The 124,516-nt window shown below is 43.1% G+C and overlaps 5 protein-coding genes and 1 pseudogene across 7 annotated transcripts; 2 read left to right on the top strand and 4 right to left on the bottom strand.

Annotated features, from left to right (window-relative positions):
• Positions 1-10,001: 10,001 nt before the first annotated feature.
• LOC129853292 (spermatid perinuclear RNA-binding protein-like) lies at positions 10,002-52,169 on the bottom strand. Its single transcript, XM_055919174.1, has 18 exons — positions 51,957-52,169; positions 46,717-46,890; positions 43,514-43,752; positions 43,128-43,293; positions 42,368-42,512; positions 38,811-38,896; positions 36,066-36,161; positions 30,613-30,724; positions 30,349-30,446; positions 24,389-24,494; positions 24,205-24,288; positions 19,896-20,104; positions 18,254-18,418; positions 16,314-16,448; positions 16,000-16,140; positions 15,763-15,889; positions 14,985-15,035; positions 10,002-14,116 (listed from the first exon to the last, which is right to left on the bottom strand). Exons 2-18 carry the CDS (start codon positions 46,717-46,719, stop codon positions 14,028-14,030), a joined length of 2,052 nt encoding a protein of 683 aa, XP_055775149.1. The 5' UTR covers positions 46,720-46,890; positions 51,957-52,169; the 3' UTR covers positions 10,002-14,027.
• Positions 52,170-56,721: 4,552 nt separating this feature from the next.
• Positions 56,722-88,025, bottom strand: cfap157 (cilia and flagella associated protein 157). 3 transcript variants are annotated; one of them, XM_055919171.1, is made up of 16 exons: positions 87,848-88,025; positions 77,783-77,827; positions 71,041-71,101; positions 70,902-70,953; positions 69,676-69,733; positions 69,474-69,543; positions 69,326-69,372; positions 69,079-69,122; positions 67,312-67,583; positions 65,380-65,533; positions 65,020-65,287; positions 64,719-64,849; positions 64,012-64,162; positions 59,712-59,890; positions 58,040-58,198; positions 56,722-57,793 (listed from the first exon to the last, which is right to left on the bottom strand). In XM_055919171.1, the coding sequence occupies exons 5-16, from the start codon at positions 69,718-69,720 to the stop codon at positions 57,658-57,660; spliced, it is 1,656 nt and encodes a 551-aa protein (XP_055775146.1). In that variant the 5' UTR covers positions 69,721-69,733; positions 70,902-70,953; positions 71,041-71,101; positions 77,783-77,827; positions 87,848-88,025; the 3' UTR covers positions 56,722-57,657. The 3 variants fall into 3 exon arrangements, with proteins under 3 accessions (XP_055775146.1, XP_055775145.1, XP_055775147.1); XM_055919170.1 differs by having other exon boundaries at positions 56,722-57,798; positions 87,848-88,024; XM_055919172.1 differs by lacking the exons at positions 69,079-69,122; positions 69,326-69,372; positions 69,474-69,543; ... (3 more) ...; positions 77,783-77,827; positions 87,848-88,025 and adding an exon at positions 67,996-68,275 and having other exon boundaries at positions 56,722-57,798.
• On the top strand, positions 87,375-95,157 carry tor2a (torsin family 2, member A). Its single transcript, XM_055919173.1, has 5 exons — positions 87,375-87,548; positions 90,904-91,169; positions 91,436-91,611; positions 92,144-92,271; positions 92,389-95,157. Exons 1-5 carry the CDS (start codon positions 87,419-87,421, stop codon positions 92,631-92,633), a joined length of 945 nt encoding a protein of 314 aa, XP_055775148.1. The 5' UTR covers positions 87,375-87,418; the 3' UTR covers positions 92,634-95,157.
• A 13,458-nt stretch (positions 95,158-108,615) lies between these two features.
• LOC129853288 (probable peptidyl-tRNA hydrolase) lies at positions 108,616-113,830 on the bottom strand. The gene is made up of 5 exons (XM_055919169.1): positions 113,440-113,830; positions 109,733-109,952; positions 109,486-109,585; positions 109,337-109,382; positions 108,616-109,100 (listed from the first exon to the last, which is right to left on the bottom strand). The coding sequence occupies exons 1-5, from the start codon at positions 113,623-113,625 to the stop codon at positions 108,834-108,836; spliced, it is 819 nt and encodes a 272-aa protein (XP_055775144.1). The 5' UTR covers positions 113,626-113,830; the 3' UTR covers positions 108,616-108,833.
• A 124-nt stretch (positions 113,831-113,954) lies between these two features.
• On the bottom strand, positions 113,955-117,217 carry LOC129853287 (natterin-3-like). Its single transcript, XM_055919167.1, has 3 exons — positions 117,148-117,217; positions 116,489-116,603; positions 113,955-115,439 (listed from the first exon to the last, which is right to left on the bottom strand). The coding sequence occupies exons 2-3, from the start codon at positions 116,601-116,603 to the stop codon at positions 114,343-114,345; spliced, it is 1,212 nt and encodes a 403-aa protein (XP_055775142.1). The 5' UTR covers positions 117,148-117,217; the 3' UTR covers positions 113,955-114,342.
• Positions 117,218-118,850: 1,633 nt separating this feature from the next.
• On the top strand, positions 118,851-120,421 carry LOC129852824 (natterin-3-like; annotated as a pseudogene).
• The last annotated feature ends 4,095 nt before the right edge of the window (positions 120,422-124,516 follow it).

Genomic DNA, 124,516 nt, shown 5'->3' with positions numbered 1-124,516 from the left:
GGGTCTGAATACTTTCTGAAGGCGCTGTATGCCCGTACATCCACATCCATACAGGCCTGGGTTGATGAATAATTCACAGTGTGCATGAGTTTGCATTTTAGAATAAGAGAGAGAGAACTAGTGTACAGCCCCTTCAGAAAGTATCCACACCGCTTGACTTTTTCAAAATGTTGTTATACCATGAATTTAAAATGTAGTTTTTTGTCACTGGCCTACACCAGAGCATGTGAGAAGAGTTGAGTGGTCGGAAATCCCGCTCATCCGTCATGGAAAGATGCTTGAACACCGCTCCAGCGCTCCACATCCTTCTGCTCCACTAAAAAACACTCCTCTCTCAGAAAAAAAACTGCTGCTCCAAATTCACTCCATTCATTAAAATCACAATTTAACCAACATCCATCAGTTTTTTGGACTATCTCCACCCACCATTTGGTTTTGAAGTATTTAAACTAAACCATATGATTTGAATGAAAAGTATTATAATAAACATTAAAAAGGGTGAATGTAAGAAGCACTCAATTTCAAATAGGCTACATGTCATATTAAACAGCATATAAACACTCTAAATAGATCAGGAGCCAGATAGGGAGCCTAATTATTTAGGCTATATTATTTCAATTATTTCAAGGCTATAGCCTACAAAGAAATACATTGTGAAGCATTTGCAAGTGCAACACACTAGACTGGTAGGGAGTCAGGGACATTAAGAGCTCAGCATTTAAACAACATTTAGCTGTATTAAATCATTGAAGTCTTTAAAATTGCAAATATATGCTGTGAATTACTTAGAATTAAATATAAATTTAACAAGAACTGCCTTATTAGGCTCAGTCTAAATTGCCTTTTAATTCATTTTTAGAAACACCAATTTTTCAGGCTCGTGTGATGGTGCCTGGAGAGCAGGCCAGCAGCGGAGAATATCCTCTCTGCGCTTGCAGAGCCACTGGGGATGCTAAACACCGTTTTGGCCACTCTTGCCAGGCTGGGCATGGATGCAGATGTTTTTTTTTCTCCTATAGGTAGGCCTAAAGGTTTTTAGGCAAAATAACCAAATCAAAATGGAAAGCTCCTTGAAAGTTGGATTATGACCTATTGTATAGAATAGATAATAGAACAAAACTTTTAAGAGATCAGGTTTTTCATTTATAAATACTTTGCTACAATGACACACTTAGTTATCTACCTGCCTATCTCCTCCTTTTCTTTTAGCATTAGCACGTAATAAGTACACCATCGTACTTTTGGGATATGTGTATTTTCAGATTCCACAATGATTATTTAGTTTTGGACATTACATCACCACACTTCCTCTCATGCTCTTGGTCCTCAACTTTGTAAGTCACCTTGATTTAGCACCTGTGTGTTTTATCAGTTTCTTTATGAAAATATTTAGCGTACTCCATGACAGTAGCTAAAGCAAGGGGCTATAGCAGTACACTACAGACTACAAATGCATGCTGGGCTGGGCATGCCCTGAGCTTGCGAAGTGAGTGCTACTGTAGTGCTATTGGAGCGGGCGAAAAGGCTGAAGCTCCAGCCTCTGGGAATCTCTGCTCTCCAGTCAAATTGGGCAAGCTCCAGCTCCACTCCTACAGTAACTCCGCTCCAGCTCCACTCCTCGCTCCGCGCCAGCTAAGCTCCTATACACAATACCCCATAATGTCAAAGTGGAATTGTTTTTCGCTATTTTTCAAAAATTAATAAAAATGAAAAGCTGAAATGTCTTCAGTCAAAAAGTATTCTACCCCTTTGTTATGACAAGCCTAAATAAGTTCAGGAGTAAAAATCTGATTAACAAGTCACATAATAAGCATGGGCACACAGTGCAATAATAGTGTTTTATGTGATTTTTGAATGACTATCTCGTGTCTGTTCCCCACACATTCAATGATCTGTAAGGTCCCTCAGTCGAGCAGTGAATTTCAAACACAGATTGAACCACAAAGATCAGGGAGGTTTCCATTTGGCAAAGAAGGGCACCTATTGGCAGATGAGTAAAACATTTAAAGCAGTCATTGAATATTTATTTGAGCATGATGAAGTTATTAAACTTAGGATGGTGTATCATTACAACCAGTCACTACAAAGATACAGGCGTCCTTCTTAACTCAATTGCCGAAAAGGAAGGAAACCACTCAGAGATTTCAACAGTTAGAGTTTAATGGCTGTGATAAGAGAAAACTGAGGATAGATCAATAGCATTTTAGTTACTCCACAATACTAACTTAATTGACAGAGTGAAAAGAAGGAAGTCTGTACATAATACAAATATTCCAAAATATGCATCCTGTTTGCAACAAGGCACTAAAGTAATACTGCAAAAAAATGTGGTAAAGCAATACATTTTGTGTCCTGAATACAAAGTGTTATGTTTGGGGCAAATCCAATACAACACATTATGCTTGTAATTGTTATGAACTGAGTTTTTCAGGATAAAAAAGAAATGGAATGGAGCTAAGCACAGGCAAAATCCTAGAGGAAAACCAGGCTAATGGGGATCCTAATAAATTAAATCAAAATTCAGTCTGCTTTCCACCAGACACTGGGAGACGAATTCACCAACCAGCAGGACAATAACCTAAAACATAAGGCCAAATCTAAACTGGAGTTGCTTACCAAGGGGACAGTGAATGTTCCTGAGTAGCCAAGTTACAGTTACACTACTTAACAATCAATGGTAAAACCTGAAAACGGTTGTCTAGCCATGATCAACAACCAATTTGATAGAGCTTGAACATTTTTGAAAGAATAAATGGTCAAATGTTGCACAATCTAGTTGTGGAAAGCTCTTAGAGTCTTACCCTGAAAAACTTACAGCTGTAATCGCTGCCAAAGGTGCTTCTACAAAGTAAATGAGATATTTCTGTATAAAATGTTCAATATATTTGCTAAAATGTCTAAAAACATGTTTTTACTTTGTCATTATGAGGTATTTATTGTGTGTAGATGGGTGAGAGAAAAAAAAAATATTTCATCCATTTTGAATTCAGGGTCGTAAACAAAACAAAATGTGGAATAAGTCAAAGGGGTATGAAAATTTTCTGAAGCCACTGTACATAAAAGGTAAGATTTAATGGGAGGAAAACTAATACATGATGCCACCACCTCAACAATGCCATTTAAAGCATGAATCTCCCTGCTTCAGTCACCACGGCTAAGTTTCACATTTTCATATTTTTATACTGTAACAACCCTACAGAGCAAAGTATTCAAATTCGGGCCCTCATGGTCCCATAGCACCACTGGGTTTCATTCTTCCCTTCTAATCAACCAATCTCGGACCTATAGCTTGATCCGATCCCTGAGCCAGTTAGGTCCTGATACCTGACATGCTATCTCTTTACATCATGAGATTCTACAGCTCAATAGTTACACATCTCTTAGAAGGCGGCAGGTTCTGTCCAGGCAACCCTGGGACAGGGCTGCAGGTTCTTCCCCACTGCCCTTCTTTTTACACACCCTGAAGGAGAGGAGGCAGTAGATGGAGCCATGAAGACTTTGACTCTAGATCAAATCCATTTGCCTGAGGCTTCCTAGCTGTCCAGACTGTCCAGTGGCTCCCTTACACCACACAACAGTGACCAGTATTAATGACGTGACAGAGAGCGGCTGTTGATGATGCTATTTCTCTCCTTTATCTATCCAGTAAGGCTTGTCTCATGATCTCTAGGTGCAGTAAATTAGAAGCACCAGAAACACTACATCATTTAGAGAGCAAAACAAAGCAGCTCATTCAACTAATTGATGTTGACGTTATAACAGAACAACTATCGTGGGAAGATTTCAACAGGCTTTTCTGGTCTTCTGCTTCATTGATAGATAATGGAATCATTGTCCTAATGGTGTTGGGGTTTCTTGTGTCCAGTCTCATAATTTTCAAGTGCAAGCATCATACTGTATCTCTTTCTGGTTTAAAAGGACTTCTTATAAACACAACACAGCGCTAGTTATTTATAGTGCAAAAACAAAGCAGCATATTCCCTTGCTGCTGACTTCATGTTACTAAAATTGAGTAAGATTTGAATGGACTTTGTATGCTATCCGTTGAAAGGGGATGATGAGATCATGTATTGTACTGTGGATTGTATAGGTTATATAACCAAAGCACAGAGGTTTACATTGTTTACATAACATTTACATTGCTATTAAACAGTTAATAAAAACTGGAGAAATCGAGAGCCATCTAGTGGACATAACTTATTACTGTGGCATGAACCCACCATTAGCCTACTAATCATGTTCAGGATACAATGAGGTGAGTTCTACATGGTCTTAGAAAGGTATTCAGCCCTTTGCTATGAATCCCACTATGAAGCCCCTAAAAAAGGTCTGCCGCAACCAATTACCTTCATAAGTCACATAATTAGTTAAATAAAGTTCACCTTCGTGCAATCTAAGTGTCACATGATCTGTCACATGATCTCAGTTTATATAAAGCTGTTCTAAAAGGCCCCAGAGTCTGCAACACTACTAAGCAAGGGGCACCACCAAGCAAGCAGTACTATGAAGACCAAGGAGCTCTCCAAACAAGTTGTGGAGAAGTACAGATCAGGGTTGAGTTGTAAAAAAATATCAGAAACTTTGAACATCCCACGGAGCACCATTAAATTCATTATTAAAAAATGGAAAGAATATGGCACCACAACAAACCTGCCAAGAGAGGGCCGCCCCCCAAAACTCACAGACCAGGCAAGGAGGGCATTAATCAGAGAGGCATCAAAGATAACCCTGAAGAAGCTGCAAAGCTCCACAGCGGAGATTGGAGTATCTGTCCATAGGACCACTTAAAGCCGTACACTCCACAGAGCTGGTCTTTATGGAAGACTGGACAGAAAAAAATAAGCAAACATGTTTGGTGTTCGACAAAAGGGATGTGAGAGACTCCCCAAACATATGGAAGAAGGTACTCTGGTCAGATGAGACAAAAATGTAGCTTTTTGGCCATCAAGGAAAACGCTATGTCTGGCGCAAACACAACACCTCCCATCACCCCGAGAACACCATCCCCACAGTGAAGCATGGTGGTGGCAGCATCATGTTGTGGGAATGTTTTTTCATCTGCAGGGACTGGGAAACTGGTCAGAATTGAAGGAATGATGGATGGTGCTAAATACAGGGAAATTCTTGAGGGAAACCTGTTTCAGTCTTCCAAAGATTTGAGACTGGGACGGAGGTTCACCTTTCAGCAGGACATACTGCTAAAGCAACACTTGAGTGGTTTAAGGGGAAACATTTAAATGTCTTGGAATGGCCTAGTCAAAGCCCAGACCTCAATCCAATCCAATATGACTTAAAGATTGCTGGACACCAGCAGAACCCATCCAACTGGAAGGAGCTGGAGCACTTTTGCCTTGAAGAATGGACAAATCTTGTGGCTAGATGTGCCAATCTTATAGAGACATACCCAAATAAACTTGCAGCTGTATTTGCTGGAAAAAGGTGGCTCTACAAAGTATTGCCTTTGGGGGGTGTGAATAGTTCTGCACGCTCAAGTTCTGTTTTTTTGTCTTGTTTTCTTGTTTGTTTCACAGTAAAACTTATTTTGCATCTTCAAAGTGGTTGGCATGTTGTGTAAATCAAATGATACAAACTCCCCAAAAATCTATTGTCATTCCAGGTTGTAAGGCAACAAAATAGTAAAAATGCCAAGGGGGTGAATACTTTCGCAAGCCACTGTATTTGTTCCAACGTTTTCCTACTAGATACCATAAGAAAACTGAACATTTTCTCACACATTATGCATGTTTACAGTTTGCACTACTGTGCAGTATGTGCTTTGGTACACAGCCCACCTCCAGTAAAATAATATCCACATCCTCCCATTTATTTGTCTGACTGTAACCAATACTAAACCAAACTCTGTACTGTTACCTTAGGGTGACAAGGGGGAGGATACAACCTACCTCCAGTTGAAGTCAGAAGTTTACATACACTTAGGTTGGAGTCATTAAAACTCATTTTTCAACCACTCCACACATTTTTTGTTAACAAACTATAGTTTTGGCAAGTTGGATAGGACATCTACTTTGTGCATGACACGTCATTTTTTCAACAGTAGTTTACAGACAGACAATTTCACTTATAATTCACTGTACCACACTTCCAGTGGGTCAGAAGTTTAAATACAAGTTGACTGTGCCTTTAAACCGTGTGGAAAATTCCAGAAAATCATGGTCAATTCATGGAAAATCAAAGTCATGGATTTAGAAGCTTCTGATAGGCTAATTGACATAATTTGAGTCAATTGGAGGTGTACCTGTGGATGTATTTCAAGGTCTACCTTCAAACTAAGTGCCTCTTTGCTTGACATCATGGGAAAATCAAAAGAAATCAGCCAAGACCTCAGAAAAAAATTGTAGACCTCCACAAGTCTGGTTCATCCTTGGAAGCAATTTCCAAACGCCTGAATGTACCACGTTCATCTGTACAAACAATAGTACGCAAGTATAAACACCATGGGACCACGCAGCCATCATACCGCTCAGGAAGGAGACGCGTTCTGTCTCCTAGAGATGGATGTACTTTGGTGCGAAAAGTGCAAATCAATCCCAGAACAGCAGCAAAGGACCTTGTGAAGATGCTGTAGGAAACAGGTACAAAAGTATCTATATCCACAGTAAAACGAGTCCTATATCAACATAACCTGAAAAGGCCGCTCAGCAAGGAAGAAGCCACTGCTCCAAAACCGCCATAAAAAAGCCAAACTACAGTTTGCAACTACACATGGGGAGAAAGGTCCTCTGGTCAGATGAAACAAAAATAATTGTGTTTGGCCATTATGACCATCGTTATGTTTGGAGGAAAAAGGGGGATGCTTGCAAGCCGAAGAACACCATCCCAACATCATGTTGTGGGGATGCTTTGCTGCAAGAGGGACTGGTGTACTTCACAAAATAGATAGCATCATGAGGAATGGAATTTATGTGGATATATTTAAGCAACATCTCAAGACATCAGTCAGGAAGTTAAAGCTTGGTCACAAATGGGTCTTCCAAATGGACATTGACCCCAAGCATACTTCCAAAGTTGTGGCAAAACGGCTTAAGGACAACAAAGTCAAGGTATTGGAGTGGCCATCACAAAGCCCTGACCTCAATCCTATAGAACATTTGTGGGCAGAACTGAAAAAGCATGTGCGAACAAGGAGGCCTACAAACCTGACTCAGTTACACCAGCTCTGTCAGGAGGAATGGGCCAACATTCACCCAACTTATTGTGGGAAGCTTGTGGAAGGCTACCTGAAATGTTTGACCCAAGTTAAGCAATTTAAAGGCAATGCTACCAAATACTAATTGAGTTAATGTAAAATTCTGACCCACTGGGAATGTGATGAAATAAATAAAAGCTGAAATAAATCACTCTACTATTATTCTGACATTTCACATTCTTAAAATAAAGTGGTGATCCTAACTAACCCAAGACAGGGAATTGTTCCTTGGATTACATGTCAGGAATTGTGAAGAACTGAGTTTAAATGTATTTGGCTAAGATGTATGTAAACTTCCGACTTCAACTGTATCAACACTGAACAAAAATATTAATGCAACATGCAACAATTTCAACGATTTTACTGAGTTACAGTTCATATAAGGAAATCAGTCAATTGGAATAAATGAATTAGGCCCTAATCTATGGATTTCACGACTGGGTAGGAGTGGAGCCATTGGTGGGCCTTGGAGGGCATAGACCCACCAACTTGGGAGCCTGACTTAGCCAATCAGAATGATGCTTTATTTCATCAGCTGTCTGGGTGACTAATCGCAGGTGAAGTCGGATGTGGAGGTCCTGGGTTGGCGCTGTTACACGTGGTCTGCGGTTGTGAGGCTGGTTGGACATACTGCCAAGTTCGCTAAAACAATGTTGAAGATGGCTTATGGTAGCGAAATTAACATTAAATTCTCAGGCAACAGCTCTGGTGGACATTCTTGCAGTCAGCATGCCATTTACATGCTCCCTCAACTTGAAGGATCTGTCACATGGTGTGTGACAAAACTGCACATTTTAAAGTGGACTTTTATTGTCCCTAGCATAAGGTGTGTGTAATGATCATACTGTTTAATCAACTTCTTGATATGCCACACCTGTCAGGTGGATGGATTATCTTTGAAAAGGAAAAATGCTCACAACAGGGATGTACACATATTTGTGCACCAAATTTGAGACAAATAAGCATTTTTGTGCATATGGAACATTTCTGGGATCTTTAATACCAGCTCATGATACATGGGACCAACACTTCATTTTGTGTTTATATTTCTGTTCAGTATATTTGAAAGTGGAGTCAATTTGTGGAGAGAAACCTAAACTGGTACCTCCACTGACGACCCCGATCGTGTAAAGGCTAAAGGCCAGTAGAGGGTGCTGCTGCCCCACTCCACATGCTTTTCCCAGATGTACAGGCTTTGGTTCCAGAGCAGCACCTGATTCAACAAAAAATGTATAATAATCAAGCCTTTGAGAAGTTGACATTAGTTGAATCAGGTGTGTTGGTGTGCTACTTTTACTAAGTAGAGGTTGAAAGCTAATGTTTATAATTACTAATTAAACCCTGATTAAAAATGAGAAAAATGATTGACAAGAGAGCTAGCTGTAAAGTGATGTGGAGACCACTGCTGCTCTGGAATGGAACCATATTACAAATCTCATTACTCTCTGCACAGTAGAAATCAATTATTGGGCCTCTGCAGACTCTATGGGCCACTTTCCCAGACCCAGATTAATCCATTGAGAAGAATGTAATTCAGGACTAGGGTTAATCTGGGTACGGGATGCATTGGAAGTCATTGAAAAAATGACGAACCAGGAGGTAATTACATGATCAGAGGATTTATAAGGGGACGGAGATGAATTTGTGCCACAACTCATGAGGATCTGTCCCGAAGGATCTGCCCCTGAACAAGACAGTTAACGCACTGTTCCTAGGCCGTCATTGAAAATAAGAATTTGTTCTTAACTGACTTGCCTAGTTAGGGGCAGGGGGATTGAGATGGAGGCCCTGAAAAACTGACAGCCCAGCATCTTTTTTTATTTTATTTATTTAACCTTTAATTAACTAGTCAGGTCAGTTGAGAACAAATTCTTTGCAATGACGGCCAAACCCTAATGACGCTGGGCAAATTGTGCACCGCCCTATGGGATTCCTAATCATGGCCGGTTGTGATACAGCCTGGAACCGAACCAGGGTGTCTGTAGTGACACCTCTAGCACTGAGATGCAGTGCCTTAGAACGCTGCGTCACTCGGGAGCCCAATTAAAAAAGGTGCCACCAACCTCCTGTGATATATACATATATAGTTCTGGTCTGACTACTTCGTGACCACTGATCTCAAAAGGACTATACAGCACTGTAAAGTAAGGGAAATCCTATAAAATTTTACCCAACTGGTGAGCCAAAATGCACTTTCATCTATCAGTGGTCACAGACCAAAAGGAGATTAATATACATTTATATTTTTTATTGGGACAGAGTCAGTGGAAAGATAGGATGACAGACCGCAGCAAAGCTACCACCACTAACGCAAGTGCCAGCGTTGCATAATTGTACGCCACCTCCTGCTTGGCTCACACTGCTAAAAATACCATCGTCTCTGCAGATCCATCCGATATGATCATGTGTGTCTAGGATCAAATGACTTAACCATTCCTCTGTGTCAAGCAGTCGCTAGCCTGCCCAGTGTGTGCCGATGCAACTAGAGCTTATTTTGAGTCCCATTCGGAGCCAACGTCAGGACAAGCTGCTAAGTGGGTAAGGCTGAAAGTAAGGGGCTCTAGTGGCTACCATGGAGAGCTTGACTCCAGGTGACAAGGCCTATAAAACAGACTAGCGCACATGTCCTATACTCTCTTTAAAAGGTTTGTTTAATGCTAAATTAAATTTGTACTGTACATAGATACTCCCCACTGCATGCTCATACAAAACAGAATCCTGTGGTAAGCAGTAACAGCTCAAGAGGAAACGGATGGATGAATGGGTCCAAGAGCAGTAAATCACTAATAACAGGTATAGTCAGCCCTTTATTCTAGGATTGAGACAACACTCATAAGACTGTAGAAATAGTTGAGTGCAAAGAGACAGTACATTCACAAAAAGATAAGACAAGAGAATGTCCAGAAAACGACAGATAATTGAACTGGAGGGTATAACAGAAAGCTGCCATTGAAGGAGCGCTCAGGTTTCAGAAAGTTGTGTTGTGTTTTTACAAAGAAATCCTTCTCACAGAGAAATACATATTATTTTAAACAAAAATCAATCACAAGTCCATCTAAATATTGTTCTGAGAAAATAATGGATAGAACACGTAATACCATAAGCACACTACATAGATGTGTGCACAAACTTGAGGACATTCAATACCAGCAGCATTTGATCAAGTACAGGCAATGCCATTAAACAACCACAAACAGGATCTAAGACTTTCTGAAGATAGATACATCAATTACAGAGAAAACTTGAAAAGTACATGCATGTCTTGCCCACTGTTACAGGATTAGGTGCGTGTTAGAGAGAAAGATGGAGACAGAAATTGAGAGTTTTACTTCCTGGTTGTAGATATCATTCAAGATGTGCTGGCCTGAGTAGAGTTATGCTATTAACTGCTACTAGGACATTTTTTAAAGCGTAGACTAATACTAGTCTACGCTCTCCTAACACTTAAAATGTGAAAATTGTTTTTACAGAACTTACAAATTAAACTCGTAACAACATACATACACACACAAAGTACCAGTCAAAAGTTTGGACACACCTACTCATTCATGGGTTTCTATATTTGTACCCTTTCCTACATTGTACAATAATAGTGAAGACCTCAAAACTATGAAAGAACACATATGGCATCATGTTACCAAAGCGTTAAATCAAAATATATTTGAGATTTGAGATTCTTCAAAGTAACCACCCTTTGCCTTGATGATAGAATGCCAAGAGTGTGCAAAGCTATCAACCAGCTTCATGAGGTAGTCACCTGGAATGCATTTCAATTAATAGGTGTGCCTTGTTAAAAGTTAATTTGCTTCCTTCTTAATGCATTTGAGCCAACCAGTTCTGTTGTGACAAGGGTGGTATACCGAAGATAGTATATACTTGGTATTTTACCAAATAGGGCTGTGGCAAGAGCAGCTCAAATAAGCAAAGAGAAACGACAGTCCATCATTACTTTAAGACATGAAGGTCAGTCAATCCGGAAAATGTCAAGAACTTTGAACGTTTCTTCAAGTACAGTCGCAAAAAACCATCAAGCGCTATGATGAAAATGGCTCTCATGAGGCCCGCCACAGGAAAGAAAGACCCAGAGTTACCTCTGCTGCAGAGGATAAGTTCATTAGTTACCAGCCTCAGAAATTGCAGCCCAAGTAAATGCTTCACAGAGTTCAAGTAACAGACACATCTCAACAATCAACTGTTTAGGGGAACTGCGTAAACCAGGTCTTCATGGTCAAATTGCTGCAAAGAAACCACTACTAAAAGGACACCAATAAGAATAAGAGACTTGCTTGGGCCAAGAAACACGAGAAATGGACATTAGACCAGTGGAAATCTGTCCTTTGGTCTGATGAGTCCAAATTTGAGATTTTTGGTTCCAACCGCCGTGTCTTTGTGAGAAGCAGAGTAGGTGAACGGATGACCTCTGTATGTGTGGTTCCCACCATGAAGCATGGAGGTGTCGTGAGGGTGCTTTGCTGGTGACACTGTCAGTGAAAATTTTTGAATTCAAGGCACGCTACCATAGCATTCTGCAGCAATACGCCAGTGGTTTGCGCTCAGTGGGACTATCATTTGTTTTTCAATAGGACAATGACCCAACACACCTCCAGGCTGTGTAAGGGCCATTTGACCAAGGAGAGACCTGGCCTCCACAATCACCCGACTTCAACCCAATTGGTATGGGATGAGATGGACCGCAGAGGGAAGGAAAAGAAGCCAACAAGTGTTCAGCATGTGGAAACTCCTTCAAGACTGTTGGAGAAGCATTCCAGGTGAAGCTGGTTGAGAGATTGCCAAGAGTGTCCAAAGCTGTCAAGGCATAGGGGGGCTATTTTGAATAATCTCAAATATATTTTAATTTGTTTAACCCTTTTTTGGTTACTACATGATTCCATGTGTGTTATTTCATAGTTTTGAAGTTGTCACTATTATTTTACAATGTAGAAAATGGTAAAAAAAAGAATAATTAAAACTTGAATGAGTAACTGCGTCCAAAATTGACTGGTACTGTGTGTGTGTGTGTGTGTGTGTGTGTGTGATGTATATATAAAACTCAGCAAAAAAACGTTCCTTTTTCAGGACCCCATCTTTCAAAGATATTTGGATTTTTTCGAATTAACTTCACAGATCTTCATTGTAAAGGGTTTAAACACCGTTTCCCATGCTTGTTCAATGAACCATAAACAATTAATGAACATACAAATGTGGAACGGTCGTTAAGACACTAACAGCTTACAGACGGTAGGCAATTAAGGTCACAGTTATGAAAACTTAGGACACTAAAAAGAGGCCTTTCTACTGACTGAAAAACACCAAAAGAAAGATGCCCAGGGTCCCTGCTCATCTGCATGAATGTGCCTTAGGCATGCTGCAAGGAGGCATGAGGACTGCAGATGTGGCCAGGGCAATAAATTGCAACATCCGTACTGTGAGAAGCCAAAGACAGCATTACAGCAAGACAGGATGGACAGCTGATCGTCCTCAAAGTGGCAGACCACGTGTAACAACACCTGCATAGGATCGGTACATCCGAACATCACACCTGCGCGACAGTTACAGGATGGCAACAACTGCCAGAGTTACACCAGGAACGCACAATCCCTCCATCAGTGCTCAATAGGCTGAACTGAGGGCTTGTAGACCTATTGTAAGGCAGGTCCTCACCAGACATCACCGGCAACAACGTCACCTATGGGCACAGACCCACCATCGCTGGACCAGACAGGACTGGCAAAAAGTGCTCTTTACTGACGAGTCGCGGTTTTGTCTCACCAGCGGTGACAGTCGGATTCGCGTTTATCGTTGAAGGAATGAGCGTTATACCGAGTTATACCTGTCCTCTGGAGTGGGATCGATTTGGAGGTGGAGGGTCCATCATGGTCTGGGGGGGGGGGGGGGGTGTCACCGCATCATCGGACTGAGCTTGTCGTCATTGCAGGCAATCTCAACGCTGTGCGTTACAGGAAAGACATCCTCCTCCCTCATGTGGTACCCTTCCTGCAAGCTCGTCCTGACCCTCCAGCATGACAATGCAACCAGCCATACTGCTCGTTCTGTGCGTGATTTCCTGCAAGACAGGAATGTCAGTGTTCTGCCATGGCCAGTGAAGAGCCCGGATCTCAATACCATTGAGCACGTCTGGGACCTGTTGGATCGGAGGGTGAGGGCTAGGGCCATTCCCCCCAGAAATATCCAGGAACTTGCAGGAGCCTTGGTGGAAGAGTGGGGTAACATCTTACAGCAAGAACTGGCAAATCTGGTGCAGTCCATGAGGAGGAGATGCACTGCAGTACTTAATGCAGCTGGTGGCAACACCAGATACTGACTTACTTTTGATTTTGACCCCCTCCCCTGCTTTGTTCAGGGACACATTATTCCATTTCGGTTAGTCACATGTCTGTGGAACTTGTTCAGTTTACGTCTCAGTTGTTGAATCTTGTTATGTTCATACAAATATTTACACGTTAAGTTGACAGTGAGAGGCTGTTTCCTTTTTTGCTGAGTATATATCACACAAATATTGCAGTGTTATGCAACGACAATTCCCAAACAGCACATTTCCACTATGTCAAGTAGATATAAAAGATAGTCAAGTATTGCAACACACAGGAAAGTTCCAACCCTGACAATGTTGTGCTTCTTCTCCTTCTTGGATTGATGTCTGCTTCAGAAAGATGGGTCCCGATTCTCCACCCTTGTGTGCACTTGCACAATACGTGAAAAGGGTGGAGAATTTGGACAGCCTTAGTAAGGTAGATAAAACCTGGTCAGACAGGAAACGGGAAGTTTCAAAAAGTCAAGTCACCCCCCACTGGCTGCGAGATCAAAAGAAATCCTGAGGACCCAGGTGAATTATAATAGGAGTGGCAATTGTCTGTGGCTGGTAAAAGGCACCGTCAATGTACAATCCACCTACAGAGAGGGAGAAAGAAGGGGAGGGAGCAGAGAGACTGTAGTTACGACCGTGGCCTGTAGGAATCAGTGTTACACACTAGGCATGACGCCATTTTTGGTCATGATTTGCTGTGTTGGATTAGGTGAAGAATGAGAGGATTGTGGTGGATATAAAAAAAAAATGTGGTGACATTGGTCTAGCTGTGAATTTCAGAATGCTAGGCAAGTCAAGAAGTACTGGTACTCAACTGATAAATAATATTCATTTATTTTTTTCAATTGTATATCTCAAAATACGTCTCAAGCAACTCAAGTAACCAATTAAATGTATAGATTAGGAACAAAAGACGTATTAATAACAAAAATGTATGGACAATCAATATCCATTGAACAAGAAAGATTTTACAGTGCATTCAAGCACGTATTTTTGTACCATTAAAAATATAACATCATACAAAACAAACTATACAAAGTATAAAATAAAAACAATCATATCATATTTTTTAAAGTCTCTGTCTAAGTTGTACACATGGGGGTGAACAGCCGTCCTAAATCGGAGAGTCGTGGTGAGAGATGGAAGACAGGGGACAATTGTAGAACAGGGAACATTACAGCGGGCATTCGAGCAAAAACCTACAAAGAAAATTTAAAAAAACGTAGTCTATTCATTCAAATTAAACTTAGAACATAGTCTAACCCTGTGTAAGAGTCAAGTGGACTGTACCACTCAAGAGATCAAAAATGTAAAAGTGCAGATAAAATGCTGATCTCACATTTGACTGTTCTATGTCTGACCACCCTCAATAAGAAATCAGGAAATGGAAAGGTGAGGTGGAACAACAAGCACATGCATGACACGGTCTAGTAGCTGCTGGCCCCTGCTTACCATAGGCAGGGAAGGCAGCGGCAGGACCATAGCCATATGGAGCTCCATAGCCTGAAAACAGAGGTCAAGGAACTTGGGTTACAGGAGCAGTACTTCTACACCGAGTATACCACACATTAGGAACAACTTCCTAATATTGAGTTGCCCCCCCTCCCTTTTGTCCTCAGACCAGCCTCAGTTTGTCAGGGAATGGACTCTACAAGGCGTCAAAAGCGCCTTTGGGTGGTGGACCATTCTTGATACACACAGGAAACTGTTCAGCAAGAAAAACCCAGCAGCGTTGCAGTTCTTGATACAAACCAGTGTGCCTGGCACCTACTACCATACCCCATTCAAAGGCACTTAAATCTTTTCTCTTGCCCATTCACCATCAAATGGCACACATACACACAATCCATGTCTCAAGGCTTAAAAATCCTTCTTTAAACTGTCTCCACTTCATCTACACTGTTTGAAGTGGATTTAACAAGTGACATAAATAAGGGATCATAGCTTTCAACTGGATTCACCTGGCCAGTCTATGTCATGGAAAGAGCAGGTGTTCTTAATGCTGTATATACTCAGTGTATAGCAACAACCTAACAGACACCAGGATTGTTGTCAATCCAATTTAAATTCCAGTCAATTCAGAAAATTCACCAAATTCAAAATGGTCCCAATTTTAAAGCATTGAAGAGAAATGGAATTTCAGTGTTGTTCCTAAATTGACTGGAATTTAAATGAATTTGACCCCAAACCTGACGAACCACGCACTTACACACCAAGCCCCGGGTCTTACCTGGTGGGAGGTACCCATGGGTAGGAGGAGCGCTGATGTAAGGTGCTCTGTGCATCACTGGCCTGGTTCTAGGCCTGCTGTGGGCATGGACTGGGATAGACACGGTTGACGACACAGTTCTCTTCACCTGCAAACACTCACATTCGTTATGGCGTCACCTTTCCATACTTTCGGACGTATGCTGCACGACTAATATGAATTCTATGGATGTGCTGACAGTGATGTTTGTCCACCCACCAGTGTCCTGGGCACCCTCTTCTTGTTGCGGGGGTCTTTTGAGTCAGAGAAGAGTCTCTTCAGAGCAGAGAGAGCAGCACTAGCCTTCGCTGCTTTCTTATTGGGCCCAGAGCCTCTGAACTTCTGTTTATCAACTTCCACCTACAGTACACACCACACACTGTCAATCATTCAGAACTACACTAGGGCCATTTCACTGCCCAGTGAAATAGCAAAGCTCTAGATTAATTTAAAAACAATAGATAAGTCAGATGAAAATAATGTAAAGTGAAAGGTCAAGCAGGTGCAAGGCTGTGGTGTGTGTGGATAAAGACCTCTATGATGAAGCGTTTGTCGTAGCTGCCGCCAGTCTCTGATAGGAGTTCATACTTCAGGCCTCTGCGTTTCTCGTTCAGCTCCATCACTGGGTTCTTGCCACCTGCCGTGAGGAGAGGGCCTGGGATGCGGGACTAGGGATGATAATTTGGGGGAAATCACTACCTCCGTATAGTTGAATTGAGCACGGTTAGGGATGAGTCCAGTCGGTGAACCACACAAAACATTAAATCAGGGATGTACACCAATCTAACATCATTCTCACTTCTAAGCAAACACAATGAAAGTCAGACAATCTGGACCTGAATACTGAGCTTTCAAATTCTGTTATGACAGAACAGGTTGTCATGTTAGTGTGACGGTTATGCGGTTACCTTGTGCGGTTACCTTGTGCGGTTAGTGTGACGGTTATGCGGTTACCTCGTGCGGTTACCTCGTGCGGTTACCTCGTGCGGTTACCTCGTGCGGTTACCTCGTGCGGTTACCTCGTGCGGTTACCTCGTGCGGTTACCTCGTGCGGTTACCTCGTGCGGTTACCTCGTGCGGTTACCTCGTGCGGTTACCTCGTGCGGTTACCTCGTGCGGTTACCTCGTGCGGTTACCTCGTGCGGTTACCTCGTGCGGTTACCTCGTGCGGTTAGTGTGACGGTTATGCGGTTACCTCGTGCGGTTAGTGTGACGGTTGTGTGGTTACCTCGAGCGGTTATAGTGTGACATAGGGGTGGGCGAGATGGGCAAAATATATCATGGTATTTTTCAATTTTTTGACGGTATTTTATGTTTTGATTAATAAAAGTAATACATTTGCTTTATGAGAAGTGCGTGACCCTTGGGTGGCAACACATATATTCTAAATTATTTTAATGGATCTTTCTCCATTCTGATTGTTTTATACTATTCAATTCAACCTAAAATAATTTCCTGCATTTCCATCAATTTCTGCATTTCCTGCACTCATTTGAGATCATTTTCACACTGCACACAATACGGGCAAAAATACTAGGCCTTATTTTTAACCAAATGTTGAAATTGCGACTTACATCAAAACACTTGGGTGAACTTTTGGAATCATGGAAATAGAATGTTTATTATAATTCTATAGTTAGAACATAAATAATAGTGGGCACTTTGAATACAGTGTTGTTTGACATGACAACGAATGAAAATGCAATGGATGAGTTATTGTGACAGGGTAGGAACCAAAGTAATGTTCCGTGTTTCCTAGGGGACTCTATAATCTTTGGCTACATTAAATCTTTATTCATATAGCCAACATATTCATGCTTTGCCTATTCCTCTTTGATTTAGAAGATACTGTTGCACAAACAACATGCTGATTTAGGCCTCCACCAGTACTGGTATCAGGCTGTATTAGCTAGCTACGTTTGCTCTGACTCAGTACTTTTATTAGCTAGTTAGCTAGCTACGTTTGCTCTGACTCAGTACTTTTATTAGCTAGTTAGCTAGCAACACGGTTTAGCTTAACTTAATAAGAAAATACAAACTAGCTGTTCGCAGATGTAAGAAACACAAACGAATATTGTATTTATAGAACGCTTGTGGATTTATATTAAGATCAAATTGGAAACATTGTTGCATGTGCTGCATTGACCATGCAGACTGAACAAGTGTCTCGTGGTCAAGCAACAACAAATGCGCTCCTTGAGTGACAGGGGGAGGGACTAGGTCTGTGTGGAGAGAGAGAGAGAGCGGAGCGGGATGACTCAAGTAGCGGAGTAAACTATAAAAATGGACGTTACACGCGGCGTATCACATTTAACAAACCAAACATTCAAATAACGTTATAGAAGATAAAGTAAAAACCCAAACCGGTCCGTGCATCAATACCGGTATATAGTAAAATACGGTATACCGCCCAGCCCTAGTGTGAAGGTTGTGAGGTTACCTCGTGTTGTCAGTGTGAAGGTTGTGTGGTTACCTCGCATGTGTCTGTGGAGGTGACAGAGTTGCTTCTGGAGCTGGTGGACATTCTGTCGTTTCTCTCACTCCTGTGGTTGCGTCCCTCGCCGTCAGATCTCTCATCAGCGCTCAGGGAGTCCAGGTCCACTTCGAAGCCAGCTGGGTAACCAAGAGCCTGTAGGACCTGGAGACCATGAGCAAGAGGAACAAAGGGGTGGTCATATAATATGTACTGTAAGATCTAGAGGAGCAGCACTTACTTGGACACGGTGTGCTATCATGATAGAGAGCACCCAAACGTTTTGTCATATCTGCCATGAGTCCATGTAATTCTGTCCGTGTCACAGTGCTACAGTACATGTACAGATGATTCTACGTCTTTGTTCAAAATCCACTTCTGTCCTCTGCCTGTCCTAACTGTTAATCTTCATCATCTCGTAACATGTTGCCCATTCACAGGAGGCTGCTGAGGGGAACAGCTCATAATAATGGCCGGAACGGAGCAAATGGAATGGCATCTTATTCCATTCCACTGATTCCGCTCCAGCCATTACCACAAGCCCGTTCTCCCAAATTAAAAACCTCTTGGCGCACCGATCCCTTTAGCGGGATCATTTGTGTCAACAGGTGAATTGCAGAGCGCCAAATTCAAATAAAATACTAAAAATATTTAATTTTCATGAAATCACAAGTGCAATATACCAAAACACAGCTTAGCTTGTTGTTAATCCACCTGGCATGTCAGATTTCAAAAAAGCTTTACGGTGAAAGCAAACCATGCGATTATGTGAGGACAGCTCTCAGCAGACAAAACATTACAAATAGCTAGCAGCAAAGTAAATTGGTCACGAAAGTCAGAAAAGCAATAAAATAAATCGCTTACCTTTGATGATCTTCGTATGTTTACACTCACGAGACTACCAGTTACACAATAAATGTTAGTTTTGTTCCATAAAGATTCTCTTTATATTCAAAAACCTCCATTTGGTTGGCACGTTTTGCTTAGTAATCCACAGGCTCGTGCAGGTCACGACGGGCAGACGAAAATTCCAAGAAGTATCAGTAAAGTTCGTAGAAACATGTCAAACGTTTTTTATCATTAATCCTCAGGTTGTTTTTACAATAAATAATCGATAATATTTCAACCGGACGGTAAACTTTTCAATAGAAGAGAGAAAGAAAAGGCCTCGCTCCAGTGGCGCGCATGAACAAATCTAAGGACAGCTGGCTATCCACTGACGCGATGTGATCATTCTCGCTCATTTTTCAGAATAAAAGCCTGAAACTATGTCTAAAGACTGTTCACACCCTGTGGAAACCATAGGGAAAGGAATCTGGTTGATATCCCTTTAAAAATGAAGGATAGGCTTGCAATGGAACAGAGTAGTTTCAGAAAAACAGCACTTCCTGGTTGGATTTTCGTCTGCAATATCAGTTCCGTTATACTCAGACAATATTTTGACAGTTTTGGAAACTTTAGAGTGTTTTCTATCCTAATCTGCCAATTATATGCATATTCTATCTTCTGGGCCTGAGAAATAGGCAGTTTACTTTGGGAACGTTTTTTATCCAAACATCAAAATACTGCCCCCTAGCTTCGGACGAACCTCAAGATACTCCATTTGCTAATCCTGTGACATTTACAGAAATAGGTTTGTTACCTTAAGTGCTACTTTGAGTTTGGCAGTCTTCTTAGAAGAGCCAGAGGCCTCATGGACAGTGCCCTGTACGTCCACAGACATGGTAAAAACTGGAGTGTGGACCGGGCCAGACTGGGACAACAGCTTATACTGCAGCCCCGGGTGGACCTGGTTCAGTCTCATCAGGGCGTTCATGGGGTGGTTGGGGTCCATCATCTCACTGTCCAGAACTAGGAGGAGGAAACATGGAGACCATACAGGCCTTCAATAACATCAATCAAAAGTACACAGTTGAAGTCGGAAGTTTATACACTTTAGCCAAATACATTTAAACTCAATTCTTCACAATTCCTGACATTTAATCCTAGTAAAAATTGTCTTAGGTCAGTTAAGATCACCACTTTATTTTAACAATGTGAAATGTCAGAATAATAGTAGAGTGATTTAATTCAGCTTTTATTTATTTCATCACATTCCCAGTGGGTCAGAAGTTTACATACACTCAGTTAGTACTTGGTAGCATTGCCTTTAAATTGTTTAACTTGGGTCAAACATTTCGAGTAGCCTTCCACAAGCTTCCCACAATAAATTGGGTGCATTCCTCCCGACGACAGAGCTGGTGTAATTGAGTCAGGTTTGTAGGCCTCCTTGCTCGCACACACTTTCAGTTCTGCCCACAAATTTTCTATAGGATTGAGGTCAGGGCTTTGTGATGATGTCCACTCCAAAACTTTGAATTTGTTGTCCTTAAAACATCTTGACCCTAGGGGTCAGATTATTATATTTATATATTTTTTTAAATAACGTTCCCAAGGTAAACGGACTATTTCTCAGGTCCAGGTCATAGAATATGCATATAATACAGATTAGGATAGAAAACACTCCAAAGTTTCCAAAACTGTCAAAATATTGTCTGTGAGTATAACAAAACTGATTCTGCAGGCGAAAACCTGAAGTGATTTAAAAAAAAAAAAAAAAAATGTTTTAACTGTGTTTCCTGGCCCGTCTTTCTTCCATTTAAAGGGATATCAACCAGATTCCTTTTCCAATGGCTTCCTCAGGCTGCGACCAGGCTTTAGACACAGTTTCAGGCTTTTATTTTGAAAAATGAGCGAGATTTCTCAAAAGTAGTCAGGTGTCCTCTGATTAGTTCCTGCGCGCGAGAGGGTAGCTCTACATTTTCTTTTTCTCTCTTATTGCATAGGTTACGGTCCGGTTGAAATATTATCGATTATGTTTGTTAAAAACAACCTGAGAATTGATTATAAAAAACATTTGACATGTTTCTACGACCATTACGGATACTTTTTGGAATTATCGTTGAACGGAACGAGGCTTTGGTTTTCTGAACATAACGCGCAACCCAAATGGCGTTTTTTTGTCATAAAAGTAATATTTATCGAGCAAAAATAACATTTGTTGTGTAACTGGGAGTCTCGTGAGTGCAAACATCCGAAGATTATCAAAGGTAAGCGATTCATTTTATTGCTTTTCTGACTTTCGTGACCAAGCTAATATGAGGCTAACTGTTCTAGCATTGATTGCTACACTCACAAAAGCTTAGATTTCTTTCGCTGCAAATCATATTTTCAAAATCTGACACGATAGGTGGATTAACAACAAGCTAAGCTGTGTTTTGGTATATTTCACTTGTGATTGCATGATTATAAATATTTTACGCCCTGCAATTCAGTGGTTGTTTAGGAAAATGATCCCGTAAAAGGGATCCGTAGCGCAGAGAAGTTAAGCCATTTTGCCAAAACTTTGGAAGTATGCTTGGGGTCAATGTCTATTTGGAAGACCCATTTACGACCAAGCTTTAACTTCCCGACTGATGTCTTGAGATGTTGCTTCAATATATCCACATCATTTCCCTCCCTCATGATGCCATCTATTTTGTGAAGAGCACCAGTCCCTCCTGCAGCAAAGCACCCCCACAACATGATGTTGGGATGGTGTTCTTCGGCTTGCAAGCATCCCCCTTTTTCCTCCAAACATAACGATGGTCATTATGGCCAAACAGTTCAATTTTTGTTTCATCAGACCAGAGGACATTTCTCAAAAAAGTACAATCTTTGTCCCCATGTGCAGTTGCAAACTTGTAGTCTGGCTTTTTTATGGCGGTTTTGGAGCAGTGGCTTCTTGCTGAGCGGCCTTTCAGGTTGTGTCGATATAGGACTCGTTTTACTGTGGATATATATACTTTTGTACCCGTTTCCTCCAGAATCTTCACAATGTCCTTTGCTGTTGTTCTGGGATTGATTTGCACTTTTCGCACCAAAGTACGTTCATCTCTAGGAGTTAGAATGCATCTCCTTCCTGAGCAGTATGACGGCTGCGTGGTCCCATGGTGTTTATACTTGCGTACAATTGTTTGGACAGATGAGCGTGGTACCTTCAGGCATTTGGAAATTGCTCCCAAGGACGAACCAGACTTGTGGAGGTCTACAACTTTGTTTCTGAGGTCTTGGCTGATTTCTTTTCATTTTCCCATGATGTCAAGCAAAGAGGCACTGAGTTTGAAGTTAGGCTTTGAAATACATCCACAGGTACACCTCCAATTGACTCAAATTATGTCAATTAGCCTATCAAATTCCTATCTGGAATTTTCCAAGGTGTTTAAAGGCACAGTCAATTTAGTGTATGTAAACTTCTGACCCACTGGAATTGTGATAGTGAATTAATTCACTAAGTGAAATAATCTGTCTGTAAACAATTGTTGGAAAATTTACTTGTGTCATGCACATAGTAGATGTCCTAACCGACTTGCCAAAACTATAGTTTGTTCACAAGAAATTTGTGGAGTGATTGTCCTGTAATGTAGGTAATGTAGGTAGGGTGTCCTGTAAGTAGGGTGTCCTGTAAAACAAAACAAAATTCATTCGGAAAATATTCAGACCCCTTGAATTCCCCCCCAATTTTGTTAAGTTACAGCCTTATTTTCCCCTCGTCAATCTACACACAATACCCCATAATGACAAAGCAAAAACAGGTTTACATTTAAAAAATATATATATACAGTGAGGAGAACAAGTATTTGATACACTGCCGATTTTGCAGGTTTTCCTACTTACAAAGCATGTAGAGGTCTGTAATTTTTTATCATAAGTATACTTCAACTGTGAGAGACGGAATCTAAAACAAAAATCCAGAAAATCACATTGTATGATTTTTAAGTAATTAATTTCCATTTTATTGCATGGGATTGATTTGCACTTTTTACACCAAAGTATGTTCATCTCTAGGAGACAGAACACATCTCCTTCCTGCCTCTTCAAAGGTTTTCCCATCTCCACAGAGGAACCCTGGAGCTCTGTCAGTGACCATCGGTCACCTCCCTGACCAAGGCTCTTCTCCCCCGATTGCTCAGTTTGGCCGGTGGCCAGCTCTAGGAAGAGTCTTGGTGGTTCCAAACTTCTTCCATTTAATAATGGAGGCCACTGTGTTCTTGGGTACCTTCAATGCCGCAGAATTGTTTTGGTACCCTTACCCAGATCTGTGCCTTGAAACAATCCTGTCTTGGTACTCTACAGGCAATTCCTTCGACCTCATGGCTTGGTTTTTGCTCTGACATGTACTGTCAACTGTGGGACCTTATAGACAGGTTGTGTGCCTTCCAAATCATGTCCAATCAATTGAATTTACATTTACCACAGGTGGACTCCAAGTTGTAGAAACATCTCAAGGATGATCAATGGAAACAGGACGTACCCGAGCTCAATTTCAAGTCTCATAGCAAAGGGTCTGAATACTTAAGGTATTTCTGTTAAAAAATAATAAATGTGCAAAAATGTCTAAAAAACAGTTTTCACTTTGTCATCATGGGGTATTGTGTGTAGATTGATGAGGAAACAAATATTTGTATACATTTTAGAATAAGACTAATGTAACAAAATTTGGAAAAAGTCAAGGGGTGTGAATACTTTGAGTGCACTATAAGTAGGGTTTTCTATAATGTAGGTAGGGTTTCCTGAGAGAGGTAGATAGATAATTATGTGTGAGACTGCCTGGAGGGGGAGATTAATCCCCAATGCATTTCAACTCCCTGCTTTGAACTGTGGGAGATTAAAGCCCTGTGGGATTTAATTACATCCGTACTGGCCGTGAGGGGTGAGTGAGAGATGGTATGAATACCCCACTCAAAATGCTGTTTTTGAGTAACGACATTCTGGAATGTACCAGCATTCTATTCTAGAGTTCCTGTATGGTCAACGGGCATAAGCTGATCTTTAGAAAGACTATGCATCTACATTACTTCAAGTTGTTCTCCAGGCTGAGTAGAGAGGAAAAGGATTCAGAGATGTTGAGTCAGAGCAACAGTGAATCTGACCTCTCATCAGGTTGCGTTTCATCTTCTTGAAGAGTTGTCTGTCGTTAGTGTGTTCATCTTCATGCTGCCTTTTCCGGCAGGTTCCTGTGGAACAAAGTATGGATTCACCTTCAGGAGAACAGAGACCACCTGAGATCTCGGAGTTTACACACTAGCACATACACTCAAGTTTGAACACACACACCTTTTTTGCCTGACCCTGAGAGTCTGTGTGATGGTTTGGTTGGAGGGAGAGGATTCATATTCAGAACCTTATAAAGTTGTCCGAAGGCCAGGAGACGTAGGGCATGCTGAAACACACAACAGAAACACAGTATGAAACCACACAGAATGAGGGCACAAAACTAGTCAAACACACCAACAACTCCTCTAGGAAAGAGTGATGCTAGAAATATCTACTAGGATGTAATCAACTGATTAATTAAATGTAAATATCAATCAATAGTGTGTATTTAACCCATAAGAGTCTAAGCACCGTCTAAGCCGGGGGGGTACTACTAAGCTATATGGAATTGTTTTAAGCAGGTGATACCAAGGATCATTTTGCTATTTGATTTAGAATTTAAAGATCCCTTGAAGAAGAAAAAAAGAAAGAAAAAAAGAATTAGATGAACATTTTAATTTGACCTTACTGCCATTAGCCCATACAAAAGCATTGATTAACAGTTTCACTACATGGAAAAACAGATCTTAAGGAAGGTTGTTCTGAAGTGTCTATCCTGAGAGATAAGATCAGGATTCTCTCTTATTATTATGTGTATTTAACCCCTTTTTAAAAAAAATGTATTTATACAGGTTTTTTTCTCATTGAGATAACATCTCTTTTCCAAGAGAGACCTGGTCCAATAGCAGCAGAGGGAACAACGTTTCAGACAAAACAACTTACATACACTAAACACAACATTAAACAAAACTATAAACAGACATACAGTACAACAAAAACATTTTACATTAAAAACAAACGTCTTGACTAAAAACAGCTGGCCTAAAAACAATTACACTCTTCTATGATATACATCGATCAAGTGTTTAAACTCCACCAACGAAACTAGATAATCCCATTTTAAAATGTTCAGGAGAGAATTCCAGGACCACGGAGCTAAGTAACTAAATCTAACTTCTACAATGGCCTGTTCTAATTTTTGGTAATGTTAGAAGCAAATCAGAATGGGACCGTAATTGATATTTATTTACTGACCTGACTAAAAAAAAGAACTGAGATCTAATGGCATTTTACCCAATATTGCCTTATAAATCAGTGTATACCAGTGTTCAAGCCTACACTGAGGCCTGCATATATATAGATATAAATAAATAATCACTAAAATCTAAAACCGACAGTAATGTACATCGTACCAGCTCCTTCCTGGCCTCAAAAGAAAAACAAGCCTTATGCCGGTAATAAAATCCTATTTTCAGCTTGAGCTTCCTTATCAAGTTCTCTACATGCACAGTGAAGCTCAGCTTATCATCAACCCACACACCCCAACATTTGTACACTTTAACTTGCTCTATAGTATGTCCAGCCAATGTAGCAATGACATGTTTTGTAACATGCCTGGCAATTGAAAATACCATGCATTTTGATTTACCCGAATTTAGAATCAGCTTTAAATCATACAGATCTTGTTATATGATGTTAAATGCTCTTTGGGCATTTTCAAAAGCTAAATATAAACTACTACCACTTGAATAAAGAACAGTATCATCTGCATAAAAATGAACATCCACGGTTTCAAAAAGATCCCCAATGTTGTTGATATACAAAATGAACAACAGTGGGCCCAAAATAGAACCTTGCGGAACACATCAGCACCCCTCTATGGACTCAGATTTACAACCACCCGCCATTACACATTCTGTAGGATTTGATAGGTAATTTATAAACCAATCTAGAGCATGACCAGCAATTCCACAACATTTCAATCTTTGCACTAACACAGCATGGTCCACGGTGTCAAAAGCCTTCGACAAATCAATAAAAACAGACACACAATGTAACTTCTTATCAAGAGCACAGTGGATGTAATTTAAAACCTTCAATGTTGCTGAAACAGTGCTGTGGCCAGACCTAAAACCTGATTGCATTCCATTTAAGATGTTTTCTTGGAAGCTGCCTACTAACTAAGGACTCCAGTACCTTTGACAGTACAGACAATTTTGATATGGGTCGATAGTTGTCAAGTAGTGAAGGATCTCCACCTTTCAGGAGAGGCAGTACAAAAGCAGATTTCCGGAGAGGCAGTACAAAAGCAGATTTCCATAACTTGGGGATTTCCTTAACATCAAGTGTGAGGTTAAAAATACATGTTAAGGGGGGAGCAATGATCTCTGCGGCTAGGTGTAGGAGGCGGGGTCTAGTTCATCAGGGCCAGTGGATTCTTTAAAATCAATTTCTTTCAGGCCTTTACACACTTCTGAAACAGAGGAGGATGAAAAGGAGAACTTGGTGAAGGAGTACACAGGGATGTCAGGTAAATTCATTGGGGGCTCAATTATACCTTTGACCTTTTCAAATAAACTGCCTGCATCTAAAAAAATGCTGATTCAAAGCTTTCAGAATGGAGGTTCTCTCAGTTAAAATCTGTGTATCGACCAACAATTGTTTGGGAAGCTGTGTATTCCTTTTGCACTCCAAACCCTTCACTACTTGCCAAAATTTGGATAGATTATTTACATTTTGTGAAGTAGATTTCAGGTAGTGGTCTGCTTTCAATTTGTCGTCACTAAACAGTCTCCATATACAGTAGAAGTCGGAAGTTAACTTGCACAAAAATCGTTTTTCAACCACTCCACAAATTTCTTGTTAACAAAACTATAGTTTTGGCAAGTCGGTTAGGACATCTACTTTGTGCATGACAAGTCATTTTTCCAACAATGTTTACAGACAGATTATTTCATTGTATCACAATTCCAGTGGGTCAGAAGTTTACATACACTAAGTTGACTGTGCCTTTAAACCGCTTGGAAAATTCCATAAAAAGATGTCATAGCTTTAGAAGCTTCTGATAGGCTAATTGATGTCAATTGGAGGAGTACCTGTGGATGTATTTCAAGGCCTACCTTCAAACTCAGTGCCTCGTTGCTTGACAAGATGGGAAATTCAAACGAAAAATCAGCCAAGACCTCAGAAAAAAATGTGAGATTTCCACAAGTCTGGTTCATCCTTGGGAGCAATTTCCAAACACCTGAAGGTACCACATTAATCTGTACAAACAATAGTATGCAAGTATAAACACCATGGGACCACGCCGCCGTCATACTGCTTAGGAAGGAGACGCATTCTAACTCCTACAAAAGTATCTATATCCACAGTAAAACGAGTCCTATATCGACACAACCTGAAAGGCCGCTCAGCAAGGAAGAAGCCACTGCTCCAAAACCGCCATAAAAAAGCCAGACTACGGTTTGCAACTGCACATGGGGACAAAGATTGTACTTTTTGGAGAAATGTCCTCTGGTCTGATGAAACAAAAATAGAACTGTTTGGCCATAATGACCATCGTTATGTTTGGAGGAAAAAGGGGGAGGCTTGCAAGCCGAAGAACACCATCCCAACCGTGAAGCACAGGGTGGGAACATCATGTTGTGGGGGTGCTTTTCTGCAGGAGGGACTGGTGCACTTCAGAAAATAGATGGCATCATTAGGATAGAAAATGTGGATATATTGAAGCAACATCTCAAGACATCAGTCAGGAAGTTAAAGCTTGGTCGCAAATGGATCTTCCAAATGGACATTGACCCCAAGCATCCTTCCAAAGATGTGGCAAAATGGTTTAAGGACAACAAAGTCAAGGTATTGGAGTGGCCATCACAAATCCCTGACCTCAATCCAATAGAAAATCTGTGGGCAGGACTGAAAAAGCGTGTGCGAGTAAGGAGGACTACAAACCTGACTCAGTTACTCCAGCTCTGTCAGGAGGAATGGGCCAAAATTCACCCAACTTATTGTGGCAAGCTTGTGGAAGGCTACCTGAAACATTTGCCCCAAGTTAAACCACTTAAAAGGCATTTCAAACAAATACTAATTGAGTGTATGTAAACTTCTGACCCACTCGGAATGTGATCAAATAAATAAAAGCTGAAATAAATCACTCTACTATTATTCTGACATTTCACATTCTTAAAATAAAGTGGTGACCCTAACTGACCTAGGACAGGGAATTTTTTACAAGGATTAAAATGTCAAGAATTGTGAAAACCTGAGTTTAAATGTATTTGGCTAAGTTGTATGTAAACTTCCGACTTCAACTGCATACACAGTACTTCCATAAATGTTGAACTGGTACCAGGGACCTTCAGACGAGTCGTGAGGCCTGTGGGTGTCTCACCTTTACACAGAGGGGGGGATTTTTAAGGTCAATGTCCTTAAGTGATTTTTGTGCATTGGAGAGAATTTTTACATTGGGAGCAGATTCACACTCACAAAAACCTTACCTACTGCATAGTGCAAGGACAAACAGATATCCTCCTGCCTGGAGCGAGAAATGGAGAGATCCTCACCTTCCTCTAACCTCCCTATACCATCACATTGCATTCTGCTCAGGGCCAGGGGCAGTCTAGAAGTGTTTCATGTAGTAAGCAGCACTAAGCACTGCTGGTGTGCTGGGAGTGCTTTCCCACGCTCATTAGTGGGCTCAGAGTCAGTCTCCTCAGCTCCAAGGGGCTGTAGAGGTGTCTGAAGTGCTGCAGCAGCACTGATCTAACTATAGACCTGGACTGGGCCTCTGGAGTGGCCGTAGCCCACTTTAAATAAACCTCATCATCCAATCAACGCTAGGGGGAAGGTAACAATGAGGAGAGCAGTGTCATTTCTTTCCTGATGTACAGTTGAAGTCAGAAGTTAACATACACATTAGCCAAATACATTTAAACTCAATTCTTCACAATTCCTGACATTTAATCCAAGTAAAAATTCCCTGTCTTGGGTTAGTTAGGATCACCACTTTATTTTAAGAATGTTAAATGTCAGAATAATAGTAGAGAGAATGATTTATTTCAGCTTTTATTTCTTTCATAACATTCCCAGTGGGTCAGAAGTTTACATACACTCAATTAGTATTTGGTAGCATTGCCTTTAAATTGTTTCACTTGGGTCAAACAAGTTGGGTAGCCTTCCACAAGCTACCCACAAAAAATTGGGTGAATTTTGGCCCATTCCTCCTGACAGAGCTGGTGTAACTGAGTCAGGTTTGTAGGCCTCCTTGCTCACGCACACTTTTTCAGTCCTGCCCACAAAGTTTCTATAGGTATGAAGTCAGGGCTTTGTGATGGCCACTCCAATACCTTGACTTTGTTGTCCTTAAGCCATTTTGCCACAACTTTGAAAGTATGCTTGAGGTCATTGTCCATTTGGAAGACCCATTTGCGACCAAGCTTTAACTTCCTGACTGATGTCTTGAGATGTTGCTTCAATATATCCACATCATTTTCCTTTCCTCATGATGCCATCTATTTTGTGAAGTGCACCAGTCCCTCCTGCAGAAAAGCACCCTCAGAACATGATGCTGCCACCCCCGTGCTTCATGATTGGGATGGTGTTTTTTGACTTGAAATCCCCCCCCTTTTTCCTCCAAACATAACGATGGTCATTATGGCCAAACAGTTCTATTTTTGTTTCATCAGACCAGAGGACATTTCTCCAAAAAGTACAATCTTTGTCCCCATGTGCAGTTGCAAACCTTAGTCTGGCATTTTTATGGCGGTTTTGGAGCAGTGGCTTCTTCCTTGCTGAGCGGCCTTTCAGGTTGTGTTGAGATAGGACTCGTTTTTACTGTGGATATAGATACTTTGTACCTGTTTCCTCCAGCATCTTCACAAGGTCCTTTGCTGTTGTTCTGGGATTGATTTGCACTTTTAGCAACAAAGTACATTCATCTCTAGGAGACAGAACACGTCTCCTTCCTGAGCGGTATGACGGCGGTGTGGTCCCATGATGTTTATACTTGCGTACTATTGTTTGTATAGATGAACGTGGTACCTTCAGGCAGTTGACGAGGTAGGATGCTAATGAGGCTAACAAGAAATTTGTGGTGGTTGAAAATTGAGTTAATGACTCCAACCTAAGTGTATGTAAACTTCCGACTTCAACTGTATACAAGTCTGACTTTACAGTATTGTAGATGTATTGTTAATGTGTCTCACCTGTGCGTTGTGAGTGATAGCCTCAGCCTGTTGGCTAGTGATCACTGACAAGGTGTCTGTTGGCTCTCTCTCACAGGGGTCGTGAACTCCCGGCCCATCTGGAATAGCAGTCAAAATCAACATTCAAAAAGCTTCTTACATTGTATGGGCTTACTGGGCTAGTGAACAGGCAAGTAATATTTTTATTTAACCGGAAAGTCCCAGTCAAATGCAGACCTCTTTCCCAGGGAGCCCTGGATATAAAACCTAGTCCCCGTGGCTAACCTGGGAGGAGGATCCCTGAGGCGATGCACTCCATGACCCTGCGCAGGGCCTCTCCGGGCCCCAGGGGCCGGTTGCAGGTGGCAATGGCCTTCTCACAGATCAGCTCCATGGGCTGTGGGGGGGAGAAGAGAGCGAACAGATCAGCTCCATGGGCTGTGGGGGGGGGAGAGAGAGCGAACAGATCAACTCCATGGGCTGTGGGGGGGAGAGAGAGCGAACAGATCAGCTCCATGGGCTGTGGGGGGGAGAGAGAGCGAACAGATCAGCTCCATGGGCTGTGGGGGGGAGAGCGAGCGAGAGAACAGATCAGCTCCATGGGCTGTGGGGGGGGAGAGCGAGCGAGAGAACAGATCAGCTCCATGGGCTGTGGGGGGGAGAGCGAGCGAGAGAACAGATCAGCTCCATGGGCTGTGGGGGGGAGAGGGAGCGAGAGAACAGATCAGCTCCATGGGCTGTGGGGGGAGAGAGAGAAAAGATCAGCTCCATGGGCTGTGGAGAGAGAGAGAGAACAGATCAGCTCCATGGGCTGTGGGGGGAGAGAGAGAGAACAGATCAGCTCCATGAGCTGTGGGGGGAGAGAGAGAGAGAACAGATCAGCTCCATGGGCTGTGGGGGGGGAGAGGGAGAGAGAGAGAACAGATCAGCTCCATGGGCTGTGGGGGGAGAGAGAGAACAGATCAGCTCCATGGGCTGTGGAGAGAGAGAGAGAACAGATCAGCTCCATGGGCTGTGGGGGGAGAGAGAGAGAACAGATCAGCTCCATGAGCTGTGGGGGGAGAGAGAGAGAGAACAGATCAGCTCCATGGGCTGTGGGGGGAGAGAGGGAGAGAGAGAGAACAGATCAGCTCCATGGGCTGTGGGGGGAGAGAGAGAGAACAGATCAGCTCCATGGGCTGTGGAGAGAGAGAGAGAACAGATCAGGTCCATGGGCTGTGGGGGGAGAGAGAGAGAGAACAGATCAGGTCCATGGGCTGTGGGGGGAGAGAGAGAGAGAACAGATCAGCTCCATGGGCTGTGGGGAGAGAGAGAGAGAGAGAGAGAGAGAACAGATCAGCTCCATGGGCTGTGGGGGGAGAGAGAGAGAGAGAACAGATCAGCTCCATGGGCTGTGGGGGGAGAGAGAGAGAGAACAGATCAGCTCCATGGGCTGTGGGGGGAGAGAGGGAGAGAGAGAGAACAGATCAGCTCCATGGGCTGTGGGGGGAGAGAGAGAGAACAGATCAGCTCCATGGGCTGTGGAGAGAGAGAGAGAACAGATCAGGTCCATGGGCTGTGGGGGGAGAGAGAGAGAGAACAGATCAGGTCCATGGGCTGTGGGGGGAGAGAGAGAGAGAACAGATCAGCTCCATGGGCTGTGGGGGGAGAGAGGGAGAGAGAGAGAACAGATCAGCTCCATGGGCTGTGGGGGGAGAGAGAGAGAACAGATCAGCTCCATGGGCTGTGGAGAGAGAGAGAGAACAGATCAGGTCCATGGGCTGTGGGGGGAGAGAGAGAGAGAACAGATCAGGTCCATGGGCTGTGGGGGGAGAGAGAGAGAGAACAGATCAGCTCCATGGGCTGTGGGGAGAGAGAGAGAGAGAGAGAGAGAGAACAGATCAGCTCCATGGGCTGTGGGGGGAGAGAGAGAGAGAGAACAGATCAGCTCCATGGGCTGTGGGGGGAGAGCGAGCGAGAACAGATCAGCTCCATGGGCTGTGGGGGGGAGAGCGAGCGAGAGAACAGATCAGCTCCATGGGCTGTGGGGGGGAGAGCGAGCGAGAGAACAGATCAGCTCCATGGGCTGTGGGGGGGAGAGCGAGCGAGAGAACAGATCAGCTCCATGGGCTGTGGGGGGGGAGAGCGAGCGAGAGAACAGATCAGCTCCATGGGCTGTGGGGGGGAGAGCGAGCGAGAGAACAGATCAGCTCCATGGGCTGTGGGGGGGAGAGCGAGCGAGAGAACAGATCAGCTCCATGGGCTGTGGGGGGGAAGAGCGAGCGAGAGAACAGATCAGCTCCATGGGCTGTGGGGGGGAAGAGCGAGCGAGAGAACAGATCAGCTCCATGGGCTGTGGGGGGGAAGAGCGAGCGAGAAAACAGATCAGCTCCATGGGCTGTGGGGGGAGAGAGAGAGAACAGATCAGCTCCATGGGCTGTGGGGGGAGAGAGAGAGAACAGATCAGCTCCATGGGCTGTGGGGGGAGAGAGAGAGAGAACAGATCAGCTCCATGGGCTGTGGGGGGAGAGAGAGAGAGAACAGATCAGCTCCATGGGCTGTGGGGGGAGAGAGAGAGAGAACAGATCAGCTCCATGGGCTGTGGGGGGAGAGAGAGAGAGAACAGATCAGCTCCATGGGCTGTGGGGGGAGAGAGAGAGAGAACAGATCAGCTCCATGGGCTGTGGGGGGAGAGAGAGAGAGAACAGATCAGCTCCATGGGCTGTGGGGGGAGAGAGAGAGAGAACAGATCAGCTCCATGGGCTGTGGGGGGAGAGAGAGAGAGAACAGATCAGCTCCATGGGCTGTGGGGGGAGAGAGAGAGAGAACAGATCAGCTCCATGGGCTGTGGGGGGAGAGAGAGAGAGAACAGATCAGCTCCATGGGCTGTGGGGGGAGAGAGAGAGAGAACAGATCAGCTCCATGGGCTGTGGGGGGAGAGAGAGAGAGAACAGATCAGCTCCATGGGCTGTGGGGGGGGAAAGAGAGAGAGAGAACAGATCAGCTCCATGGGGCTGTGGGGGGAGAGAGAGAGAGAACAGATCAGCTCCATGGGGGCTGTGGGGGGAGAGAGAGAGAGAACAGATCAGCTCCATGGGGGCTGTGGGGGGAGAGAGAGAGAGAACAGATCAGCTCCATGGGCTGTGGGGGGAGAGAGAGAGAGAACAGATCAGCTCCATGGCCTGTGGGGGGAGAGAAAGAGAGAACAGATCAGCTCCATGGGCTGTGGGGGGAGAGAGAGAGAGAACAGATCAGCTCCATGGGCTGTGGGGGGGAGAGAGAGTGAACAGATCAGCTCCATGGGCTGTGGGGGGGAGAGAGAGTGAACAGATCAGCTCCATGGGCCGTGGGGGGAGAGAGAGAAAAGATCAGCTCCATGGGCCGTGGGGGGAGAGAGAGAGAACAGATCAGCTCCATGGGCTGTGGGGGGAGAGAGAGAGAGAGAGAGAACAGATCAGCTCCATGGGCTGTGGGGGGAGAGAGAGAGAGAGAGAGAACAGATCAGCTCCATGGGCTGTGGGGGGAGAGAGAGAGAGAGAGAGAGAACAGATCAGCTCCATGGGCTGTGGGGGGAGAGAGAGAGAGAGAACAGATCAGCTCCATGGGCTGTGGGGGGAGAGAGAGAAAGAGAGAACAGATCAGCTCCATGGGCTGTGGGGGGAGAGAGAGAGAACAGATCAGCTCCATGGGCTGTGGGGGGGAAGAGCGAGCGAGAGAACAGATCAGCTCCATGGGCTGTGGGGGGGAGAGCGAGCGAGAGAACAGATCAGCTCCATGGGCTGTGGGGGGGGAGAGCGAGCGAGAGAACAGATCAGCTCCATGGGCTGTGGGGGGGAAGAGCGAGCGAGAGAACAGATCAGCTCCATGGGCTGTGGGGGGAGAGAGAGAAAAGATCAGCTCCATGGGCTGTGGGGGGAGAGAGAGAGAACAAATCAGCTCCATGGGCTGTGGGGGGAGAGAGGGAGAGAGAGAGAACAGATCAGCACCATGGGCTGTGGGGGGGAGAGAGAGTGAACAGATCAGCTCCATGGGCTGTGGGGGGAGAGAGAGAGAGAGAGAGAGAACAGATCAGCTCCATGGGCTGTGGGGGAGAGAGAGAGAGAGAACAGATCAGCTCCATGGGCTGTGGGGGGAGAAGGAGAGAACAGATCAGCTCCATGGGCTGTGGGGGGAGAGAGAGAAAAGATCAGCTCCATGGGCTGTGAGGGGAGAGAGAGAAAAGATCAGCTCCATGGGCTGTGAGGGGAGAGAGAGAAAAGATCAGCTCCATGGGCTGTGGGGGGAGAGAGAGAAAAGATCAGCTCCATGGGCTGTGGGGGGAGAGAGAGAAAAGATCAGCTCCATGGGCTGTGGGGGGAGAAGGAGAGAACAGATCAGCTCCATGGGCTGTGGGGGGAGAGAGAGAGAACAGATCAGCTCCATGGGCTGTGGGGGGAGAGAGAGAGAACAGATCAGCTCCATGGGCTGTGGGGGGAGAGAGAGAGAACAGATCAGCTCCATGGGCTGTGGGGGGAGAAAGAGAGAGAACAGATCAGCTCCATGGGCTGTGGGGGGAGAGAGAGAGAGAGAGAGAGAACAGATTAGCTCCATGGGCTGTGGGGGGAGAGAGAGAGAGAACAGATCAGCTCCATGGGCTGTGGGGGGGAGAGAGAGAGAGAACAGATCAGCTCCATGGGCTGTGGGGGGGGGGGGGTGAACAGATCAGCTCCATGGGCTGTGGGGGGGGGGGGGGGGGGGCGAACAGATCAGCTCCATGGGCTGTGGGGGGAGAGAGAGAGAGAGAGAGAACAGATCAGCTCCATGGGCTGTGGGGGGAGAGAGAGAGAGAGAGAGAACAGATCAGCTCCATGGGCTGTGGGGGGAGAGAGAACAGATCAGCTCCATGGGCTGTGGGGAGAGAGAGAGAGAGAGAGAGAACAGATCAGCTCCATGGTCTGTGGGGAGAGAGAGAGAGAGAGAGAGAGAGAACAGATCAGCTCCATAGTCTGTGGGGCGGAGAGAGAGAGAACAGATCAGCTCCATGGGCTGTGGGGGGGAGAGAGAGCGAGAGAGAACAGATCAGCTCCATGGGCTGTGGGGGGGAGAGAGAGAGAACAGATCAGCTCCATGGGCTGTGGGGGGAGAGAGAGCGAGAGAGAACAGATCAGCTCCATGGGCTGTGGGGGGAGAGAGAGCGAGAGAGAACAGATCAGCTCCATGGGCTGTGGGGGGAGAGAGAGCGAGAGAGAACAGATCAGCTCCATGGGCTGTGGGGGGAGAGAGAGCGAGAGAGAACAGATCAGCTCCATGGGCTGTGGGGGGGAGAGCGAGAGAGAACAGATCAGCTCCATGGGCTGTGGGGGGGAGAGAGCGAACAGATCAGCTCCATGGGCTGTGGGGGGAGAGCGAGCGAACAGATCAGCTCCATGGGCTGTGGGGGGGAGAGCGAGAGAGAACAGATCAGCTCCATGGGCTGTGGGGGGGAGAGAGCGAACAGATCAGCTCCATGGGCTGTGGGGGAGAGAGAGAGAGAACAGATCAGCTCCATGGGCTGTGGGGGGAGAGAGAGAACAGATCAGCTCCATGGGCTGTGGGGGGAGAGAGAGAACAGATCAGCTCCATGGGCTGTGTGGGGAGACAGAGAGAGAGAACAGATCAGCTCCATGGGCTGTGGGGGGGAGAGAGGGAGAGATCAGCTCTATTGGGGGGGGGTGGGGGGGGGCACCAAAGATACATGATGTACTCTGTCACACACATGCACCTCTTCCTGGACCACTTACCCATCCTTTGAGAGGCTCCCACACAATTAGTCTGTTGCACATGTCTCTGAGAATACGCATGACGATGACACACGACTTCAGATCTGTCACTCTGGCCTACATGGGGGACAAACAAGACAATGTGAACATACTCTATATATACCTTCAAAGTCCAGTAATGCTAAAAACAACATGTACAGTCTACCAAAAGGATTACTCAATCCTTCAGTCATACAATGGATATTAGGGGAGAGTGGGGTAAGTTGAGCCAGTCTTGTTTGTAGGAAACCATACAGAAAATTAGTAAATCTGACCAAATATTTAGGAAGAGGTCATCATTTCAAGGAGTGTGAAGGAAGAAAACACATGGAAAAAGTAGTAAGCAAGTTAGGTTCACAAAAATTATTTACCAAGTCAAATGAATTTGTGTTAGCGTTTTCATGATGCTCGCATCTTTGAAATTGATGGATGTTGCATTTATATTCCTGTTCAGTGTAGATTGATCGCTATAAGCTACAATAAAAAGTGCATTCTTGTAGCTGTGTGGGCTAATATACAAGGGTGGCAGGTAGCCTAGTGGTTAGAGCGTTAGGCCAGTAACCAGAAGGTTGCTGGATCGAATCCCCGAACTGACAAGGTAAAAATCTGTGGTTCTGCTCCTAAGCACTGTTCCCCGGGCGCTGAAGACATGGATGTGGATTAAAGCAGCCTCACACACCTCTGATCAGCAAATTGAAGTGTTTTCTTCCCAGGCGTAACCTGTTTTTTGCCACATCACTGGAATATGAGGTAATAAGGTCTGGCCTATGTTAAGTGTTACAATTATTAAAATCGACAAAAATGCAATTGTGACTGTGTTGAATTGTGTTTGGGAAATAAAGATGGACATGGTTGTAAAAAAGGTAGCATTTATATTTTACTCAGTAGAGAAATGTGTAGGTGGTTTAAACTTACCCCATACCTGGGGTAAGTGGTGCCAAGAGACCACTTTTTTGGACAAGCATGTTATACAAATTATAATGTTTACATTCATTCTGATTATTTCCAGGGATACAAAACATCCTGAAATATACAGTGGGGCAAAAAAGTATTTAGTCAGCCACCAATTGTGCAAGTTCTCCCACTTAAAAAGATCACATTGTAGGATTTTTAATGCATTTATTTGCAAATGATGGTGGAAAATAAGTATTTGGTCACCTACAAACAAGCAAGATTTCTGTCTCTCACAGACCTGTAACTTCTTCTTTAAGAGGCTCCTCTGTCCTCCACTCGTTACCTGTATTAATGGCACCTGTTTGAACTTGTTATCAGTATAAAAGACACTTGTCCACAACCTCAAACAGTCACACTCCAAACTCCACTATGGCCAAGACCAAAGAGCTGTCAAAGGACATCAGAAACAAAATTGTAGACCTGCACCAGGCTGGGAAGACTGAATCTGCAATAGGTAAGCAGCTTGGTTTGAAGAAATCAACTGTGGGAGGAATTATTAGGAAATGGAAGACATCAAAGACCACTGATAATCTCACTCGATCTGGGGCTCCACGCAAGATTTCACCCCGTGGGGTCAAAATGATCACAAGAACGGTGAGCAAAAATCCCAGAACCACACGGGGGGGACCTAGTGAATGACCTGCAGAGAGCTGGGACCAAAGTAACAAAGCCGACCATCAGTAACACACTACGCCGCCAGGGACTCAAATCCTGCAGTGCCAGACGTGTCCCCCTGCTTAAGCCAGTACATGTCCAGGCCCGTCTGAAGTTTGCTAGAGAGCATTTGGATGATCCAGAAGAAGATTGGGAGAATGTCATATGGTCAGATTAAACCAAAATATAACTTTTTGGTAAAAACTCAACTCTTCGTGTTTGGAGGACAAAGAATGCTGAGTTGCATCCAAAGAACACCATACCTACTGTGAAGCATGGGGGTGGAAACATCATGCTTTGGGGCTGTTTTTCTGCAAAGGGACCAGGACGACTGATCCGTGTAAAGGAAAGAATGAATGGGGCCATGTATCGTGAGATTTTGAGTGAAAACCTCCTTCCATCAGCAAGGGCATTGAAGATGAAATGTGGCTGGGTCGTTCAGCATGACAATGATCCCAAACACACCACCCGGGCAACGAAGGAGTGGCTTCGTAAGAAGCATTTCAAGGTCCTGGAGTGGCCTAGCCAGTCTCCAGATCTCAACCCCATAGAAAACCTTTGGAGGGAGTTGAAAGTCTGTGTTGCCCAGCAACAGCCCCAAAACATCACTACTCTAGAGGAGATCTGCATGGAGGAATGGGCCAAAATACCAGGCAACAGTGTGTGAAAACCTTGTGAAGACTTACAGAAAACTTTTGACCTCTGTCATTGCCAACAAAGGGTATATAACAAAGTATTGAGATAAACTTTTGTTATTGACCAAATACTTATTTTCCACCATCATTTGCAAATAAATTCATAAAAAATCCTACAATGTGATTTTCTGGATTTTTTTTCTTCTCATTTTGTCTGTCATAGTTGAAGTGTACCTATGATGAAAATTACAGGCCTCTCATCTTTTTAAGTGGGAGAACTTGCACAATTGGTGGCTGACTAAATACTTTTTTGCCCCACTGTATATATATGTTAGAAAGAATCACTTGACAAAGCATTAATAAACATAGCCCACTCTCCCCTCAGCCATTTAATGTTCCCTAGATATCTCCCAGGGAGCAAACTGTTCTATCTGAATGAGATATGAATTGAATATCGAACAGAATATGAAATCAGATGTCCCACCTGGAACCATTTGGTGTGTCTGAGTGTTGCCAGTGCAGCCTGGCACCGCCGCCCGTCCAGCACCTCAAGCTCCTCCACGCCTTCCTCTGGAGAGAGGGACAGGACGAGGACACACATTGTGTTGGCCTAGGGGACCTTCAGAAAGACTGCCACACAGACACGGGCTGCATCTGAAATGGTACCCTATTACCCATGCGGGCGCTGGTCAAAAGTAGAGCACGTTTAGGGAATAGGCTGTCATTTAGGACCGACACACAGGCAAGTAGGGTGGCCAGCTATAATTAGCATCCCACTGATCTGATAGAATGAGTTGAGGGGAAATGTTTAAGTTTGAAAGTTAGATTTCCCCCCCCCTCCTGCACAGAAGCTGACAGAAGTGTTACAGAACTGTAACAGAAGTAAATGTGAGTGCATGCTTCTGCTGTGGCTCTGCCGGATGGACACTCAGTCTGGATGCAGATCAGTGGCACTGAGATGGCTTCACCACCAGAATAGTGTGTTGTCAGTTCAGTGCAGGACAACGAAAATGAGAGCATGGCCACATCTCAGGACACACAACAGACTTTAAGATGAGAAGAATGTAAAGGGATAACGTCTGGAGATTAGTTCTGTAACTATAGGATGTTTAGAGAAGTAGTTGGAGAGCCATGGAATTGAAATTGTAAAAATGGAATTTAGTCATAATTCAATGAGTTTGTAATGTATTGTAGTGGGATGCCATGCTAGTATTTTCTGTCTTGCATGTTGATCAGATGTTTATGTTAATTAAAAATTTGCCACACTGGCTTCCTGTGGGATCAACCGTGCCGTGCCATGGCTGGAACTGAGCCGTGAGAGAAAATTAAAAAGCAACGGCAGAACATAAACAGAGTGAGGACGCCACCCTGGAAAGAAAGTGAAGGCTCAGTTTCTCGGGAGCAACTAGCCAGGAGGTGATTACTCTGGGCCGAGCAAACGTACTGCAGATCACACTAAAGAGCTCCGAGCTTACTAAGAGAACCTCTCCATCTCCCCCAAATAATTACAGTGGCAAATTGGCAATGGAATTCACATTCAATTACATCATCTACTGTATATTGGCCTACAGCTAGAACCACAAATGACACTGGCTATTTCAAAAAGGTACAAAAAGATAGCCCCACTCATCACAATCAAATGTCTTTTCGACAGTAATTATATTAGGGCGTACCTCTTATTTTAGAATTAGTAATTGTATTTTTTGGTGGATAATTGACTCCAAACGTTGGGACAGATTTTCCTGCAAATATTTATATGAAATTGGATAGTAAGACCCACTTATTTTTAGGTTTTAAATGGTAATTCCTTGCTTGGTTTATTGAGATGGGGAGAATAGAGCATAGAGAAATCAAATTGCTTTTCTGATTTCTTTAAAATGGCAAATTCTTGTTCTAAGATCATAGGCTTTTTAATTTAGTGGCCACACTGGCCATTTCAAATGCATGGCTAGTAGCCATGTGCGGTAGTATACTGTATTTACGGAAGGGTTTGTAAGAGCACTGTGTGTGTGGTTTTGCAGATTGTTGCTGTAGAGTCCATTGTGAAAGCTGAACAGGTTGGAAGAGGTGGAGGACTAACAGACAAGCCAATGAGCGACACAGGCCAGGGTCAACCCGTATCACAACACAGGGTCATTCCATGTCCCACCTTCTAATATTAGACTGAGGGGCTTCATGGTCTGAGCCAGGGGAGATCTGGGAAATAAAATACAGGCATCTGATAAGGATCTTGGCCCAGAGACTGAAAGGACATAAATAGGACAATAGAGGCACTGAATACACACTAAATCTCAGCCCTTTCAGGATTTCGCAGGGATTTTGTGATATTTCTGCAGAAATTAGATTGTCCAAGAAACCGAGCGAATGGAACCTCATGAGCCCTTCCTATGCTCTCCACCAGCGGCAGGTCATGAAGAAGCCATCAATCATAAGTACCACATTCCAATAAGACAACGCCAATGAGCTCTTCCACACGTCATCAACTTAGATTTTGATTAGTGACCAAAAAGCAAAGAAAATGAATACCACTGACTTTACAACATGAAGTTATGGGATGTCATTCTGAGCAAATCAACTGCAACGTTAGAGAGAGGCCTCAATTATCAATGGGCATAGACCACCAGTCTCCAACGAATGACAAAATATGGTGAATATCAGGAGTCAATAAGGCAGTTGGATACCAGTTTGTCTGTCTTTGGTCAGCTCTGAAATGAACATGGACCAAAATTTCATGGTTTGCAGTAAACCAGTGAAGAGAAGTACAGTGAACACAAGGGGGGAGAGGAGCCATGTCTAGGGCTAGACAGAGTGGTTTAAGGGGGAGCCCCTTGTACCCGGGCGTCCTGCGCTGGGCCTCGTTGCTAGGCTGGCTCCCAGCCCGGAGCTCCCAGGTTTAATAATCCACAGACGCTGGGCTGGAGTGCTGTGGTAAAATACAGATATTTGCACATATACTCCCAAACATTCAATGGATAGAACTGTTTCAAGGGCAATGTGCCTTCCTCAGGGTTGAGGATGCTACGGTAACTAGTTGTGAGGCCAGATGGAACCTTAGAAATGTAATCCTAATTTAAATTCTATGGATAGAACAAACTACAGTTTAGTCAGTCAATGTTCCGCTCGAGTTGTTCCCCAAAACTAGAGGTTGTCGGAGAACTTGTGTTGGCATATTGTATTGGTTACTTCTTTGCTTGTGCTAATTGGATTATTTGGAGGCTCGGGACGAAATCTATCTCTCCTAGAATGTATTTGCTCCAGTATTACACTTAACAATCAATGCAATATTTATGCTGAAACGACCTTTTGTACAGAATGGTGAAAACCTTTCTTTCAGTCTCCCCCAGTGGGGTTGACAACAGTAGGTGTTACATAATGGCTGCTCTTCATGTCTGACTCACCTCTCATTCATTCCCTTTTTAAAAACCACAGCATAAGCACTCCTCTCACTCTCCAGTTTCCCACTAACTGGATGTTGGGCAAGGAAAAAATAAGCATCCTGACTCTGTTAGACAAGAATGATGACAGAACGCTGTAGGAGAAACCTGAGCAGAGACGGCTCTTTTTACACTTGGCTGTATCCCAACGGAGATACGCTTCCAGATCTTACTATGGAGACACTTAACAGATTCATGTCCCTCCCGTCCCTCCCCTTTCTCCACCTCCAACCCCCTCCTGTCCGCTTTTAACGCTCCTCAATCACCCTCCCTTATCTCTTTTCTCCACACCCCATTCCACTTATCTTTCATCTCTGCTTTGTACTACCCTCATTCCTGCCATCTCCCTCTTCCTTTGCTCCCTCTCCACTCCCTCTCTCAACTCTGCCTTGCTAATTTAAGGAGAAGACCACAACGGAAATAAGGGTTAAAGTTTTACTGTGTGCATCTTTAAGGAATTAAAGATATTAATGTATGAATTTTACCAAACAATTAAAACATAAAACTGTTTCAGCTGGAGACAACATTATACTTTTAAACTCTATTAAAAAGTTAAATAAGAGAGAAAAAACATCTCATGGCAAGGACAAACAGAAGGGGTAAATACCTTGTTCTGTGGCAGTGTGTTTTTCTCTCATGGCCAGAGAGGACAGGGTAATCTTCAGGGTGAATTTGGGGTTTTTGGTGTTGACCACCTGGATGGCTGACTCCGACACACTCGACTGCACCTCATACTTGTCCTCTGTCAGCGTCTGAAAGGGCAACCAACCAGGGTTGAGGCAGATCATAAGCCAGCTGTGGTACGTTCAACATCACACACACACTATTATACTACTAATGTTTCAACTTTGCAGGCAACATACTAAGAAACTTCCAATTCAATTTTCTATGCATGCCATTTTATTTTGTAGTGATTATGTTCAAAGGGAGAAAGATTCAGGTGTATTATCTAGTCTTGTAGCTAGTTCCTTTGAAGAATGCATCATCGCTCTACTTCTGTGACAACCTATCTCCACCCCCTGTGCTGTGAAGCCGAAAGGTGCTAATAGAATCGTCCCTTGATGATAACCTTCACAGCAGGCTGGAGCGGTATTTAACTGGCTGATGGGGAGGACGAGGAGACCATGTACAGTACAGTAGCCAGCTCTGCAATGCACTAGAGAGTGCAGTTGTGGATGTAGTTAGGTCTGCACTATATTACAGAAAGCAATGGTGGTAGGCTCAGATCTGCACGACCTAAAGTAGTGGTATTCAAAACTCACATTGGAAAATTGTAATTTAAAAAAAAAAACAATTAGGATAATGTGCCATCCCATCAATTTTTAAATGTTAGTTAGCTCAGGTAAAATGCTTGAGTGAAAACAGACCTGTAGTTGCACTGGCAGGTTGGCGCTGACAGTGTACAGCAGTAGCTTGGTGGGTTTGTCTCTGCACATCAGGACCAGCTCCAAGTCCATGTCTCCTTTAACCAGGAGGCCTTTAGCCACAAGACCAACACGCATCACCCCACACAGGATCGACGCATTCTGGGGCCTGGTGAGGATAGAGCAGAGCAGTAGATCAGCCACATAACACTAGTTTCTAAGGATGTCATTTTTTACTAAAATGTTTTGCTTTCAGACGCTCAAAATTAAATTGATGTAGCCCACACATTTTCACCAGAACATAGGTGGCAATAAATGTATAAGTGCTTTGTTAAAACCTACCATGTAGAGTGTCTCAAGCTTTTGCAACATGGGAGAGGAAGACTCACTTTGTGGTCCTGCGGCTGCCGGTAGAGTCTTCAACATCCTTGGCGTCGCTGGTGGTGGGGGTCGGGACCTTGCTTAGGGAGGCGTTGAGGTTGTCCATCCAGTCTGATACCTGCTTGAGAGCACATTCCACGGTGGACACCAGCTTCTGGACAGCTTCCAGCTCCTCTGGCGAAGGGTAGATGTTGGCGTGCTTTGCCATGACGTGGCGGTCGTCATTGGCAAACAATCGGATGGACCTCTGAGAGGAAGGAAGAACAAAGTCATTGAGAACATGATCCTTGTAAAAAGTCTGAAGAAAAACTCCAAATGACTTTGCCAATTACAGTTAGGCATTTGTTTGCTGAGCCAGACAAGAAATCTTACACTGCATATACTTGACAGTAACACCTCCTAGCAACAGGTGCTGCGGCATATTTCCATTTGTCCTCCTTAAAAAGCCAATATCGCTCTATACAATATTAACATTACAACATGTTCGTAGGGATAGCGTGCTTGCCTAGAAATAAGATGCGTCAGCTAATGTGTGCCGATTTGCAAGCCTAACTGCACACAGTAGAGAGCACCATGTGGAGCTTTGAGCCCAAGGTCAGTCTCTATTCCTCTCCATCGCTCTCCCCCTCTCTATTCAATTCAAATGGGCTTTAGTAGCATGGGAAACATTCATTGCACTGCCTGTCTGCATCAGTGTTAACACTTTACACTCATGAGAATTGGCTTATAGAGATAGGGCTAAACTATATTCTTAGAGAACAAATATGAAAAGCATATGCATAATCATGGTAGCAATTGACAGGGAAAAGTTGTGATTATGGGAAAATTATTAGACCAAAGTTGAGGACAATAGTTCACGTGACAAGACTGAATTGAAACATTACTGTCATTTTACATTTACTGTACTTTGCCGCATTTGTTGATAACAAAATCAGAAAATAAGAGTGGATACATAGTAACATTAGGGGTGTAACAATTCACTGATACGTATCCGTCCCCGATTCATAGTTGACTTTATCGGGCCGCGGAGCCCAAACCAATCCAAAAGTAGCATGCATTGGTCAGAAAAATCGATTCAAACGTTACGAAACGCCAATTCACACATACATACACATATAAAAATATATATATATTACATTCTACCTTCCGAAAATACCCCGTGTTTTGGGACAACTGATGCTTCCTCTCCTTCAATGTTGAACTAATCATGTAACTGTGTTGACAGTCATTGATCTACAAATCATTTTTAATGCCGAACCACCCCAGGCAATATTTGTAGCTTAGTCCAAATGCGCCCTGCTTCCTGACCCATGTGAGGTAGGCGGCCTGTTCCTGATCTTGTACATCTGCATCGCCGGCAATTTTTAGGGCCGTCCTCTGACACCGCCTGGTATAGAGGTCCAGGATAGCAGGAAGCTTGGCCCCGGTGATGTAATGGGCCGTACGCACTACCCTCTGTAGTGCTTTGCGGTCGGAGGCCGAACAGTTGCCATACCAGGCAGTGATACAACCCGTCAGGATTCTCTCAATGGTGCAGCTGTAAAACATTGAGGATCTGAGGACCCATGCCAAATACTTTCAGTCTCCTGAGGGGGAATAGGCTTTGTCGTGCCCTCTTCACAAATGTCTTGGTGTGTTTGGACCATGATAGTTTGTTGGTGTTGTGGACACCAAGGAACTTGAAGCTCTCAACCTGCTCCACTACAGCCCCGTCGATGAGAATGGGGGTGTGCTCGGTCCTGCTTTTCCTGTAGTCCACAATCATCTCCTTTGTCTTGGTCACATTGAGGGAGAGGTTGTTGTCCTTGCACCACAAGGTCAGGTCTCTGACCTCCTCCCTATAGGCTGTCTCATCGTTGATCAGGCCTACCACTGTTGTCATCAGCAAACTTAATGATGGTGTTGGAGTCGTGCCTGGCCGTGCAGTCATGAGTGAACAGGGAGTACAGAAGGGGACTGAGCACGCACCCGAGGGGCCCCCCGTGTTGTTAACTACCCTTACCACCTGGGGGCGGCCCATCAGGAAGTCCAGGATCCATGTATTAAACCATAAAGGCCTGATTGTGGAGTGCTGCAGAGATGGGAGAACCTTCCAGAAAGACAACCATCTCCACAGAGGAACTCTGTTAGAGTGGCCATCGGGTTCTTGGTCAACTCCCTTGACTAAGGCCCTTATCTCCTGATTGCTCAGTTTGGCAGGGCGGCCAGCTCTAGAAAGAGTCTTGGTGGTTCCAAACTTCTTCTATTTAAGAATGATAGAAGCTACTGTGTTCTTGGGGGGGGACCTTCAATGCTGCAAACATTTTTTGGTACAGTATTACTGTACTCCGAATATTTCAGCGAAAACTATTTGTTTTTCCAATCAGAAAAGGCAACGGCAACTCGCAGATAAATGACAGCGCACATGGCAAAATAGAGCTTACGATGTGATCAGAGCAAAAGTAGCATATATGAAAGCAAAGACTTTGAAATAAATGATTGTTTCTAATTGAGGTTAGTTTGTTACAATTGAACTGTCCCGGCTGTGCAGCAATTCAAAAGAATCAGTTGAAAAGAGACCGAGACGAGTGACTGAAGTGTCCGGGAGCTGTGTGCGTGTGGGAGAGCCAGATCAACGCAAAAATCCTGTGAAACAGAAAGACGTTATCAGTCAATGAGAAGATTGCATGATATATTCTGCACAGGGATGCATGCTTATGATTGGACAAAACAGATGAGAGTTTCATGTCTACTTGAATGTCCATTAGTCTCACATGGAATTATCGTCTCGTTAAATTTCACTAAAGTGAAATTAACACTGCAGGGAAAAATCACACCTCTACATCAAAGAGAGGGGTGCACATCAACAACCACAACACATACATTACACATCACCTGTCTCTTTCCTCTCAAACAACCTGTCTTTATGCAAGACCTGACATACAGAAACATACACACAGACCGTCAGACCCAAAATACAATATAGCCACAGACAAAGCTAGCCACCTCAGACATCCTCACACTCAGACAAGCACACCAGAGGCTGATGGGAGGAGCTATAGGAGGACGGACACATTGTAATGGCTGGAATGGATTCAATGGAACGGAGTCAAACACGTTGTTTCCATGTGTTTTGTACCATACCATTGAATCCATTACAGCCATTATGAGTTGTCCTCTTATAACTCCTCCCACCAGCCTCCTCAGACACACACAGACAGAGAACACTCACCATCTCTAGAGGAGAGGACTACAGACCTCTGGTCTAGAAGTGTGACTGGTTGGGGTCTAGGTCAGGACCAGGTTCCCTTAACTCTGCCTCCTCATGCAGTCAACTCTGCCCCTTCAGATAGCTTGTGTCCCACGGGGCAGAGATACAGGTAAATCAGCACAGCTGTGGAAAAAGCTGTGGGATACAATGATAGGCATTTAGCACACTGTATTGCCTGACGACAAATGGAATTCTTCTACTGCTCTGTCGTTCGCTACATACTTCAGTCTGAGACTGCAATCACTGAAGTTAGTTGGTGTGATGTCAAAATGAGGAGTATTATACCAAAAAAAAGTAATTAGCGATTAGATCATCTCTACCCAATCAGAGTATCAAAGCCAATGCCGAATTTTCCTAACGGCTCTTTACCCACGTGTGTTCTGGCTCTGGCCCAATCCATCGGTTTCTGGGACCAATCAGAACAGTTAGAATGTGTTTGCATTTTACAAATCGTCAGAGGGGTACTCCGATCCAGGGTAGCAAACGGTGTAGGATCTTGAAATCTAAAACCCAGGATGGCACTGCTCAGGTAGCCTCATTTCCAACTTTTAGAGAAGTGGTCTGTCTGCTCTTCCCCTTCCTGTCCTCTATTTGGGGAAGGTTATGTGAACCCAGGGAGGTTTATTTTGGGGTTGTGTTTATTTAGGTCATTTTCACTGCAGTAGACTTTATGAGCTGGGGTTTTATGTTGGCAGAGGACTTCTTCCAAATTACATTCTGTCTGCACCATGTTACTGGCCAGGACAGATGAGCGCTCACTGAAAAAGGCCTATTTAGCCTATAGCTATCCACTTCATTGACTTACGCCAATTCCATAACTAACCTTGGATCACACAGTCCTGGAGTCAGATCTTAAATAACTGGACAAAAAAAATATTTAACTGTCAAATCTGCACTAGTGGACTAGTCAAATTCCGGGACTTAAGAGTACACAAAGTCCTAATCCATGTTCATGAAACCAACTATTTTAAAGTAACTTAGTGCAATTTAGTCCAGGGGGGAAGCTTTAATCTGTCTGGGAAATTAGCCATTATGTAACAGAGGCACAGCTGGCTGCTTTTTAAAAAACAGATTAGGCTAAGTGGTACACAATTTGAGCAGCGAGCAAGGCATAGAGCTCTCCATTTTGGTTAGCTAACAACTGCTCTTATTCAACGAGATTGATAAAGTAGTCTAAAGTGTCTTGATAGAGTGACACAGGAGGTCTCCTTCTCCAAAGGCCAAACCATCTGCCCAAGGACTATCCAGTCCACTCACTTACAGGCTACATGAGGACAGTTTTGTCTATTCTTATAGTAATGTAACTTAATTTGCATGTTCATTTGAATGAAACAACTGGCCTAGAAGATGTTGTGGTTCCCTCAAATGTTTCATCTGTTCTCAAAAGCGTATTTATGGAATCCCGCTGTGTCAGACTGGGCAACGTCCCTGATGGGGACTGCACAAACAACTGCATCTGTTATGAAATGTCGGCTTGAAAGGAAAACACACTTTATATTTAGGATTATGCCTTTGTTAATACATTAATGGATCTATGAGAAAACAGTGTAATGTGCTGTAGGCATACAGCATACGTACAATGCTCTTATCAAGGTCTGTTCCTAAAAGCAGCTCAGAAAAGACGTGTGTATGCATGTTCGTGTGTGCACGCTTGTGTCCTCGTTTCAGGCCTAGCTGATTTCCTATTCACACACACCACAGTAAGAAATCTGAATGTTAAGGTTGGGTTTGGGTCTATAGGAGCTGCAGCAGAGTACCCCTGTCCTGACCTGAGAGCTATCATTGTCTATTTCCCAGGTAATGGAAACATCATGTTCACATGCATGAGTGAGCACTGAACAGCAGCAATCACAGTCCCATCCACTACACCTCATCAGACAGAGCCACATTGGCTCTGATGACAGTACTGGGGAGGACAGAGAGCAAACAGGCAACAAACTGTGCAAGTAGGCCTACATGGACAAGGCAGAGAGACTACCATAGATGAATCTGTGCCCAAAACACACAACTTTCATGCAGATCAAGTGGACACAATCAGGACAGCTTACATATAGGCTAGTAGACCTCGAGATAGAAGCCAATTCAGAGCTTCAGATTCAGAGCTTCAGATTCACCATCCGTGAGACTATTATCCACCAAGTCCATTGGACTAGCAGCAGGCCAACCTTGGGGGGATATCTTTACAACAACAACTCTGGATTACGTGCGCGTGTCTAAAGTTTAAACCACTGCTCACATAGCTTTACCACTTAGCTGGTGCCAAGGTAAAAGACTCAACCACTGTCACCACCGCTACCAAACCTTCAACTAACTAGCCTGCAGCAACCAGCGAGTCAGTGACTACCCCAAGGGACCTAGAAAGTCCTCCATGGGAGAGCTGAAGGGAGAGCTAAATGTGTCAGAAAGAGGAGAGCCTCTTGGTGCTTGTTCAAAACACAGTGAAAGAGGAGAACGTTGTGCCTGTTCAAAAACGCTGGCATGAATATTTCAGTGCCAGTAAAACAGTCAGTAAAGAATCCTCTTTGGCTCTGAAGGTCCTATGTCAGTGATGCTGAAAACAGTTAGAGGCAGACTTCATGAGCAGTACATTACAGTGCTGAAGAAGACATATGAGGATAACAAAGGAAAGAGTCTGTCGAGGCATAGCTAGCTGGTGTTTATCTGAGGTTTGACATCACCTCAGGTAGGCATATTTATGCCCACACCTGCTCCAAACCTAGCCTACCAATGTGACAGTAACGAGGCAAATCGAGTTCTAGCCTTTATATGGAGCTTCATTTGGGAATTTGGTAAACAATGTGGCCACTGGCTAGTAGTGTAACTACAAACTGAGCATGATAATGCATTGCAAACCTCTTACAGGTGCAGTAGAGAATAATCTGCCCACACACGCTCAAACTGTTTTCATAGCACATTAAATAGTTGAGGAAGAAAGAAGCCCCGAGGTCATTTAATTCTGCAGTCTCTTTGGGTAAAGCACATATTTCAGACAAGGCCAAATGAGTGTTCTAAGTAAGACTTCGCTATTCCACACCATATACACTTGTTTCAGGCATCCTCCTCCCTGTGCGTGGAGAGTAGAAAGGGGGGGGGGGGGGGGGGGGGGCGTCATATCTAAGAGCACACCTAGTGATCAACATTTTATTAGTCATTATTGGATACTGTTTTTGATGTCTGGGATTCAGCCACTCAACAATAAACCATCAATAATTCTCAAAGATTGTGTGTACACGTGTGCGTGTGTGTAAGAGGAGATAAAAAACAGCAATTCAGCAATAATATCTTAAGACATCTTACCCATCAAGGTTGAGAGAGAGAACATTCCATCGATTAGGCCTTGATGACTGCCAACACTTAGCTGAGGCAGATATGGTTTCAGTTTAACAGTTAGGCTATGAAGCGACTGAATTCCAAAACATCCCCTTCTGAGCAGCGGAGCCTTGGGCATGGAACACTGGAATATGTTGATAGCAGGGAATTTGGGTGCTTCAAAATGTAGAACCATGCACACCCACAAACAGACAACCCATCATGTATTGCGAAAAGGATTGAAAAAAAAAACTGAATCATTGAGATGGTTTAGTGGTCATTGTAGATGTACCGTTGATCAATGGAATGCAATTAATCAATTTCAAACGGGTCATATTACGAGTCCGAGGTGTCCATTACTGGACTCTTCCTTTCAACCTTCCAATGGAATTTCTTTCCATCTATCCTGCTCTTCAATTACATATCTGCTGGTTATAGTATGGCTTCTCCTATTACTGAAAAGGTAACACCCAAAAAGACTGGCAAGCAAAAAGTGCATCACCGCCACCTCGGCACTGTTGACAGTAGCCTCACTGTTAGATGTGTGGTTGAGAAAACAGTGGTGTATTCTGTATACACAAGACGTATAACACTAATTGCAAAACAAAATGTCACTCACACACTTCTCATTTACAAGCCGTGCACTCTATGCCCGTTTAGTTTAGCTTGACTGGGCCAGGAAGCCTGAGGAAATTAGGCTCCGGTTACCGTTTCCATTCTATAGGCAAGGACCAGTACCTGCTACAGACTGTGCACTCTGCTGCTTACTCTGCAGTAAAGCTGGGACGATAAAACAAACATTATCGACACCAACCATAACGAACACTTATCGCAGGCATTTTGCTGATATCGTTCCTTAGGTTTACTAATATGGGTGATTGTTAATGGCTACAATCAAACTAGTAGTAGCAGTGGTTTAAAGGGTAATTTAAATGTTTTTTTTATCCAGATATGGATTTTCATTCATATCGCCCAAGTCTACAGTCTTGTACAGCAGGGGTTCCCAAACGTTTTCACTCAGGGCCCCCTTCCAGCATTGGGGAACATTCCATGCCCCCCCCCCCTTCCTCCCTCCTGCACACACACCACGTCTATTTCAACGGGCACAAGCACTGTTCATGACAAAAACTGTTCACACTCATCTTGTTGGCGGAAAACATTTTGCAGGTTTAAAGCTCATTTTATGCAATTCTACACATTTTGTCATGGGGTGCAGATAAAATGTTGCAGTTTTGCCATGTCTTATGTGCGTTCATGTGTTATTTGAGTGACAAACATTACAGCAACATCTATGGACAAAAAAAACAGAGCAACATTTGTTTTGCAGACATGGGCAAGTTGATCTGTACATTTCTGACAAGTTATAAATAGCTCTCTAAGGTATATAATGACAAGAAGAAAACTGATGATGCACTACCCAATTTGAAAGTGTACCTTGTGCATTCTACTATTACAACTTTCAGGAGTAAATTGAGATACGTTGCATGGATGACAGGTGTACTTCTATATCAAACAACTGCAAGTGAAAATATAAATATACAAAAACTCGAACCAACATAAAAGTTCATGTCGTTCTCTTTTCAATTTGTTTCTGACAATCCTTTTGAATTGTGATATTACGTTAACTAGCTAGCCAAATGGCATGGCTTCCTACATTGACAGACATCAATGATCAGATCACTGAACTTCACTGGAAAATAAAAACATCCACAAGAGTGCATGTCATAGAAAGGGGGAAATAACAAGTAGCTACCTATCATGTTTAGAAAACGTTCGGAATTTGCATGCTGCCTTGTTAAGTTGCTAGCAGCTCCCCTGACCAACAGTGCAGCAGGATATACATCCTTGCCTGCGCTATTTCAAGCAAAATTTGGCATTGAGTAAATACTTACATAGTTACAGTTCTTGAACCAAACCAAGGTAACACATCCCAAATATTTCAATGGTAGCTTTTTACTGGTAGGACTTCGTGTTTGCACAACCAACTCCGTTTTCATCTCGGTTTGGGACAACGTGGATTCAGCACCCGACAGCACACGCTTGTTTTTTGGTCACAACTGTGTCAGCGGCACTCACTGACTGTAGCAGCAACGAAGAGCGGGATAGTTGCGCACGCGCGTTACGGTTGTTCAGCGCTAAAACGCAAGACATATGACTGCATTTGGTAAACAAATTATGCCTTGGAGAATTGGACTAGGCCTATATGATTGTGTGAGAATTAATATGACTGAAAATAAGTAGTGGGTGCTTGCTTTTTGTCCCAACATTTCACAGTGGTAATTAGTCACAACCTCGAACAAGCCAATAAAACATAGGCTAGGCATACAGAAACGACATGGTACTAACCAGTGTCACTTATTAAAAACAAAGTAAATCAGCACAATAATTACATCCACCCTTGCACAATAAGACCAGGATATAATGTCAAACCTAAATGGTAGGAAAATGTCAGGGGTGGATGCAATAGACATGTTACATGCATAATTATACAGTTTGTTAAATAACAACCATTAGTATTTAGTTTCAGCTGAGAGTCTCTTGCACACTCCTTTCACATACACTATGAGAATGAGTTATTGGCCTCAATCTGACAGCTGATCATTTAAGTCCGTGTGCATCACCTCCAAACACACAGACACACACACACACATACACACGCAGGCATTTGTGATATTGACTCTTAGCCTGCAATATCATCAAGAAACAATGGATCAATAGTTTGCTTTTTGCTTGATCGCCAGTGTCGGATCATTCATACACTGAAAGCCCATGACTGTTTGATTCACTGTGCTAGACGTTATGGTTTTCAATTGTCATATTATAATAGTATCTTGTTTCATATGATAGCACTGTACTGTGCTATAGAACGGTCTCATTTCAGTGCTGTGAGATTGCTTGTGGTTCAGCTCCATCAGCAGAAGGCTCGGCTGGAGGGAGTATGACGTGTTCTCAACCTGCGTCAGACAGCAGCAGGTGTACCTCAAGGTGAGACAGCCATTGCACCACAGAACAAGATCAGCTAACATGCAGGGGTTTGACAATGCGTATAGACAGGACACATTGCAGTGCTTAGATACACAGGTAGTTGTGTTTCTGGTATTAATCAAGTCACATCACATCTTCATATCTACAGGTTATGGAATGTGGCGTGTATACAACGATGTCCGAAAAATAATAACTCCTATGATTGAATCTTTCAATGCTAAACACTGCAATTATAGGAACCGTATACGACCATCTGAGTGTTCTGTAGGATAGTAGACAAGGAACAGCTATTTTCAACACTTACAAAATGAGGTGAAAAAGAAAGTACATAGAAGTGCAATGTGTTTCATCTTATCCTGTAGTGTGTGATTTCACACACCAGCACCGAGTGTTTCTGCAGACACACCTGGCTGATACTGTCTGGCTTTATCGTAGCTGTCAACATTTCTGTTGAAGTCAATAGCAGCAGTATCTCCAGGCTCTTACAATTATTGTCTGTATGTAGTTCATTTTCATGACATGTTCCTCTATCAAAAGCTAAATTAAAACTCAGGTATAAACAGGTATGAAACGTGTGTCTAGTCCAACTAATCATGTGATGTCATTGGCCGTGTTCGAGATCATCAAAGGGTGATGTATCATGGGTAAATTGACTGATTTAAAATGATTGAGGAGTTATTTATGATGCAAGGTGATTTGTAGAACAGTCAGTCGGCAGTCGCCTGCACTAGGGGCTAGGGGGTGCTCGGGGTCGGCAGAGGGGAACTCATAACGGCTTCGCAAGCGATCCCGGATGTCTCGCGATGTTGTGCCTCTGGGTTTAGAAACTCTGTGACACAACTAATAACAACAACACTGAACAGCCCATCCAGATGTCACAGATTAGCCTGGCTTTATTCCTCCCTCTCCCTCTCTCTCTCTCTCCCTCTCTCTCTCGCTTCCTCTCCATCTCTCCCTCTCTCTACCCCCAATCTCTTTTTTCTCTCTGACACAAACATTTCGCTAATTCTCTCTTTATCAGTGTCATCTTCACTGTCACCCTATTTATATATTTTTCAATCCAACCCACTGTAGAATTTCTCCTGGTCTTTCCTTACCAGATACCTACACAGCAGCTTGGCCTTCACCTCTGCTGTGAGTTCCAGTCAGGGGATCAGGGGATCAGGGGATCAGGACAGAGAGAGGCAACAGAGCAGAGTACTCTGCTAAATCAACAGGGGATTGCTACTGGAGTGATGACAGAGCAGCAACTGCATTGGGGGGAGGGGGGATGGTTTCTACCAGGCCATTGAGCACATCACATGTAACATTAAAAGCTGTAATATGTGATACAGAAGGAGGAAGCATGTTGATGTGGAAGGGAGGGGATGTGAATGATATCGCGGTTCCCAGTCAATTGAGGTCATCTCAATGTTTCGAATGAACTTGAGTATTTAAAACAGATTTCTATGTGAATTGGTGATAAAAAAAACAAATCTAATAAAATACATTCCTCCAATAATTCCCTTTTTCCTCCGTGTTTACTCTGAAGCAAGCTGGAGCAGTCGTACAGATTTGTTTCCTTTTACTTTACTCAACCCCAAGATAGATGGACCCTGGCCCCAAATCAAAGGAAAACCACATGAAGTCCTGAATTAGATCTGGGTATAAATATTTGATGGGCTGCTGCATGTTCACAACTACTCTGCTGCTTCATGGGCATTCAAGGTCAAGAGGAAATGACTGCAGCTATAGGGAGGGAAAGAGGATGGATGGCTAACACACCTCACTGCTGTTCAGCTGACAATAATATGATAATAATATCATTATGGACACTTTTATCCAAAGCAAATTACAGTACTGGCAACACTGACAGTGACACATATATTCAGCATAAGTGGCCAATGAGAGCTTTGAACTCACAGCCCTGATGCTATAAACACCATGCACTGACCTAACGCACTAGCCATTGAAAAATGTATGATTGAGGAGTGAAGACTATGAGAGATCCCTGATCCATTCAATCAAAACCTGTACTGAACTCATGCATCATTGAAGTATCATCAATACTGAACACATACATAATTGAAGCATGGCTGGAGAGGACGGTATAAAAATAACCATGTACTTGATTGCTATGCCAATGCCTCAGTCTCAGTAGATTGCAGTTCAGTTTCCACTCATGCATCTAGTATAGATGCCCACACTAAGAAAAAAAGGTGCTATCTAGAACCTTAAAGGGTTCTTCGGCTGTCCCCATGGGATAACCCTTTGAAGAACCCTTTCCACAGAGGGTTCTACATGAAACCCAAAGGGTCCTCCTACGGGGACAGTCGAAGAACCCATTTGTAACCCTTTTTTCTGAGTGCATCCTACACTGGGTTAGCCTGGCTGATGCGACTCACGTGGTACACAGCAAGGGAGTGCTGTTACACACTGGTATGGACAGGAGACCGTTGATGGTGCAATATTCACACAGAAATTGTCTTGAGCTTTGGTTCTCTCAAAGTTTTTTTTTCCTGGGGTTGAGACCTCTCATTGTTTAGATTTGAAAATTCAACAGTTGTTCTGGAAGGGGGCGGCACTCAGGGGCTGTGTGGCTGTCCATGTGGGTGTTTGGTTCTCCTGTCTTTCTCACTCAATCAGAAAAAACACAGCCTCCTTCATTATCAATGCATTGTGTCTACAACATAAAGGAGCCATTCCAGACTGTAATCAGGAAGACTTTGAGTTTGGTGTCAGCCAGACTAACGGTGGGTAGCTTACCAATCTGTTTTAAAAATAAGGCAGCAACACTTCAAAACACTGAAAAAAAATGTGATAACAGCTTCTGATAGCTCTGAATCTGAAATGGAACCATTTTACCTTTTTAATGCACTACATTTGACCAAGGCCCACAACCTATTCCCTATGTGCACAAAAGTGGTGCACTACATAGGGAATAGGATGCCATTTCAGATGCAGCCTGACTGCCTTTTAAAAGGAACTGAGAGGTCCATCTGTCTGCTGTTGAAGGGAAATAAAAGAGGACACTGGCCAACTCATACAAACCTTTTGTTTTCCTTTAAGCTCTAGTTGCACCTAGGTGGTTCCAAGCAGCAAAATGAGGCAGGATCCATTTTAATAGTCCAGCCTGGGACAAAACATTGTGTGGATCCAGCAAGGAAAGATCTACACTCTCAAAACCTCACTGGCCCAAGAAATAAATCATTTTCAGGGCTGAGAAGACAGGTATGTTCACCTGGGAATTACTGCAGAGGAAGGTGATAAATCACACCAATTAAAAATAGCTACTGCCTGTGATGTCTTCTCATGACCCATCAAATTATATGTCCCTACAAATGAGACACTGATTCATTTAGGGAGAGATATTTTTAACTAGCTTTGACGGGTAAAGACATCATGAAAAGCATGTTGAATTATGACAGTGAAAAAGAGATACGATGCAGCTGTACATTTACAGGGTAGTAGTCCCAAAATGTTTGCAATGAGCTCACAAAAAGATATCTAAGAAATGTCCCCATCCACATTCCCTTATTCACATGCATCTAGTCACATAGCTTTAATATGACAAAGATGTAAACATTGCTGCTGTTGAAACACAAGCACCATTGTTTCACATCATCTGGGGTCCTGTAGTGTCACTTCAAAAAAAACGTTGCATCCATCAGAAAGGGATACAAAGACAAAGAGTTTAGAGAATAAGAATATCAGGATTTAATCAATACGTCAATGCATAAGATCAGGACGTCATGTCAGCTCTACAATAAAAGGTCTGTGAGATTGCCATTGTCTCATTATTAAAATATATATTCCATGGGGAATATCCTCTCTATGATCATATGTTTCTAACACCCTAGGAACTTGTGAAGGTCTAAAAATGATTTGACAGGTATAGTGTACATAGTGTGCAATGACAGCTTTTATTCGCCTGAACAAGTGAAAATGAAACCCTAATAAATTAACAAGCTTACATCTCAAAAGGCAGATGGTAATGCAGTGAAGGGCCCATTTTAATTTGATAAACCCGATGTCCTCATAGACTTTGTGTTTATTTGCATTATAGAGACTTTGACAATGTCAAACACCAGACTTCACTTAATGTAACAGATGGGCAGATGTACCGTACAACAGCCCACATTCTGCCATCATAACAACCATTGAACCTTGTAAAGTCAGCCTTATAAAGATCAGCACTTTTAAAGTATTTTCCTCTGTTTATTACTTCATGAACTACATATTGGATTTAGTAGATGGACAATTGGCTTTGTGACAGTATGTCTTGATCTTTTTTTCATTTTTCCCCCACCTTTATTATTTTGAGTATACATTTCAAATGTTTATTGTTTGGCTTTAGTCTCCAAATGAATTTGACCTAAATGATAACACAAAATAACAGAGCCTTTATTAGATTTCTAGAGATAAAAGTATAGTGTCTGGTTTTTGTCTGCTTCAGTACAACATATTCTAAGAGTTGCTCCTGCCACCTAGTGGCTGGAGAGGAAACAGCATTAGTCATGTCATTCCAAAAAGTGAGCATAACCATGTAGCAACATTTATTTTTTGTTGAAATGTCCCATTAAAAGGGGTTTAAATCCCAGTCCCAGTCCTGCCTATCTGAGGATGGGTTCAGCGGCGCTGCCCCTGGTTGGAGAGGGCCTGTGGGGGGAAAGCAGGCTCCCTCTGGGAGGATCCCTGAGCGGAGGAGCCAGGCTCTCTGGACCAGAGGGTTTGGATGGGCTGGTCCTCTTCTGGGGTGGTGAGACTTTCCTGACAAACAGAGGCGCTATGGTCACCAATACATTGACACAAATCGGTTTACATGTTTACATTTTAAAAAATCCACTTAACATAAAACATACTTCTGACCATTGAATTAATAAATGAAAAAATCCCCCACTCTCTGTATCTACTGTAACTAAGTTACAATATATATTAATATATAAACTGACGTCATTGCATTTCCTAATCTAAGAGTATTTTTGGCAAGCATAAAATGCAGATCAATCACCTGTGCAGTTGAAGGCGGGTGCTCTTGGAGAGGGGTCCCATCTTGGACGGGATGTTGCTGTAGTTGTGTGTCCGTCGTGGTACGAGGCCCAGGTCTCCTGTCTTGAAGTGAGACAGCTGGGTGGTGTCCTTGAGAAGAGGACCAAGAAGCCCTGATGATCTGGAGGAGGGTGTAGGAGACAAGTATGCATGTCATTTAAGAAACATAGTGAGCTAGAGAAATACACTATATATACAAAAGTATGTAGACACTCCTTCAAAATTGGTGGATTTGGCTATTTTAGCCACAACCGTTGCTGACAGGTGTATAAAATCGAGCACATGCCATGCAATCTCCATAGACAAACATTGGCAGTAGAATGGCCTTACTGAAGAGCTCAGTGACTTTCAACGTGGCACTGTCATAGGATGCCACCTTTCCAACAAGCCAGTTCAACAAATTTCTGCCCTGCTAAAACTGCCCTGGTCAACACTAAGTGCTGTTATTGTGAAGTGGAAATGACTAGGCACAACAACGGCTCAGCCACGAAGTGGTAGGCCACATAAACTCACAGAACAGGACTGCTGAGTGCTGAAGCGCGTACCGCGTAAAAATTGTCTGTCCTCGATTGCAACACTCACTACCGAGTTCCAAACTGCCTCTGGAAGCAACGTCAGCACAAGAGCTGTTCATCTGGAGTTTCATGAAATGGGTTTCCATAGCCGAGAAGCTGGACACAAGCCTACGATCACCATGTGCGATGACAAATGTTGGCTGGAGTGGTGTAAAGCTCGCCGCCATTGGACTCTGGAGCAGTGGAAACGCATTCTCTGGAGTGATGAATCGTGCTTCACCATCTGGCAGACCGATGGACGAATCTGGGTTTGGCAGATGCCAGGAGAATACTACCTACCCGAATGCATAGTGCCAAATGTAAAGTTTGGTGGAGGAGGAATTATGGTATGGGGTTGTTTTTCATGGTTTTGGCCCTTTAGTTCCAGTGAAGGGAAATCTTAACGCCATCATACAATTACATTCTAGACTATTCTGTGCTTTGTGGCAACAGTTTGGGGAAGGCCCTTTCCTGTTTCAGCATGACAATGTCCCCGTGGACAAGCGAGCTCCATACAGAAATGGTTTGTCGAGATCTGTGTGGAAAAACTTGACTGGCCTGCACAGAGCCCTGACCTCAAACCCATCGAACACCTTTGGGATGATTTGGAACACCGACTGCGAGCCAGGCCTAATCGCCCAACATCTGTGCCCGACCTCACTAATGTTCTTGTGGCTGAATGGAAGCAAGTCCCCGCAGCAATGTTCCAACATCTAGTGGAAAGCCTTCCCAGAAGAGTGGAGGTTGTTATAGTAGCAAAGTGGGGACCAACTCCATTATAATGCCCATGATTTTGGAATGTGATTGGATGATTGGATGATGGATGATGTTGACCATGTAGTGTATCTTGAGCTTCTTGATAATCATACCATATGTAAACAATGTACTAACTCTTGCAACATCATTAAAATTGTTGCTGTAGTTCTGTAATTATGTTGCTGTAGTTCTGTATTGACAGCTTTCTCCAAGACAGTGCTAATGTACAGAGTAAACCTGCACAATGGTTACTAGTGCACTAGCTCACATCTGCTACACTAGCATTAGATGAGAGGAAGGCAGTATGTAGGCAGCCTCCAGTACCTTCCTGGGCCAGGGCCGGTCTTGAGCTCGTGGAGGGAGTCTCCCTCTGGAATGAAGTCCTTCATGGCAGGCCCTTTCCCCAGCAGAGCAGCACTGTCCAACACAGCCAACAGCTTCTGCATCATTTGGTTCCTCCGGACCAGAGTCTTCACCTCAGAGTCCTCCTCTTTAGGCACCTCCTGTTATGATAGGCGAAGGACTTACGTTAGTGCTACTAATCGCAATGTGATATTTCCAACTGGTGAGCAAGTGTGAGGTAAATTTAACCACAAGTGTTAATTACTCATCTCAACGTGGAAACATTTTACACAAGTGTTTATAACTAAAGTAACAAAATTCTGACTCATAACTACAATGTAATGACACAATAATTGCTTCAGGAAACAGTTTATAATACACAGAAGACTATCTACACGCATGCAATGTTTACACCAGTGGAGGAAGGGTAGAACCATCCTCAGTGAATTTCAGAAAAAATCTCAATTGAAAAAATAAGTTAAGTCTTTTTTAGATAAAACTATACTAAATATATTCAAATCAAATCGTATTAGTCACATGCGCCAAATACAACAGGTGTAAACCTTACAGTGAAATGCTTACTTACGAGCCCCTAACCAACAATGCAGTTAAAAAAATATATGTGAATAAGAAATAAAAGTAACATGTAATTAAAGAGCAGCAGTAAAATAACAATAGCGAGACTATATACAGAGGTGGGTACTGGTACAGAGTAAATGCGGGGAGCACCGGTTAGTTGGGGTAATATGTGCATGTAGGTAGAGTTATTAAAGTGACTATGCATAGATGATAACAACAGAGCGTAGCAGCGGTGTAAAAGAGGGGGAAAAACATATAGTCTGGGTAGCCATTTGAATATCTAATCAAATGGCTACCCAGAAGCTGTTTAGAAGCCTCTTGGACCTAGACTTGACGCTCCGGTACCGCTTGCCATGCAGTAGCATAGAGAACAGTCTATGACTAGGGTGGCTGGAGTCTTTGAAAACGTTTAGGGCCTTCCTCTGACACCGCCTGGTATAGAGGTCCTGGATGGCAGGAAGCTTGGCCCCGGTGATGTACTGGGCCGTACACACTACCCTCTGTAGTGCCTTGCGGTCGGAGGCCGAGCAGTTTCCATACCAGGCAGTGATGCAGCTAGTCAGTATGCTCTCGATGGTGCAGCTGTAAAACCTTTTGAGGATCTGTGGACCCATGCCAAATCTTTTCAGTCTCCTGAGGGGGAATAGGTTTTGTCATGCCCTCTTCACGACTGTCTTGGTGTGCTGGGACCATGTTAGTTTGTTGGTAATGTGGACACCAAGGAACTTGAAGCTCTCAACCTGCTCCCCTACAGCCCCGTCGATGAGAATGGGGGCGTGCTCGGTCCTCTTTTTCCTGTAGTCCACAATCATCTCCTTTGTCTTGATCATGTTGAGGGAGAGATTATTGTCCTGGCACCACACGGCCAGGTCTCTGACCTCCTCCCTATTGGCTCTCTCGTCATTGATCAGGCCTACCACTGTTGTGTCATCGGCAAACTTAATGATGGTGTTGGAGTCGTGCCTGGCAGTGCAGTCATGGGTGAACAGGGAGTACAGGGAGTACAGCAGGGGACTGAGCATGCACCCCTGAGGGGCCCCTGTGTTGAGGATCAAAGTGGAGGATGTGTTGTTACCTACCCTTACTACCTGGATCCAGTTGCAGAGGGAGGTGTTTAGTCCCAGGGTCCTTAGCTTATTGATTAGCTTTGAGGGCACTATGGTGTTGAACTCTGAGCTGTAGTCAATGAATAGCATTCTCACATAGATGTTTCTTTTGTCCAGGTGGGAAAGGGCAGTGTGGAGTGCAATAGAGATTGCATCATCTGTGAATCTGTCAGGGTGGTATGCAAATTGGAGTGGGTCTAGAGTTTCTGGGATAATGGTGTTGATGTGAGCAATGACCAGCCTTTCAAAGCACTTCATGGCTACAGACTTCAGTGCTACGGATCGGTAGTCATTTAGCAGGTTACCTTAGTGTTCTTGTGCACAGGGACTATGCTGGTCTGCTTAAAACATGTTGGTATTACAGACTCGGACAGGGAGAGGTTGAAATTGTCAGTGAAGACACTTGCCAGTTGGTCAGCGCATGCTCGCACAGTACACGTCCTGGTAATCCGTCTAGCCCTGCGGCCTTGTGAATGTTAACCTGTTTAAAGGTCTTACATCGGCTGGGGAGAGCCTGATCACACAGTCTTTCGGAACAGCTGGTGCTCTCATGCATGTTTCAGTGTTATTTGCCTCGAATCGAGCATAGAAGTAGTTTAGCTCATCTGGTAGGCTGGTGTCACTGGGCAAATTTCGGCTGTGCTTCCCTTTGTAGTCTGTAATGGTTTTCAAGCCCTGCCACATCCAACGAGCATCAGAGCCAGTGTTGTACGATTTGATCTTAGTCCTGTATTGGCGCTTTGCTTGTTTGATGGTTCTTCGGAGGGCATAGGGGGATTTCATATAAGCTTTCCGGGTTAGAGTCCCGCTCCTTGAAAGCACAACTGGTTAGGAATACGTAAAACATCAGCCTTGTTCTCCGCCGCCATCTTGTCACACATGACACCAAATCATTTATTAAAACACACTGTTTTGCAATGAAGGTCTATAGTAGCCTCAGCAGCACTCTGTAGGATAGCACCATGGTGTAGCCGGAGGACACCTAGTTTCAGTCCTCCTCTGGGTACATTGACTTCAATACAAAACCTAGGAGGCTCGTGGTTCTCACCCCCTTCCATAGACTTACACAGTAATTATGACAACTTCCAAAAGACGTCCTCCAACCTATCAGAGCTCTTGTCCACCCAATCAAAGGATCAGAGTATGAATCTAGTACTGAAAGCATAAGCTACAGCTAGCTAGCACTGCAGTGCATAACATGTGGTTGACTCAAAGAGAGAGAAAGACAATACAAATTAATTTCTTCAAAAATGAAGGAGCAGCAAGAAAGAGGGAGCTATATTTTGTATTTTTCCATGCTATGTTACCTAGCTGGCTATGGATATCCAGCACTGGAACCCTTCCAAGTCAAGGTAAGCTTTTAGTTTTATAAATGTATTGCCACCGGGGCCCGCTGGTGTAACTGCTAAACTGCTTTCTAACTGTACACTGATGCATTATTGTAGCTAGTTTACTAACACGTTTGTTTTAGTAGCTATGTTGACTTGACTTTAGCTAATATGGTGACAACGATGTAGGCTGTGTGTAGTGGTTAGCGGTTATGATATAAGGGTTTGGCTTTTGAAAGGTTTTCTCGCCTGGTCACAGACAGCTGATGTGTTGTGCACTGAAGTCCACAAGTGAAGGAAAAAGGTGAGAAGAGGAGAGCGCGTAAATGAGAGAAGCAATTATGCAACGATCAAAGGGATCATGCTGTTTGCATGCGGCTGCTATGAAAGTGAACTGTGTTTGCGTGTGATCAGGGGTGTATTCATTCCGCCTATTCTGTTGAAAACCCTTTCTTAAACGAAGCAAACGGAACGTGGATAAATATACCTGAATTTGTTCAATAGAAACTCTCGTTTGCAACTGTTGGACTAATGATTACACCCTAGTTCAGCTAGATGCAGGCAAGATTGTGCAAGGCGGTACTGAATGTGTCGATGTCTGTCACCTTGATTACTCAAATTTCTCTCGACCTGTGCACCTACGTTGTAAACTTTAATTCATAGGTTAGGTTGTAGCAACCTCATGATGGGTATAGTGACATTTGAGGGGGGGTACTGTCACGCCCTGACCTTAGAGAGCTTTTTATGTCTCTATTTTGGTTTGGTCAGGGTGTGATTTGGGTGGGCATTCTATGTTCATTTTTCTATGTTTTGTATTTCTTTGTTTTGGCCGGGTATGGTTCTCAATCAGGGACAGCTGTCTATCGTTGTCTCTGATTGGGAACCATACTTAGGTAGCCTTTTCCCACCTGTGTTTTGGGGGTAGTTGTTTTCTGTTTAGTGTTCTGCACTTGACAGGACTGTTTCGGTTTCGTTTCTCACTTTGTTTATTTTGTTCGAGTGTTTGTTGATTTAATAAATATCATGAACACTTACCACGCTGCGCTTTGGTCCGATCCTCCTTCATGCAACGACGACCGTTACAGAATCATATAGTAGCCTAAACCTATTGCTGTTACATTGAACTGGGTGAATGGAATATGAATGAGTCATCCAATATGCTGTAATAGAAATAAGGCCATGCTCATAAAAAAATCCTCCCTCATCTTAATCGGCACCGGCCGCCTTTGGTTCACACTGCTATGATTTTGATTCCAGGCACTTCTTTACCATGAGGGCCTGTTTCAGGGCGAATGCAGCCGCCTGTAGGATGGTCTCCAGTTGTCCTCTCACGTCCCTCTCCTCCTCCAGCTCTCTCCCCAGCCTGTTTGCCTCGGCACAGTTCCTCCCTGTCTCCTCCAACAGAGAGGCCTGCACCTGCCTGTAGGAACAAACCAGAAATTTGGGGTTATTTACTAATTCAGTTCTTCAATATCAAATGGCTTAAAAACAAAAGACAGGACATACTTTTCAGGAAGTTCCATGCATGCAGTTCCATTGAAATTCAATAGATTTTGTGAGAATTAGTTTGACTGTTAATTGAACATATCTCTCACTCGTCGCTGGCATTTGAGGCCTTCATGTAACAATAAACTGACTAGGGGAGCACCTGACATTTAAATGTCACCGTCACAGGCTGAATTAATTATTATTTATTTGTCTGACATGAATAAGATATACTGTATCATTGTTACACATTATTGTCAGTTAGCCAGGCAAAATACTAATTAAATCATGTACAGGGCCGCAGTCCTGCTGGTTTTGGTTTCTCCAAGGCATTGATCAGTAAATTACACTGACTGCTCAGAGAACAGTCACTGAATGACAAGGAACAAAACCAGCAGACACTGTGGTTTACCAGGACCAGAATTGTGGACCCCTGATGTAGAGAACAGGAACTCTGGAGTCTTCTTGAATTCTGAATGGAAACATCAGACCTTAGGGCATGCATTTCTGCCAGCAGTACGACATGATCCTTCTGCAGTTGTTGATGCTCCTCTTGAGCCCTAGCATACTCCTCCAGCTCAGCCTGCATCTGCTTACACTTCTCTGTGAGCTGATGGATCACCTGATGAAAAGAGAAGAGGAGCAGAGAGGAAGAGCATGGTAACCTGTCACCAATCACATCAGGCTTCAGACAGGTCCTGTCATTATCATGTGGAGATGTTGATACACCAAAATCATGCAAGCTGACAATCATGACAATCATCGCTCTCACCCCTTATCTCTCCCCAGTACCTTCTGGTTGCTGAGGCTCTTACGGGTCATCTTGTTGAACAAGGGCTCCAGGACCTCCATCTCTCTGCGGATATGCTTCTCTCTATCCCTCAGATCCTCGTTCTCCTCCAGCAGCTGCTTGCTCTTGTCTGACAGCTGACTAAGCTGGGCCGTCACAGACACATTCTCGTGGATGGCCCTCATGGTCGTCTCTGGCATCTTCCTGTCCGACACACGCCGAAACTCGGCTGCCACCGCCGCCACGTGCTGCTGCATCTCCTTCTTTAGTCTAGAGGGAGCAGAGAGGGAGGACAGCATGAGCAGGAGCTTATGACCAGATCATACAGTGTACAAATGGCTTCTTAACATAATGGCATTGACCTGTCATTGTCCAGCACAGCCTTCCTCTCCAGGCTGTAGATGACTGTGTGGTGCTCCTGTCTCTGCTTCCCAAGCTGCTCCTCCAGGCCTTCCAAGTGGGCCATCAGCTCCTCCTTCTGCACACGGAACTCCTCGAGAGCTGCTAGCTTACCCGCTGCATGTGGATGGTGTTAGGAGTAATTCAATTACAGTTGAAGTCGGAAGTTTACATACACTTAGATTGGAGTCATTTAAACTTGTTTCTCAACGACTCCACAAATTTGCTTGTTAACAAACTATAGTTTTGGCAAGTCGGTTAGGACATCTACTTTGTGCATGACACAAGTAATTTTTCCAACAATTGTTTACAGACAGATTATTTCACTTATAATTCACTGTATCACAATTCCAGTGGGTCAGAAGTTTACATACACTAAGTTGACTGTGCCTTTAAACAGCTTGGAAAATTCCAGAAAATGATGTCACGGCTTTAGAAGCTTCTGATAGGCTAATTGACATAATTTGAGTCAATTGGAGGTGTACCTGTGGATGTATTTCAAGGCCTACCTTTAAACTCATTGCCTCTTTGCTTGACATCATGGGAAAATCAAAAGAAATCAGCCAAGACCTCAGAAAAAATATTGTAGACCTCCACAAGTCTGGTTCATCCTTGGGAGCAATTTCCAAACGCCTGAAGGTACCACGTTCATCTGTACAAACAATAGTACGCAAGTATAAACACCATGGGACCATGCAGCCGTCAACCGCTCAGGAAGAAGACGCGTTCTGTCTCCTAGAGATGGATGTACTTTGGTGCGAAAAGTGCAAATCAATCCCAGAACAACAGCAAAGGACCTTGTGAAGATGCTGGAGGAAACAGGTACAAAAGTATCTATATCCACAATAAAATGAGTCCTATATCGACACAACCTGAGAGACCGCTTAGCAAGGAAGAAGCCACTGCTCCAAAACCGCCATAAAAAAGCCAGACTACAGTTTGTAACTGCACATGGAGACAAAGATTGTACTTTTTGGAGAAATGTCCTCTGGTCTGATGAAACAAAAATGGAACTGTTTGAGCATAATGACCATCGTTATGTTTGGAGGAAAAAGGGGGACGCTTGCAAGCCGAAGAACACCATCCCAACCGTGAAGCACGGGTTGTGGCAGCATCATGTTGTGGGGGTGCTTTGCTGCAGGAGAGACTGGTGCACTTCACAAAATAGATGGCTTCATGAGGAAAGGAAAATTATGTGGATATATTGAAGCAGCATCTCAAGACATCAGTCAGGAAGTTAAAGCTTGGTCGCAAATGGGTCTTCCAAATGGACAATGGCCCCAAGCATACTTCCAAAGTTGTGGCAAAATGGCTTAAGGACAATAAATTCAAGGTATTGGAGAGGCCATCACAAAGCCCTGACCTCAATCCTATAGAACATTTATGGGCAGAACTGAAAAAGTGTGCGCGAGCAAGGAGGCCTACAAACCTGACTCAGTTACACCAGCTCTGTCAGGAGGAATGGGCCAGAATTCACAGAACTTATGGAAGCTTGTGGAAGGCTACCTGAAATGTTTGACCCAAGTTAAACAATTTAAAGGCAATGCTACCAAATACTAATTGAGTGTGTGTAAACTTCTGACCCACTGGGAATGTGATGAAATAAATAAAAGCTGAAATAAATCATTCTCTCGACTATTATTCTGACATTTCACATTCTTAAAATAAAGTGGTGATCCTAACTGACCTAGGACAGGGAATTTTTACTAGGATTAAATGTCAGGAATTGTGAAGAACTGAGTTTAAATGTATTTGGCTATGGTGTATGTAAACTTCCAACTTCAACTGTAAATTATCAAAGTTTGATCAGATATTTTTGAGCTGGTTTTAAATTATTGTCTGGTGGTGGATTATGTGGATGGAATGTTATGGTGTCGAGGTTCTTAGTATCTTACCAAGGACCATGTTCTCTGAGGTGAGCTTGTCCTTGTTCTCCTGGAACTCTTGGCGAAGTTGACTGAGCTGCAGCTCAAAGGAGTCCTTCTCAGCATCCTTGGCCTGCTGCAGTCCCACCAGTCTCTCCAACAAGTCTGTGAGCTCATCCTCCTTCTGGGCCAGTGAGCGCTTCAGGTAGAGCACAATGTCTTTCTTCTCCTTCTCAATGGTGAAATACTGAGAGGAGAAGTCCTTCTGTTGCACCTCCAACTCATCACATTTGTGCTGATATCTGCAAATATGAGGTGAGAAAATAGGATGAGGGTGGGATTCAGTCATGGAAACTTGATTGGAAGGCTACAAGCTTGGAATGAACATGATTTAGTTTCATATTATTATGGTGTATTTTGTTTTAACGTTAAATGTGCAGTATTTTATAAATAACACATATTTTAATGATTTGCATTAGTCCTAACTGATTCGTGTTTGATTGCCTATTTTACGCACATGCACCGCAGTTTTCATAACGGCAATGGGTTCTATTTTGTCATTATGTGGTTATATTATCCAACTATTGTTCCAAAAATAATCTGATAGTGTCAGTGCGTGTTGACTCGCAACATTATTTATTATTCAGAGGATCAGAGATTAGACTAAATATGAATAGAAATGATCTGTGCGGACCACCCAAAGAAAACTCTCACTTTTCCAATTGTTCCTCCAAGTCTCGTATCTGCGACCGGTAGAAATCTTTTCCACCTTCAGACAATGCGTCGTCAAAACACGTTTTGTCTCCAAATCCAATGATCTCTTTTTTGGTTGATTTATCTCCGCTTTTCTTTCCATTCTTTTTTGGCATATTTGCAATGAAACTTTGTGATTGCGCTATTAAACATCTAGGCAACCACAACACACGTTGTTACCAAGAGAATGACGTCAGGTGCTGACCCGTTGAATTGGAATGTCAGTCTGCGCCAAGTATCCCTGACTGCAGTGTGCAGTTCGTGGCCGGGCTCGATGTGGGCGGAGTCAAACGTTTGGCCCCGCCCACTTTTTTGTTGGACAGTCGCACACTGAATACAAACACACAAGTTTGTGCAAGGCACACGTTTAATACAAACGTATTTCATTTTTGAAGATCATAAGAAATATTATTTAAAGTGGTACCAACACATGTGTTGTAACACTTTTTGCTTCATCCTATATTTGAAGCCAGCTACTGATATTGTTGCAGGGAACAACAGACTTGTCATGTACTGTTAAAATTGTGTTGATAAATGTTATAACTTTGTAATTATATTATTTAATTGAGCATATATATACACAGTTACTACCTATCCTGATTTATACTGCTATTTACTTTCCTCATGAGAATGGAGACAGACTACACCATATAGACATACTGACAAGCTGAATGTGCTTTGTACATCAAGTTATACCAGCTCCAGTAAAGAGATCAGAGACTCGGGTGACTTCTACATCTTCTTTACTAAACAACACAATTAACACAGCAGACAAAAACAAGGTTTGACCACTCCTCAAAATGGCTTCACTCCTGCTCCTCAAAAGAGGCAGACAGTAATTTTCTTGTTGTCCTACTGCCTCCACATAGAACATCTCATAATCTCTCTAACTGGAACATGAACGTTTCCTAGAGGAGAATATTTTCCGCTTCATCCAGGCCATCATACAACCGTAGTTCTTTAAGGGTTGTAATGCGGTCTTCCCGCCCATCCCAATTACACTAGGGAGGGAAACAGTGCCTTTAAATGTTTTGCCGTTTGCACCTCCTTGCTGCCTCTAGGCTGTCCCTTTGAAGAACATCTGCTTCCTTGAAGAAAAAGGAAGAATAAATATGAGTAGAGCCTCATTGGGTGATCATGTCAAATTACACCCCACTTTCACAATACCACCATGCAAACGAAAGCTCCTATTACTAAAGGGGTTTTATCTATAACTACTCAACAAGTTGTCACAACTATTATATCTTGCCATGCATCAAGCCTTCAGCCTTACACACAGTAGACTACATACCCAGTTCACAGCTCCCAGTTCGCCGTGCATTTTGTTCCCAGTATCGTCTAGAAAGAAAACAGATTGTGGTCATTAAGTAATGTAAGGGAACCTCTTGGGATGTGTGTACCTGAATGCACCTTACTTTAGCTAACAGCCCATACAGTACCTGATCCTGCAGAGCTGGATGCTGATGTGACATGCTGTGACTTCTTGGGGGGGACGTCTTCTACATCATCCTGAAATATATTGGAGAGGGGCAGGGTTTAAGTCTTTAAACATTGGTTTAAGACTATACCACTCATCATATGAGAGGGGGGTTACGTCTTTAAACATTGGTTTAAGACTATACCACTCATCATGACACCTACCTGTAGTGTGTTTTGTTTTCGCTGCCTTTTTCGATCTTTCAACATCTCTTCTTCAGACCTTAGTGAGTGAATGACATACATTACATACATTCAATATATTCAGGTCAGTCTGGCTACAGTGAAACAAGTGATTTTAAGGATGCAAATGAAAAGTGTTTAGAATATTCAAGACTTTCGGCATGGGAAAGTTCTGCAGGTGTAACGGCTGTCGCTCTCCTCATCCTCAGACGAGGAGAGGAGAGAAGGATCATCAGACCAAAATGCAGCTTCAGGGAAATAAGCCATCTTTTTATTTAACACGATGATGATGGCAACACGAAAAACAAAACACTTTCAACTTTACAAAACAAGAAAACGAAGTCAACGAAACCTGAACATAAACTTACATAACTACACGTAAACTCACGGACAGGAAACAGACGACATCGAAACGAAAACGAACAGCCAAACAGTCCCGTATGGTACATACATTACACGACACAGGAGACAATCACCCACAAACAAACAGTGAGAACGCCCTACCTAAATATGACTCTTAATTAGAGGAAAATGCAAACCACCTGCCTCTAATCAAGAGCCATACCAGGCAACCCAAAACCAACATAGAAACAGATAACATAGACTGCCCACCCAAAACACATGCCCTGACCATAAACACATAAAAAACAACATAAAACAGGTCAGGACCGTTACAGCAGGAGAACTAGGCACCACCATCGCCTAATTTGCTGCATGTTTTCCTTTGAAAAAGAAAATCACACAATCGGATGGTTATCCCAAAAAAAACATTATATCCACTAGTGATGAGAATTTCATAATTTATACATGCCTCAATGAAATCACACTGTGCTCCATTGCAATGTACAGAGTGTACTGTAAGTTAAGTAGGTTGTTAAGTTTGATAGTTATGATAACAACAACAATGATAAACCCCCCCCCCCCCCCCCCCCCAGAATATATTTCAGGATGTAGAAGACACCCCCCCCAAGAAGTCACATCTTGTCACATCAGCATCCAGCTCTGCAGGAGTTTGATGTATGAATTGGGTATGTCGTATAAAAACTGTAGGAAATAGGTCCCAAAAAGTGTCAAGAATAATAAAATAAGAAAAAGTATGAGCAATAACAAGTGTGCTTTGCATCCGGCAAGCACAGAAATAATAATAACGTTTCATGTTATAACAGAAAATAGGACTAATATAATATACTGAATAGCCAGCATCTTACCATCAAAACAAAACACCCCACAGTTGTTTGAGAAACCTTGCTTTGGTAGGCCCTGTGGTGTGAACAAGGTACAATTTTCAGTAAAGGAATGACAATCAAATGGTACAGTTCAGTGGAATCATTTAAAGGAATATCTGACCTGAACATCATCCACACAAAAAGTCCTCCAAGGTCCAGGGGACAAGATCAGAGCAATGTTTCTGTGAACACAGTGTATGTGAAAGTAAAGAAAAAGTACAATTCAACAGCTTTTTAATACTCCAGCATGCATAACAGTTTTCAACACAGTTGGAACTGAATTGGCCAAACTATTTTAAACAACATTTATGGGTGTTGCTGGACCAGAAAATGTATTTGACTGCAAACACACCATTTATCACATCAATGCACTCACATGCCAAAAATATTTCATTGGACACTGTTTCAAAGCAATGTGTGTGCTTTCTTCATAAATGTGTTTTGAAGTTTTTCTTATTTAACTTCAGTTTGCAGTGTGGACAAGTTACAATGACTTTTCTTGACTTGCCATGTATGTTGGGACCAGGTGATTTCATTATTGTATATACTATGTGTAGACTCACTAGGTGTAACTAAGGGAATGGCCGTCGGCATCAACGATACACATTTAGAGCCAGCCAAACACAACAAGGCATACATTGAAACACAGAAAATCAACAATCAAATTGATTACATAACTGTACATGTAAACCTAGGCTTACTGCTCAAGTAGGCAAATTTGTCCAAATAAGATTCCCTCATTGTAAGGAATTAGCTAACTCACATGCAAAACTGCACTGGTATAACATGAATATTACAAAGTACATTATGCATAATGACAGTCTATCTTCCACGGTTTATATTTTTATCAATGTAGGTTAGGCTCGATTAAGATTCGCTTTCGTTGACGTTAATACTTTCGATGTGAACCTCAACTTGGTTGACCTTGAAGGAGACGGGAAGGGTTCAGGTTAAACGCGCTTGACTCCGCCCACATTGAGCCCGGCCCCAAACTGCACACTGCAGTCAGGGGATTCTCGTTTGCCCTGGTAACAATACCATATTCTTTGATAAAAGGATGAACAAAAATATTTGGTCTTGTACAGATCCTTTAGATGAAAGTGGTAATATCCTCAGATATAATTATTTTATGATAAAATATGATTTCCTTGTCGCCCTAAGCAATATTGTACAATCATAAATGCTATTCCTTCTAGCCTTGTACTGCTTATACATAGATGGATGTTGTTTGCGGTATAAGAAGTGTAACAAAAAACATGTCAGACAAGTTATTTCTAAAGAATTCTTCCCATAACAGTAAAAATTATTGGGCCTCCCGGGCCGTGGTCTCTGCGCCACCAGAGTCTCTGGGTTCGCGCCCAGGCTCTGTCGCAGCCGGCCGCGACCGGGAGGTCCGTGGGGCGACGCACAATTGGCATAGCGTCGTCTGGGGTAGGGAGGGTTTGGCCGGTAGGGATATCCTTATCTCATCGCGCTCCAGTGACTCCTGTGGCGGGCCGGGCGCAGTGCGCGCCAACCAAGGGGGCCAGGTACACGGTGTTTCCTCCGACACATTGGTGCGGCTGGCTTCCGGGTTGGAGGCGCGCTGTGTTAAGAAGCAGTACGGCTTCTTAACACAGCGCAGACACAACACAGTAAAAATTATTTATATCTGTCAGATTTTTTTATGTATAAATGTAGATCCTTCAAACACCCCCAAACAGGGAAACAGATCCCAATCAAAGGTGTTATTATATGCTCCACTAACACAGTTATTTATCTTATAACTTGTCCTTGTGTTAAAAATTGTGGGTAAAACAAAGCGCCAATTAAAAGTACGTATCTCAGAGCATCGTAGCACCATTAGGTGAAAAAACTCGACTTACCCAGTTGCGGCCCACTTTTTGGAAGCAAACCACTCGATTTCGTCTCTGCTTATATTGGCATCGAACATGTCACCCTCCCTAGGAGAGGGGGTGACCTCGACAATTTATTGTTAAAACGAGAGGCTGCCTGGATCTTTAATTTAAAGACCCTTGCTCATTCGGGCTTAACGTAGACTTTGATCTGAAGCCATTCTTGTGATTATTGTGACTTTGTCATTGTAATTGTTTGTAGGCTTTGTCGTGGCTGAATCAGAATTAGTTAGGTAACATATATAAATAAGATGTTTTAGATATCTTTATGCTTGTCATTAGAATGTCTTCAACTGCAGTTGGCAGTTGAATTTTCTTTTCTTTCTAGGGAAAAGTCACTTGGGGCCCAGAGAGGGGAGAGGTCAGGCTTGTCTTTTACATGTCTGGTAATATGTGAATCATCTGTGAAACCATGTGAAGGGCTCCCTTATGTCTGGAACCATTATACCACCTCTTCTGATGTTGAACTTATCTTTCATAGTATATGACCTAGAGGTTCACTGCCCTTAGTGAGCTTCTCCAGGAGTGGGGAGAAGAGGGGGTGTATTTGAGATGGGCGTATCTAGAATTGACAGTTGATACATGCCATTGGATGAGGTAATGTTTTCGTACTAAGTGGTACCAAGAACGAGATTAAAATCTTGTTTTAGGAGACCAAACTGAACGATAATTTATAGCTAATGCTATCTAGCTATGGGATACTCCTCTTTCAAGTAAAAGGTTCTTTGTAATGTTCCTAAGATCTGTTATTCGTCATGTGCGTTGAGAGGGGTGTATCTTGGCTATAAAAGATGGAATGAGTTGTTTTGTAAGGTCTCTCAGAGAATTTATTTATAGACACTTAAATGATCTGAAAGTCAAAAAGGGCTATGGTGAAGCTCATATATAATTAAAGATGGACTTTATAATATAACTCTGACTTGTGTGTGGTTGGCTCTCTCATTATTGAGTAATATAGGAAATTACCACGACAGCCTATGTCGTCTAAATTGAATCTATGATAGTAAGCTATCCATTTGTTTTTGGCTCTCCTTTTCTTTTTCAAGTGTTCTACTCCGCTAGCCAGCACCTCGCCTAAACAGGTGTGCATTTCTTTCGCCTCTGGATTAATATACTGTCACATGCTGTCAAAAGGAAGCATTCTGCAACAGGAACAGGACTGACATCAAATGAATGTGTTGACAATTATGTGTACGAAACAGCGCTACAAGTTGCAGTGCTACTCTTTTGACAATTAAGTTCATAAACTTTGTTCAGCGGAGAACGAACATGCCTTTCTAGCCTGCCGTGGCTGCCTACTCCATTCTAATAGTTTTTTTTACAAACGCGCATCCAATCGCCTTGGTCCCAGACCCTACTAAACCAATCACAAGCTTCAATCTTCTACGGTTCAAAGTGTAGTGGCAAGAAAATGATGGATCTTCTGGGTGAAGCTGCTGTGGTTAGGCTACAATGCTCGTGACCACACCCATTTTTATGCTCTTCACTTGTCAGTGTTCCAAATGGGACATACAAACACCCAGAAAAGGCTACTCTATTTGATGTTATCCTTACAAATAATCCTGATATGTATCAGTCTAGTGTTTTCTGTAATGACCTTAGTGATCAATGTTTTACAGCCTGTGTTCGTAATGGCTGCTCAGTGAAACGACCTGCCCTGACCTGTCATAGACGCTTGCTAAAAACTTTAATGAGCCCTCATGATTTGGCCTCTGTAAATTGGTATAGAATCAGCTTGATCCCTGTCGAAGATGCTTGGACCTTCTTTTTTTTATATTTTCAGTGGTATTGTTAACAAATACTCACCCATAAAGAAAATGAGAATTAAAAACAGGTTCAGCCCTTGGTTCGACTGTGATCTGGCAGAGTTTCTCCACCTCAAGAATTCCATTTAGCAAATCGCTCTGCACAAGTATACTCAGGCTGACTGGCTCTTGTTCAGGCAAATTAGAAATAAGTGCACTCAGGCTATCCGGAAGGCCAAAGTTAGTTATTTTAAGGAGCAATTCACTCTCTGTGGGTCTAACCCAAATTAGTTCTGGAAAACGTTTAAAGACCTGGAGAATAAACCCTCCTCCTCACAGCTGCCCATGTCCCTTAATGTTGATGATGTGTTTATTACTGACAAGGAGCACATGGCCGAGGTCTTTAATCACCACTTCATTAGTTTAGCATTCCTATTTGACTCTGCCATGCCTCCTTGCCAGTCCAACATTTCCTCATCTCCCACCCCTTCTAATTTGACTATTCCCAATGCTCCTCCCTCTTTTTCCCCTGCCACGCTACAAAGTTTATCCCTGCAGGTCGATCACTCAGTCCGAGGTGCTAAACTTGACCCCAAAAAAACATCTGGTTCAGATCGTTTAGACCTTTTCTTCTTTAAGGTTGCTGCACTATCATTGCATTGCCAAGCCTCTCTCTGACCTTTTTAACCTCTCTCCTCTCTGGGGAGGTTCCCATTGCTTGGAAGGCAGCCACGGTGCATCCTTTATTTAAAGGGGGAGGTCAAGCTGATCCTAACTGTTATTAGGTCAATTTCTATTTTGCTCTGTTTATCAAAAGTGTTTGAAAAACTTGTCAATAATCAACTGACTGGCTTTCTTGATGTCTATAGTATTCTCTCGGGTATGCAATGTGGTTCCGCTCAGGTTATGGATGTGTCACTGAAACCTTAAAAAGGTACTAAATGATGTCACCATTGCCCGTGATTCTAAGCAATGTCGTGCTGCTATTTTTATGGACTTTGCCAATGCCTTTGATACAGTAGACCATTCCATTCTTGTCGGCTGGCTAAGGAGTATTGGTGTCTCTAAGGGGTCTTTGAACTGGTTTGCTAACTACCTCTCAAAGAGTGCAGGCTGTCTCAGCCACTGCCTGTCACCAAGGGAGTACCCCAAGGCTCGACCCTAGGCCCCACGCTCATCTCAATTTACATCAACAACATAGCTCAAGCAATAGGAAGCGCTCTCATCCATTTATATGCAGATAATACAGTCATATACTTGACTGGCCCCTCCCCGGATTTTGTGTTAAACTCTCTACAAACAAAGCTTTCTTAGCGTCCAACAAGATTTCTCTGCCCTTAACCTTGTTCTGAACACCTCCAAAACAAAGGTCATGTGGTTTGGTAAGAATAATGCCCCTCTCGCCACCGGTGTGATTACTACCTCTGAGGGTTTAGAGCTTGAGATAGTCACCTCATACAAATACCTGGGAGTATGGCTATACGGTACGCTGTCCTTCTCTCAGCACATATCAAAGCTGCAGGCTAAGGTTAAATCTAGACTTGGTTTTCTCTATTGTAATCGCTCCTCTTTCACCACAGCTGCCAAACTAACCCTGATTCAGATGACCATCCTACCCATGCTAGATTATGGAGACGTAATTTATAGATCGGCAGGTAAGGGTACTCTCGAGCAGCTAGATGTTTGCTATTCGGCCATCAGATTTGCCAACAATGCTCCTTATAGGACACATCACTGCACTAAATACTCCTCTGTAAACTGGTCATCTCTGTATACCCATTGCAAGACCCACTGGTTGATGCTTATTTATAAATCCCTCTTAGGCCTCACTCCCCCCTATCTGAGATACCTACTGCAGACCTCATCCTCCACATACAACACCCATTCTGACAGTCACAATCTGTTAAAGGGTCCCCAAAGCACCTCTTTTCAGTTCGCTGCAGCTCGCGAACTGAAAAACCACTCAAACTGAACCGTTTTATCTCTTTAGTCAAAGACTCAATCATGGACACTCTTACTGACAGTTGTGGCTTCTTTACGTGATGTATTGTTGTCGCTACCTTCTTGCCCTTTGTGCTGTTGTCTATGCCCAATAATGTTTGTACCATGTTTTGTGCTGCTACCATGTTATGTTGCTACCATGCTATGTTGTTGTCTTAGGTGTCTCTTCATGTAGTGCAGTGGTGTCTCTCTTGTCGTGATGTGTGTTTTGTCCTATATTTATTTTATTCAATTTTCTTTAATCCCAGCCCCCGTCCCCGCAGGAGGACTTGTGCCTTCTGGTAGGCCATCATTGTAAATAAGAATTTGTTCTTAACTGACTTTCCTAGTTAAATAAAGGTTAAATGAAACAAAACATGTTTTTACCTAAACATGCAAAAACCATCAGATATAATTCATAGCAAGCAGTGCACTGGGGTAGTAAGATTTTATTAAATATAACAGATTAACTGGAATGACATTCACTCTCATGGGATGGGTTGCCAAAAATATCTAACTGAAAGCCACACCCCCAATAAGCCACAAATATGATTGCATTGAGGCATGCCACTGTGCTTCTATGGCTACAGTATATGGACCATACTATTGCCTATTTCATTTGTTCATTTACCACAGTCCTTAATCACAGTGAACACACCTATATTTTCGGTTTAATTAGCTTTAAAAATGCAACATTTCCTCTCAGCCTCATGGCACAATGTGTAGAATAGCATTAGATGAGCTATACAACTTTTTCCTTTCTGTCCCAAACTGTGTAAAATTACAGGAAATGAGCTTTAAAATCAGCAACATTTTCTCCCAGCCTCATGGAAAAACACACACTTCTTCAGATTATTGTTTGTAAAGAAAAGTGCTATATAAAATAATCAACTACTACTATTCCATTCAAACAATGCAGTTGATCCATAGCCATACATACACTGGCTCAAATAATTTGATGATAGGACTTAGACAAGTTATAAATGCAACAAGTGCTGATATTGTATCATGTAATAGGCCTAACACTCACAGCTCTCCAAGAACACAAGAATTGAGATATTTATGTTTTGTTTACATATATTTTAGCAGCCATTTATACAGAAAATATTATAAAACCTGTATAAACTATATTTATTATTATATGACAATATTTTAGGTTGACAATTTTATTACACAATTTCTGACTTTTACACCTAATCCCATGCAGCCCCAATCCCATGCAGCTAATTTAGCTCTTCCTTACCTGTCCACCACAGTGCTCCTGCTCCTTCACCTGACTTTTATTTTCCTGCAAAAGTAAAAACAGGAAAAGCATCACCTCTACTGCTAATCATTCCTTCCAATTAGACTTGTTTAGATTTCTACCTGGCCATAATGGCTGCCACTGTAATCCATTACATTCTGGAACTTTAGGGGTTTATGACATAGCAGCCCCTCTAGTAATTTAGGGCGCGTTCCCAAATTCACTATGGCTATCTACTCTGATTTCAGAGCACTCTCATCTGAATGTGCCAGAGAGCAGAACTGATGACTTGACAGTTGTTCTGCTCGACACCTCCTCCATGCTGGGAGCCACACATGCGGAGATCATCCGTTCACCTACTCTGCGTCTCATAAAGACAGAGGTTGGAACCAAAAATCTCAAATTTGGACTCATCAGACCAAAGGACAGATTTCCACTGGTCTAATGTCCATTGCTCGTGTTTCTTTGTGCAAACAAGTCTCTTCTTATTATTGGTGTCCTTTAGTAATGGTTTCTTTGCAGCGATTCAACCATGAAGGCCTGATTCACGCAGTCTCCTCTGAACAGTTGATGTTGAGATGTGTCTGTTACTTGAACTCTGTGAAGCATTTACAGTGGGGCAAAAAAGTATTTAGTCAGCCACCAATTGTGCAAGTTCTCCCACTTAAAAAGATCACATTGTAGGATTTTTAATGAATTTATTTGCAAATTATGGTGGAAAATAAGTATTTGGTCACCTACAAACAAGCAAGATTTCTGTCTCTCACAGACCTGTAACTTCTTCTTTAAGAGGCTCCTCTGTCCTCCACTCGTTATCTGTATTAATGGCACCTGTTTGAACTTATCAGTATAAAAGACACCTGTTCACAACCTCAAACAGTCACACTCCAAACTCCACTATGGCCAAGACCAAAGAGCTGTCAAAGGACACCAGAAACAAAATTGTAGACCTGCACCAGGCTGGGAAGACTGAATCTGCAATAGGTAAGCAGCTTGGTTTGAAGAAATCAACTGTGGGAGCAATTATTAGGAAATGGAAGACATCCAAGACCACTGATAATCTCCCTCAATTTGGGGCTCCACGCAAGATCTCACCCCGTGGGGTCAAAATGATCACAAGAACGGTGAGCAAAAATCCCAGAACCACACGGGGGGACCTAGTGAATGACCTGCAGAGAGCTGGGACCAAAGTAACAAAGCCTACCATCAGTAACACACTACGCCGCCAGGGACTCAAATCCTGCAGTGCCAGACGTGTCCCCCTGCTTAAGCCAGTACATGTCCAGGCCCGTCTGAAGTTTGCTAGAGAGCATTTGGATGATCCAGAAGAAGATTGGGAGAATGTCATATGGTCAGATGAAACCAAAATATAACTTTTTTGGTAAAAACTCAACTCTTCGTGTTTGGAGGACAAAGAATGCTGAGTTGCATCCAAAGAACAACATACCTACTGTGAAGCATGGGGGTGGAAACATCATGCTTTGGGGCTGTTTTTCTGCAAAGGGACCAGGACGACTGATCCGTGTAAAGAAAAGAATGAATGGGGCCATGTATCGTGAGATTTTGAGTGAAAACCTCCTTCCATCAGCAAGGGCATTGAAGATGAAATGTGGCTGGGTCTTTCAGCATGACAATGATCCCAAACACACCGCCCGGGCAACGGAGTGGTTTCCTAAGAAGCATTTCAAGGTCCTGGAGTGGCCTAGCCAGTCTCCAGATCTCAACCCCATAGAAAATCTTTGGAGGGAGTTGAAAGTCCATGTTGCCCAGCAACAGCCCCAAAACATCACTGCTCTAGAGGAGATCTGCATGGAGGAACGGGCCAAAATACCAGCAACAGTGTGTGAAAACCTTGTGAAGACTTACAGAAAACGTTTGACCTCTGTTATATACCCTTTGTTGGCAATGACAAAGTATTGAGAGAAACTTTTGTTATTGACCAAATACTTATTTTCCACCATAATTTGCAAATAAATTCATAAAAAATCCTACAATGTAATTTTCTGGATTTTTTTTCTTCTCATTTTGTCTGTCATAGTTGAAGGGTACCTATGATGAAAATTACAGGCCTCTCTCATCTTTTTAAGTGGGAGAACTTGCACAATTGGTGGCTGACTAAATACTTTTTTGCCCCACTGTATTTGTGTTTTCATATGTGTTATTATTCTACAATGTGGAAAATAGTTTATAAAAAATCTGAAATATTTTATATTTGAGATTGTTCAAAGTAGCCACCCTTTGCCATGATGACAGCTTTGCACACTTGACATTCTCTGAACCAGCTTCATGAGGTCGTCACCTGGAATGCATTTCAATTAACAGGTGTGCCTTGTTAAAAGTTAATTTGTGGAATTTCTTTCCTTCTTAATGTGTTAAAGCCAATCAGTTGTGACAAGGTAGGGGTGGCATTGCTAGATCGAAACCCCGAGCTGACAAGGTAAAAATCTGTCGTTCTGCCCCTGAACAAGGCAGTTAACCCACCGTTCCTAGGCCGTCATTGTAAATAAGAATTTGTTCTTAACTGACTTGCCTAGTTAAATAAAAGGTTAGATAAAAACATGTATAAAAAATATAGAAGATAGCCCTATTTGGTATAAGACCGTCCATATTAATGCAAGAACAGCTCAAATAAGCAAAGAGAAACGGCAGTGCATCATTCATTTAAGACATGGTCAGTCAATATGGAACATTAAGAACTTTGAAAGTTTCAAGTGCAGTTGCAAAAACCATCAAGCGCTATGATGAAACTGTCTCGTGAGGACCGCCACAGGAAATGAAGACCTAGAGTTACCTCTGCTGCAGAGGAAAAGTTAATTAGTTAACTGCACCTCAGATTGCAGCCCAAATAAATGCTTCAGAGTTCAAGTGACAGACATCTCAACATCAACTGTTCAGAGACTGCACGAATCAGGCCTTCATGGTCGAATTACTGCAAAGAAACCACTACTAAAGGACACCAATAAGAATAAGAGATTTGCTTGGGCCAAGAAACACAAGCAATGGACATTAGACAGGTGGAAATCTGTCCTTTGGTCTGATGAGTCCAAATTTGAGATTTTTTGTTCCAACCTCTGACTCTTGGTGAGACACAGAGTAGGTGAACGGATGATATCAACATGTGTGGTTCCCACCATGAAGCATGGAGGAGGAGGTGTAATTCTGAGGGGGTGCTTTGCTGGTGACACTGTCTGTGATTTATTTAGAATTCAAGGCACACTTAACCAGCATGGCTACAACAGCATTCTGCAGTGATACACCATCCCATCTGGCTTTCGCTTAGTGGGACTATCATTTATTTTGCAACAGGACAATGACCCAAAACACACCTCCAGGCTGAGTAAGGGCTATTTGACCAAGGAGAGTGATGAAGTGCTACATCAGATGACCTGGCCTCCACAATCACCAGACTTCAACCCAATTGGGATGGTTTGGGATGAGTTGGACCACAGAGTAGAGGTCGACCGATTATGATTTAACGCCAATGGCGATTATTGGAGGACCAAAAAAGCCGATACCGATTAATCGGCCCATTTTTTTATTTTTTTTATGAAAAATGTAATAATGACAAATACAACAATAATGAATGAACACTTTTATTTTAACTTAATATAATACATCAATAAAATCTATTTAGCCTCAAATAAATAATGAATCATGTTCAATTTGGTTTAAATAATGCAAAACCAAAGTGTTGGAGAAGAAAGTAAAAGTGCAATATGTGCCATTTAAAAAAGCTAAAGTTTAATTTCCTTGCTCAGAACATATGAAAGCTGGTGGTTCCTTTTAACAATAGTATTCAATATTCCCAGGTAAGAAGTTTTAGGTTGTAGTTATTATAAAAATTATAGCACTATTTTTCTCTATACCATTTGTATTTCATATACCTTTGACTATTGGGTGTTCTTATAGGCACTTTAGTATTGCCAGTGTAACAGTATAGCTTCCGTCACTCTCCTCGCCCCTACCTGGGCTCGAACCAGGAACACATCGAAAACAGCCACCCTCGAAGCATCATTATCCATTGCTCCACAAATGCCACGGGGAACAACTACATTAAGGTCTCAGAGCGAGTGCCGTCACCGCTTAAAACACTATTAGCGCAAACCCCACTACTAGCTAGCCATTTCGCATCGGTTACACCAGCCTAATCTCGGGAGTTGATAGGCTTGAAGTCATAAACAGCTCAATGCTTGAAGCACAACGAAGAGCTGCTGGCAAACGCACAAAAGTGCTGTTTGAATGAATGCTTACGAGCCTGCTGCTGCCTACCACCGCTCAGTCAGACTGCTCTATCAAATATCAAATCCTAGACTTAATTATAACACACAGAAACACGACCCTTAGGTCTTTAATAGGGTCAAATCCGGAAACTATCATTTCGAAAACAAAACGTTTATTCTTTCAGTGAAATACGGAACAGTTCCATATTTTATCTAACGGGTGGCATCCCTAAGTCTAAATATTGCTGCTACATTGTACAACCTTCAATGTTATGTCATAATTATGTACAATTCTGGCAAATTAATTATGGTCTTTGTTAGGAATAAATGGTCTTCACCCAGTTTGCAACGAGCCAGGCGGCCCAAACCGCTGCATATACCCTGACTGCTTGCACGGAACGCAAGAGAAGTGACACAATTTCCCTAGTTAAAAGAAAGTCATGTTCGCAGGCAATATTAACTAAATATGCAGGTTTAAAAAGATATACTTGTGTATTGATTTTAAAGAAAGGCATTGATGTTTATGTTTAGGTACACATTGGTGCAACGACAGTGCTTTTTTCGCGAATGCACTTGTTAAATCATCACCCGTTTATATAAGTAGGCTGTGATTCGATGAGAAATTAACAGGCACCGCATCGATTATATGCAACGCAGGACACGCTAGATAAACTAGTAATATCATCAACCATGTGTAGTTAACTAGTGATTATGTTAAGGTTGATTGTTTTTTATAAGATAAGTTTAATTGCTTCCTAAGTGGACAGTTTGATTTCACAGAAGTGTGATTGACTTGGAGTTACATTGTGTTGTTTAAGTGTTCCTTTTATTTTTTTGAGCAGTGTATATATATATTTAGAAGGATCTGAGGATGCAACAGTCCTAGAGCTCTGGCATTATGATGAGTCAGAGTCAGGGCAAGGGAGGATGCCCATCCTCTCTTATTGTGACACAGTGATTCCTATTTGTAATTAATGAGTTCTATTGACTCTTGTTTCTGCTTGGATCTTTTGAAGCATCTGTGTAAATGGCCACAAAATCCTGATACACAGTATCTAGACATCTCTTAAACAAATTAGATGGATTAACACCCTCCCTATCTTTCTGTAGTCTCTCCAACACTTCTAGATCAACTACTGGAGGCGGGAGTAGCCATGGTGGATTTACAATAGCTACTGTTGGACTAAACTCCCTACCATTCAATCCCATCTCCGTCCCCTGGATATTACCCACCCAAAGATTGTGTTCTGTCTTCGCTCATTTCCCAGCATGGCTGTCCCTTTTGCAGGATGAGAAACCCCATGTCCCTGTAGGTTGACCCAATAATGAATTGCCAGCTACTGTCTCCTAATCTGCAATTGCATTTCCCCCATCTCCACATGTAGTGCAGCCACTGGGGACATCCGAAACACCAATCTACATATTCTGAGTCCTTGTCCCTGTATGACATCTAGCCTTTCCAATGATGTCCAGGCTGCCGAGCCATACGCTATACTGTCATAGTCTATTGCAGATCGGATCAATGCAACATACATGGTCGTCAATGAGGAACGCCCAGCCCCCCACTCCTTTCCCGTCAGACAGCGCATCACATTCTTATACTTTCCCACAACTCCCTCAATGTGTTTTGTCCAGGTCAGTCTAGTGTCAAAGTATACTCCAAGGAACCTGTAGGCCCCCACCCTCTCCAAGTTTATCCCATACTGTATAACCTCAAGCATACCTCGTCTCCCACCCTCCTCCTTGTAAAAAACACTGAGTTCTCTCTACAGGGAACCTGAATCCCCACCACTCTACCTCAATTGCTTCCTGATTATGTATGGCACATTTCTTCGCCTCTTCCATAAGGCTCCATCATCTGCAAATAACGGCCTCCCAAAATCCGGCTGTACCTGAGAGTAAACATCATTGTTCATGATTGAGAACAACAGAGGACTAATCACGTTCCCATGCGGTGTACCGTTATCCACCAGGTAGCCTGAAAGTCTATCCAGGTGAGGGTGGGAAAGTCACTTTCCAAACATGAAATCCTTTATCCAGTTGTACCTTATTCCTTCTACTCCGTTAATATCAAGCTTGATTAACAATCCCTCCTTCCACATCATATCATACACCTTCTCCACATCAGAAAAGACAGCGACAACAGTCTCCTTGTTCACCTGAGCCTCCCTGACTGCTTCTAAGCAGAGCACTGGGTCCATAGTTCCCCTTCCCTTCCTGAACCCACGCTGTGGCGCCGATACTAGCCCCCTGCTCTCCAGGAAGTAAGTTAGCCTCTCCGTAATCATACGTTCCATAAACTTACATACATGTGATGTTAAAGCTATTAGCCGATAGCTTGTTGGCCCCGTTGGGTCCTTCCCTGGCTTCCGGATTGGTACCACTACTGCATCCTTATAACTGCCTGGTAATTTCCCCCCCTCCCACACTGCGTTGTACAACACCAAAACCTTATCCAGTGCCTCATCACTAAGATGGGCCAACATAACATAGCACACCTCATCTTTCCCCGGTGAAGTTAACCCAGCCTTACCTATTGCCCTTTTCACCTCTGCCATGGTAAATGGTGCATTCAACGCATCATTTACATCCTCCCTACTATCCAACACACCAGGGTGCTCCTCTCTCGTTCTCTCTCCCCCTTCTGCCCCTCTGACATATTTGCCGAGCTATGCACTTCGACAAACGTTTTGGTCATCATCTCTGCCTTCTCATCTGTTAGACTGACACTAGACTGACCTGGCACAGAACCGACGCCAACATGACCTCTTTGCCTGACGGATAGTTCTCCTCACCAGGGCCTGGGCCTGCTTATACTGAATCAGGCTGGGCTCCCGAGTGGCGCAGTGGTCTTAGCCACTGCATCTCAGTGCAAGAGCCGTCACTACAGTCCCTGATTAGAATCCAGGCTACATCACATCTGGCCGTGATTGGGAGTCCCATAGGGCGCTGCACAATTAGCCCTGCGTCGTCCTGGTTTGGCCATCATTGTAAATAAGAATTTGTTCTTAACCGACTTGCCTAGTTAAATAAATAAAACAAATGTTGTTAGTTATGCGTACTTTTCAGTATTCTAAATGCCCTGATCCTACTCCTCAACATTACCCCGTCACTTCTCCGTCCACCATGGGACTGCTTTCCTCCTCCTTCTCCTTGAACTCTTAGGTATAGTCTCAGTAGCTGCCCCTACTAACGCTTTCTCACCCAGTTATTTATACTATCCACATCCCCTCTCATATCCACCTGAGCCATCACCTGCTCACTCAGCTCCTGAAACTGATCCCACTTTGCCCTTCCAAACACCCACCTGCCTACTCCATCCACTGACATCTCCTCCTCCCTCCGGGCTACTGTGCATGCTATGTTATAATGATCACTCCCTACTGTTGACTCCTCCCATTCACAGATTCCTGCCATCGCACTAGATACCAGAGTGAGGTCCAGGGCAGACTCTTTCCCTGTGGCTACATCAATCCTGGTCCCTCTGTCATAATTCAGGCACAACAGAGCTTTCATTTCTATCAGATTTTCCATCACTTGGCCATTTCCATCCATCCGTTTACCCCCCAGAGCGTGTCATGGGCATTAAAATCTCCACACCTTACTTCTATCCTGGCCCTCAATCCTCTCCAGCACTTCCAGGTCCAATATCTGACTTTATAGTAGTTCACTACCACTATCACCCCTCCTCTCAACCACATATTCCTGTTCAATACCTCTGCCTAGCATACTGTAGGGAAGTCCTTGCTTTATGAAGGTGACACATCCACCCTCCCCCTAGATCTCTGTCCCTACAAACCACTACATATCCCTGTATGATAAACTCCACATTTGGTTTGAGCTATGTTTCCTGCACACAAATCACATCAGGCTTAGCTGGCATATCTACAATGAACTGCTTGAACTCCTGCCCATGAGCCAACAGGCTTCAAGCATTCCATTGTAGTACTACCACCATAACTAAGATCCAGTAACACATGACTCCAGCCTCGGCTGATTGAGGTCGTCTCAAACCTCTTCCCATGTCAACCCTGTCATACTCAGATGTCTCCCAGCAGCTTGAACTATTAGCTGAATCCTCTCTGTTTTAGACTCTACTTCAGCAGTGATATTGATAGCTCCTGCTATGAACATCACCAACTTTCTCTTATCTATACCATATCGCCTCCCACCTGCCCCGTAATCCCTGGTCTAGATGCTCCTACCCATCTCTCCCTTGAACCTGTATCTCCCTGGACCACCCTCACTGCCTCAGCATATGGCACTCCTCTCTCACTTGTTGCACCTCCACTGCCTGCTTCATAGCCTCACACCCACTATATGCCACACTATGAACACCCCCACAGCTGCAGCACGTAGGTTGTACACCATCCCCACACTCATGCTCCCCTCCACACCTGGCACACCAATTTTTCTCTTTACAGGCTGTTGCCACATGCCCAAACCTCTGGCAGTTATAACATTTTAAAGGCTTGGGTACATAAACCCTCACATAATAACTCATATCCTATGGTTACTATATTTGGCAGTACCCCAGTCCTTGAAGCGTAACAGAAGAGGGGCTATCTACCCTAACTCCACCCCTTGTTGCTTGCAATCTTTGAACATCCACTAGAACGCCTCCTCTCAGATTGTCCGTTGCCTCTTTAGTGGTAACACTCACAGGCACTCCTGTTATCACCCCTTTAATCCATTGCTTGATCATTCCAGCTGCTCAACACCACCTTACACTTTCCTATTTACTTCACTGCGCCATGTCCTTACAGAACACCAACAAGTTCCCATCTCTTAACACTTTATCATTGACAACTTCCCCAATCAACTATTTTATCACAGCCGTCAACCTTATCGGACTCATCGCCCCAACTCCCCCCCCTAAATTTCAGAATCGCTTTATGCTCCCCTCGTGTCTTTCTTGCCCTCCCTCCGCACTTTCTACATTCGAAATGCCGCTAGCGTTGGAAACAGTTGCTCTCTTCAAACGTATTTTTCTGGCTCCTCTCTGCCTCTTGCTTCCTTTCTAACCATACTCTCTTTCTTACTTCCTCCTTTATTTGTACCACTATGCTCCATACCTGCTTCATTTTCTTCTCTCTCACTATCTCCTACCACCTCTAACCCAATCACAGCACAGCCGTGCTGAACCGCTGCCATACCGAGTAAAGTTTGATATTTTATCAACGATTGATCTCATTCAAAACAGTCGGAAATCCCTCGCCTTGACAGTACTCACTGCTCCGGACTTCATTTATTCAGATGTATTGTGGGAGTTGCTGTTCATGTTAAGCATAGCGGTGGTGTGTTTAAATTAATTTAGAAGAAAACAAAACTACAAACGACGACCCCTAGCGGTGACACTTGAACATTTTGATTGCGTGGCAACAGATTCTCGGCGGTCAGACACATAACAAGCAAGATGGCTGTCAGAAGGGCTGTGATACAGCTGGTTTTACTTTATTTTTCCCCCGGCGTCCAATGTTTTTTGGAACGCATCAGCTGCACCATATCTTCTGACTGCAATTGTGATTTTAAACCAAATATACGAGGTAAGAAAACGGAAGCTATGACTAGAAGAGTAGATAGCTAACCAGCTGGTGAGCTGCTCCAGTTTATTGTTTGTAAGAAGACCCCATGGCTAGAGTTAGCTAGCGAACGAACGTAGTGATATTAAATGGTTCTGCAAATGATTAGCTACACTGAGCAAAAATGTAAACCCAACATGCAACAATTTCAAACATTTTACTGAGTTAAAGTTCATATAAGGAAATCAGTCAATTTAAATACATTATTTAGGCCCTGATCTATGGATTTCACATGACTTGGAATACAGATAACGTAAACTCACCCTATTCCGTACAAATGTGCGTAACCGCGACATTCAAACGAGGCTACAAAGAAAACTAATGGGACTGTGTTGACTTAAAAATCGGGGGTGTGAACTAGGTTTCTATTCAAGCGTTGGTATGTAACGGATGTGAAATGGCTAGCTAGTTAGCGGGTGCGCGCTAGTAGCAGTTCAATCAGTTACGTCACTTGCTCTGAGACCTAAGTAGTGTTGCCCCTTGCTCTGCAAGGGCCGCGGCTTTTGTGGAGCGATGGGTGACGACGCTTCGTGGGTGTCAGTTGTTGATGTGTGCAGAGGGTCCCTAGTTCGCGCCGTGTCGGGGCGAGGGGACGGTGTAAAGTTATACTGTTACATTGATGCTGTTGACCCGGATCACTGGTTGCTGCGGAAAAGGAGGAGGTTGAAAGGGGGGTGAGTGTAACGATGTGAAATGGCTAGCTAGTTAGCGGGTGCGCGCTAGTAGCAGTTCAATCAGTTTACGTCACTTGCTCTGAGACCTAAGTAGTGTTGCCCCTTGTGTAACGGATGTGAAATGGTTAGCTAGTTAGCGGGTACGCGCTAGTAGCATTTCAATCAGTTACGTCACTTGCTCTGAGACTTAAGTAGGGTTTCCCCTTGCTCTGCAAGGGCCGTGGCCTTTGTGGAGCGATGGGTAACGATGCTTCGTGGGCGACCGTTGTTGATGTGTGCAGAGGGTCCCAGGTTCGCGCCCGTGTCGGGGCGAGGGGACGCCGTAAAGTTATACTGTTACACTTGCTCTGCAAGGGCCGCGGCTTTTGTGGAGCGATGGGTAACGACGCTTCGTGGGTGTCAGTTGTTGATGTGTGCAGAAGGTCCCTAGTTCGCGCCCGTGTCGGGGCGAGGGTCGGTGTAAAGTTATACTGTTACATTGATGCTGTTGACCCGGATCACTGGTTGCTGCGGAAAAGGAGGAGGTTGAAAGGGGGGTGAGTGTAACGGATGTGAAATGGCTAGCTAGTTAGCGGGTACGCGCTAGTAGCATTTCAATCAGTTACGTCACTTGCTCTGAGACTTAAGTAGGGTTTCCCCTTGCTCTGCAAGGGCCGTGGCCTTTGTGGAGCGATGGGTAACGATGCTTCGTGGGTGTCAGTTGTTGATGTGTGCAGAGGGTCCCTAGTTCGCGCCCGTGTCGGGGCGAGGGTCGGTGTAAAGTTATACTGTTACATTGATGCTGTTGACCCGGATCACTGGTTGCTGCGGAAAAGGAGGAGGTTGAAAGGGGGGTGAGTGTAACGGATGTTACAGGCAATTGTACGGACCAAGGCGATGTACGAGTTTACGTTATGTATTTTGCCTTATGCAGCGTAGCACATCTTTGCATAGAGTTTATTGTGGCCTGTGGAATGTTGTCCCACTCCTTTTCAATGGCTGTGCAATGTTGCTGGATATTTGCAGGAACTGGAACCTGACAATCCAGAGTATCCCAAACATGATCAATGGGTGACATGTCTGGTGTGTATGCAGGCCATGGAAGAACTGGGACATTTTCAAGCTTCCAGGAATTATGTACAGATCCTTGTGACATGAGCTGTACATTATGAGATGATGATGGCGGATGAATGGCACGACAATGGGCCTCAGGATCTCGTCACGGTATCTCATAATGCAATTATGTTCATTGTCTGCAGTTTATGCCTGCCCATACCATAACCCCACCGCCACCATGGGGCACTCTGTTCACAACGTTGACATCAGCAAACCGCTCGCCCACACGACGCCATACACGCTGTCTGCGATAAGCTTTTTGTGCATATGGAAAATTGCTGGGATATTTCATTTCAGCTCATGAAATGGGACCAACACTTTACATGTTGCATTTATATTTTTGTTCACTATAGTTAACAAGTTTTGATTCTTTATAATAACGTTAGCTAACAAGCTAATTATATTAGACTGTTACACGGAACCCAAACTGGCTGCGCGCGTGTGTGCATAAATGTATTTTGTCCCCCCACACCGAATACGATCACAACACACAGGTTAAAATATCAAAACAAACTCTGAACCAATTACATTAATTTGGGGACAGGTCGAAAAGCATTAAACATGTATGGCAATTTAGCTAGCTAGCTTGCACATGCTAGCTAATTTGTCCTATTTAGCTAGCTTGCTGTTGCTAGTTAATTTGTCCTGGGATATAAACATTGAGTTGTTATTTTACCTGAAATGCACAAGGTCCTCTACTCCGACAATTGAATCCACACAGAAAACGGTCAACCAAATAATTTCTAGTCATCTCCTCCTTCCAGGCTTTTTCATCTTTGAACGTATATGGTGATCGGCGTCTAAACTTTAATAGTATTACCACTACGACCGGCAAAACAGTTCGTCTTTCACTCACCCATGTGGGTATAACCAATGAGGAGATGGCACGTGGGTACCTGCTTCTATAAACCAATGAGGAGATGGGAGAGGCAGGACTTGCAGTGCGATCTGCATCAGAAATAGGAATGACTTCTATTTTAGCCCTTGGCAACGCAGACACTCGTTGACGCAATAATTGAATAACATGGATTTTTACAATTATTTTGCAAAGCTTGCGCACGCGACATGTCCGGTCTGGTCAACATGTTAGGCTAGTTAGCGCTGGTTCATCGCGCGACAACACGAGTTTCTTCTGTGCTGTGTCACTTTACGTGTATAATTTTTGGTAAGTTCCGAAACTATATTGATGCCAGCCACTAAACAGAATTGGGGAAACAAATCCTCTAGCTATGAAAGATTACTTGGAAAGTGAGAGGGCAGAGGCAACCCATTAGTGTTGTGCGATGGATCAGAGCAAGCTAGCTTGCCAGTTGTCTTAGATGTTTCTTGTTAGCTAGCTTGCAAATAGACTACACTCACAGATGAAAGGGGAAGGAAACCTTTCAAAGGGGTTATTATCTTTGCTTGACTGTTCCCTCACATATCTGTGCATGCCAAGCGTTTTTTTTGTAGCACTGCTGTCATACTGAAATCATGGCAAGTTTGTTGGTTTTGATCTAACTACATTTTGTTAGTCCAACACCTTGATCTCTGCAAATCTATTTTCCCAGGTTTGGAATGGGATCTGTATAAGAATCTCTACGGACAGCATCTGGCCCAGGACACGGTATCAGAGGAGGTGGCAAACTTCCTTCAGAAGGAGAGTCCAGACCGACCCCTCGTCCTGTCCTTCCATGGGGGGTCAGGGACGGGCAAGACTCTGGTCAGCTCCATGTTGGGGAGACACCTGTATGGCACGGCTATGGGCAGCCCCTACATCCATCAGTTTGTGCCAACACTACACTTCCCCTTGCCTGACCGCGTCCAACAGTACAGGGTAGCGCATCTCTCCCAACTTGGACCACAAAGTATCATGTACTGCTTAGTGCTCACACATACACACCTTTGCAATGCCTACTGTTTGAGACAGTACTATTCCCCTACAATCAGCATGATGTGCTCTTGTCAAGTCACAGCTTTATGTTGTAACCACAACCTTTCCTGCATTTTGTATGTCTGAGCCATTACCTTGTGAAACAACATTATTTTCATGCATTGCTAAGTGGTTCTGACCCCAACTCTTTCCTCCCTATTGTCCCTTAGCTGGAGCTGAAGGACTGGGTGCAGGGGAATTTGACGGCCTGTGCCCGCTCCATATTCATCTTTGATGAGATGGAGAACATGCCCCCGGGGGTCATCGACATCCTGAAGCCCTTCCTCGGGCCATCACACACCGTGTTCGGCACCAACTACCGCAAGGCCATCTACATCTTCATCAGGTAGCGGCAGGCTGATGTAGATGGCCTTGTGGTAGTTGACTGAATATCTATCTCACGGTTACTGTAAATATCCTACGTTTGAAGGTTTGGATGTTTAACTATCATTGTGCTTTTTAGTAGATCGATCCCCTGTAGAGTTCCTGTATTCCTAGCCATTGTCCAGGGAATTTGACAGTACTACTGCAGTTCAGTCTAGAAGTGTTAATTTAGTACCCTGAGAGGGTGATTCTGTGAGAGGTTTGGTTATTGCTCTAACAACAGGAGCATATCATGTAGGTTGTAGAAATAATTTGTATCACAAAGCCCCTGTTATGAGTTAGCGTTCACTGTCATTTGGTTCTGAAATGGAAGTGCTTATAAGCTGGGCTTCAATGTGTGTGTGTCTCACCTCATCAGGATCACTTGCCCCATCCATCAGGACTTTATCTGGTACAGGAGCTTGCCTGCTATTTGCCGGTGGATACTACCAAGCAATGTGTCTGTTTGTTTTGTGATGAAAGTGTGACTGACTGGCTGTATTTTGTGGCTGCAGCACCATTGGGGAGGAGGTGATTCACCGAATGGCCCTGGAGACCCGGCAGGCTGGCAAGGAGAGAGAGGAGATCAGGCTGGTGGATCTGGAGGACGCAATCTCACAGGCAGTGTTCAATAACAGCAGAAGTAAGAGCCTAATTGACTTATCAATCAACAGCCCCATTCATTTAGAATACAACTGTTCTAAAGTTTTACGTTATTACGTTCTAACAGTTCTGAACAGCCCTGTCTTTCTCCCCCCAGGTGGATTCTTCCATTCCAGCATCATCCAGGAGAAGCTGTTGACCAGCTTTGTGCCCTTCCTGCCCCTGGGCAGACGCCATGTGGAGCGCTGTGCCCGCAGAGAGCTCTGCCAACGGGGTGAGTGCCAGCGCACCGATGTGGTGGAGGCAGTAGGGGGAGCCGTTGTCTACATGCCCGAGCAGGGACAACACTTCTCCAGCAAGGGCTGTAAATCTGTGCCAGCCAAAGTCAACCTCTTCCTATGAGTTAAGGTGAAAGACATTTTTAATTGTTAGAATTGTTCCCAGAGCCTCAAACTGATGAGGGTGGATTGTATCAGACGGTGAACTGAACTGTTTCTCAATGAAGATCATCTATACATCTACACTACAAACAGGAGAAGATTGATTGTATTCAAAGAGGCATGTAGACTTTTGAGGCGGTCTGCACACACAAGGTCAGAGCTGCAAAGGCAGAAACATTAACATTGATCACATTTTTACTGTGAATCTCTAGTGATGTATCCCCCGGCCCGGATTCAGTTCAGAAACAGTGGGAGAGATGTTCTGCAGTGTCTGGAACCGAGAGCCAGCCTCTACCTCCAATCCAACAACCTTTCCTTTAAACAGAAAAGTGCATCATTGAAGTTCTGAGTGTAGTGTGGCCGTAGGGGAATGCATCATGATTTCACAATTATTGCTACTAGCTAACCCTGCTTGAAAGGAGACTGGTCACTAAATGTTGTCAAAATGAGCCAGTGATCTGTGACTTCATTCAGGGATGTGTACTTCCTCCAATAGGAATAGACTCTTCCAGGGAAGTATAACGCTGACCAAAAGGGAGGCCATATTTTGAGGGGAAAGTAAGAGGTAATGTTAAGGGATAGTTTGGGATTTTGGCAATCAGGCCCATTATCTACAGTCAGATGAATTTGTGGATATGTTAGCATTGCATTGTGTCATATATCCTTATCTACCAGGTTTTGTTAAATTGAAACAATCTGTCATTACTTGAAAGTTGAATGATCAAGCGTTATCATGGTGGGATGACCAGGCAAATAGGAGCAGAGAAAGTGTGCTCCTCTTGCCACTCGGTGGCAGTAAAGGCTCTTTTGATAGCCAAGGAGACGGAATAGAACATCTCAAGAGTTTTTAATTGAAGATTATTCTTTTAATCACTGTTTTTAAGAGTCTTTGTCGAATTATTTGTTGATGAAAAGAGAAACAAAGAATAATTGAGAAATGTTGGTTTGAAATTATTATATATATATACAGACAGACAGACAGATAGACAGATAGATAGTATGGATGATGCCCTAGAAGTTCAGTTTATGATGAAATAGCCTAAATAATATTTACAATACTTGAATTTGGACATACAGGAAAAACAATGTCAGTTTACTTTTTACATTTTTGTTTGATGCATTTTGATATGCTTCATATGCTGTTGAAAAATGCATCTGCCTTTCATTTTACTGATACATGATGACACACTGTAAATCTAAATATGTGTTATTTACTTTACAGGCTAGTTTTGGACAGAGGGAGCCTGTTCTTTCATAGTCATCTCTGAACAGCAGGCTGTGTAGGTTGTCAATAAGTGTTTCCTGGTGGAAGTGGGATAATCAAAGGGTTGCCTTCTTTATACTTGAACTAATGTTTATATAATTTGCACTATTAAGAACTGAGTAGAAAATATCTCATTACCTTCGCTTGTCTGTATATTTATTAGGAAATGTAATTGTTTAAAAAAATAGTTTTATTTTGTTTTAAGGTTCCACCAAAATCAGTTATCAAAGTTAATAGCCTTGGTTTCTTTATCAGTTATTTAACCATTTTGCTTTAAGGCAATTTAAACTTTCATCAAGTTTTATAGAAATCTATATAGTGTTGTCCCTTCTTAAAATGCCTCCAGAGAAGGTTTACACCAACAACAGATTGAAGTAGTTAGGTTGTGACTGTAACCCACATTCATCCACCGTATCTGGATATTTGTGTCAAGCATGTATTTGATAAAAATGCTGTTTGTCTAATCCTACAGTGGACAGTGTGCTCCTGACTGAAACTAAACACGTCCAGAAGTGCGAAAAGGCAGACCAGAAAGCAAGCGTTGACAAAGGGCGATTTGCGGTCGAAACGTGTCGGGTTTTTCATAAATAAAAAAGCACCTATGCATTAGAAAACTTTTGTTGCGGCCTTTTTGGAAGATGCCCTCACCTTTTCTTTTTGGGAATATCCAGAACTGCATTTGAACAAAAGTGTCCATTGTCTTGTCAGTCTCAACCTTTGTCTCATATGTATTTATAAGTTGTTACCCCTCAATTTTTATTCCAGTAACCCTGACTCTGGCTATACCAACTATTAGCTGAAAGATTAGTGCTTTCTCAAAGTATTCACACCCCTTGACTTTTTACACATTTTGTTGTTACAAAGTGGGATTAAAATGTATTTAATTGTTTTCTTTTGTCAAAGTTTTACACAAAATAATATGTCATATCAAAGTGGAGGAGAAAATCTAACATTTTGTAGAACAAAAATAATGAAAAATTAAACCCTAATAATATTTCTTGATTACATAAGTATTCGACCCCCTGAGTCAATACATGTTAGAATCACCTTTGTCAGCAATTTACAGCTGTTAGTCTTTATGGTTACGTCTCTAAGAGCTTTGCACACCTGGATTGTACAATATTCTTCAAGCTCTGTTAAGTTGATTGTTGTTGATTGCTAGACAGCCATTTTCAAGTCTTGCCATAGATTTTGAAGCCAATTAAAGTCTGTAACTAGGCCACTCAGGAACATTCAATGTCGTCTTGGTAAGCAACTCCAGTGTATATTTGGCCTTGTGTTTTAGGTTATTGACTTGCTCGAAGGTGAATTTGTCTGTGTCTGTTGGAAAGCAGAATGAACCAGGTTTTTTTTTGTGCTTAGCTCTATTCCATTTATTTTTTATCATAAAACAACTCACTAGTCCTTGCCGATGACAAGCATACCCATAACATGATGCAGCGACTACCATGCTTGAAAATATGAAATGGTAATCAGTGATGTATTGAATTTGCCCCAAAAAACGCTTTGCATTCATTTACTGCAAACAGGATGCATGTTTTGGAAACATTTTTCATTCTGTAGTCTTCCTTTGTCACTGTCAATTGGGTTAGTATTGTGGAGTAACTTCAATGTTGTACTACTCCCTTCACAGAACAGTGCAAAATGGCTCTAACCAGAATAGAAAGAGTGGGAGGCCCCGGTGCACAACTGAGCAAGAGGACAAGTACATTAGACTGTCTAGTTTTAGAAACGGACACCTTACAAGTCCTCAACTGGCTGCTTCATTAAATAGTACCCGCAAAACACTAGTCTCAATGTTAACAGTGAAGAGGCGACTCCGGGATGCTGGCTTTCTTGGCGACAGAGTTCCTCTGTCCAGTGTCTGTGTTATTTTGCCCATCCAGTGTCTATTCTTTTACCAGGCTTTTTCTTTGCAACTCTGCCTAGAAGGCCAGCATCTTGGAGTCACCTCTTCGCTAGAGATGTTGAAACTGGTGTTTTGCGGGTACTATTTAATGAGGCTGCCAGTTGAGGACTTGAGGCATCTGTTTCTTAATAGTTTCTCCATAGGAGATGAACAGGTGTCAGAGGTTCTGTTGGTGTTTGTATATGTGTGTGCGTTCATGGCTGTGAATGAGAGATGCCAGAGACGAAATATAAGCACTGCCACTAGACTTACCTATAGTTTGTCTTGTCGATCACAACTCTTCTCCACTAAAACCAACAACTTGTGTACTCACAACATTTGGAGTCCCTTGTCTTAAAACCTTTCAGACTTCCTCACATATATGCCACTTCTCTCCATCCAGCCCTACTGTGATGACTTCATTTCCCCCCCCCCCCCCCCCCCCCCCCCCACTCCCTGTCAGTGAAGAAGATTAGGGGCCTAAAGGGTCACTGTTCTGAGTGGCCTCTTCACCCAAGCTGAAGTAAAGGATAGGGTTTTCTGTATCGCCATCCCTGACCCGTCCCCCGTCCCCCTCCAACACTCCTGGCCTGACCTCTGGGCCTGTTGGGGCCTGCTTTCACACGCTCCCCTAGGACAGCTGGACCAGCCTGGGCCCCGGCCTCCAGCCAGACCCTCTGTATGGCCATCTCTCCCCTCCGCTCCTCCGTCACAAATCGGGTTTAAAAAGGCACTGCACCACCTACCTCACTCCCCCATTCCTTGGGCAACAATGGGCCACCCCAACCCCTCTCCTCCCCCCTCCACATCTGTGAGTGCCCCTCTGTGTCCTTATTCTTTCTCTAACCGCTCCATTATTGGCTTTCTTTCACTTGTAAATGTGGCCAGCGATACTTCTGATGGGTCTTTTATCCACATGGCCTGGGTCAGAGGAGAGGTAGGGGTTGGAGAGGATGGGGGGAGTAGGGTGTGCCAGAGTGGAGGGACAATTGCAACAAAGAGTTAAATCCTTTTTTGTGTGCAATCATTTGGGACTGTTGGCAAACCAAACTCTTGCTGCAAGACATTGCAGAGGCAGCAGAGAGAAGCCACAAGACAAGACTTTGGTTTTCATGGACACTTGCTATGTCACTAGCATTATGACCGATGGAGTATGAGTGTAGCGTGATCCCATTGGTCTTATTTGAAATCATTGTGAATCTACTATTGTCATTTGCTATCAATTACTAAATGTGCTATTCAATCATGATATGGCTACAGTCCTTTTTCTATTTATACATATAATTTGAGTGTGATACTTAGTGTTGAAATAACCTGCTCAACTTGTTAAAGAGGGTGAAGGATAGAACGTATCTGGCAGATTCTCCCTGTGTGGGTGCATGTTGCAGTTGAGTACAGGTAAGGAGGGAGGTGGAACAGCCACCATGGTGTCACGGCTTGGTCGGTGTAGTGTGGGATTCTGTTATTTTAGCTTCCATTTTGAGCTCAACAAAAACCCTTGCACACAACAAAAAGGTGGTCTCTGTGGCATTAGTCTCCACGACAACAGGTGGACAAAGGGGGGAGTGGTGGGGGGGATGTGGGGCGAGGGGTGACGGTTAGAGGTAGGAAGGGAGGTGGGGGTGAGGTGACCTTGGCCTTTATGTGGTCGGATGGAGTGTGAGAGCCACTGGCCTGGTGGGTTTAGGGAAGAGGAGGAATAATATCATGACACCTCTCATTCTCTTCCAACTTAGAATGATTAATGACAACACTAACCCCTCTCTCCACACACATCCCTCTTCCCAAGCCCCCCACTGTGCGCACACACACCACTCCATCTGACCTCTATAGGCCTACTGCTGCTCAAACACTTTGACATGGTCACTTTTCCAGCAATGTTGATTGATGAATGACTATTCCCACCCATGCGTTATGGTAATGCTACTGATTATGCAAAGGAACGTGAAACTTTTGGACTGCCATGTTTGTGGACTAATGCTGCTCAAAGGAGAAACGGCTGCATCCCACTTTAGGATTTAAATCCTTTCTGTTTCTGCTTGTTGAAGTTTCTAGACATGTTGATTATAGGACATCTACATCACAGGAGGCTGCTGAGGGGAGGACGGCTCATAATGACCAGAACAGCGCAAATGGAATGGCATCAAACTGGAAACCTGGAAACCATGTGTTTGATATATTTGATACCATTCTATTTATTCTGTTCCAGTCATTACCACGGGCCCGTTCTCCCCAATTAAGGTGCCACCAACCTACTGTGATAATTCTGAACATTAGATTGGATGTTGATGACACAGGTAATAAACAGATATTGCTTCTCTTTCTATCCCTCAATATAAAATCTCTCCTTCAATTGGTGTCGCTCAAAAAAACAAAGAGCATAATGGCTGTCATTAGAGCCAATCAACTATGTCATCCCTCTCAGTCAGAGCTGGACTATAAACAGTGTATGTCTGTAACTGTGACTCCATGGAGAGGTGGAACAATGATGCAGTGTGGAGAGGAATAGTAGATAGTCACTGTTCTCAGAGACAACAGAGCAGGGTTCCTCTTTGGTACCAGAAGGTTGTGGTGGGGATGGAGGGGGCACAGTGGATGCTCCGGCTCTGTGAGTGGTCAGTGTGCTTCAGCGATGGCTCCGGACATCTCAGACATCTCTCACTCAGAGTCACCGGTCACACGCCTGCCCGCTGCCACTGACAGAAAACTAGGAGAGGGCTAGTGGTGCTAGCCTGATTGTGCGGTGTAGCCGTGCAACTATGACATGTATGCAGATGGACACAGACACGCGTATAGAATAGCTGCATACTACACACCTCATACAGGACAAGCTTAATAAAGGCTGTTCTCTTATTTTTTGTGTTTGTCCATCTCTTCAGAGCGTACCACCACAGAGCAAACTGGCTCGATCCAGCATATCAGATAGTGATGACATTTCCGGGGGGTGGCAGAGGCGGGGTACATCATCATATGGATATCTGCAGTCCCAGCCTCCCTCAGCTCTGTCATCACTAGGCTGCTATGGTGGTATGCATCTCAAGACTACGTAAGAATGCAAGGGGTAATATGAAGACAACAGGCGTGTACACACACAGTGTTATTACCTGGTGGTCTCCCTCGCTCGCTCGTTCTCTCTCAAGATACGTAATTGTGCCACAATCTATGTGTTGTATAAGTGAGGATCTAAGAAAAGCCTTGGGGTATAAGGTTATCCGTGGCATACCATGCCCAGCCCAGCAGAGTCCATGTGACCAGACAGTGGATAATGTAATGTCAGCTCAGCAGCCCTGTGATGCTCTCACGCCTCTCCGCCATACCCTGCTCTTGCAAAGTGGTGTTGTGTCACCCATAGCAATGTTATAGAAGCCTGGTCACGTGACTGGGGTGTCAAAGGGACATAAGGAAGGAAACGACTGACCCGGATCAGAACGAAGGCTGCTATCAGCTGTGTGTATTGAATGTATATGGAACCTGATGATCCAGCAATGGAGGTCAGTGTTTAAAGCAGTAGAACAGTGATTAGATAAACAATACATCTAACACATCTTTTATCATCTTATTTCCCTCCACAGTCAGTCAATCATGCACTCCCTGTCCATACATCATCCTATAAACATACTACCAGCTTATATGGAATATGAAGTCAAATCACTGCTTTTCTCTGCCATACAGTAGTAACCCCTACCTAGTTGGATATTGATAAATACCTAGTTTAACCAAAGCAGTTTGCGGCTATTTTATGTTGGACTGTGTCTATCTCATTACAATGACGGGTTTAACAGAGGAGTAACAAGGCTGGGTCCAGACCTCACAAACACACTGCTGTTGATCTGTAGATCAAATAAATTACATCAATAGACAGGAGGCAACATACAGTAATGGATGGATATCAGATCATAATCCCAGTCATTAGATGGCCTCTTCAATATTTAATTTTTACCCCATTTCTTATCAATACACACTGATCACTAATAATGCTTGTGCAATATAATTAACTGTGTCAAAATATGCACCCTTATGTTTATTTTATCCTCTCTGCTGTGAAAGATTTAAATCTGAAAGATTCAGACCTGAGGCTGTTGGTGGGAGGTTTTTAGAGCTGCTTGTTCGATGGGGGTGAGAGGACCACACGTTGGTCTTTACTTTTCTATTATGTCATGTGTAAATGGAATAAAGAAATATATTTGCTGGATCACACCCATTTACCAGAGACACAGCTTAATAAATATATCCTCACATTTGCTCTCCATGTAAACAAGAGGAATTAGAGAAGAGTCTGGTGAAGGAATTACTGAGAGCAGTACCTATCAGAACTGAGATAATGTGATGTAAAAAGAAAGCGAATTGATCCCCAAGCTACTGCTAGGGAGTAAAAACCATGGTTGGTTATCCCACACTGGAGACTTGGAAACAATTCCATACTGACATCTCTGATTAGAGCAACTATATAAAAGCTTTCTTGGTTTTAGTTTGATGCATTATAATGCAATTATGCAGTAACTTCCTATGTCTTATCGTGAAAGTTTGAAGATGTTATAAAGCTGAATGGTTGAGCTGGAATGCCCAAAGAAGAATGAAAAAGAATAGTAAATAATGTTTTACAAAGCACTGAACACTCTGCCTCTGACCTGTCTGCACCATTAGAAACTTGAATATCAGTGATGGGAGGATATGAGTTGATTAATTGAAATGACTAAAACAAAGGAGTTTAAATAAGCCTATTCTATTCATAAAGACATATTGGAATAATTTCGTTCAGAAATTATTTGAAGGGCCCCTGTGACAAAAACATTTCAAAAGGTCAAAACCAACGACTGGTCTAAGCAAAGATAAAATTGCAATTTAGGGCTCTATTCAATCAGTTTGCAGAAGTTCAGCATTACAGCGTGATTGAAATTTAAAGGCAATGTTCCCGTGTTAGCAGAGACTGCATAAACGCTGCATATGTCGGCTCAATCAGAAATTACCTTTAAATGTATATTGCACGCTTCAGCGATACAGATTCAATAGAGCCTTGAAATAAAAATATCTGAAAATAAAAAATAAAGCCTTACAATATCACTAACAATTTTGATCATACATAAACATAAATGGAAAAAAATACATAGATAATTTTGTTGGTTGAATTTGTCATTCATTTATTTGTTCTTTAAAAATCATATTTCAATATCACAAATATGCAACTCAAGCAGATACATGCAGTATATATATTTTTTTAAATAAACAATGATATTTCCAAAAAGATAAACAAAAACACAAACAAAATATTATAAACCTCGATAGTAATTGTATTATTAATTATCTAAACTTATATACCTTGAAATAAAAATTACAAACGAATTCCCTCTTTATTGGCTTGTAAAGGTGTTTTCAAAGCATCATCTTTAAAAGGCCACGGTTCGTTGTTAAGCTAAATGTAAATGATACAATTCGCATAATTCTTAAGGAATGTATCATAAAGCAGCACTAAGAACCGCAAAAAAAGCACACCAGTGGAGCGACAATAAACCAATCGTTGCTTAAGGGCAATCGAAAGCAGGAAGAAGAAAAACATAGAAAACGTTGAAATATTCTCTTCGTGGGATTGAGCCCTACATCTACTCAAAATTAACTGTAGGCCTAGTTGTGTCATTTGAACAACTTCTTCTGAAACAAATTCTGAACGTTTTTAGGCTACTATGTGGCAAACAGCTTGCTCCTCCAAAAGTTATGTAGGCTTAGGGCTAATTAAAGCATTATTGATTGAATGTTAATTCATGTAGGCTACACATTTGTAGGCTACTGCAGCCTATAAAATTACGTTTAGTTTAACATAATCGTGAGTCGTTTTGGATAGCCTAATTGGCGGGATAATGAATAAATCTAATAATCAATACTTGAATGCAGATTTCCCAATAAGAAATATGACTATTGTGACAAGACTAAGAACTTTTATTTACGACACTGATGTGAAAGGAACCTCCAGCAACAGATGTCCAGATACAATTCTCGGGTAGTTTAAAATTTCACAAGAATTGCGTTTGGACAATCAACCGCAAGGGCTCAAAGTATGTCTCTCCAAACTCATAGCTCTCATTGTTCAAAACAGTTCTTAATTAAACCATTTGCATTAATTATATAAATTGTCTTTGAATCTGTACAACATATAGGCCTATAGAAAACATGGAGACACTATCATTGACTGTCATTCCAAATATTGCACCTGACTCACCAAGGATCATCTTTTTGGGGGGTAAAATAAAATATAATCAGTTGCAAGCTACAGGAACCTCATTAAGCTAATCTCGATATTTGTAAATTAAACTAATAAAGTTGAACAATTAGTAGGCCTGTTTACTTATGTAGCAAAACTTTTGTTATTCTACTTAAAACATGTTTTTATAACCCAGCAGGTCTAGTAACATGCACATGCACATTTCATATAAAAAATATCTGGTATTTTCTATACTCTGATCTTTGATAGCTACCAATGGCTGGCTACCAATTACCCGAAGACGTTAAGTCGACGAAGGCCCTCAAAAGATGATACAATTTCCCATTCAAAAGCATCCACAACAATGAAATAACTTTTCTTAATTCAATGTCATAATAAGCCTACATGAAAAGATGGTTGATTATTTGGTGTTTGCTCTAAGCATCAGCATCAGAAGAAACGCACACTTTGGAACGAGGCGTTCTTCAAACTCCATTCCGCCTGCGATTCGCCATATCTGTACCTGTAAGACGCATCTTCTTGCACATATAGTTTCCATATCATTATAGAGCAGAACACAGGCAATTGAACTCGAATTCAAATTCTTCCAATCATACAGAAATATACCCCTCGGTGGTTATATTCTTATTTTTCAAACGTTATAAGATGACAACGCAGAACATTACTGATGCGAGAAAGTCCAAAGGAAAATGGTTAAACCCCGAGTGCACCTGCTCCTCTGCGGTCCCAATCATAATTTCTTGTATACTCCAGCTTCTGGAAAAATCATAGGACGCGAAAAAGGGGTTATATGAGTCAACTCGTGGCGCTCCTTCAACTGGCCATTACTTGATAGGACGACTGCATGGGAATGGCACTGCGCGCTCGCTATTCTGTTATCCAAAAGATTTTCTTGAGCTCCACTAACAATAACGGTGTTACGGAGATGGACTGCGGAGGGAGTGGGGATGGTCTTCGCTTGGTACTGAATTTGAATAACACCACGGGTTGATTAATGTCCATTGTGCTGAATAAGTAATGATTCTCCTAGCACACACAAGCCAGCATCTGCGAATGAAGGACCAGCAACCTTTTAAAGATACAACAGTCCTATTTTGCCTATCCAGGGCAATTACAATCAAAACACTGTTATCCTTGCAAAACGTATATTGTTAATAGACGAAATGACGTGTCCTCTCCCTCTCTTGTTTCAGAAAAACTAACCAGGGATATTCATACAATTTAGTCTAGAAGGCCTGACCAGGTACTAACAAGTCAACTTGTTTGTTCATTAGTTTATTTAAAATTATTAATGAATGGCATTTTGGCAATTGTTTTAGTTGTTAATAATAAATATGATTACTATAATTAGGCTACGGAGGAATAAAAGCTTGTGTAGTTTAGGCCTATGCCCAATTTCTCAAATAAGGCTATTACAGTAGTTCTTAGGAAAATCTTCAAGACAGACTAGAATTTTCTCTATGGCAAAGGTGATTGACAGGTAGACCACAAAGCGCAAGGGGGATGAGATGCTTATGGTTTTAAAATTGTGACCTCATTCTGATGATACAAATTTACCAGTAACTGTCCAGGCGCTCAGAAGATCTGTAACTATTCTCACTTCTACTATTCTTCTAGTTTCCCGAATAAAACATATTTTTCAACTGGCAATTCGATCGAATGGGTAGAATGATTTGATACGTTCGATTGCTTTATCACTTCCCTTCGAATATCCATCGCATGCTGTCGAGTTAGGTAAACTAAGCCAAAAAGGCATGCTACTTGCGCTTCACACTCTGATGCTTTAGGCCTATAGTTTGGGTTTATAGGCTACCCCTCTCTGATAAATTATTAAACAGTGACCGCCTCCGGGGTTGGGCTCTCCTTTCCCCTTTAAAGGCACCTCAGTTGGTTTAATCAGTTAACATTTCCTTTGCTGGGAACATCTTCTCACTTTCGAAGCTCATTTGCCTCTTAAAAGGCCTACCCGCTGCTTCCTTTTCACCGCCATGTCAGAATAATTTAGTGCAGGAGGCCGCAGATCACTGGAGATTATGGCTAAAGAGAGGGAAAGGACGCGTTAAAGCGAGTGAGGACTTCACTGTGATTCACTCAACCCATTCAGTTCATTGGAGAGAAAGAAAATACATTATGAACCCACTTATGGAAGTCATAGACTAAAAATATCTGCATTGGGAAGAAATATAATTATATTGCTCAGATAAGCATGCAAGTTTTCTGCTGTAGTTTAGCACATCATGGAAATCTACGTTTCTGTGAGATGATAAATTGGTCTCCTTGGGTTTTGTGACAGCAAAAAACCTATCCTGTATTAACAGAATCCTATTTCAATATGCAGGTAAATTTCATTTAATTAATTTCCAGTTTAAGAGATTGACTCTCCTTTCACACATTTTTTGTTAATGTCCTGAAGTCAACATTGGCATTTCAAAAGTTCCAATAATAGCTGATGCTTCCAAGTTTGTCACCACCAGTCCCCACTACATGGAACACACATAAGGGCACTTTTTTCTCCAGTGCAGTGCAGATTTGAATAGGCCTAGCCTATTTTTCAAGGTCTGAATATAATATTTAGGCTGTAGGAAGCATTTTCGTAAACCTTCAAAGTTTAGGATAGGCCCAAACGTTCGGCCCTTTTATTGGAAATATATTCTCTTTATGCTCCCTTACTTTCACTAAAGTTCATCCTGTTTTGTAGGCCTACAACAGATGCAATAATAATGTACAAACCTGGCCCATAGCCCATGATCTGTTCATCTCAGTGTAGCCTAACTCATCAAGTTATCATATCTACAGTGTATTTTCTGTGACCGACTGTGTTCATTTGTTGATATAGGGAGAAACCTTCAGTCTTTATTTGAATGTGTTAACACATTTAGTCTCCAAGCCTCTCTGTGAGTCAGTAAAACTAGGGAATCGTCTTGTTTTCACTTCTCTTGTTTTCACTTCTCTTGTCATATCCGCCTCTCTCTGGACTTAAAACAGCATGCCAATACTGCACAGTTGCTAGGTAACGAGGGTATAGGGGCCACAATAAGCTAGGTGAGGTTGGCTGGCTGTGACATATGGCATCCCAAAACAGGATCCTCAACATAAGGCCCTGCACTAAACCACTAGCCTTAGCTTCACAGTCCTATCCCAAGGAGTGGGAAGACAGACAGTATCCTCCTTGATAATTACAAAGGACATTGTGGAGAAAGTTCATCTTTACTTTTACAAGCAGTCAATTTAATCCAGATTCCTGTACTGATCATGTCCATATTGAGTTCTTATTGTTCCCAGGTCAATGTTGGGAAGCTACTCTGAAAACATAGTTTGCCAATCTACCAATTACTTGAAGTTAAACTACACTAAAGCTACCCTTAAGAAAAAAAACTTTGTGAAGAACTATCATATGTAAATATGAAATGTCATAGACTACAAATTGCAAGAACAGATCACTTTCGCGTTGAAGCTAGAAAACTGTTGACCACGCCTCTGTTGTGGTCAAAAGCTGAGGGATAGGCCTGGAGAAATGTAATGACTCTCAAATTCATAAACAGAGCTATGAATGCAAGGACTGACCATCCATGATATAAAAATTATAGTTTTAACCATGTTTTGAGGCTATACAGTGTTTGTTTATATTTCCATTGTTTACAAACATTGGAGTAAAACAAGCTTATATTTGGGGTTCTGACAGTTGAACTAAGCTCATGAGGCATTTATACATTATATTAATTTGTCATTTATAAGTCCAAAAATGGATCTAACAACTAAGGATTTCAGCTTTAACAGAATGTATAATTTAGTCTATTAAAAACAAAAACAATGTTTTAAGTGACACTTAGGCTGGTCTGATGCTAAAAAAGAAAATACATTATTGCCTACTTCACCCATATTTTATTTTTTCAAAGAAAATTAGTGTGTAGTTCCAGTAGTTATAGCTACACCACTACATGGCAAAAAAAGTGATTAACTACAGAAAACACTACCTAGAGTTAAACTACCACTAAGCTACTGCAACATGTAATTCAATTACTAGATGAACTACATGTTGTTCACTACTCCCCATCACTGTCTATTGGGGATCATGGTGAATAACGAATCCACTTTAAACTCACCACAACCTAAAGAAATCTCTGAGGGTCCACAATTGGTGTCGAGAATGCCGTTTGTGTGTGTGTCCATCCCCACTTCCCTGCCTTTTTGTGTATCCCTGGTCTTAGCACATCTGTGTGCTTAGGGGAAGACCTCCCACTGCGCTTTGGGCTAGAGTGAAGCTCAGCCTATAGCTGCCGAGGAGGGGAAACCATTCCTGAATAAATTTGCCTACTGTCCAGCCTTATGAGTGACCTCTGACCTTTCAGAGAAAAGTTATTGAGGCCACCACTGCACTCTCCCAGGCTGACCACTCAGAGGGGCTGGGAAAGTGCCCTGGTGGGGGAGGGGCTGGCTGAAGGGGGGGTCACACAAGAGAAAGCGAACGGGGTAGAGAGGTGGGGGTCTGTCATGAGTGGAGAGATTCCCTTCGAGTCCTATTCCCCACATCCATAAGTGTGGCCCTGATGCTTTGTTGTGACTCTGAGCTAGGTCCAAACAGAAGGCTTCAAACAGCCCTATCCTACAATGTTTGTCCCCCATTATTTTCTCTCCCTCCCTTTCTTTCACACTGCATCGTTATACACTGCTCAAAAAAATAAAGGGAACACTAAAATAACACATCCTAGATCTGAATGAATTAAATATTTTTATTAAATACTTTTTTCTTTACATAGTTGAATGTGCTGATAACAAAATCACACAAAAATGATCAATGGAAATCAAATTTATCAACCCATGGAGGTCTGGATTTGGAGTCACACTCAAAATTAAAGTGGAAAACCACACTACAGGCTGATCCAACTTTGATGTAATGTCCTTAAAACAAGTAAAAATGAGGCTCAGTAGTGTGTGTGGCCTCCACGTGCCTGTATGACCTCCCTACAACGCCTGAGTATGCTCCTGATGAGGTGGCGGATGGTCTCCTGAGGCATCTCCTCCCAGACCTGGACTAAAGCATCCGCCAACTCCTGGACAGTCTGTGGTGCAACGTGGCGTTGGTGGATGGAGCGAGACATGATGTCCCAGATGTGCTCAATTGGATTCAGGTCTGGGGAACGGGCGGGCCATTCCATAGCATCAATGCCTTCCTCTTGCAGGAACTGCTGACACACTCCAGCCACATGAGGTCTAGCATTGTCTTGCATTAGGAGGAACCCAGGGCCAACCGCACCAGCATATGGTCTCACAAGGGGTCTGAGGATCTCATCTCGGTACCTAATGGCAGTCAGGCTACCTCTGGCGAGCACATGGAGGGCTATGCAGCCCCCCAAAGAAATGCCACCCCACACCATGACTGACCCACCGCCAAACCGGTCATGCTGGAGGATGTTGCAGGCAGCAGAAGGTTCTCCACGGCGTCTCCAGACTCTGTCACGTCTGTCACGTGCTCAGTGTGAACCTGCTTTCATCTGTGAAGAGCACAGGGCACCAGTGGCGAATTTGCCAATATTGGTGTTCTCTGGCAAATGCCAAACGTCCTGCACGGTGTTGGGCTGTAAGCACAACCCCCACCTGTGGAAGTCGGGCCCTCATACCACCCTCATGGAGTCTGTGCACATGCACATTTGTGGCCTGCTGGGTCATTTTGCAGGGCTCTGGTAGTGCTCCTCCTTGCACAAAGGCGGAGGTAGCGGTCCTGCTGCTGGGTTGTTGCCCTCCTACGGCCTCCTCCATGTCTCCTGATGTACTGGCCTGTCTCCTGGTAGCGCCTCCATGCTCTGGACACTACGCTGACAGACACAGCAAACCTTTTTGCCACAGCTCGCATTGATGTGCCATCCTGGATGAGCTGCACTACCTGAGCCACTTGTGTGGGTTGTAGACTCCGTCTCATGCTACCACTAGAGTGAAAGCACCGCCAGCATTCAAAAGTGGCCAAAACATCAGCCAGGAAGCATAGGAACTGAGAAGTGGTCTGTGGTCACCACCTGCAGAACCAGTCCTTTATTGGGGGTGTCTTACTAATTGCCTATAATTTCCACCTGTTGTCTATTCCATTTGCACAACAGCATGTGAAATTTATTGTCAATCAGTGTTGCTTCCTAAGTGGACAGTTTGATTTCACAGAATTGTGATTGACTTGGAGTTACATTGTGTTGTTTAAGTGTTCCCTTTATTTTTTGGAGCAGTGTATATTAGGCCCATATACTTATGGGTTTTCCTTTCTCTCACTCTGTCTCTTTACCTTACTTGTATATGCTCTTTTCTCAGTTTTTGTGAGCTCTGATATTCACTGTGGTGAGAATGCTACACTTCTTGACCAATTGCTACTTCTCATTAAGAACACTTGTTGATGAAGCATGGTTATAGGCTGAGAATTAAAGGATGGAATCAATATGTTGAACCAGTAAATACAGCAAAGAGAATGAGCTTAAAAATGTGAGGCTCTTGGAAGCTTTCAAGAGTGGCTACAACATGAGTGGAACAGGTTCTGTTATCAGGAAACCCACTGATTATACCTCAGTTCATTCACCACTAGTTACATTTTTTCTCAATGCTATTGGTATGATGGTTTTATTGTTTAATCATTCTAATATCAAGTCTTGGTCACTCCTTGGACCTTTTACATAATTGTAGAGTAGGCTAAAAAACAAAAAATGCATACATAAAGTCCCAATAAATAAAAACATGTTCACACTTTCATGTTTCTGTAAGAGGCAGCTTTGTTTTAGCAGCAGCAGCAAAGCTACTATCCCAGAGTGCAGTCATAGGTTCACTGGCTTTGGCAGGTTGTGTCCTTTGCTGGAGAAATTGAGCAAACCCTCTGTTTCCCAGTCTGAAATGCCGGTCTGCCTCCTGGTGGCAACAGTGGGGACTGCACATCCTCGTCAGTGAGCTGGGAGAGGAGAATGTCCACACTCTGTTCTAGAACCCTGCAGAGAATGTTCTGCTCCTCCTGAGAGAAGCGCCCCAGAACATGCCGGTCCACTAATGCTTTACCCGATGGTCTGCCAATCCCAACACGCAGTCTGGGCATCACCTGGAGGGCACAAGATAGACAAAGTACTATTCTATCTTGAGAAATAAATGTGTATTTTTACCCTGCTCTTACACCCCCCCAGATACCAGTTCCCTTTGACAAACATGACATGTCTCTGGACTGTCTAACACTTTCCCCAAATTTGTCAAAGGGAAACGTCATCTCTCATCTCGTCATCGCTCAATTCCTCCTAATGTGGGAAGGGAGAGTATTTGTCTGTGTGGAATGCTACTTACATCTGTCTGCAGACACTCAACACAGGACCGCACACCATTGTGACCCCTGTCAATCAACAACATATAGAAGGAGCACAAAGTTGGGAGGATCACATTGTTGTCAGATAGCATCATTAGTAATGCCGATAACTGGCAGGGAATCAACTCACCTGGCGCTCCCTCCTTGTTTCATAGCAAGCTTCCCAAGGGCCTTGTCCAAGTCGTCATGAACCAGGAGGATGTGCTCAGGCTTGATGCTGTATTTGACCGCTTGATTCAAGGTCATTAAAACAAAACAATATCATGAACAATTAATTTACAGTCGGAATAGCTCACTTTTGTCATAATTCCTCTGACAGTCAAAACTGAAAATTCATAAAATGTCAAAAGACATCAAGAGGACACAAAAATCCTCACCTGCTTTGGCCACGGATACACCATTTATGTTCATCAGTAGTCGTGGTCGGAGAAGCACAATTTGGGTGTCCTGGATGTCAGATACGATGACCTCACCGGAAACGTGCCTATCGCCATGCCAGCTATCAGCTAACCTCAGCCGGGCAGCAAGTGCTTCCAGCACAGCCATGCCCACACTATGGCGCGAACCGTTCATTCCAGGGTTGCCCAGTCCCACAATCTGCACAAGGACAAGAAATACTTATTTTCCATCTTTGCATATTATATTTCTCTAAACGCCACTGGAGAATTCAGTGATCTGCTCCCACAAGAATGGACTGATTTGTGTACATTTAGCCACACATTTGACCTGATATGAGGGTATTAACTCACAATAATAAAACATCCTGTCACATGCCCCGAATACAACAGGTCTAAGTAGACCTTACAGTGAAATGCTTACTTACAAGCCCTTGACCAACAATGCAGTTTTAAGAAAATATTTTTTTTAAAGTAGGAGATAAGAAAAACAAATAACTAAGGAGCAGCAGTAAATAACAATAGCGGGGCTATATACAGGGGATACCGGTACAGAGTCAATGTGCGTGGGCACCGGTGTCGAGGTAATTATGTACATGTTCGTAGAGTTATTAAAGTGGCTATGCATAGATAATAATAAAGAGCAGCAGCAGCGTAGAGGGGGGGGGGGGGGGGGGGGGGGGCAATGCAAATAGTCTGGATAGCCATTTGATTAGCTGTTCAGGAGTCTTCTGGCCTGGGGGTAGAAGCTGTTTAGAAGCCTCTTGGACCTAGACTTGGCGCTCCAGTACCGATTGCCGTGCGGTAGAAAGATCTGAACGCCGACTGCGAGCCAGGCCTAATTGCCCAACATCAGTGCTAATGCTCTTGTGGCTGAATGGAAGCAAGTCCCTGCAGCAATGTTACAACATCTAGTGGAAAGCCTTCCCAGAAGAGTGGAGGCTGTCAAATACACTATATATACAAAAGTATGTGGACAGATGTATAAAATCGAGCACACAGCCATGCAATCACCATAGACAAACATTGGCAGTAGAATGGCCTTACTGAAGAGCTCAGTGACTCATTGTGGCAGTCATAGGATGCCACCTTTCCAACTAGTCAGTTCAACAAATTTCTGCCCTGCTAGAGCTGCTCCGGTCAACTGTAAGTGCTGTTATTGTGAAGTGGAAATGTATAGGAGCTACAGCGGTTCAGCCACGAAGTAGTAGCCACACAAACTCACAGAAGGGGACCACCGAGTGCTAAAGCGCATAGCGTGTAAAAATCGTCTGTCCTCAGTTGCAACACTTACTACCGAGTTCCAAACTGCCTCTCGAAGCAACATCAGCACAAGAACTGTTAGTCGGGAGCTTCATGAAATGGGTTTCCATGGCCAAGCAGCCGCACACAAGCCTAAGATCACAATGTGCAATGCCAAGCGTCGGCTGGAGTGGTGTAAAGCTCGCAGCCATTGGACTCTGGAGCAGTGAAAACACGTTCTCGGGAGTAATGAATCACGCTTCACCATCTAGCAGTTCGACGGACCAATCTGGCTTTGGCGGATGCCAGGAGAACGCTAACTGCCCCAATGCATAGTGCCAACTGTAAAGTTTGGTGGAGGAGGAATATTGGTCTGGGGCTGTTTTTCATGGTTTGGGCTAGGCCCCTTAGTTCCAGTGAAGGGAAATCTTAGTGCTACAGCATACAATGAATGGCATTCTAGACAATTCTGTGCTTCCAACTTTGTGGCAACAGTTTGGGGAAGGCCCTTTCCTGTTTCAGCTTGACAATTCCCCGGTGCACAAAGTGAGGTCCATACAGAAATGTTTGTTGAGGTCGGTGTGGAAGAACCTGACTGGTCTGCACAGAGCCCTAACCTGCAGCTGCAGGTGGCACAACCAGTTATTGAGTGTAAGGGGGAAATTACTTTTTCACACAGGGGCGACAGGTAGCCTAGTGGTTAGAGCGTTGGGCCAGTAACCAAAAGGTTACTAGATCGAATCCCTGAGCTGACAAGGTAAAAATCTGTCGTTCTGCTCCTGAACAAGGCCGTTAACCCACTAGGCCGTCATTGTAAATAAGAATTTGTTCTTAACCGACTTGCCTAGTTAAATATAAAAAATAAAAAACTTTTTCACACAGTGGAATTGGGTGTTGCATAACTTTGTTAATTAAATAAACAAGTATATATTTTTCTGTTATTTGTAAATTCAGGTTACCTATATCTAATATTAGGTTTTGGTTGAAGATCTGATAAGTCAGTACCAAAAATACGCAAAAAAGGAGAAAATCAAGGCTCTGTACCTAGGGAGGTGATAGCTAGTAGGCTAAAGCAGACTCAGCTAGTAAGCGAAACCAAACTCAGCGCTGGGGCCCCCCCTGGGTGCACATTTTGGTACCTAACGTCTCCTCTTGCCAACTCACCTACAGCGCCTCACAGGCAGAGTGGCTCTACACCTCCTGTGGACTGGGCGAGAGGTGGATTGTCTACATCTGGCCATGATTATTGTTATACCCACTGAGTGGCTGGACCCGTGCTTTTATATGCTTTGCCTGGGGGGGACCAAAAAGGATGTCATCATGGCATTGACATGATCTATTTACTTTAAAATAGAAACAGTGTTCTGTTTCTTTGGCCAACCCAATAAACCCTGGTAGAAAAAAATAATCACTCAGGGATTTAACTAGTCTAGTCATTACAAAATATAGCCCAGTTTTCTCAAACTCAACTCTGGACCTCGAAGCCAGTTCCACTGCTTTTTGTTTATTGTTCCTCTCAGGATCTAGACCTGGGACACTATGTGGGTGCAATTAATTATGAGGATTTCAAAGGAGAGTACGTGAATCAGGCCTTCATTGTTGAATTGCTGCAAAGAAACTACTACTAAATGACACCAATAATAAGAAGAGACTTGCTTGGGCCAAGAAACACGAGCAATGTACATTAATCTGATGGAAATCTGTCCTTTGGTCTGATAAGTCCAAATTTGCGATTTTTGGTTCCAACCAGTGTCTTTGTGAGACACAGAGTAGGTGAACGGATGATCTCCGCATGTGTGGTTCCCACCGTGAAGCATGGAGGAGGAGGTGTGATGGTGCTTTACTAGTGACATTGTCTGTGATTTATTGAGAATTCAAGGCACACTTATCCAGCATGGCTACCACAGCATTCTGCAGCAATATGCCATTCCATCTGGTTTGCACTTAGTGGGACTATCATTTGTTTTTCAACAGGACAATGACCCAAAACCCACATCCAGGCTGTGTAAAGGCTATTTGACCAAGAAGGAGAGTGATGTAGTGCTGCATCAGATTAAGAAATAATAGTACATCTTTTGAATAGGTAAGCCACTACACTTAATTTCCATTTAGATCAATTGTAATAATAATTTTAGCAAATATTTTGTAAACAGTTACTAATGCGATGTTTGCAAAACTGTAGGCTACTGTGAACAACATCATGTACAGCATCTGATGCGCCCTACTGACACACTGTCCGCTGTGGTACTACATTGTCGCCTACCACGTTACGAGCATTGTTACATTATTCTATTGTAGTGATGGGCTGCTATGCCAACAGCAACATTGTAACTAGTAGTAGGCCTACGATTATTACATATCAAACTCTGTGAGCAAGACAAGTGGTTGCAGTGCACTAGACCAGAAGACATTTGTGCAGCAATGTCTTTCTTGAATATTTCACTTACCAGTCTCCGACAAGCATTTGTGTGGACTCCTGCTCCAATGTCCATTACTGGTGCAAAGGGTTCAGTCAGCAACGCTCGGTTTATCAGTTTCGATAAAAGTCGTCTCATTGTAACAAAGTTCAACAGCGTCTTGAAAAACTGTGACACACAATACCAAAGTTTACCAGCAACAGTGACGTGTCTCATGAGTGCAAAAAAGGGAACGTCATAAACACTTTAATCTTCATAACTTCATCTCAGATTAAATCATGTACTCCTGACATTTCACTTCAGTTATAAACTGGGGGAGCATTTGGATTTATCAATACAATTGTGAAAACAAAATAAGAAACGTTGGAAAAGAGTAAATCTGTTACTGAACTAGACCTGCCAAGCAACTTCGACATTAGTCAAAGAGACTGGTGGCCAGAAAAGTGAGAGGGTTTATTGTGACCAACGTCTGGTCTTTTTAAGCGTACCGCCACCTAGCTAGGAGTTTTATAAATGCACGTATACACGCCTACACGCTCATAGAAAATGAACAGTGTAATAGTGATTTTTTACCTTTCAGCCTTGTGTAACTTTATGTACTGGAATTATATTTCACTTCTAGGCCATTGAAAAAATGAGGATGATGATGATGATGATACGACTATATGTGCATGCAGCCTACAGTAGTACATGAGGTAAATCAAGAAAAGTTCAACAAAATGTTGCACCAAAATCATTTTTTTTGTCTGGAAAATGCTTTTCTTGATCACAAAACTAAATTGACTGGCTCTTTTGTCTGAATATGGAGTTATATCAGTTTATTGATGAAAAGGTATTGTGACACAAGGGTTATAATTTGTTCAGGTTGTGTCTGGAGGGATAGACCACGTGCACATTGGAGTTTAAAGTTCTCACATCTAGAGTTCTTCTGTCTCAGGGGTCTGTCTCAACGAGGTAGCAGGGTATGGCATCAGGGACAGGCTGGCATCTCTCCACCACAGCATTGATCTCCCCCACCTTCACACCATCATAAGTCCCTGTGATGGTGGTCCAGTGGGTGTCTCCGTTATGGTAGGTCCGGCTCAGCCTACCCGTGAAGGGGATGTCGGCGGTCATCTTCCTGCCCTCCATCTGCACGGCACAGGAGTGGTTGGGAGGGACCAGCAGCTCCACAGAGATGGAGTGGCTGATAGACTCCACCATGGTGGTTCCCTCTGAGAAGCTCACCGTCTGCTCCTTGGTGAAGTCCACGGTGCCTGGGCTGATAATGGGCACCTTGGCCGTCATGGTGGTGGAGCTGTTGCGGCTCTCCCTGCCGATGTCCCAGGTCTTCTCCACAGTGCTGGTCTTCTCCAGCAAGACCTTCTTCTCCACACTGCTGCACTCCAGGTTGGTGACCCTGACAAACTGCATGGCCTCAGGAGGGTGGTTGAACAGCTCGATCTGGTCGATGGCGTACTCCACGTGAGAGATGTGCTGGCTGTAGGTGTCCCTGTTGATGGCCAGGACCTGGTATCTCTTGTACCAGTACTCATCGCCCTCCCAAGGCAGGAAGAAGGCTTTATGTTGGGTCACAACCTTTCCCAGACCGTATTTGTTCTTGCCAACGTATATCTCAACACCTTGGCAGGTCTTGACAGCATGTTGGGGGACAGCACCATATTCCTCCTCGATCCACTCCACAAACTCAAAGTTGTCCACATTGACCAGGACTTCGAACTTGGAGGATGAATGCTCCTTGTCAGCGTAGGGGTACTGGCAGAAACTGCCTTTGCTTGCGGTATAGAAGCCAGATTCGCAGTTGACTTTGCAGATGTAGTCATGTCGTTCGGTGTAACCGTTGTAGATGCCCACAGCACCATTAGGGAGGGACCCTTCCCATTTTACCCATTTAAGGTTGGCGTTCTCTCCATACATAAACAGGGAATCGAGAAACTGGGGCTCTAGATCTGAGGTCTCTGTCAGTGTGGATGAACTATGGATGTCCAGATCAGGGATCACATCTTCCAGCAGAGGGTTGAGCCAGGGCTCTGTGATGAGGTACAGAAAGCAAATGTCATTGGTTGCAATGGAGTATCTTTTGTGGAGTTGAAATCTAATGTATTTGGATTCATTCACTCATTATTGATGAGTTAGTTAAGAAGCTGAGAATAAAAATGGGCTTCTAGAGAAAAAGGTCCTGCCTCTCGCTGAATAGTAGAAAGCAGATTATTCAGTCGACATTCCTATCGGTCCTAGACTGTGGCAACATGATCTATTTGAGCGTAACTGCAACTTCATTAAAGCCATTAGATGTAGTTTAGCATAGCCCACTGAGCTTTATTACGAGCGACAATTATTGAAGTCATTACTGCATTCTCTACCAGAAAGTTGGTTGGTCCTCTTTGATGTCACATACATTGCTATGTTTTCATTTATAAAGCCCTTTTACAAAAAGTCCCACTGTACAGAACATCTTTACTTAACTTTAGACATACGAGTTACCACGCCCGGTCTCAGGGATGGTTAACTCTGGAAATGTCTTTGGTCTCTACTGAGTTAGATAAATCAGCTATTAGTTTTCTTGCACCTTATTTGTGGAACAATCTTCAACATGTTCTTAAATTTGATGTTTTGGTGCCTCTTTTGTATTTATATTTTGTATTTATATTGATGCATTTTGTATTTATATTGCTGTGTGTATTTTCTGTAATTTATGTAATTCAGAGCTCATCTGTAAAATAGACTTTGGTCTTAGTATGACTCCCTGATAAAATAAAGGTTAAATAAATCAAATAAATACAATTCTTTAGTTTGGTAGAGAATATTCAGACAAAATGTTTACACTCTGAGACCCAGTTGAAGGTTTTTGATCAACTTGTTTGTGTAATAGGCTGTAATACAGGGGAGAATGGTGGCAGGCGCTATAGCAGAACGAGCTCAATGTAATGGCTGGAATGGAATTAATGGAACAGAGTCTAACATGTAGTTTCCAAATGTTTGATACCGTTCCATTTATTCCATTCCAGCTATTAAACTGAGACTGTCCTCCTATAGCTCCTCCCCCCAGCCTCCTCTGGTGTAACATAATCAGACTCACTGCTGGGTGCATCCTGCCCCTCCTCCAGCTGAGAGGTGTAGAGCAGGGGATCAGAGAGGAAGACTGGGCTGCAGAGCTGCAGCACTGCCAGGATGACCAGGAAAGTCAGCCTCATCTAGCAACAAACAAACAAACAAACAAACAAACAAACAAACAAACAAACAAACACACACACACACACACACACACACACACACACACACACACACACACACCACAGTCACATCAGTTTACCTATCTCAGATGACATTAGCAGAGTGCTACCCTGTGTATTTTTAACATTCACCACCTTCAATCTGGAAAATGCTCAGTGTTCCTTGTTGCAGGCATTTCCATATAAATATCCATGCGTTCCCCCATCTACAGCATTTCAGACACTTCATTGAATATACTTCAGTATATTGCTGATGGACAGAATACATTAAGATGCTCATTTGTAGGTCTTGCCTATCATTTACTAAAGAGAATTGGCTTCTGAAATCACACAAAAACTGCCTCTCCAGCTTAGTAAAAGATCCAACATTTGAAATGTCATTGATTGTTTTATGTTCCATGAAGCAGATGCACAATACAGTAAATCCTGATATTAGTATTCAGCACAGAGCTAACAGCAATATAATATTTTATACACATAGGTTGATGCAAAGAAGCTGTTTTACCTTGACAGGTTCCTCCTCCAGTGGTGTGATCTGCAGCCCCTTGCTACGTTTTAAACCTCCCTGCAGGATAATTGCCCCCAATAAAGTAGCCAGCGCTGCAGTGAGTGGCCCGATGCCCATTGGTCTAGTACTCTTACTATATAAGAGTCCACTGCTGCTGCTTCCGCCCCATTACTTTTGGTGTACAGTGCTTATTGTTTAGTGATTCAAAAAGTAAAGTGAAGGACACTGCACTAAACAGATACAACTAGAGAAAAACATTCAAGAGGGAGCTGGTCAACACAAAACAGATCTACAATGTGCCACAAAGGACAAGGGGCAGCTACGCAAGGAGAGACAACACCAAAAAGGCCCAACCACCACTCACCCCTACCCACACTGCACCAACATATGTGTCTGCCGGATCGGCCTCTACAGCCATCTGAAGACCCACAAATAGAAGACCCCATTGAGGACAGTCATACTCGACTCGAGTGATCGCCGATGATGATGATAATAATAATTTGACTGTGTAGTTTTGGTGCTCTTGCAGTGGTTGTGTAAGTAATGATTGAGATGATACCTCTCTACCCCATTACAGAAGTCAATATGAGCTTTTATATCACTGGACAGGATCTACCGGGAATCACGTACAATGTCTAAGAACAAAATCACATTGCATAAGAAAGGCTTTGGTATTGTGATGCAAGTGAGGTTGTTATTGGTAAGCAAAGACAAAGAACACAGTGGTAATATCCTTTAGAGTCCTCCATTATCGATTATTTCAGAGACTATCGCCATTATCACAATAACTATTACCTCGCAGCAACACAGAGATAATATTGTTGACCCAAGGCCAAAAACGTGGAATTTCTCTGATTGGTAAACCTACTGATGATCACAAGGGTCAAGGCCATCTCTATAAGTCCTTGAACAGATAGCTATTATAAATTCCTTTATCATGGTAGATTGAAAAGACTCAATGTTCCTCTGCAGATAATAAAATAGGACAGACAGTTTAAAGGTCTTTACATTGATAGAAGATGCTTTTTATCTCTGTTATCACTCTGTTTGCTTAATCAGGTTAATGATCCTCATCTTATCTTCAATATATCAGTTGTTCCCTACTGGTAAGATGATGGGATGCACAACAACAAGAAGCTTCTCAACTATGTCCAATGTGCATTATTTTGTCATCGTGTAGATTGTCATAGTGGGATGTTGACTGTCAAGGACGAGAGAGACAGAGACAGAGACAGAGGGAGAGAGAGAGAACGCATAAAAGAGAGAGAAAGACTGGCTTACATTTCAGATGATTATAATAATGAAACAATAATACAAATGAAAAGAAGAGAACGTGACATCTCCACATTCCTCCTCTTTCTTCTACCATGCCAGTCCATGACAGCCCTGAGAGAGTTAGAGTGAGTGTTGTAATTTATGAGTGTCATAAAGGAGCTATATAAGCCTGGAGAACCAACAGGTTCACTGCTCCCTGGGGGAACACTGGGAGTATGTGTACATTTAGGGCACTATTTCACTATCTGAAATGATACAGTATGTTGCTGTTCAATGGAGCCTACATCAAAACTGGCAGAAACAATAAGGAATGGGAGTTTGACAGCAATGTCATGTTGAGTTAATGTGAATTTGTGTAACATTATAGTTATAACTATAGTCCTTGAATGTTTTCTAATATTCCTCCTTTCCCTGGTCTTCCTCAGATGAAGCTGCCGGTCTTGGTGGTCGTCTCACTGCTGCACCTGGGACAGTCCTGTGCCCAGGCTGCAGACCCCCCTCCACGCAGCCTCCGGGACATACTGTAGTGAAGAGCTCCCTGAGACGGAAGGGTAAATTAAAATACATTTGTATACTTCTCTAATTTGATATACTCCTTTTATTCAGTCAATCCCTGCGTTTGACCTCTTAGAAAGGAAAGCAGAAAACATTCAAAAGGTCATTCAATGCAAGTTGTTTCAACGCAACAAAAGTAGGTGCATATTGTGACACTGTTTTATTCTGTCTTCTAGTGTCCCTCTTGAATCCAGTACTGGAAGGTAGGGTCCCCCCACTGAACAGTATAGGTCCAGTCCAGGGCCCACTGACCCCTCCTGAGTTTGAGGATGAATAGAATCCTGCTCCATTCATGTTCGGGGACAATGTCAGTGGGTGGCAGGTAGCCTAGTGGTTAAAGTGTTGGACCAGGAACTGAAAGTTTGCTAGATCGAAATCCTGAGCTGACAAGGTCAAAATCGGTTGTAAACAAGGCCGTTGACCCACTGTTCCTAAGCTGTCATTGTAAATAAGAATTTGTTCTTAATTGACTTGCCTAGTTAAATAAATGTTTTTTTGTTTTTTTTATATATCTCAACTTGCAGTGGCTGAGCTGGAATGGTTCTCTCCTCACTGTAGCTGTGGGCAGCTACACCGAACGCACAGACTACATCTGCAAATATAACTGCGAAGCCGGCTTCTACACAAGGGGCCTTACTGCCAATACCCCTACGATGACAGAGAGTACTACTTTCGAGATCCTGACCAACAAGGACCACTTTGAATATGTGGAGTGAAAAGAGGACTCACATGGCTCGGTGCCCAAAGACTCAGTCAGAACGTGCTCCGGAGTGGGCAACTACGTGGAGAAGAACAAGTATGGCTTGGGGAGGTGGTCCCTCAGTTCGAGGCCTTGTTCCTGCCCTGGGAGGGTGATGAGTGCTGGTACAAGAGCTACCAGGTCCTGACCATCAACAGGGACGCCTACAGCCAGCACATCTCCCACGTCAAGTACGGCATCGATGAGGTGGAAGTATTCCACTACTCTCCAGAGACCATGCGTATTTCCGGCATCACCAACAACGAGTGCCAGATGGTGGTGAAGACGGTGACCATCTCCAAAACGTCGGAGGTGGAGAGCACCTGGAACATCGGACGTACCACCATGCTGGGCATCACCACAGGCATCACAGCCAAGATACCCCCTGACTGGCTCCGGAAGGGTGGAGTTCACTGCGGAGAAGACCCTACAGTTCTACAGGGGCACCACTATGGTGGAAGCCCACAGTCACTCTGTGTCTGTGGAGCTCAACGTGCCACCCAACCACTCCTGTACCGTGTACATGGAAGGCCGCAAGATCACCGCAGACATTCCCTTCACAGCCAGGCTGAGCCGTACATATGGCACGGAGAGACCCAGTGGACCTCTATCTCTGGGGTGTACAATGCAGTTCAGATCGGAGAGATCCGGGCCGTGGTGGACCGCTGTGAGCCTGTCGTAGACGCCAAGCCCTGTCATTAAGACTAATATCATCCAAACTAACTCTAAATCTAAATCTACATACATCTACACTCACACTGTAAGTATACAGTCTGCTGTATACTGTATGTCACAATCTGTATTATCAAGTACTCCCTAGGTTATACCAACACTGATTAATGTGACACATGTAGCACATTTTACACAAGTATTGTACAGTTTGTGGTTCCTGGCCAGGTGTAAACTACGAAGCAATGGCAAAACTGACTTTTGTGATTATTGTTTTCAAAAAAAAATCTCACAATTTATGTCTAAGAAATTAAATGACAGAAAATACAGAACGTGCCTGTTTTGAAATGTATGCTCTCAAAAAATAAATGTCTTTTGCACTTTGTAATTTAATTCCTTTTTATTGCCTTTTTATCTACAGCATGGAACCATATTGGAGTTTTTTCAATCACAAGTATGTGGTACATTTTCACAATTCTAAGCATGGCTCATGTTTCAAAACTAAACACATTTTCAATTGACTGAGTACAACCAACTAATTCACACTTGTTCACTGCACCAAATCACTCATTCAATTTGAATACATATTCAATCTAAGTATCTGCTTTTCAAAATGCAATATTCACTTTACTTTTGATATGATTTTCTTGTAATTTCTTAACAACACAATTAACTATCACTTACTCAAAACTGATAAGTACTGAACAAAAATGATGTAGTGCCTTGTTAACATATGTAGTTCTAAAACTGCTGAACACTGTACATTTCTACATTTGTATCTCATAAATGTATGAAATAGACATCAATTTATGTTGGAAGGTAAAAACAAATCATATATGGATGTGGCTGTAAATACTTCATCATTCTCCATCAGCCAGTGTGGACAAAGTGGAAACAGTCTTTGTGCTTTGTGCTACTATTTGGAATTATAGTGTAGTGTACAATGCACTGCTGAAATACGTGGGTTGTATATAACAATATATTCCACTCATCTGAATTCCATTGACACACTGTAAGCAGATCAATTTCAAGCAGAAAGACAGGAGATACCTTATCAGTTGACAAGTCAATTAAAAAAGGTGATTTGGCATACTTTACCATGCTACGTTTTTACAGTAGCCAGCTGCTTTACAACCCTCCTATTTCTGATGATTTGTCCTAAGTGTGTACTATATAAGGATAATGAAACTATTAGACTGTTAAACAGTATTTCTCAACATGCTCACAATCTGCCATTGGATAGAAATTATATCAAATAAATTGCAAGTTATAGTCAAATACTGTATGGAAAATGATATTACCATGTACCATTCTTTCTTTTCAGCACTTCAAAGAGAACAGTTTTGAAATGTGTATGTTGTATTTTTTGCTATTGGATAAAATGGTGAATGAATTAATGTATTTTTTTGCACAATCAAAGATTCTGAACATAAGATAGGGGCCTTTACGTTTGTTTTCAGTTTAGAGTTTTGTAGTCAGAGTTTTGAAAACATACCACATTTGAAAAATGTGCCAAAGTGATTGAAAAATACTTTATTTGTGGTCTCATAACAGCTCATAACATTGCCTCCATTGCCATTACTATAATAGAACAGTAGGGGGCAGCAACAGCAAAGCAACGGCTTTCAGAGAGAAGGAGTAGACCTGTGTGTGTGTGTGTGTGTGTGTGTGTGTGTGTGTGTGTGTGTGTGTGTGTGTGTGTGTGTGTGTGTGTGTGTGTGTGTGTGTGTGTGTGTGTGTGTGTGTGTGTGTGTGTGTGTGTGTGTGTGTGTGTGTGTGTGTGTGTGTGTGTGCGTGTGTGCTTGGATGTGTGTGTGCGTGTGCGTGCGGTGTGTGTTTGTGTGTTTATATGGTTGTGTGTGTGCGTGCATGCGTGCGTGTGTGTGTGTGTATGTGCGTGTGAGTGAGTGCGTGCGTGTGTGCTTGGATATGTGTGTGTGTGTGCGTGTAAGTGTAAGTGTGTGTGTGTGCGTATAAGTGTGTGTGTGCTTGGAAGTGTGTGTGTGTGCGTGTGTGTGTGTGTCTGGGCTTGGAAGTGTGTGCGTGTGTATCCTCTCCAAAGAGACCTGACTGTCTTCGCTCGTTCTATTACAGTATCAATAAGCACTAACTTTTTACTGCGACCATATGCTATGTCTGAGAAGAGAGGTGGATCAGGGTTCTACAAGAAAGCTGTGTATTCAGCTGCCCCCATCGCAATGTTGCTATTGACAGTTATTGACAGTTATAGACTAGTGCTTTCTTAGAGATGGTCTGTACAGTAGAGAAGACTGTGATGTTGTTAATGTGACGGCCAGTCTCTCAGTATAAAACCTCTAGTCTAGAGGAGTGGACCTGCAGCCTCCTCCCTTCACTGTGACTGCACTTACCAGTGAGATGAATAAAATATGTCCTACTGTATGCCCTCTGTTCTCCCTCTCTCTCATGGCTGAGATGAGACACTCCAGTAATTCTCCTTCATGTGAAATAATGACCAAGGTGTGCTCTGTATCACTCTGCATCCTCTCCCCTCGTCGACTGGCCACCCCTCCTAGCCTGGTTCCTCTCTAGGTTTCTTCCTAGGTTTTGGCCTTTCTAGGGAGTTTTTCCTAGCCACCGTGCTTCTACACCTGCATTGCTTGCTGTTTGGGGTTTTAGGCTGGGTTTCTGTACAGCACTTTGAGATATCAGCTGATGTAAGAAGGGCTATATAAATACATTTGATTTGATTTGATTGTGTAAGGGGAAGCCGGGTCTGGTCTCTGCAGCCGTTGGAATGGGAATGATGCTGTGAATCGGATGTGTGCTGCTTGTGTGACGTAACGCTACCACTTTAACTCAGAACTATAGATTTGAGATGATTCCTGATAATAGGGCACTCTCAATCCTTTTGAAATGGATACTTTTTACTCTTTTCTAGATTTTCTAAAGATCAGAATGTAGATTAGAGAATTTATCAATAAACTCAAAGTTGTTTTGGAATTGACTCGTGTCTTGCTCTAACATTCTTTTAGTTTCCTATGTGAATCTCTGTCCATCAACTAGTAGTGTGGTCTGATAGGCCAGATAAAGCTCCAATATTGGTGACATAGGTGACTGAACACTTTCAGCTGGATGACCATATAATTGTGTGCAGGGTGGCAGGGACAAGGCAGAATGCTTCTTCAGACTTCTTCATTACTGTATAACTTATAAAGCCATGCTAGTTTTAATGAGACCATAACAGTAGCTCTGAATGATCCAAGTGCCCATGGATTTCACTTAGCTTGATATTTAGCGAACTCCATGACAGAAGCTTAAGCAAGGGGCTATAGCAGTACACAAGTAGACTACAAATGCATGCTGGGGCAGGTATGCCCTGAGCTTGTGAAGTGAGCGCTATTAGAGAAATACTTGGAACGCTACTGGAGCGAAATTGGAGTGGGCGAGAAGGCGGACGCTCCAGCCATTGGGAATCTGACTCCATCCTCCAGTTTCACTCTTTGCTCCACTCCAGCTCCGTTCCGCTCACATACTCTGGTCCCGCTCAATACATACACACACAAACTCTCACACACACACACACACATACCTGCGAACGCGCACACACACACATGCACAGATACACACAAAAAACATTTCCTGGGCCAATTAAATGAACAATTAAATTAACAAATATATCCACAAACAAGTAACTTCACTGCGACTAAACATTGGGATAAACTCTGTGAACCTGAAACTTGTATCTGTTACGTTTTGATCCTTACAGAATCTTAAATTAATTATACCAATACAATAATGCATCTGACTGTTGTTCTGCTTCCCAACTGTGCAGCCAAATACCTTTAGGAGAGGTGGCATCTGTGTCCACTATGGCTACAGTATACTGTAGTTCAGTGAGCACACAGAAGATAAGTGCTTATTGTCACACCACAGAAACTAAGCTGCCTTGTTCTCCATGAAATATCAGCCTGGTCTCATAGACTAAACGTAACATAGTAAATGTCACGGCCGTCGAAAGAACTAAACCAAAGCGCAGCGCGGTGAGCGTACATATTCCTTTTATTTAAGATGACGCCGACAAAAACAATAAACAATACAAAAACGACCGTGAAGCTTAAGGCTATAGTGCCACAAATAAAGACAACTTCCCACCCTGAAAGGAGGGAA

Source organism: Salvelinus fontinalis, chromosome 4, assembly GCF_029448725.1.
Source record: "Salvelinus fontinalis isolate EN_2023a chromosome 4, ASM2944872v1, whole genome shotgun sequence".
In the NCBI taxonomy this organism is placed as follows: Eukaryota; Metazoa; Chordata; class Actinopteri; order Salmoniformes; family Salmonidae; genus Salvelinus; species Salvelinus fontinalis.
The sequence above is the reverse complement of the archived record's forward strand: the minus strand, read 5'-3'. Positions and strand labels throughout refer to the sequence as shown.

Bases quoted from the DNA above. Each gene is read 5' to 3' on its own strand.
- LOC129853287 (XM_055919167.1), bottom strand. From the start codon at position 116,603: ATGAGGCTGACTTTCCTGGTCATCCTGGCAGTGCTGCAGCTCTGCAGC. The intron at 115,440-116,488 runs GTGAGTCTGATT...ACCTCATCACAG, and splicing joins GGGGCAGGATGCACCCAGCA to AGCCCTGGCTCAACCCTCTG.
- tor2a (XM_055919173.1), top strand. From the start codon at position 87,419: ATGGCTGTCAGAAGGGCTGTGATACAGCTGGTTTTACTTTATTTTTCC. The intron at 91,170-91,435 runs GTAGCGCATCTC...ATTGTCCCTTAG, and splicing joins ACCGCGTCCAACAGTACAGG to CTGGAGCTGAAGGACTGGGT. The intron at 91,612-92,143 runs GTAGCGGCAGGC...TTGTGGCTGCAG, and splicing joins GCCATCTACATCTTCATCAG to CACCATTGGGGAGGAGGTGA.
- LOC129853292 (XM_055919174.1), bottom strand. The intron at 30,725-36,065 runs GTAAGTGGTCCA...TCCCCCCCACAG, and splicing joins GGGAGCCTCTCAAAGGATGG to CCCATGGAGCTGATCTGTGA. The intron at 15,890-15,999 runs GTGGGTGGACAA...GAGTGTTTGCAG, and splicing joins AGAGGGTGCCCAGGACACTG to GTGAAGAGAACTGTGTCGTC.
- LOC129853288 (XM_055919169.1), bottom strand. From the start codon at position 113,625: ATGAGACACGTCACTGTTGCTGGTAAACTTTGGTATTGTGTGTCACAG. The intron at 109,586-109,732 runs GTGAGGATTTTT...CCTTGAATCAAG, and splicing joins TGTATCCGTGGCCAAAGCAG to CGGTCAAATACAGCATCAAG. The intron at 109,101-109,336 runs GTAAGTAGCATT...TGTGCCCTCCAG, and splicing joins TTGAGTGTCTGCAGACAGAT to GTGATGCCCAGACTGCGTGT.
- cfap157 (XM_055919170.1), bottom strand. From the start codon at position 69,720: ATGTTGAAAGATCGAAAAAGGCAGCGAAAACAAAACACACTACAG. The intron at 64,850-65,019 runs GTACTGGGGAGA...TCTTTTCATCAG, and splicing joins AGAGCCTCAGCAACCAGAAG to GTGATCCATCAGCTCACAGA. The intron at 59,891-64,011 runs GTAAAGAAGTGC...CTATCATAACAG, and splicing joins CCCTGAAACAGGCCCTCATG to GAGGTGCCTAAAGAGGAGGA.